The sequence below is a fragment of the Moschus berezovskii genome, chromosome 12 (genome assembly GCF_049115385.1).
Source record: "Moschus berezovskii isolate FMDL1 chromosome 12, NW_MosBer_1.0, whole genome shotgun sequence".
NCBI lineage: Eukaryota > Metazoa > Chordata > Mammalia > Artiodactyla > Moschidae > Moschus > Moschus berezovskii.
In genome coordinates, this window is record NC_142471.1 from 149100 (window position 1) to 271425 (window position 122326).

Consider the following 122326-nt stretch of genomic DNA (forward strand, 5'->3'; position numbering starts at 1 on the left):
AGAGAGATGCTGGCAGCTGGGACTTTAGGAGCAGAAGGCAGAAGTATTTTGGATTTGAAGATGCAGTAGACAGCAGGTGAGGACAGGGAGGTTTCAAGACTGACTCCTCGTGTTCTGATTTTTGAAATGGAGTAGGTGGACCTACACTCACTCAGAAAGTGTTATTGAAAGTGGGGTCCAGCTCCTCACTGCTTTAAGCCAGTAAAAGGCAAGACTGATGGAAAGAAAAGTTTGATAAGGAAAGCTGAGGTCAGCAACTGGGAAGGAGGGTAAAATATGTCCTGTCCAAAGGCTGATTCCCCACCACTGACAATCAATGGGCAAGAGCTTTTACAGGAGGAGTCATCTTTATTCCAAAAAAATTTTTATTGAAATATACTTCACTTTTAATGCACTAATTCCTGCTATACAGCAAAGTGACCCAGTTATACCCATGGTGCTAAAGAACCCTCCTGCCAATGCAGGAGATGTAAGAGACATGGGTTTAACCCCTGGGTTGGGAAGATCCCTTCGAGGAAGGCATGGCAACGCACTACAGTATTCGGAGAATCCCATGGATGGAGGAGCCTGGTGGGCTACAGTCCATGAGGTCACAAACAGTTGGACGTGACTGAAGTGACTTATCACATACACACACACACACATTCTTTTCCATTGTGGTTTATCATTGAATATGGAATATAGCACCTTGTGCTATATAGTAGGACCTGTTTACCCATTCTATATTTGCCCCTGCTAATCCCAAACTCCCAATCCTTCCCTCCTCTACCCGCCAACTTTGGCAACCGCAAGCCTGTTCTCCATATCTGTGAGTCTGTTTTTGTTTCATAGATATGTTGATTTGTGTCATATTTTAGATTCCACATCTAAGTGATATCACATAATATTTGTTTCTCTTTCTGACCTACTTCATTTAGTACAATCATCTGTAGGTCCATCCATGTTACTGCAAATGGCATTCTTTCTTTTTTTATGGCTAAATAGTAGTCTATGGTATACATGTACCACATCTTTGTCATTGATTCATCTGTCCATGTGGATATTTAGGTTTTTCCGTGTCTTGGCTATTGTGAATAGTGCTGCTATGAATATTGGGGGGCATGTATCTTTTTGAATGACAGCTTTGACAGTATTTTGAAACTGGTCATGTGGTGGTCTGATCAGAATCATCTTGATTATTTTAAGTACAGTTAATATTTAGTTCCAAGGTTGTTCTCATTTCTTTGAAGCCAGTTTTCAGAACTGTGGCAGCTTACATCATGGCTGCCGTCTGGTCACTATGCAGTTAGCTTTTTCTACCTGGTGGGGGTTGGTTTCAGTATCTATAAGACAGCTCAAAGGATATGGCTCAGAATATTGCCTATGGCCCTTAAGGAGGAACTAAAGGTCCCTGACTTTATTAAATGATGATACTATTATTATTTTGTCCTGTTTGACTGCTTTCCTTTGCTTCTGCAATTTTTTCCCACTTCTCTGATTAAACTTGAGTGAGGGAGTGAAAGTTGCTCAGCCGTGTCTGACTCTTTGCGACCCCATGGACTATACAGTCCATGGAACTCTCCAGGCCAGAATACTGGAGTGGGTAGCCCTTCCCTTCTCCAAGAGATCTTCCCAATCCAGGGATCAAACCCAGGTCTCCTGCATTGCTGGCGGATTCTTTACCAGCTGAGCCACAAGGGAAGCCCCTGATTAAACTTATCCTTTGGCTAAAGTTTTTCCACAGACAAAAGGCAGGCCAAACACATGGGAGGCAAAGACCATAAGGTCCTGCTCCATTTCAATTCCCCCTTTTCTTTAAATCTCCTCAATTTTGAGGAGGGATGGGTACTGAACAAGAAATGGAATCAAGATTCTGATAGAGAAGTTAATCCTAAACTTGGCAGAGTTCCATTTCTGTTCCAATATTCCCCAAGTCTTTGAGCGTGTTGACTGCTCTGGTTACTTTCTGCTGAAATGGGATGCAGTCCTACCTAATTTGGGGAATGGACACAGAATTGGAAATAATTTTAAGTTCCAAGTCTAGCATCAATATTTCATATTGTGAAAACATTAACTCTCTTTGATTACCTTGTCACAGCACTTAGACAAATGCTTGAAAATTAGTAGACATACTACAATGAGGATAACAACCAAAAGGCATCTTTGTATTATTCTCTGAATGTATTTTTCCCTAATGGTTAAAGCAGATGTACAATGTATGTATGTGAGTGTAGCTTACTATTATTTTTTAATTTTTGATTTACAGTGTTACAATGTGTGTTTAATAGACCACCAGGAGGCTGTTTGGTTAGCCTAAAGTTCAACTTAAATCATGTATAGACCAGAATGATTTTCCCATACCTCAATATGTAAAATTTCCCTTCATTATTTTCCCCTTTTATTAATAATGGCAAATCTTTCCACAGAAAACATTGATAAACAACATATTTTTTCATCGTTGCCAGAGTGACTCAGTTTCCTGCTCTGGAGCCATTCATATCCCTTGGTGCTAGGCCAACTTTTTGTTTAAATATTGACCTAGTTCTCCATGTTAGGAGAAAACTAATCAGGTTTAACAAACAAGTACCGAGAGATATGTTGACAGGGAAATATTTCATAGGCATACATTTTATCACTTATGCACAGTTGTGACACAAACAATGTATGTGTGCTTTTAGCAGTGAACTTAAAGCCAGGAGTGATACAGACCATAAGTAATTATACTCTGTGATAACTTCACTAGACAATTTTCCCATCCTGAACACCGGAGTCAAAAATATATTCTGAAGCAAAACAATAGCTTTCTATCAGAATTCTTTAACTTTCTTACCCAGTTCAGCAGAATGGTCTGAAAGTTATCAAATGTGTTCCAAATAATTTAACATACCAAAATCCTAGGCACTTTAATATTTCTTCTTATTAATAGCAACCTTGGGGCCCTTTGGAATACTCAAAATTAGCTAGAGAAAGAAACTTACAATCTGTTAACAAAAGTAGCTCAATATTCCAGGAAAATTTCGTTCTCATAATAGGAAGAAATAAAACCAAATTCCAGTCTTAAACCAGCTTACTATTAATAACGAAGTTCATTTACCTAATTAAATCTGATCTTAATTACTCCTGACAACATACAAATTTATTTTCTCAAAGTTCTCTCTTTTTTTTTTTTACAAACCTTTTATCACTTTTTGTATCCATATGGTTTTTCCATTATTTTTCCCTATCCAGAAGCAACTGGCTCTATGACAAAATTATCATCATTTTTCTGCAACAAAAACATCTCCATTCTTTATATCTTCTCTCACTTGCAACACATATCCTAGTTGCTTTACACACTGAAATGCTCTCCTTGTCATTTCTAGGAACTTTAATTACATGTTATAATTTTTAGTCCTTAAAAGTCTTAACAAAACCAAGAATCAAGTAATTAAACTCTTATACCAGCATTTACTGATTGGCAAACTTAAGAACATATTGCATAACCTCTAAAAACATACATTTTTCCCCCACATAGCATAACGTTCTCTTTAATGTAGTACATGATGTGTGTTTACTAAACCTAAACATCTTTAGTGATTTTTTTTAATCTCCTAAGAAGGGTTTCCTAGGCAGCACTAGCAGTAAAGAACCCACCTGCCAATGCTGGAGACAAAAGAGACATGGGTTCAATCCCTGGATGCCGATGATCCCCTGGAGGAGGGCATGGCAACCCACTCCAGTATTCTTGCCTGGAGAGTCCCATGGACAGAGGAGCCTGGCGGGCTACAGTCTGTTTGGATCTGAAATGACTGAAGAGACTGAATACGCACGAAGGCAAAAGTAGGCAAACTTACAATTGTTCAGCAAAGTTCCAGTATTTTATCTTAAAAATTATCTAAATATTCAATTAGTTTTCATAGTTTAACTTAATTTAGCAAAACTGTAAGGTTTTAAGTCACCAAAAATCTGGAAAAGCTGTTTTTAGGTAGACATTACTGAAACATAATTATTTTCAAAGAGTTTATCCGAAAGCTTTTAATTTCATTTTGGACAATGTTACATACAGCCATATAATATTCAGAGATCTCAAATCAGATATTTCAATAGAGAAGTTATCAGTTTATAAATAACAGTTGGAATAAACTGAATTTACTCACTTGGGTTTAAAAGGCTTCTCCCCCCCGCTTTTCCCCCCTCTTCTTGAAGTTCTACCAATTAACCTAAGGTTGAATTCTTAGGAGGAGTGGACTGTGTTTGTATTAACATTTCAAGGGCATGATTTAAGAGTTAACTTCAAGCTTTCTCCTAGGCATATTTTTGTTCTCTTTGCAGTCAAAATTCTGAAAACAGCATTTTATCTAGCCAGTGTTCTCTAAGTGTACTTCCCAGTACAAACGGGCCTCCACATCAGAAACACGTCAGAACCAACAGGCAAAACACCCGCATAGCACTTGGAGCTCGAAAGAAACGTTGCCAGGCGCACACTGGTGAACTTACTGGGCCTGGGAGCTCGTCAGCGTGTCCAGAGGTGTCTTCTCATTCCACCAAGGAGAAGCACATATGGGCAGCCAGTGCCAAGCAGAAGCAGGGAAGATCCCCGAAACCAACGGTTTTAGGCAGCCGCTAGGAATAGCCTCCCCAAACCTCCTCCTGGGGCCAGCGAGTTTCCTCACAGCCTTCCTAGCACGTCGTCATGGCATTAGCACCAATCGAGAAAAACCCCAAGAGCCAGATATCGCGAGAGCGCAGCCTCACGTTGGCGCCAAAATCTGTTCACGAAAGTGGGTCCAGCTGCTTGCCTCTGGAAAGCCAATGAAGAGGTAAGGTTAGAGGAAAGAGAAGTTTGCTTTATTTTGGAGGCTGGCAGCCAAGGGCAGGGGGCTCACCTCCAAAGGCCGACTCCTCCCCAGCCCCAATCAGCGGGCAGAGGGAGCGGGCTGCATGTATAAACAGCACAGTCTGACGGCAGCCTTGACACTGGTCATCGGTCGTCTAACCAGCGTCATCTCGATTGTTTCTATGCAGCTAGTATTCTCTTCCAGAGTCGGTTTGTTCCCATTTCCTTGAGGCCAGTTCTCGGGACTGTGACAGCTTACATCATGGCTACAGTCTGGTCATCATGTAGTTATTAATAACGTCTTCCACCTGGTGGGGTTTCAGTACCTGTAAGACAGCTCGCAGGATATGGCTCAGAATATTAGCCCTTGAGAAGGAACTAAAGGTCCTTGACTTTGCTTAATGACTAAACTATTATTTTTATTTTTTTGTCCTATTTGACTGCTTTGTTTCTGCATTTTCTCACTTCTCTGATTAAACTTATTCTTTGACTAAAGGTTTCCCACAGACAAAAGGTAGGCTGAGGATATGGCGGGGAAGGACTATAGGATCCTGCTCCACTTCAACAAGATACTGAATAGTATTCCCTGTTCATAAGACCTTGTTGTTTATCCATTCTGTATAAAATGGCTTACATCTGCTAATCCCGTCCTCCACTTTATACCCCTTCCTCCTTGACAACCATCAGTTCAGTTCAGTTCAGTTGCTCAGTCGTGTCCGACTCTCCGCGACCCCATGAATCACAGCACGCCAGGCCTCCCTGTCCATCACCAGCTCCCGGAGTTCACTCAAACTCATGTCCACAGAGTCGGTGGTGCCATCCAGCCATCTCATTCTCTGTCGTCCCCGTCTCCTCCCGCCCCCAATCCCTCCCAGCATCAGAGTCTTCTCCAGTGAGTCAACTCGTCGCATGAGGTGGCCAAAGTATTGGAGTTTCAGTTTTAGCATCAGTCCTTCCAATGAACCATAAATCTGTTTTATTTTTAGGAATTTTTTGCTTTGCATCTTTATTTTAATTGCTGAAAAATTTCCAAAATTCTTTTGACATTCTTTGTTTTTTTTTTAATTCTTTTCCATTATGGTTTATCACAGGATATTGAATAGAGTTCCCTGTGCCATACAGTAGGATCTTGTTTATCCGTCTTATATAGACTAGTTTGCATCTGCTAATGTCAAACTTCCAATTGGGCCTGGAGCTTTAAAAAAAAAAAAAAAAGAATTAGACATGGAGAGAAATCAGGGCATGAAAAGGGGCAGTCCAGGTAGAAGGCATGTGGGAGGAATCAAAGCAGACTTAGGACCAAGTCATGAGCAAACAACTTCCAGGTCTGAGATAGGGAGGTGTGTGCTAAGTCACTTCAGTCGTGTCTGCCTCTTTGCGACCCCATGGGCTACGATAGGCTCCTCTGTCCATGGGATTCTCCAGGCAAGAATACTGGAGTGGGTTGCCATGCCCTTCAGCAAATGACTCAGAGGAGGAGAGTTTAGGAAGGGGGAGGAAAGTAGGTTTTGGCATCTCAGAAGCCAGAAGAGGTTAGCATTGCCTGGAGGACACGTTGCCTTAGGCTAGTCTTGATATGGACTCATTTGTTGGACTTGCATGAAATTTGGTGAAGGTATAAGCACCCCCCCCACCCCCCTTACCTGCTCTGCATCTGAAACTGAACTGCCTTTGCCCGCACTTAATCATGTTGAATATTCCCTCTTCTCAATATTTAAATAGTGTAAGTTAACCCTTTGATTCATCTCACTTTGTAAACCAGTCAGCCTAAATTACTTTTTGGTGATTATTTTTCCCCATTTGTGTCACAGTGGCCCTGAATAGAAGACAAGCTTCCAACCCTCAGCTCTGGAGGTTTGCATTTCAGAAGACCCTTCAGCGGCCAGCCAGACACCCGGTGGGTGTGCAGTCAGTCTGTCTTTTCACTTCCTCTCGCAGAAGAGCAGCCAGGCAGCGCACAGAACGAGGAGGAAGGACGAGGTGTTGACCTGAGTTGGCCCCGACCCCCCGTGCGTTTCAAAGCAGCCTAGGAGCCCCTCTGAACAAGCCCTCGGTGCTTGTCTGTGTCCTTCCCAGCGCCTCAGGTGGAACTGGAGACGAGCTCCATGAACTGTTAATGCTGATCCGAAATGGGGCTTTCAATAATTCCTGCTCCATTCTCTTCTCTGGGTGCATATCACACCCCAAAGTAGGACAAAAGGCAGTCCTCAAAAGGAACCCCACAAATGGTCACTGACAAATTAGGAGAGATGAGAAATTGAGGGGCAAAATTCAAGTTTTGAATTTTAAAAAATAACCACATCGTTATTTATTTTAAGCTCACTACTTTTTCATTATGAGTAAGAGTATGTAAATCTTGCCTGATGCTTTTTACCCTCTCTGGCAGTTGGGGATGATTTCTTATGGAGCATTTGGTGTGGAATCATTAATATTTTTAGTTGCTATGGCCAAATCATAGCTTTGCTTGGGTGATGTAGGATTTTGTGTCCTAAAGCATTTTTTTTTTCAGTTGACAGTATCCTCGAAGTTGCAGAAGTAACTATCTCTTTTTTTTTTTTTTACTGTAATTTTTTTACTGATGTATAGTTGTGTTGCAGGAAGGGGGACCCCTTCCAGGGCCCGAAAGTGGGCTATTGTCTAACTCTCGGAAATGAGTTGTCCAAGGAGACACATATCCTGACAAAGCAAGAGATTTTATTAGGAAGAGACGCCCCGGTGGAGAGCAGCAGGGTAAGGGAACCTAGGAGAACTGCTTTGCCACGTGGATCACAGTCTTGGGTTTTATGGTGATGGGATTAGTTTCTGGGTTGTCCCATCATTTGATTCAGAATCCTTCCTGGTGGCGTGTGCATTGCTTAGCTAAGATGGACGCCAGCGAGAAATGATTCTGGGAGGTGGTTGGACACGTGGTGTCACCTTTTGACCTTTCCTGAACTCTTCCAGTTGGTGGTGGCTTATTGGTTCGTGTTTCTTACCAGGACCTCCTGTAGTAAAAACAACTCATGCAAATGGAAACTATGGTGCCTGTCCAGGGTGAGCGGGTTTCAGTCAGTTTGCTTCCCCTAACAGTTGGGCTTCCCTGGTGGCTCAGATGGTAAAGAATCCACCTGCAATATGAGAGACCTGGATTCGATCCCTTGGTTGGGAAGATCCCCTGGAAGAGGGCATGGCAACTTCTTGCCAGGAGAATCCTCATGGACAAAGGAGTCTGGTAGGCTACAGTTCATGGGGTCACAAAGAGTCAAACACAACTGAGTGACTAAGCACACATGGTTGGTTTACAAGTTTCTGGTGTACAGCAGAGTGATTCAATTACACATGTGCACACGCATACGTGCACGCACACACACACACACATATATATACTTTTTCAGATTCTTTTCCATTATAGGTTATTACATGATACTGAATATAGTTCCCTGTGTCCTTGTTGCTTATCTACTATATATGTGCATGTTCAGTCCCTTCAGACTCTTTGTGGCCCCATGGACTGTAGCCCACCAGGCTCCTCTGTCCATAGGATTCTCCAGGCAAGAATACTGGAGTGGATTGCCATGCCCTTCTCTAGGGGGTCTTCTGACCTAGGGATTGAACCTGTGTCTCCTGCATTGCAGGTGAATTCTTTACCAATTGAGCTAGCAGGGAAGCCCGTTGTAATATATATAACAGTTTGTATCCACTAATACCAACTCTTAATTTATCCCTCCCTCCTCTTTTGCCTTTAGTAACCATAAGTTTGTTTTCTAGGTCTGTGAGTCTGTTTTTGTTTTATAACAAGGTTCATTTGTATCATTTTTTAGATTCCACATATGAGTGATATCATATTTGTCTTCCTCTGTCTGACCTATTTAGTATGATCATCTCTAGGGTCATCCATGTTGCTACAAGTGGCAACCTTTCATTCTAAAATATTTAAATGTACACACAAATGCAGAACTACAGCTTACTAACCATTTTATTTTCAATTTTAGGTTCTTGCTTTGTGTCTGTCACTGACTTTCCATAAGTTCTGCCCACCTTCCCTCTTCCTGCTAGGCCCATCCCCTAGCTTCTTGGACGTGTTGTTTCTCCCCTCTGCCACCCACTGTCCTAGTGCCTTCCTTGCTAAATGAATGCTCTCTGGTCACAGTGACACCTGGCAGAGAAAGAAGAAATAATCGACTGCAGCTGAGAAATATTCCCGAGTGATATTTGCAAGCCTGAAATGTCAGCCTCGTGTCAGGGAGAGAAATAAACGGATTGCTAGAAAGGGAACGGAAGTTTCCCTTTCTAATCTGAAAATAACGTAAACAGAGAGTGCACAGTAAAGGATTAGGAGGAAAAGATCATAAGATTTTCTTAATGTTGTCAGCACAGGAAACCAGAGTCACAGGGTTTAAAGGACCTTTAGGGGTCATTTAGTTCAATGGAACCTGAATTATTGAAGACAGGTGGTTGTCTATATCTGCTTTTCAATGGCCTCCGGGGAAAAATTCCACAGCTTCCCTTGGTAACCAGTTCCAGTCCGTAATAACAGTGATGGGAATGAGGCTGGTTAACTCTGAGGTGTCTGACGACATTGCTGTCAATTAATGAACTGATAGGCAGAACCGCATTGTTTGCATCTGAGTTTTTCTAAGTTTATTCTTCTCTAACCCTCTGATGTCAGCCTTTGGTTTACAACCTTGACAGTCCAAAGGCTCTCTCATTCTTGCTTCCTAACCCAGTCCTCTTGCAGTATTTTAAACTAGTATGTTTTTGTTTGGGCCTTAGGGGAGAAGAGGCTAGGGGCTCCTTTCTGCTCTGGGTTCTCTTTCCTAGACTAAGAAAGTGTTATTATTTCAGATCTGTCTAAAGTTTGTTCTTTGCTGCATACTCAATGTGATTAGCATTGTTAGTGGCAGTCACAGCAACGCATGAAGGCAAAGCTGCTCTGGATCTTGCTACACGGATGGCTCACACACTTCACTTGTAGGGACGTCTTTCTAGTACTTGTCCATACATACTATGTGCATGTGTGTCCATGTGTGTACTGTGCTAGTCGCTCAGTCATGTCTGACTCTTTGCAACACCAAGGACTGTAGCCTGCCAGGCTCCTCTGTCCATGGGATTTCCCAGGCAAGAATACTGGAGTGGGTTGCTGTTTCCTTCTCCAGGGGATCTTCCCAACCCAGGGATCGAACTTGTGTCTCTTGAGTCTCTTGCATTGGCAGGTGGATTCTTTACTACCACTGTGCCACCTAGGAAGCCCTGTCCATGTGTATACATAATTTTAAATATAATTTTTATTACTTTAATATTCTGTTTTTAAAAATTTAACATTATATGTGAAGCATTTGTCTTTTCCTCAGAGCTCTTTTATAAATCATTGCATTCAATTAATTCAGTATTGGTTTTTCATGATGTACACAACTATTCCCTTCCTTTTGGGCATTTAAGTAATTTCCAATTTTTAAAGACAAAATAAAGACGTTGGTGCCAAAGCAAATAGAAGTTCCCAGCAATCCCCAAAGTTGATATCTGGACACAGAGATGCAAAGAGAGGTCTCTAGAGTCTCACTGAGGCTCAGACTCCAAGTCCTGCTGAAGGTAATGCCCAAATTTTTCACCAAAGCATGTGAACCAAATCTCAATAAATGAGCTGCCAACAAGGCCCAAACTCAGTTCAATTCTAGATTCGATACACTCACTGCTGTGCCCTCTCTCCCAGGAGCCCCACCTGCCAGGCTACCCACACATTAGCGGCTGACAGAGCCCTGGGGTTTTTCTGGGGTTAAGTCTTATCAACTTCTGGCTCTATTATTTCCTTGCACACAATTTTGGGCATATAGTAAAAATAGCAAGTCATGAGACAAAGTAGGAAAATGTGATCAATCAACCAGAGAGAAAAGAGTTGAAAGAATTGATTGACATATAGCACAGAGGTTGGAATTAGCAGATGCAGACTTTTTATGGGAGTATGTATGGTTGAATTTATTAAATAACACAGCATAACAACTAACTAATCTCTAATGATCATATACAAAAGGCAATAGCTAGTTTAGCGCCAGATATAGAAATAGCCATTTACGTGAATCAGGCACCTTCATTGGCCCTTAACTGCTAATTAAGCTTAATTTTACTTTGATTAAAGAAACATTTTTTATTGTGGTAGAATTGCTTTATCGCTGTTGTGTTGGTCTCTGCTGTACAATGAAGTGAATCAGCTATAAGTACACATATATCCCCTCCCTCTTGGACCTCCCTCCCATGCCACCCCTCTGGGTCATCACAGGTACTGAGCTGAGCTCCCTGTGCTGTAGCAGATCCCCACTAGCTAGCTATTTTACACAAGGTGGTGTATATACGATGTTAGTGTGTATGTCAGGGCTCCTCTCCCAATTTGTCCCGCTCTCCCCTCCCCCACACTGTGTCCACTTGTCCATTCTCTGCAGCAGCTGTGGACTTTTGAATAGATACTATAAATACATCAAAGGATCTAGTGGAAAAGATGAATAACACATGTAAACAGAGGTAGAATTTCAGCAGAAAAAGGGAAATGTTGAAAGTAACCAAATGGAAATGCTAAAAAATGTCTATCAGCATTGACTTTTTTAATTGAATTGATATACCTAACAGCAGTCCGTGGGGTCGCTAAGGGTCGGACACGACTGAGCGACTTCACTTTCACTTTTCACTTTCACACATTGGAGAAGGAAATGGCAGCCCACTCCAGTGTTCTTGCCTGGAGAATCCCAGGGACGGGGGACCCTGGTGGGCTTCTGTCTATGGGGTCACACACAGTCGGACACGACTGAAGTGACGCAGCAGCAGCAGCAACAGCAGGGAAGGATCAGTGGACATGGAGACAGGTTAATAGAGATTACACCGGCTGAAAACAAAGAAGAAAGAAGAATGCCAAACCAAAAGGGGCAACTGAGGCCTATGATCTAATATAAATATAATGGAGTCCTGAAATGAGAGGGGAGAGGGAACAGGGCAGAAAAAATATTTGAAGAAATATGGCCACATATTCCCCAAGTTGATGAAATATAATTACCCACAGGTCCAAGAATTTCAGTGAATTCCAAGCAAGATAAATTCAAAGTAAACCATAAGCAAAGAGAGTCAGCTTCCAAAAAACAGAGATAAAGAGGAAATTGTGAAATTAGCTGAAAGAGATTTATTACTCACAGCATAAGGGCGGATTTCTCACCAGAAACAATGTATATGAATCTGTTCACATATATACATTCTTTAAAAGATTATTGGTTATTTAAAAGAGTAATAAAGATGTGTTGTGGGATTATAACATATGTAGAAGTAATCTATGAAACAACTACATTCTACGGAGCCCCCTCTAGTCTATTGGGGCCAGTAGGGCCCTGACAACCTGAGGTTGTTCAGTGGCAGCCACTGGTGCCGTCGGGGAGGTGGTGATGGCTACCAAGCTTCAGCCTAGGCCACCCCAAAAATGCTGTGTGGGGCTGAGGGTGAGGTGTGGGAACCGGTCCAGACCTTGGTGGTGCTACCCACTACCTGGGAGATGGTGGTACAGGCTTTCCTGTAGATGAAAGCCAACCTTTAAATGCAGGGAGAAAGAATTCAGCATAACGTTTTCTGCCCTTGATAAAGGAGAAGTAAAGACTCCAAGCTCAGCAATATTAAGAGAGATTATGAAGCCCTGGAGTCCTTTTGGAAGAAGGCTAGCCTTGAGACCAAGTCATGAAATGCTCAGAAATGCTGAGCCTGGGGGCAAATGATAAAAAAAAACAACCATAAAGTTTCATTGTTGAGGTTAACACAGAATTGCCAGTAAAAGAATGAAGGGAAGAGACTCCTGCAAGTCCAGGATGAGTGCTGGGGAGGGCTCCTCACAGGATGCCCCGTCACTGGAAGGTGCTTGTCAGGAGCCATTGAGCTCCAAGTGCCCTGCAGTCCCATCAGGGAAGCGAGACCAGCTGTATACTTGATGGCACCAGGGAAAGGTGTAGACCATCTCCAGGAAAGTGTAACGCTACCTCAACAAGAGCTAAAGGGCACAAAGAGGAGAGAACTCCATAAACTTGATGAACAAAAAAACCAAAAATTTGATAACTTGAAAGCAACAGCTTTCAAGGTTTTTGGTGTCAGGGCCCTTTTGCTTTCTTAAAAATTATTGAGGATCCTCAAGGGCTTTGGGTTTCCCTTGTGGCTCAGCTGGTAAAGAATCCGCCTGCAGCGCAGGAGACCTGGGTTGAGTCCCTGAGTTGGGAAGATCCCCTGGAGAAAGGAAAGGCTATCCACTCCAGTATTCTGGCCTGGAGAATTCTATGGACTGTATAGTCTGTGGGGTCACGAAGAGTCAGACACGACTGAACAACTTTCACTCAAGGGCTTTTGGCCATGTGGGCTATTCCATTGGTTTTCACTATATCAGAAATTAAAATAGGAACATTTTGAAAATAGTGTTTCTTCATTATTTTATTATCATAATAATAAATTATGCAATGAGTTGTTATTTTTAATTATAAATGCCTAATATTTAATACATTTAATGAAAAATTGCCAATTTTCATCCCCCAAACAACAAAAATTACTAAGAAGACTGGCATTACTTTACAGATTTGTAAATTTTTAAAAAGATGTCTGACTTAATAGAAGGTAGCTGGATTCTTATATCTGCTTTTGCATTCAATATGTTGCAGTGTATTGCTGTAATTTGGATATATGAAAAAAATTCTTTCTTACACAAATATGTAATTGGAAAAGAGGGGAATATGCTAACAGATTTTTTTTAGGTCATGGTGGGTATTCTTTGTTACTGTATTAAAACCTGACAGTTGTTTTTTAAAGGGTACTTGTGATGTGGAATCTGACATCATATCAGTGAAATTTCCATGCTCTGCTACCTTAAAATTCATCGGTCTATCTTGTATTTTAAATAACTCTTTACCCTTTGTATGATTTTATAATATCATGCATTGCCCCTTGAAAAATACTGATTTACTGAGTTATTTAAATCCTCCTCCAAATGTTGGTGTATTTCATTATAAAATATAAAGACATTATATTCATTAATAACACCACTGATTAACCAGAAAAGGCTTTTAGTATTGGGATATTGTCAAACTCATGATGACTGATACAATTTTTTTCCCCCAAATTCTGATGTTCACTTGAAAACTTGAATTTTATCTTGGGCAAAAACACTATCAACTGTTTTCCTTGAAGTGACAGGCTTGCTTTGTTTATTTGCAATAACTTGTCTGCCAAATCCCTAAATCTGTGTGGTTTGTCAGATTTTCTTTCAAATGAAAGTAGTGTTCTATGAAAAAGTGGCTAGTTCAGCTTGCAACTCAGTCAATTACACACGTGTTTTCCATCCAGATAATCATCAGACTCAGTATGAAGCAGAAGCTGCTTTTTATTTAATTAATTTATTTTTTAAGCCAAGATTGTAAGATGATGAAGGATACAGTGACTACTAGTACATTTTGGTGCTTCTGCTGTGATTAATACTAAAATGTTACCAGCTTTTTACTCATCATTGTTTCTTGCACTGCCAGTGTAAATGTCAACTGTGAAAAGGAAATGGTATCTTGGTATTATTCTGAGAACACTTTTGACCTCACAGATCTGCCAAAAGAATCTTGGGGATACCCTGGCTCCCACACACTACAGTTCGAGAATTATTGCTCTAAAGCATGGATGGAAAAAGTTATACATGAGAAGCAACATTAGATCAAAACTGACTAAATGTCTCCTGAAGACAGCAGATTGGCTGCGGTCCTTGAAAAAGATAACACCAGGAAAAGGACATAAAGAGACAATGAAAATTGGAACCACTTAGATGATAAGTCAATATGACCTTTGAGAAAACTGATCAATGCTATCAACTTAAATGCTTTCTTATAAACCCTTGAAGTAGGAAGCAACCAAATATATATTGAATTAAGTAGAGAAGATAAAAATCTCTGACAGAACTAGACTCATTTATTTGTCCTTTGAAAAGCCAGCTGAATGCTCTTGGTTACAGAAAACACACATGGAAGACTGAAATCAACGCAGACGATATAACACTTGAGATTTTAGAAAAGGATCCACAAGATACCGATGATTCAAATAGAGCGTTAGGCCGAAGCCCAGGAGAACCAGGCAATCATCTGGATATCAGATCCTCAAGAGAGGACGTTTGTCTTATCAAACGAGGGCAGCTCAGAGATGCAGAGTTCAGTGCTGCCCTGCTTCACCAGACATCGTGTCCACGGGTTCCAGAGCCAGGATGAGAGTGTGCACCAGCTTGTCTGTATCCTGGTCCAGCTGTTTCTTCGCATGTACAAGACAGACTCTCCCTTTTTGCTCCAGATGTTGCCCCTTTTCTGCACCAACAAGACTCGCAAGTTCTAATGGGCTGCCTTTGAGAGAGCGATTAGTCCGCATTTTAAACAATGACATCTGGTGGGACTCATCCGAGAATGTTTTTGATAATTGAGGTCCTCCTGACCCATTTCTGTCACTGGAATGTGAAGTAGCTGCAGGCACTTTTCTTCAGCCCCATCATCCATGCTGGGAAGGGATCCATTCATGAGAAAGGACCTCATCAGTAAACCTGTATGAAGCCCCAGGATTACTTCCTGCAGGGAATTTTCCCAGCTTTTCATCCCCTAGTAGCACAGAGGAATATGCACCCACCAGGGGAGTGTCTTTGTATTTTTGCCCAAGCGTGGCTTCTGAGGTGTGAGTTGTCTATGGCTGAGTTAGCCTTCCAGAGAGTCTCCTTGTGAAAGTTCACGCCAGGGTAATCGTGTTAATAATGTTTCCATCACTCTTCTCAAGACATTTAAAATTCTTTTTTCATGTAACAGCTGTTGTTTAAGTAGTTGTACATTTGTTCAAAGTGAAGCTTGATGGAATTATACCTCTTAGGGTAGTATTTTGTAAGTAGTGGAATGGTTTTATAAATTAGAATCTTATGAATGAGATATTTCCATCTTATTGTTCTCTGTAGGTAGTGAAAGATTTGATTTTGATTTGACTAACCAGTTCACCAGAACATCAGCTAGAGTAGGCACTTTGCATGAGCAGCTATGCACATTTAAAATTTCAAAGCCTGTTTTTCTCTGCTAAGAACTCGGTTTTCAGTATAGCATTGAGAAAAATTGGAGGGTTGTTTGAAGTTGACTAAAGTTTTCATTGGGGTTGAAAAGTAATAAAGAATGAATAAAGTGGTGGCACAAAATGTCTTTTTGTTTTAGGGATGCAGCCGGGGTGAAAGAGGGTTAAGTGCTCATATATCTAAGGAGAGGGACCATTTGGTTACTTCCATGTCCTGACTACTGTAAATAGTGCTGCAATGAATATTGGGGTGCATGAGTCTTTTTGCATTGTGGTTTTGTCTGGCTATATGCCCAGGAGTAGGATTGCTGGATCATATGGTAGTTGTACTTTTAGCTTTTTAAGGAACCTCCATACTGTTCTTCACGGTGGTTACACTAACTTACATTTCCATCAATGGTGTAAAAGAGGGTTTAAAGGGTTTAAAGAGGGTTCCCTTTCCTCCACACCCTCTCCTAAATGTCCATCAGCATACGACTGGATAAAGTAGATGTGGTGCATGTATACAGTGGGATATTTCTTAGCCATAAAAGGGATGAAACTGTGTCATTTGCAGGGACTGCATGGACCTGGAGACTGTCATACAGGGTGAAGTGCGTGAGAAGGAGAAAATCAACTGTCGTGTATCAGTGCTTGTGTGTGGGATCCAGAAACACGGTGCAGGTGGTCTCGTTTGCAAAGCAGAAGTGGAGACCAAGGGGCAATGGGGCACGAGATGAATTGGGAGAATGGGACTGACATGTGTACGCTACTGATACTGTGTATAAAGTAGGTAACTCATGTGCACCCACCGTAGGGCACAGGGAACTGCACTCGGTGCTCTGTGGTGATGGAAATGGTGAAGAGACCCCTAAAGGAGAAGGTATATGTAAGCATACAGCTGATTCGCTTTGCTGTAGAGCAGAAAGGAGCACAGCATTGTAGAACAACTATACTATAATAAAAATTATTTTTAAAAAAAAAGAGGGGCAGACCAGCCATGCAGTCCTTCCTGAAGGGAGTTCCAAAGAACAAATTTCATCCCACGTGGCCCATCACTCCTGTTCTATATGCATTGGAGGGTGGAGGAATTAGTGGGTCTTACTAGGCTTCTCTGGGGAGAGCTGAAGGGGGGTCTGTTTCTCCCTATTCACACCCGCTGTGTGTTCCTGTGTGCTAAGTTGCTTCAGTCATGTTTAACTCTTTGCAACCCCATGGACTATAGCCTGCCAGGTTCCTCTGTCCATGGGACTCTCCTGGCATGAGTACTCGAGTGGATAGCCATTACCTTCTCCAGGGGATTTTTCTGACCCAGACATCAAAACCCCATCTCTTATGTCTCCTGCACTGGCTTGTGGGTTCTTTACCACTAGCACCACCTGGGAAACGCATTCGCATCTCCTTCACGAGGCCAAGCAAGGGGATTCTCAATAACTCCTGGAGGCATGTCCTGTGTTGGAGGATACAGCAGCTGGGGTCAGGTTCACACCTAGACAGAGGCTGGTTACAGCTTTCCATCAGGTCAGGGCACTGAGAGGACAAGGGCAGGAGCAAGGAGCGCTTTCCGCTGTCTTTGGAACAATGGTGGTCCTTGGAAAGCAACTGGGCTTGTGTGTAATCTCAAGCTTCTGCCCAGGAGACATCCCTGACAGTCCAGTGGTTAAGACTTCACCTTCTAATGCCTGGGGTAGGGGTTCAATCCCTGGTCGAGGAGCCAAGATCCCACATGCCCTGTGGCCAGAAAAACCAAAATGTAAAACAGAAACAACATTGTAACAAATTCAATCAAGACTTTAAAAATGGTTCGTGTAAAAAAATATAAATAAAGCATCTGCTTGGGGGATCAGCCTGTGCCAAAGTGGCAACCCAGAAGCCAGAGTCTGTGCTTTACTGGAACAATGGGAGACCCCCTCACATGAGGAATCCACCCCCAAGAAAGACTAAAGAGAAGGGACTACAAAGAGGAAGAGCTACTGTGTGTGAGTGCTAAGTCTCTTCAGTCATGTCTGACTGTTTGCAACCCCATGGGCTGCAGCCCACCACGCTCCTCTGACCATGGGATTCTTCTGGCAAGAATGCTGGAGTGTGTTGCCATACTCTCCTTCAGGGGATCTTCCTGACCCAGGGATCAAACCCACGTCTCTTCCATCTCCAGGATTAGCAGGTGGGTTCTTTTCCACTAGCACCACCTGGGAAGCCCAAGAGCTACTAGCATTGAAAGGTTGTTGCTGAACCACAAAAGATGCCGGGATTCTTGGCCTCCAGAGGAGAAGAATTCAATCCAGGGCCAGAGATGAGGCTTGATCACTCAGAGCATTTGTGTAATAAAGTTTTATTAAAGTATAAAAGAGATAGAGAAAGCTTCTGACATAGACATCAGAAGGGGGCTTAAAGAGTGCCCCCTTGCTAGTCTTTAGCCGGATGTTATATAGGTACTAGCAGTCTGCTAATTAGAGAAAGGAAATGTCTCAAAATTCAGAGAATGACACCAGGCCCCTCACCCACAACATGCATTGAGATAATACTGGCATCAGGTGAGTCATCCCAGGCCATGAAACGATTGACATGAATCTTGAAGAAAGGCAGATTTCCAAACAAATATATAGTTTCATTAACATAGATTAGGATAACAATGTATGAGTATAACATACTGGTTTGTCAAGTCAGTTCGGAGCCTTTAGGTGGAACTGACTTGAAGGCAGAGTCTAGGGTAAATACATAGTACATGAACATACCTTAAGACAAACATTTCCATAATAAAAATGCATTGGTTAGCTCAAGGTTTGAGAAAAGTTAAGTTCTGGTGGAACCAGGTGTCATTATGGCAACACAGAATTAATTTTAAGAGAAACCTCTTTTTAAGTTTGTATAGAGAAGGGGAAAAAACATAACACTGGTTTGTTTCCTCCTGCTGCTTAAGAGAGAGAGAAAAAATGTCTGACACTTGCAGCTTATTTCCTCCGTTTGGAGACCCCTGGCCTTCCTGCCTGTTACCCTCTCAGTATCTGGATATCTGGTGCCCAGAAAAGGCTCTGACCACAGGTTGATATCAGTCAAGGAAGACTTTTCACACACCACACTCCCTTTAGCTTTCCTCTTTTTCGTGCTCCCATCCTGAGCAGGCAAGTGGGGAAGGAAGAAAAAATATAAAAATCTCCCCTCACCTCCACTGCCTCCCAATCCACATCGCAGGTTTCTAAACTCAGATTACATCAAGAGTTTTAAATTAAATGGGACTGAAGTTTTCATTCCAATTTTATTAAACATTTTAATACCCCCAAAATGAGACTGTGATTTATTCTTAATACTTTAAAAGTGATTGAAATGGCTGTAGGATTGGCTTCAAATATCATCTAGTTGAGAAACAGAAATGTTAAGGAAAAGACTGTTTCAATATTTTACTCCCGCTTGGTTTGGATTGTTAAATATTCTTATTATGGTAGTAGTGAACATCTTTGGACATGGACCTTGATTCTTCTTTGAAGCATTTCCTGAAGATAAATGCCCAGATGTGGGGTAATTGCTCAAAGGTTATGAAATCATTATGGCTTCAGATAAGCAATACTAAACTGACAACCCATAAGTTTACCAAAGTAAACTGCTACTGGCAATGTAGGAAAACAAATTTTATGCCAAATTTTACTGTACCATGTCACCCTTGTGAGATGAGGTCCAGGTCAGGGTCACAATAATAGAGAGGACGAAGTAGAACAGTACTCAGAACTCAGTTTCTCTTTGCACCTATGACCATATATATAGGGGAAAATTGCAAATATTTATACAGATTTTGTTTTGCAAAGGCAAAGATGTGATTACATAGTACATATTTATATCACTTGGTTGTTAGTATTTTCCCATATCAATATACAAAGTTCTGTCTTATTCTGTTGATGGATGTCCCAATTTCTTTTAACAAAACAGTAATATATGCTAAAAAGAAAATGTCAGGGGAAAGCCACATTACATTTCTCATAATTAATTGATTAATTTTTACAAACACTAGTCTTTTTTTCTTGCTGCCTCTTTTCTTTATTGTTGCATTCTATAATACACGTTATTTTCAAGGTACTGCGTTATACACTGTAGGATTCACTCATTTAATATACAGATACTGTACATACAGTCACCAATGAAACAAACATAGCATCTGCCTTCTGGAGGAGTTTCCAACCTAGTGGAAACTTTCAGTTTCTACTTTGCCTTCTGAGGATAAGCTTAATCAGTTCAGTTCAGTTCAGTTCAGTCGCTCAGTCGTGTCCGACTCTTTGCGACCCCATGAATCACAGCACGCCAGGCCTCCCTGTCCATCACCAACTCCCGGAGCCCACTCAAACTCATGTCCATTGAATCGGTGATGCCATCCAGCCATCTCATTCTTTGTCATCCCCGTCTCCTCCCGCCCCCAATCCCTCCCAGCATCAGAGTCTTTTCCAGTGAGTCAACTCGTCACATGAGGTGGCCAAAGTATTGGAGTTTCAGCTTTAGCATCAGTCCTTCCAATGAACACCCAGGATTGATCTCCTTTAGAATGGACTGGTTGGATCTCCTTGCAGTCCAAGGGACTCTCAAGAGTCTTCTCCAGCATCACAGTTCAAAAGCATCAATTCTTCGGTGATCAGCTTTCTTCACAGTCCAACTCTCTCATCCATACATGACCACAGGAAAAACCATAGCCTTGACTAGATGGACCTTTGTTGGCAAAGTCATGTCTCTGCTTTTTAATATGCTATCTAGGTTGGTCATAACTTTCCTTCCAAGGAGTAAGCGTCTTCTAATTTCCTGGCTGCAATCAGCATCTGCAGTGATTTTGGAACCCCCAAAAATAAAGTCTGACACTGTTTCCACTGTCTCCCCATCTGTTTCCCATGAAGTGATGGGACCAGATGCCATGATCTTTGTTTTCTGAATGTTGAGCTTCAAGCCAAACTTTTCACTCTCCTCTTTCACTTTCATCAAGAGGCCTTTGTGTTCCTCTTCACTTTCTGCCATAAGGGTGGTGTCATCTGCATATCTGAGGTTATTGATATTTCTCCCAGCAATCTTGATTCCAGCTTGTGCTTCTTCCATCCCAGAGTTCCTCATGATGTACTCTGCATATAAGTTAAATAAACAGGATGAGAATATACAACCTTGATGTACTTCTTTTCCTATTTGGAACCAGTGTGTTGTTCCATGTCCAGTTCTAACTGTTGCTTCCTGACCTGCATACAGGTTTCTCAAGAGGCAGGTCAGGTGGTCTGGTATTCCCATCTCTTTCAGAATGTTCCACAGTTTATTGTGATCCATACAGTCAAAGGCTTCAGCATAGTCAATGAAGCAGAAATAGATGTTTTTCTGGAACTCTCTTGCTTTCTCCATGATCCAGCAGATGTTGGCGATTTGATCTCTGGTTCCTCTTCCTTTTCTAAAACCTGCTTGAACATCTGGAAGTTCATGGTTCACATATTGCTGAAGCCTGGCTTGGAGAATTTTGAGCATGACTTTACTAGCGTGTGAAATGTATGCAACTGTGCGGTAGTTTGAGCATTCTTTGGCATTCCCTTTCTTTGGGATTGGAATGAAGACTGACCTTTTCCAGTCCTGTGGCCACTGCTGAATTTTCCAAATTTTCTGGCATATTGAGTGCACCACTTTCACAGCATCATATTTCAGGATTTGAAATAGCTCAACTGGAGTTCCATCACCTCCACTAGCTTTGTTCGTAGGGATGGTCTCTAAGGCCCACTTGACTTCACATTCCAAGATGTCTGGTTCCAGGTGAGTGATCACGCCATTGTGATTATCTTCGTTGTGAAGATCTTTTTTGTACAGTTCTTCTGTGTATTCTTAATACTTAACCCCAAATGCATGTTATATCCAATAAAGTTTGCTAGAACGTTGGCTACTAAGTAATAGTGATCTTCCTAGTCGCTGACACAAAGTGAGACATTTAAGCAGTAATTGTAACACAAGTTACAACTGCTGAGGAGATGCAACTGGAGGCACAGTTTGGGAGATGGAGAGCATTTTTCCTATCAGTTCAGTTCAGTTCAGTCGCTCAGTCATGACCAACTCTTTAAGTTCTCTTTAAAGAGATACTTCATAATGTAGAGAACTATGTTCTCCACATTATCTCATTAGTCAGCAAAAACTGAATTTCAAAGCACTGTTTTCTATCATGTATTTCAATATAGGTGATGATGTAATGCCAAACGCAATTCAGGAAAATAAGTTCTCTCAGGAGAACAGAGCTCATGGGTAAGGCACACAGCTTTCTGACTTGACCCACTGCCATAATTTAGAGGGTCTAGAGTCTACACTCCAGAATGTATATGTGTATGTATATATATATATATATATACACACACACATATATAATATACATACATATGTATACACGTACATATACATCCTTATACATAGGTATGCATAATAGATATATGTATATATATATTGCCATTATGGTTTATCCCAGGAGATTGGATATAGTTCCCTGTGCTGTACAGTAGGACCTTGTTGTTTAATCCACCCTGTATGTAATAGGATCCCACTGATCCCAAACTCCCACCCTGTCCCTCCTCCACCCTGCTCCCCCTTGGCAACCGCAAGTCCGTTCTCTATGTCTGTGAGTCTGTTTATGTTTCGTAGATAAGTTCACTTGTATCATATTTAAAATTTTTATCTATGTATTTTTGCTGCTGCTGGGTCTTTGTTGCTTTGCACGGGCTTTCTCTAGCTGCAGCAAATGGGGACGACTCTTCATTGTGGTGTGTGCGCTTCTCGCCGTGGTGGCTTCTCTTGTTGGGGAGCACAGGCTCTAGGTGCGTGGGCTTAGTTGTGCCACAGCATGCGGAGTCTTCCTGGACCAGGGATCCAACTCACACCCTCTGCATTGGCAGGTGGATTCTTATCCACTGTGCCACCAGCGAAGACCTGAGAAATATTTTATGTCCCACATATAAGCAATATCATGATGTTTGTCTTTGTCTGACTTAGTATGATCATCTCTAGGTCTGCAAATGAGATGCGTATTATTAATATTCTTATTTTTTAGGTGAGGAAACTGAGTTAGGGAAGGTAAGTCACTTTACTTCAAACAGTGAATTAGTAGCAGGGCTTGGATTGGATCCAGGTGCAAAGTCTAATCTAAAATTTGTATTTTTAACCACAATATTAAAGGATTTAGTGACAGGCTGAGAAATCTCAGGATACAGACTCTTTTGGTTTCACAAATAACAGGTACCCAGAAAACCATCACAGAATCCAGTGTCCAAACTCAGAGCTATGTCTATGAACTCCTTCCCTTCACTTTATGGGGTTTCTCTGATTTCTATCAGGGCTTTCCTGATAGCTCAGTTGGTAAAGAATCCACCTGTAATGCAGGGGACCCTGGTTAGATTCTGAGATTGGGAAGATCCACTGGAGAAAGGATAGGCTACCCACTCCAGTATTCTTAGGCTTCCCTTGTGGTTCAGCTGGTAAAGAATCCAACTGCAATGCAGGATACGTGGATTCGATCCCTGGGTTGAGAAGATCCCCTGAGAAAAGGAATGGCTATGCACTCCAGTATTCTGGCTTGGAGAATTCCATGGACTGTATAGTTCATGGGGTTGCAAAGAGTCAGACTCAACTGAGTGACTTTCACTTTTTTTCTGATTTCTAAGATGTAAGGATTAAGGACGTGGTGGGCTGTTTTCCAGGCGTATCTTTGGGCCAAAGTATGTCTGCTGGGCAGCCTCCTAGGCCCTCCGATGGGCTCTGTTCTCCCAGGTTTCCGCATTTGAATGCCTCCCACCCCTGGTTTCCCTCCCTGGTGGTCCAGCAGTGGTGACTCCCACCCTTCGTTTTCCTCCCTGGTGGTCCAGCAGTGGTGACTCCCACCCCTTGTTTTCCTCCCTGGTGGTCCAGCAGTGGTGACTCCCACCCCCGGTCTCCCTCCCTGGTGGTCCAGCAGTGGTGACTTCCACACCTGCTTTCTCTAATTCCTGTTCTGATTCAATGAAGTACAGATATTGTTTTGGGATCTCTTGTTTAGTTTCTTTCATCCATATCCTTTCCTCGATGACCCGACTTTCCTATTTTCCTTTTTCCTGTTGGTCAGTTTCCGACATTTTGAGCATTTATGTTTACACTATCCACATCTATGTTAAATTTACATGAAATGACCCTTGTCATCTACACTTGAAGAAATGGGCTATTTGTCAACATACCACTTGCCAAGGTTTTGTTTTTCCTACAACTGCCTTCTCTTGATGGGACATTTATGAGCTTCTTTTCAAATACTGAGATCTGAAGACTTGCCTGAATTTTCTCCAGTATTGTGTTTCCCGGCATCATCTGGAGTTTTCTGTATCCTTTGGTAGTTCGGTTCTACACAGGCAGAATTTGGGCACCAAAAGGGATGCCTTTTCTCGTACTTTAAGCTAATAACTATTTTTCCAACCACATTTGCTCACAGAATCGAAACTATTGTCAAAATCCATTAGCTGAGTGCTGAGATCCCTGATGACTTAAACTTTGATGGAGTGAGAAATTAATCCATTTCTGCCTGGAAGGTTTCTGTTAGTGCTACCAGATGAAGGAGCCTCACCAGAGCTTCTAATCGATAAACAGCAGGAATGGGCAGCCGGACAAAGCCATCTCTGGTGGGACTCCGGGCCATCAGAGAGCATGAGGGCTTCTGGGGTTGGTGTTGGCACGCTTGTCCCCCCTTTCAGGAAAGGACACTCTTACAATACTTCATTTGTAGGTGTCTGTCTAAGGGTGGGGTCCCTGAGACAGAGACGTGAGTGAGCGTTGAGAGAGTGCTCTTCAGGAATAACCTGCTGGGGAGCAGAGGAAGGGGATGGGAAGGGGATGGGAAGGGGAATGAGTGGAACAAGTCAGTGGCAACAGTCTCACTTGCCGTTGGTCCATGGTGCTCGGGAGCGGACACAGTGCCCTGGGACTGCCGCAGCTTGAAGGAAGGGGCTGGGCTTTTTTTAATTAGTTAATTTATTCATCTTTGGCCGCACTGGGTCTTGATTGCTTCGAGGGGGCTTTCTCTCTCTGCGGTGCACGGCCTTCTCACTGTGGTAGCTTCTCGTGTTGTGGAGCGCAGGCTCTTGTGTGAAGGCTCAGTGGTTGCGGCACAAGAGTTCAGTTGCCCCGTGGTAAGTGGGCTCTTCCTGGACCAGGGATCAAAACCGTGTCCCCTGCATTGGCAGGCAGATTCTTAACCACTAGACCACCAGGGATGCTCTGGACTATTTTTTTTTTTTTTTGGAACTCCTTATCAGTTACCTGCTACTGCCCTCTCCCCGTCTATCAACTTCTAGGCATCCTCTGCCCACCTGATGATCTTCAGCCAAGTATTAATATAATCCCCGGCAAAGCTGCTTAGATGAGCTATTATCTGCTATACTTGCAGCCACTGGGGACTGGACACATCAGCTGGTCAAGGGTGTTGGCTGTTGTGGTTCCCAGGGGCACCCGCTTCCTGGACTGATGATGACTCCCAGCCACGTCCTCACATGGCGGAGAGAAAGGGAGGTCCCACCCTCATGACCTGTCTAACCTAATTACCTCCCAAAGTCCTTACTCCCTGACAACGTTACATCAAGATTCAGGGCTTCAGTGTATGAACCGGGTGAGGGACACAGACATTCAGTCCATAACAGCAGGAAGATGGAAGGAAGGACAGAGTCAGCACCAGTGGATGCCTGCTCTTGGCTCACCAGGTATAACTGTGTCATGTGGCCACACACGAGTGGCTACATGAGCTACAAGAGTGGCTGAGAAAACGAGATTTTGCATTTCTGGTCTCAACAATAGAGGTAGGGAGGGGACCATGAGGCTGACATTGGAGGCTGGGCCAGATCCCTAGCAGTATCTCTGTGGAGCCTTTACTTGTTGACACTGTTTTCTGAGGAGCTGCTTATTGATGACTAAACGTGGGCAACCTTGCTAGTTTCCTTAAAAAGAAACGAGAGATGCTAATGAGCTTTGGGGAACTTGCTGTCCAGGGAGGGAAGTCGATCAGTAGGTCAAAACCTCTATTCAGTGTGACAGAGGCTATGAGAAAGGCCTGGCTCCTCCACACTGTCCCACAGAACAGGAGGCCCAGAGGATGGACTCGGTCAGTTGACTTGAGAGAGGCAGTTGGTTCATCACATACTGAAGTAATATTCTTGGTGTCGAATGTGACTGGGGTGAGGAGTATGTGGGAATTGGAGGGGATCCGTCACCTTGCAGGTTTGGAGAATGGGTGGCGGTTAGATCAAGTTTATTGCGGCATGTGGAGTCCAAGTGCACTTACAGAACAGTTGACAGGAGCTGTCCAGCCTGCAGCTGGAAAACCAATGGCTAACATCAACTCAGCTCTCACTCTGGGTCAAGTTCTGGGAGTCAAGCTCTTCACATTGACGAGCTCCCCTAACTCTCACAGCATGACTGGTCCCTAGTACATCCTTCCCATTTTACAGAGGAAGAAACTGAGGCTTAGGAAGAGTAACTCATCTAAGGTTACACAGCCCTAAGTGACGGCACCCAGTGTGTGAGCCTGTGTGCTAAGTCACTTCAGTCATGTCCAATTCTGCAATCCTATGGACTGTAGCCCAGCAGGTTCCTCTGTCCATGGGATTCTCCAGGCAAGAATACTGGAGAGGGTTGCCATGCCCTCCTCCAGGGGATCTTCCTGACCCGGGGATCCAACCGACGTCTCCAGAGTCTCCTGCAGTGGCAGGTGGGTTCTTTACCACTAGCACCACCTGGGAAAGCCCGATGACACCCAGATCTGAGCCCAAATGGTCTGATTCCAGTGTCTGCTCTTAACTCTTGATTAATTCAGCAGACATCTCCTGAGCATCAGTTATGTGTCAGACGCTGTTCTAGGTGCAGGGGATACAGTGTATAAGACAGACAAAATTGTGGCCCCTATGGAGCTTATCTTTAAGTGTAAGTAGCAAATACAATATTGTATAATACATGAATCTTATTATAACATAATAAAATCAATAAGAATATTTATTTTAAAATAAACCACCATTTTATAAACTGCATGTAGTAATAATGTCACTATGTAGCAAGTCTTTACTTTAGTGGTAATGCTGCTTGCAGCACCCTGCCTCCTGGCATAACTGGGGCCCAGGGTGGAGTTTGGGAAGCACAGGATGGGTCCTGGGGCCAACATGGGGATGGAGCTGACACTTCTGTGCTGGTCCTACAGCATGAAAACTTGGGATGCCTGTTTCCAGAAGGGACATCCTGGCTGGCTGGTGCTTCCTTTTTGTTTGTCTGTTTGTTTTTCCAGCCTCACACAGCTTATGAGATCTTAGTTCCCCACCAGGAGTTGAACCCAGGCCCTCAGCAGTGAGAATGCAGAGTCTTAACCACTGGACCACCAGGGAAATCCCCCCATGAATGGTGCTGGTTTTGATGAGAGCTTTGTCCTGGGAGGATCAGAGATAAGTGTACATAAGACAACCAAGCCATGGAGTGCAGCAGGACAGGGCAAGACTGAACTCAAGGTCAGACATTACAGTGGCAGCTCTGGGACAAAACTCAGGTGTTTTATCAGAAATCTAGCACGCGGCTAAAGATACTCAGCGTGGGTCTGAGTCTGAAACCATCTGCCTCTTTCTGTTTTCTTTCCAACCGCAGGGTCATGATCAGAGATAGGCCTTTATATGGCAAGTTCTGTTTTGTTAATTCCATGAAGTTAGATCTCATTTTAGACTTTAGAGAGCCAAGCTATAGAGTCATACCATAAATCTTATGACAGAGGGATGGAACAGCTTTGAAGAAAAGGAACTGTAACCTACTGTACAGCCAAGGAAAATAACATAGCTACAAAGTTCTATGCCCATAACACTTTGTATTTAGGGGTCAGGTCTGTTCAGGAAGTTAAGGGAATTATTTAAATCATGCACTGAGTTTGCTATCAAATAGGAGCAAGTAGAAGAATTAAAGCGGGAAAAAAGGTAAAACAGCTGACTAAAGTGAAAAGGAGAGAAATTTATTGAGCAGAGTGACTGAGATCTTAGAGTGTCGTCTGGACAGATATGAAATGAAAAATGAGATCGTGTTCTTTTTTATCTTTGTGCAAAAACTGGAAAACTGTTACTGGCTTTGTGTTGAGGTTTCACCCATTTTGCTGCTTTCGGGACACTGCTTTGCTTAAACACTTGTTCGTGGCTGCATTGTTTTCTCCCCCCCCCTGTGGTGTTCAAAAGAATAAACATTTTCTTACAGATTAAGGAAAACTTCCTTCTTTCTAGAAAAAATAAAATAGTATTTTTTAAAAAAGAAAATGAGATCTTAGAGGCTGGATGAGACCTATCTAAGAATGGACAGGAGAAGCATTCATGCAACCCCCTTCCTAATGAAGAGGTTGCTGTGTGTCTGCTCCAAGGTCAGAGACGGTCACTCATCCCAGGGAGGAGATGGGACTCGTTTCCCCAGCAGTCCTTGACTTTGGGACACGATTGAGGGGCGCCTCTGTAAAGCTGCAGGGTGCCCTCCCGATGAGAACCCTGGGTAAGCTCCCTCGCGGACTGAGACTCCTGCACAGTGTTTGCACAGGTGTGAGTGACGAGGACCGAGAAGACGGAATCCTCAGGCGCTGAAGCGTGCATCGGAAACTGGCACTGTTATCATCCTCGCAGGTGGGAAAGCAGGAATTGCCTGTGCCGGGTGGGAGCTTCCTAGGGAAATTTATGGAACTGGGGTTTCCCTACAGGGAGAGGCACAGAGCATGTAAGACATCCTCCAGAGGAGCCAGGCAAGATGAAAATAAACCAGGTCAGTCCTGAATCCGTTATTGATCTGAGGAGGGCATGCCTCCTGAGTGGGTTTGAATAACTCAGGAAAGTGAAGCTAGATAAGATTTGTTTGAACATTATATGCTTGGAAAACGATTGACTCCCTAACTTGGTATCACATACTCTGAGGGATCCAGAGAGACAAACCCAAGAGGAAGAAGTTAGAAAGACAAGTGTCTGGGTCAGAAAAGCACTATGAAAGCAAACAGAAAGAAAGCGCCAGGCCAGCAGAAAGATATGGTTCTACTCCCCATAGGGAAGGTGAGGGATCCTTTAAGAAGCAGGTTAAGCTGCTATCATCTCAGCTGTAGCGTTGGGAACAGGGGGATGCAGACACCAGAGGCCTGTCACACTCAAGCAGGAAACAGATAGATGAGAAGGAAATATTAAAGGCCCAGAAATTTCAAAAGCAGAAAAAAGAGAGGGTCTTGAGGAGCATACCATACAAGATGCTCTTACTGGACCCTTGGATGCAGGCTTCAGAGCCACCCCTGAGCAGCATCCTGGGGATGCTCAGAGTGAAACTGGCCAGACTCATTGAGGTTGTGAAAATAACCAAGAGACCACCCAAATGAGAACAAACAGAGGCTGTTTCCAGAGTCTGCTATAGCAAGGGGATCGCCCATCATCACTTGTGTTTGCCAGCAGCTCAGGGAGGCAGGGGATGGGGGAGCTTTACAGTGAAAAATAGGGAAGACATCAAGAAGGCAGGAGGAGAGGGGATGACAGAGGATGAGATGGTTGGATGGCATCACCGACTCGATGGACATGAGTTTGAGCAAGCTCCAGGAACTGGTGATAAACAGGGAAGTCTGGCGTGCTGCAGTCCATGGGGTCGCAAAGAGTTGGATATGACTGAGTGAACGGAACTGAACAAGAGTGCTCTGACTGGAGGTTGAAGGCACAGGGAATCTGGAAGCGGGCTAACCAGAAGTGGAGCACCTTATGTTTCTACTCTGGGGAACAGAGTCGGCTTTCTCTGGTTGCTCATGAGTTGGAACTGCGAGCAAACATTTGGGAAGCTGGTGGTCGCTGACCAAGTCTTGGTTGTCTGGGATGATTGCTGCAGAGCTTCGTGATTTGTCTTCCTAGACTAATTGCTGCAGAAGTTATGGGTCAGAGTTCTATTTTCCTCTATTGTCTGGCCATTTGTCTGTTTGGTCTCTTAAGAGTGAAACTGTTGTAGAAAGCAGATTGTACGGACCTGCACATTTCCATAGTAGGAACCCCATGACTTGGATAGTAAATGGCTGACCACAAAAAATGTAGAGATTTCCTGGTTCTCAGCATTTTTCTGGCCTTGTACGTGGCCCTGGGCATGTACAGAAATGTGTACATGTGTGAAATCATCTGGACTTCCTGGGATGTTTTTTTCAGAGATCTTTACAGACTTTGCTTTTCCTTTTAAGTTTCTTTTCAGCTTGTTGTCTGTCCCAACTGTTATTGCCGCCTCAGGCAAGTGCAATATTAAACAATCGCTGCTGACTGTTTTTGATAAATACCCCTGAGGAGAAGGTTACTCACTCGGAGTAAGCGCTGAGTCAACTCCCATAAAGACTTGCTTAATGACAGTGTCCAGGGAACTGCAAGAGAGGTCAAATAATAACAATTCTCCAGAGTGCTGATTTGGGGAGGTCCAAGGCTATCTGCTTCCCCCAGTGGCTGCTAGTTTTCACTTTGATTGTGGAACTGTGGTTTTCAAGGTTACTGTGAAGCTGGATAGGGGAAGGGATGAGAAGAGAGCAAGTTAAAATGACACAATCCTGCCTATTTTTACCAAGATTTGGTTCTTTTCCTTGGTTGTTGCAAACCTTTTGTTAATTTCCAGGGTTTCGGAAAAGTTGACTTTCACAGTTTTGCTGATTCATTGCTTTTCTGGAGAAGCAGATTTTCAGAGGTCCTTACTCTCACATGTGATAGCTTTGGTGCTGCTTCCACTGAAACGCATGTGCTTGCCTTCCTTCCTCAAACCTGTAGCCATCCGTGTTCCAGGCTCTTTCCACCACCACCCCTTTCCAGACTATCTGGGTAAACTGTTAGACATTGCCCAAGAGTCAAGATTGATCCATCCCTTCACCATCTCTTTGTCCAGGCAAAGTGGATAATCAGATATACTACTTCAACTTTTGCCCAGGTAAGGATTCCTCGATATTTTTTTCACAATGTTTTAGAGAGAATCAGTAATATTTCTGTTTGACTTGTGCCACAATATTTTGTAGACCGTCTGTACACCAGACTTGAGTATTGTCTTCCTCAAATGTTCATAGGAAAGTTCCACAAGGCTGTAGGTATAGATTAAGAGAGAAAGGGCAATGCAGAAAGAGTGATTGCTATGGGCGTCTAAGCCAGTACAATGTACTACTGCTTTCAGGGCCTGGTTAAGCTCAGTCTTGGATAAGCCATTTTCATTTGATGATGGATGAATGCTATGTATACCCACCTTTATGGTTGGTGGTCAGATAATGACGGAAATTTAGTGATGGGAAGCTCAGACAACAAGGTCACTTGATACCCCATGCCAACAACTATTTCTCAAAATTAGGATAATTATAGGCAGAAGAATACATGGCATTACTCTGAATTCTATACGTATCTGCCCTAGAACGCTCCAATTAGGGTTTACCAGATGTCCCGTTGTTGTTGTTTAGTTGCAAAGTCATGTCTGACTTTTTGTGACTCTGTGGACTATAGCCTGCCAGGCTCCTCAGCCCATGAGATTTCCCAGGCAAGAATACTAGAGTGGGTTGCCATTTCCTTCTCCAGGGGATCTTCCCGACCCAGGGATCAAACCCAGGTCTCCTACATTGGCAGGTGGATTGTTTACCACTGAGCCACCTGGGAAGGCCAGATGTCCCATTCAGTTCAGTTCAGTTCAGTTCAGTTCAGTCGCTCAGTCGTGTCCAACTCTTTACGACCCCATGAATCACAGCACACCAGGCCTCCCTGTCCATCACCAACTCCCGGAGTTCACTCAAACTCATGTCCATAGAGTCGGTGATGCCATCCAGCCATCTCATTCTCTGTCGTCCCCTTCTCCTCCCGCCCTCAATCCTTCCCAGCATCAGAGTCTTTTCCAGTGAGCCAACTCGTCGCATGAGGTGGCCAAAGTATTGGAGTTTCAGCTTTAGCATCAGTCCTTCCAATGAACACCCAGGATTGATCTCCTTTAGAATGGACTGGTTGGATCTCCTTGCAGTCCAAGGGACTCTCAGGAGTCTTCCCCAGCACCACAGTTCAAAAGCATCAATTCTTCGGCGCTCAGCATTCTTCACAGTCCAACTCTCACATCCATACATGACCACTGGAAAAACCATAGCCTTGACTAGATGGACCTTTGTTGGCAAAGTACTGTCTCTGCTTTTTAATATACTATCTAGGTTGGTCATAACTTTCCTTCCAAGGAGTAAGCATCTTTTAATTTCATGGCTGCAATCAGCATCCGCAGTGATTTTGGAGCCCCCCAAAATAAAGTCTGACATTGTTTCCACTGTTTCCCCATCTATTTCCCATGAAGTGATGGGACCAGATGCCATGATCTTCGTTTTCTGAATGTTGAGCTTCAAGCCAACCTTTTCACTCTCCTCTTTCACATTCATCTAGAGGCCTTTGAGTTCCTCTTCACTTTCTGCCATAAGGGTGGTGTCATCTGCATATCTGAGGTTATTGATATTTCTCCCAGGAATCTTGATTCCAGCTTGTGCTTCTTCCAGCCCAGCGTTCCTCATGTCCCATTAAGCATCCCTATTTGCCACTGCATCTCAGGTACCTGGTGAAACGTTTGCAGAATGTTGGGCCCTTAAACCAAGTAGCAAGCGGTGGTCCAGTGGTTAAGACTTCGCCTTCCAGTGCAAGGGCTGCAGGTTTGATCCCTGGTCAGAGAACTAAGATCTCATAAGCCTCAGGGCCAGAAAACCAAAGCATAAAGCAGAAGCAATACTGTAAGAAATTCAATAAAGACTTTAAAAATAATGGTCCACATTAAACTTTAAAAAGATAAAGCAAGTAGCTAGGTGTCTTTCATTAACCCTTGTAGAGACCAACCCACATGATCAACACCTTGGGTTGGCAAACTGTGGCCTACAAGCCCAATCTGGTCACATCCATTTGTTTAAATATCCCCTATGACTATTTTCACGCTACACGCCTGGAGGTCTGAGTGTTTGTGACAAAGACCAGATGGCCCACAAAGCCTAGACTATTACCTGACTCTTTACAGGACTTGTTTGCTGGCCCCTAGCCTCTACCAGTGGCTCCTTTGCCCTCTGAATTCCATGTAGGTTCAGTCCTAGGAGCATGGCAGAGGTTGAAGGGAAGGAGGAGAGAGAGCTGGGGGTTTCATTCCTTTAGTTTCCTCTCTTTGCTGCCTCAAGTTCAGGACTAAACGTCTCAGGTCGTCTTGGGGCCCTCCTCCAGTCAGCCATTTCTGCCTCTGGGTTCTGGTAATGTCAGCCCATCCTGCCCCTTCTGGTCCAAGGAGGACACCTCCTCCCTGCTGTCCTATCCCTGGGGCCCTGTGCTGTCCCTCATGGTTTCTGAACCTTTGCCTGTCCTTATGCAATGGCCCTTTATTAAGCTCTCCTTCATTTAAGGACACCTTCTGCTCCTGAAACTCTGCCTGACACAGCAGATTTACAGTCCTCCCTTTGTAGACAAATATGTAACTCTGTCGTCCTAATTTTACAGAAGAAAGAAGATGCTGAAAATAATTGCACAAAGATGGTACCAGTAGGTATCTGTGCTTTGTGAAATCATCAAAGATTTGTATTATATCCTCTTTGCTTTTCCTTGACTTTATATGGTGATGAGAGATTACTTTTGTGCTAAGGAAAATGTTAAATAATATAATCAAGAAAAAAAAAAAAGCCCAAACTCTTTGGCTTGGACCAAACCCCACTGTGTCCTAAAGCTCCGGGGTCTGCGATGTCTTTTCCGGGAGGTCGTGTAGAGGATGGAGCGGCCGCCGCCTTTAGAATCTGCAGCTCCCCCTGCACTCAGCCTGCAGTGACAGAGACGGACGGGACACACACAGATGCAGTCCTGTGTGAAGGAGAGCTGCACGGCACAGACAGCCTGGAGCTAAAACTCCCCTCCAGGTCCTCCCCACCATTCTACACAGAAGGAGGAGCTTTCTCCCCTGAAGAAAGGAAGAGACATGAAGATTGATTACGTTCAGCTCCCAGCCAATCCCAGTCTCCAGCTGGTCTCGGGGATTCCTTACCCCAGTTGTTGAAAGCTAACTAATAACAAATAATCATGACGAAAAAGAGACCCCCTCAAAATAATGCATCTCCGCATACATACATTTTCTATATAGACCTACTGTCTTCTTGACTTAGTGCAGCAGCCCACTGATCTGACTGCTGCCCCTGCTCGCCCCATTAAAGGTGATCTGTTCCTGGAAGGTGCCGGTCTCGTTCTTCTTCTGAACCTTGCCTTCTCTAACACCCAGTGTGGGTGTGCATGGCACATACACACACATACACCACGTGCATGCACACCCACACACACATCACCACACACTCCAGATACTCACTATATACACATACACCCCACACACTGTATATGCGTACTTACCACATACACACACACATGCATACTATACACACACACCTACACACCACACACACACCACAGCACAAACACTATATGCACACACACCCCACATACAGACTATATATACAGACACACCACACACACGCTATATAACACACACCCAGCACACACACACACACACAAACATACACCCCTCCCACACACACCACATACACACCACCACCACACACACCCTACATACAGACACACACACACTCTATAACACACACCCTGCGCACACACACACACACACACCACATATACACCACAACACAAGCACTATATGCACACACACCCCACACACAGACTATATATACAGACACACCACACACACGCTATATAACACACACCCAGCACACACACACACACACACAAACATACACACCACCACCACACACACCCTACATACAGACACACACACACTATATAACACACACCCCGCGCACACACACACACACTCCAGATACCCCCTACATACAGACACACACTCTGTAACACACACCCCGCACACACACACACACCACATATACACCACAACACAAGCACTATATGCACACACACCCCACAGACATACTGTATATACATGCACACCACACACACACTACATAACACACACACACACAAACATACACCCCTCCCACACACACCACATACACACCACCACCACACACACCCTACATACAAACACCCCACAAACACACACACCATGTACACACACACCACACTCTCACACCCACCACTTTCACACACAAAGGACAGTTGCGTCGGCCCAGTGTACCTTTACTTCAGGGGCTGCCACATGTCCTGTCCAGTGTGACTAGTGTCTGCCATGCCTGCAGCTGATGGTCCTGGATTCGCGTTAAGCTGAAGAAGCAGGGTAATACTCTATTTGCAGAGTTCTTTGTCTGTGTAGCTTTCTCCTTGAGTATTGCACACTGAAAATTCTGTCTCCACCTTCCTAACCTCTGACATTTGTCTCTTCAACTCAGAGAGCTTGCCCGGTTCTGTTTCAGCTCTGCATCCCTACTGTGGTTTGGAAATTGCCTCAGGGCAGAATGATGGGGTAACCCTAGGTTACTCCTCCTTTGTTTCTTCTAGAGATCACAGTCCTGAACTGCCTGTTATCCGACATCTGAAAATACGTGTGTCCCATGTCCCTTTCTCCTCCCAAGATTTCCAGTTGTTTATTACAGAAGGGTCATTCTCGACTTTGTCACTCCCTTACCCTGACTGGCACACACAAGTTTTGAATACCTGCTTGCCCGAATGAGTGAATAACATAGAGAAATGGACTATGATTCGTGAGCAGGATCAAAAGATCTGCACCTTGGGGAGTGACGAAAGCCAGCAGACTCAGGGAACCTTGGGCAGGAGCTGAATTGTGAGGTGGCTTCAAGAAAGGCATCTGCTCCTCCAGGAAAGAGAGGTGGCTCAACATAGTCTTTCTTAAAAATATTTCCTCTATTTATTTATTTGGCTGTGCCAGGTCTCAGTTGCACCAAGTGGGATCTAGTTCCCTGACCAAGGATTGAATGTGGGCCTTCTGCACTGGGAGTGCAGAGTCATAGCCACTGGACCACCAGGGAAGTCCCAGCCCAACACAGTCTTGCTGTGGTTTTGTGTTGCAGAAAAAGCTTCTGAATTGGGCCCCGAGGGACCCGCATTCTATTCTTAGCTTTGCTACAAGCCAGCACTTCGAATGGTGCATGGAGCTATGCGATCCGCTTTAACCAATGAAATATTAGTGAAACCCATCAGTCACTTCCAGGTGGCATCTTTAAAGGCTGTGTGACATTTGTCACATTCTTCTTTTCGCTATATAATCATGTATCTAGAAGCTAGTGACCCAAGTTGGACATGTAGCGTGAACAAGAAATGAATTTTTTGCTTGGCTGAAATCTGGGAATTGTTTATCAGCCAAGCACAGCCAGTCACATCTGGACTCATGTAAACGCTGTCCGTGCGTTACTCAATTACGATTACAATTTAATACTTCCTAGAGTCTCTGAGTCGTAATCCTTACTGTGGATGAGGGGACCAAGGCACAAGGGGTTATGTAACTTTTCTCAATTCACAGCGTTGGCAAGTGGAGGAAATGAGTCAAAAATTCAACTCCAGGGAGTGGTCTGCAACACTCACCGCTCAACAGAACAGTCAACAAGGGTGGGGCGGAGGGAGAAAGGCGCCCGGGACCTGGTGACGGTGGGGGGGCCCAGGAGCCGCCGTGCGGGGCGGTTTTTCACAGTCTGTTGCAGTGCTTGGTTTCATCTCATTGCTTTTTCCTTTCACTTGCAAGCTTGGAGAGAGTCTGGAAGTGTCCCTGAATCTGCTTTTGACATTTTGTATTTCATGCCCATGAAGTTGTGCGGATTTTTAATTGTTGGTTGCTTTTTCAGAATAAATGAAGAAATTATATTCAAAGGGATTCCTGCATGCCACATGGAAAGCCTTTGATGATGTCTTGGCATTTGAGGAAATGAGCTTCTAAATGAATAAATAGCTATTGTATGTGATTGGACAGAATTTAAATGGCAACAAGGAAGGACCAAAAATAGCTATTCAGGTCTCCCCTGGCTCTGGGGTAATCCTTTGAATACTTAATTGGATTTTCCTTCAAGTGCCTATTCCCCCCGCCTCTTTTTTTCCTTCCTTTTTCCTTTATTGGAGTATCGCTGATTTACAGTGTTGTGTTAGTTTCTGGCGTACGGCAAAGTGACTCCATCATACATCTCTCTCTCTCTCCATATATATACATATACACACGCATATATATTTTCAGATTCTTTTCCATAATGTGTATTATTTTCCACTATGGTTTATCACCCGATATTGAGTGTAGTTCCCTGTGCTGTACAGTAGGTCTCTGTTGCTTATCTCTTTTATATAAAGTAGTGTGTGTCTGTCAGATGTCTTTCAGTATCTCCAGCAGTTTGAATGGAGCAAACTCATCAAGTCTACTCACGAATCATGATGTCAGTAGAGGGCATGGAGTCAGCTGAGGAGAAGGATCCAGGGAAGCCCCGGGAGTGGAGGGGGGACGGAAGTGGAAACCATCTGGGTCACTGGCCTCAGGGATGCCCCTCCTCTGAGCCCTGCTGGCACCCAGGGCTGTGCCTGTCATCTTGTATCAAAGCCGCACTAACTGCTCATGTCTGCTAGTCTCTCAATCCTTTCTCTGTCTCTAAGTTAACCCACAGCCCCGTATGGACGTGTTCTATACGTATTGTGATACATTTCCTAAGGTAGAACCCAATATGTGGAAAACAATGACTGTTTAATAATTATGGTTAACCAGAAAATGGGGATTTGTTGAGAAGGAGGATGAGAAATGCTTTATCCATCTCTTTCTGGAGGAGAAACTTGTCAGCTATCACCACCCCAAAGAAAGCCCTAGAAAAGCCTGTTGGTCAAAGAAAGCTGTGTGTTAGACATACTCCAGCCTCAATAGCATCTTAGTAGTACCTCATCGGAAGAACTGATGCTAAAGCTGAAACTCCAATCCTTTGGCCACCTCATGCGAAGAGTTGACTCACTGGAAAAGACTCTGATGCTGGGAGGGATTGGGGGCAGGAGGAGAAGGGGACAACAGAGGATGAGATGGCTGGATGGCATCACCGACTCAATGGACATGAGTTTGAGTGAACTCTGGGAGTTGGTGATGGACAGGGAGGCCTGGCGTGCTGTGATTCATGGGGTCGCAAAGAGTCGGACACGACTGAGCAACTGAACTGAGCTAAACTGAACTGAGTACCTCAGAGGGGACCTCAGGGAGGATATTTATTGCACTTTGGGTCTGGGTTCGATGATTTTAAGGAGAGTCTTACAAGGCAGAGAACTAATTAGTATTAGACAGAACTTATGACATAGTACTTTATGGAATATAGAGGTGAAGGTTTCGAGGTGCATATATTGGTGCATAAGCTGGTAGGGCTTTTTTCTGTTTGTTGTTAAAATTATGTATTTATTTGTCTGTGTTTGGCTGTGCTGGACCCTCGTTGCTGCATGGGCTTCTTCTAGTCGCAATGAGAGGGCTTCTCCCTGCAGTGACTTCTCTTGTTGTGCAGCACAGGCTCTGGGGTGCTTGCGCTTCCGTAGTTGTGGCACGTGGGCTTAGTTGCTCCACAGCACATGGGATCTTTCCGGATCAGGGATCGAACCCATGTCTCCTGCAGTGGCAGATGGATTCTTTACCACTGAGCCACCAGGGAAGCCCTAAGCAAGTAGTTTTAAAAGCAAAGTGTTTCATTGCTTTAGAGACTTATCTTCGAAGTGTAAGTATTTCTTAGATCAAGTGGCCAAATATTTTTCTGCCTGATCCCAGTGTGGTTAAGCACTGAGGGGGAAAAAAAGAAGTATGTTTGTACATAAATATTCCACAGGGAAGTTGTTAAGGAAGAGTGCTCAGTCCCAGGACTGTTAAGCACAAAGCCTGGAAAGTTGATTGGTTTTGGTTCTTGGGGTAGAACCAAAAGAACCTGGCCAGTATTTTGGAGACTCTAAACCTCAGCTGTTAGCAAACAGCTGATGTCTTTTCTCTAACCTTTCTCAAGTGAGGATCTGTACCCTTCACATGGTACCAATCATCAAAGTTTGACCTGAATTATTTAAATCCACTGGGGTTGAGGTAAGGTGATACTAGAATCCTCTGGCAAAGAAGACTTAGTTTTCTGCTTTTCACAATTACTGAGGTTTTCACAGTGTCAATGAGCGGAGTATCTTTCAATGGGTGAAGCAGTCTATTTTGTTTCTAGTCCATCAGAAATAAGTTGACATTTGCATTTGTGGTAGTTCCTTTTAAAAACGGATTGACCCTGCATGGTTGTGTAAATGGTTCTTACCAGCACAGTGGTGTGTCCCAAAGGAGTTAATGTGGTTGCTTCTTCATCTTGAGTAAGTCAGTCTGCTCCCTACACGTAGAGAAATAAAGACCTCTTTCCTAGAGAACACAGTGAGGATAGTGGATTATTTTGCTTTTTGACCTATTGGCCATGGCATTGTAGCCCAAAGATGGCATGAAATGAAGCTGAAAATCATCTGCTTAAATGTTGATAATTTTATGCACTAGTGATTTGTGAAATGCAGGAACAATAAGAAAACATTTCTGAGCCTATAGAAAGATAAATTATACAGTCAGCATCTGGAATTTAAATGACATGTTTTCCTCTTTGGATGCAAATAACAGTTAATGGTGACAAGGGCATCGCAATCCTAATGTAATTTCTCCTCTGGAAATATGTCTTGAAAATGATGAAGCTATTTTCAGTTCAAAAGGTAACTTAAAAGAATTAAGTTAAAGGATAACCAAACCCAAAACAAAACAAACTGAGAGAGAATTGTTTGCTTTGAAAAAGCCAGATCTTGTTCCCTTCCCTATTTGTTGTTAAGTTTTCTTAGGAATATCAGTGTTTTCTCTTCATAATAATTGAAATCATCATCATCATCATCATTTATGTCACTTGTTGAGTGAATACCATGATATGGGCATGGTGCTAGACTCTTTAATTTCATGTCAAAAACTCTATGAGGCAGGTATTATTACCCCCATTTTATAGGTGATAAATTTGAAGGTTAGAGAGATGGTGTCATTTTCACAGCACATTGTCTGCCTCAAAGACTCATGAGTCTTTCAGTGTTGGAGACAGGAGGCAACTCAGAAACCATCCTTGGTTTACAGACAAGGACACCAAGGCATAGAAAGGGGAAATGACCTGACGTAGAATCTTCCTGTGGGTTGTACATCGTGGGGGACCTTGTGATTGGATGTTCACCATCCACTCTAGCTCTACATTGGAAATTCCTCCCCCTCATCCATTATTGATTCGGGAATGGATGATTGTGGCCAGTGAAGTGTGAGGGTGAGCGTGCGGCAGGGCTTTCAGGAAGAATTTCATCAGTCCCTAGAGAACTCCGAGGAGAGAAGGGAGTCATCTTTCCATTAGCCCAAGAATGATGGCAGCCCCAGTCTGGTAGAGCAGAGCAGTAGCAGGCCCTTGTATTCCTGATGACCTTGATGGAACTCTGATTCAATTAAATTTGAAGTTCATCCAACCTCTAGACTGTGTAGTTATTTTAAAGGTCTAGGGACTTCCCTGGTGGTCCAGTGGTTAAGACTGCATTCCCAGTGTAGGGAGCCCGAGTTTGATCCCTGATCGGGGAACTAGATCCCACATGCCACAACTAAGACCTGGCACAGTTCAATCAGTCAATCAGTCAATCAATTAAAGGTCTGTATGGTTGTACAGTTATAATAAGTATAGAGTAATAATAAATTCCCTCGTTACTCAATTCAGTTTGAGTCAGAATTTCTACTTGCAGCCAAAAGGATATAAACATTCAGCTTGGAGTTATCCAGCTTCCTCTCTAGCTCTGAAATCTCTGTTTTACACACACACCAAGCTCAGTGAATTCAATGAGGAGAAAAGCAAATTATCTTACATGTAAGTTAAAACAAAGAATTTGGGAAATGAAGAAGCACAAAGTAGAGATACAGAATAAGATATACATTGATCCCCAGGCCATGGGTGGAGTAGATGAAGTTTCAAATTGGAAGATTGCTTGGAGATGGTCTCTCAGATATCTTTTTTTTTTTTTTTTTTTTTTTAAATGAAGTATAGGTGGTTTGGTGGCTCAGACCATAGAGCATCTGCCTGTGATGCAGGAGACCCAGGTTCGATCCCTGGGTCAGGAAGATCCCTTGGAGAAGGGAATGGCAACCCGCTCTAGTATTCTTGCCTGGAGAATCCTGTGGACAGAGGAGCCTGGCGGGCTATAGAACATGGTGTTGCAAAAAGTCAGACATGACTGAGCGATCAATACTATAGATGATTTACAATGTTGTGTTAACTTCTGATGTATGGCATATTGGCTGAGTTATATACATATATACATTCTTTTATTAATATTCTTCTACATTATGGTTTATCCCAGGAGATTAGATATAGTTTCCTGTGCTATACAGTCAGGCCTTGCTGTTTATCCATCCTATATATAATGGCTTGCATCTATGAACCCCAAATTCCCAGTCCTTTTCCTCCTCCCCCCACCTTGGCAACCACAAGTCTGTTTTCTATGTCTGTGAGTCTGTTTCTGTTTTGCAGGTAAGTTACTGTGTGTCGTGTTTGAGATTCCACATGTAAGTGATAGCATTCGGTATTCATCTTTCTCTTTCTGACTTTCTTCACTTGGTATGATAACCCGCAGTTGCATCTGTGTTTGCGGCAAATGGCATTATTTCTTTCTTCTTTATGGCTGAGTAGTATTCCATTGTATGTATGTACCACATCTTTTTCATTCATTCATCCCAAATACTAATTTTGAACAGAATCTCGAACATGGGAGTTGATCTGTGTCAACTGGATGCAGCTGTACTAGTGTACCACTCTATTCAGTACACTAGAATTTTAAAATGAAAATGAAGCTTCTAGAGCCATGATCGTTTTTGAACTGTGACTCCACTAAGTGGATAACAAAGACATGGATATCTGTGCCTCTGCAGGCAAGATATTATTGAGGGGTTTAGACTTGACCTGGGACTTCCCTGGTGGTCCGGTGGTCAAGAATCCCAGTGCAGGGGGCCTGGGCTCAATCCCTCGTCAGGGACTAGACCCCTCACACCACGACAAAGACCCTGCATGCCTCAACTAAGACCCAGCACAGCCAACTAGATAAATAAATATTAGTAAATAAAAATAAGTATTAGACTTGACCCACTTATTTTAGAAGTTTGAGACCTGTAGAGACATAAATATTCATCTGCTTCTTTTTGTCTCTCCAAACATGGCCTTTTCACACCAAAATAAAGTGTGTGAGTTTTGTCTGAGAAATATTGAATTCCTCTCCCATATGTGCCTCACTGTTACCTGCTTCCCGAGAGGTCAGAAGTTTCTAGCTAGAACAAGTATACCCACCCACTCACCTCCACCTGATTAGGAATCCAGGAGCAAGTGAGATTAGGGCTGGGGTTACCCTTTGGTGGGCCACTTAGCAGTGTTTTCTTGCTTTGTTTAAGAAAAATGGTCATATTCAGGGTAAGTGCCACCTGTAAGTTAATCATTTCCAGTGAGTGATAACAACCGCCTGTCACCGCATCAGTCAGGATTTGCTAGGTTTGCTCTAGTAACAGATAAGGTCAAAAATTTCTGTAGCTTAAAACAACAAAGTTCCTTTCCCACTCATCCAGCCTGTTAAAAGTGGGCTGGCTACAGTTTTGCTCATCATAATTGCTCAGGAGCCCAGGCTGATGAGGCCCCATGGCAATTTCCAGTTCTGGAGGCAAGGGAACATAAACGTGGCAGCTGACACACTGGCCCTTAAAGCTTCTGCTCAGAAGTAACACGTGTCACTTCTACTCATATTCTACTGGCCAGAGAAAATCCAGCAGACTAGGAAGTTTGCTCCTTCTGAAAAAAAGGGGCACTGATGTGTTTGAACTTAAATACAGCCTGCACAGTCTCTTTGGTCTCAAGAACATGAAAAGCCAGACTGGGCAATGCAGATTTACTTCACTCTGTATGACAGACTCTAGGTCCATCCACGTCTCTCCAGGATGACCCTGTTCGCTCTTGTTAGTGGTTGAGTAATATCCATTGTATCTGTGTACCGCATCTCCTTTGTCCATTCATCTGTCATCGGACATTTAGTTTGCTTTACCTGAGGCTGCTGCTGCTGCTAAGTCACTTCAGTCGTGCCCGACTCTGTGCGACCCCAGAGACGGCAGCGCACCAGGCTTCCCCATCCCTGGGATTCTCCAGGCAAGAACTCTGGAGTGGGTTGCCATTGCCTTCTCCTTGCTTTCCCTCGGTGTATTTTAAACAAAAGGCAGTGCTTTCTACACATGGTCTGCGTCTTGATTTGCTTTGGTTTCGCACAGCAGTCTCAGAAACTCTCGCCTGAGGAGCTGCCTTATTCGTCCAGACGGCTGAGTGGTGGTCAGCGTGCGGCATAGCAGAACTGCTGGAACCAGACCCCACTGGTGGGTTTAGCGTGCTCCCAGTCTTTGGCTAGTGCACACCTTGCTGCAGCGAATACCCAGTGATCTCACACACGTGTCTATGGGCTAAGTTCCTGTCACACTGCTGTCCTTGGAGGTTATTCCAGGCAGACTCCCGAGCGCTCGGGACAAGGGTCTTTTTTGCTCACAGTGCAGCCAGATCACGGATGTCTGGTGCTTTGGACCTTCTCCACACAGTGTGAATCGACCGCACGTGTACTCAGCTTTGCAAATTTGCTTTAGTCTCTCCTCCCTTTCCACCCACCAGGCCTGCCTCCAGGGTAGGGACCGCTTATCTACTCGACATTTTATCACTCTGTCCCTTTTTTAGCTCAGAGCACAGAGGGCGTTATCCCCACGGCATGGAGTGATGGGTAAGGGGTCCCCTTTGGAAGCACCCATCCACAGGGGTGACAGAGGTTGGCAGGCACCTGCCTGGCTACAGAGGTACCTGAAAACATTGATGGTTTTAGCTGAGGGGGCCTCGTCCGTCACCTCCACCATGTCCTCATCGTCAGAATACTCCTGGTAGATGTCGATGGCGTTATTCTGCTTGATACAGTGCTCCATGATCTGCGGGGGACACAGCGGGAGTCCTTAGTGGTAAAGGGAGGTCCTTTCAGCCTGACCAGGGCTGAGATGGAGTCTGTGAGGGATGGGAGACATCCCGCAGTCTTTCCCATCCTTCCAGGCCACGGATTTTCACTGGGGGCAATCTACCCTGCAAAAGGGTGGAAATTGGTTCCAATTGTTTTCAAATTGCTTCTTGGGGGTAAAATAATAACATCACCTTTTTTTTTGTACAAAGCACAGACATACATCTTGTGGTTGTTGTTCAGTTGCTGACTCTGCAACTCCATGGCCTGCAGCACGCCAGGCCTCCCAGATATACAGATAGTACGTGAATATATAGTACACCTTTGGTGTTACATTTTCACTGGGGTGGGGGAATGTCTCAAAAGGCTTGTTGAGAGACAGCAATGTAAAAAAAGGTGAAGAAACACAGTTCCAGCTAAACAGAATTAGTAGCCACTCTGTATATGGCATCCATCTCCTGTTTGCTCCATCCAGAAGGCCCTCCCCCATTATTCCAAATGTCCAACAAGGAAAAGCCCAAGCTCAAGGCCTCCTCCTCCAGGAAGACTCCCCTGATACCTTCAGCAGGAAATCAACTCTCCCTCCTTATGGGGTAAATAGCAAAGCATTTCTTCTCTCACAGCCTTCCTTTCAATGTTCGACTGTGTGGCACATGCGTGCTCAGTTGTGCCCCACTCTTTGAGACCCCATGGACTGTAGCCCAGCAGGCTCCTCTGCCCATGGGATTTTTTCAGGCAAGAACACTGGAGGGGATTGCCATTTCCTTCTCCAGCGGATCTTCCCGACCCAGGGATTGAACCTGCCTCTCCTGTGTCTCCTGCACTGGAGGGTAGATTCTTTACCTGCTGAGCCGCCTGGGAAGCCCCTGTTAATACTGTGATACCCCTGTTTTTGTCTTTGGCCTCCGGTGGCTCACAAACTCTTTAGGGTGGGACACATGTGAATTTCATTTTTGCAATCTCTAGGCTAGAAGCTCCATCCAAATGTGCTGAATGAATGAATGACCCCTATCGACAGGTAGCTGCTGGCTGGGGTTCCTTGGGGTCTCTTTGCCCAGAGGGTTTCCCACTTTCCCGATTCCTCCAATGCCTGTTCAGTCATTGGACCTCCCTGCCTTACGCCTGGGTCTGCTGTGTGGACCTGCCTACCTGCTCCCAGACCGAAGGTTCCATATGGGACGCAGTGTCCTGCCTCAAGGAGCTATAGCTGCTGAGCCTGACATGCAGTTGGGGCAGCAGTGATGGCTGAGACCCTGACCGAGCCGAAAGAAGCCTTCCTGAGCCCAGCTGCATGATGGCGTTGATGTAGTTCTCGTCCTTCTCCACCTTCTTCCAGAAGCGGATGGTCTGCTCCAGCTCCAGGGGGTTCACGTCCTTGGGCCAGCCGCCCTCGATGTGGTTGACCCCCCGGGTCTTCATCTCAAAGTGCTCTGTGTTGGCCTAAACAGAGTCACAGGTGATAAGACGCCCAGCCCTCCTGGAAGCACGTGGCCACTTCTGCAATCCAGAGACCTGGGGCTCCCAGGTCCCTGGGCTCTGAGCGCTCGGGAGGGACTCGGGAGGCACCCTTGACTGGAGCCACAACGTCTTCAGGTACCAGCAAGGAGCTTTCTGACCCCAGGTGGTCACGAATGTGCCAGCCTGTGGAGTTAGTAACAGCCACTTTGCCGTTGATGCCGGTGGCCGGGAGAAATCCAGCTGTGACCTCACCTCAACCCTAAAATCCCAGGGGAGCCCTCCCACCCATCTGCTCTGTGAGACCCCAAAGAACAAGGCGACTAGTCCTACCATTTGCAGTGAGACGGGAATCGAAACATAGAAACACCTGAGAGTTTGGGTTGCTTGCTCATTCTCTGCTGCAGCGAGGATGGCACAGATGCAGCTTTACCCTTTAGACTCACCTCTCTGCCTCCGTTTCAACCCCTCACCCCGCACCTTTTCAATTGTGATAAAACGCACGTGTGCTTCCCTGGTGGCTCAGACGGTAAAGAATCCGCCTGCCAATGCAGGAGACGCAGGAGACCCAGGTTCGATCCCTGGGTCAGGAAGATCCCCTGGAGAAGGGAATGGCTACCCCATTCCAGTGTTCTTGCCTGGAGAAGCCCATGGACAGAGGAGCCTGCTGGGCTACAGTCCATGGGGTCACAGAGTCAGACACGACTGTGCTACTAACACTTTCACAAAATACACATAACGTCACATCTACCATTTGGGGACCTGCCCGGTGGCCCAGTGGCTGAGCCTCTGCAGGCCCAATGCAGGCAGGGGGCCTGGGTTCAATCCCTGGTCTGCGAACTAGATCCTGCATGCCACAACTAAGACCCGGTGCAGCCAAATTAATGCTCAAATATTTTTAAAATAAAATCTACCATGAAGGGAGGTGAGGTGAAGTCACTCAGTCGTGTCCGACTCTTTGCGATCCCATGGACTGTAGCCTACCAGGCTCCTCTGTCCATGGGATTTTCCAGGCAAGAGTACTGGAGTGGGTTGCCATTTCCTTCTCCAGAGGATCTTTCCAACCCAGGGATCAAACCCGGGTCTCCCACACTATAGACACAGACACGTTACCATCTGAGCCACCAGGGAAAATCTACCATTCTGACCATTCCAAAAAACGCTCAAGTTAGTGGCATTAAGAACATTCACGATGTTGGTGCAATCATGAGTCCTATCTAGTTCGGAACTGTCTCATTACCCCAAATGGAGACTCCACACTCACTGAGCTCTCACTCACTTCCTTTTCCTTTATAAGCCATTTCTCACAAAAGCTAGACGTCTCAACAGGGTGGAGTCATTGGCATTGGAGACCCCAGTGAGGCACGGAATTCATGGCTGTCATCTTGTTTAGGAGGCTACCGTGAACAAGACTGCGCTGGTCCCAGCGACAGCAGCTCACCCTGGGGAAGCAAGAAAGTCCATGTGTTTGAACTGGAAGTTATTGGAAACACTCATCATATGTTTTGGCCAGATCACTGTGATTTTCATGCTGCTGATGTAGGAACATGACAGTCTAAGCTTCTCCCCGTAGTTGTTGACATAATCAGGAGCTGATCACCTGCTTCGGGCAGACCATGAGAAATCTGGGATTTTGAACAGCAACACGACCCTCAGTTCTCCTATCTTAGAGGCGCCTCTGACCGGAACTTGCTGTGGGACCTTTGCTTTCTCACAGGCTGGGCGGGCCCTGTGGGTGTGACTCCCTGGCCCCTCAGACACTTCTCCCAGCTGTTGTTGTTGTTCAGTCCCCCAGTCGTGTCTGACTCTTTGAGGCCACATGGACTGCAGCTCGCCAGGCCTCCCTGTGCCTCACCGTCTCCCGGAGTTTGCCCAAGTTCATGTTCACTGCATCGGTGATGCCGTCCAGCCATTTCATCCTCTGACGCCCTGTCCTCCTGCCCTCAGACTTTCCCAGCCTCAGGGACTTTTCCAGTGAGTCGTCTGTTCGTATCAGACGACCAAAACACTGGAGCTTCAGCATCAGTCCTTCCAGTGAATGTTCAGGGTTGATCTCCCTTAAGATTGACTGGTTTGATCTCCTTGCTGTCCAAGGGACTTTCAGGAGTCTTCTCCAGCACCACAGTTCACAAGCTGCACCGAATACCTAAAACAACTCTAGCAAGAGTCTTAGAGGGGAAGCCAGAGAGAGGACATCTTGATTTGCATTCGCCTGGCCCAAGGGGTGGTTGGTGCTGGGGCTTGTCCTGATCCTGAGCACCAAGGTGGGATTGGGCATGATTCTGCCCTCATACATCCAGCATCCGCACTGGTCCACTAACTGGCTTCCCATGGGAGGGGAGTCACGCAGTCCCACTTACCAGCCCTGACCCACAACCCTGCCAGACCACACCTCCACTGGCCCGGCCCTTGGCTCAGGGACCCACCTCATGTTCCGACATGCTGGTGGAGCACTGCATACCCGTTTGCACCAGGTTCCGCTCTATAAACTGCTTGGCCAGCTTGGGGTTGGGCGGGATGTCGATGTTCAGCTCTGCCTGGCGGTCGGAGAAGTTGCATTGTTTCCCAAACTCACTGAGCTTCTTCACGTACACGTACACAATCTCCATGGTACCGGCTGCTGCAGGGATGGGGGAGGGTATGTGGTGAGGGCCCCCAGCTGGCTACCTCTTGGTCTCCAGGAGCCCCACCACTGCGGGCAGCTCCGTGTTTCCTCTCTGGTTGTGGGGGGAAGGCTCCTAAGGGATTTGTCCAGATGCTGAGCTGTATTTGAAAAAATAATCTATGGAGTGATGACTACAGGCTAAGCGTTATCTTGCTTGGGTCTTACAGTTGCCCTCTAAAGTGGACAATGAGATCACCAATCCACTTTGGAGGACCCTGATATTCACAGGTACCCAGAATGCCTTGCCCAGGACCACACAGCCAACAAGTGTTGCCCCTGGTCTACCCGACTCCAAAGCTCTAACTCACCAAATGATACAGTTCTTGCTGAGCTAATATGATTATCCAGAGGCAAGGAAGAAATATTGATGGTGATTATATTGATCTAAATTCCCTGCCACACCCTGGACCTGGTAATGATTTCACTTACTTTGTCAGAAAACACTTGTTAAAACCGTGAACAGGGACTTCCTCAGTGGACCAGGGGTTAAGACTTCGGCTTCCAGTGCAGGGGTGTGGGTTTGGCCCCTGGTCGGGTAACTAGGATCCCACAACCAAAAACCCAAAACATAAAACAAGCAGTAGTGTAACACATTCAATAAAGACTTTAAAAATGGTCCACATTTAAAAAAAATAAAAACTGTGACTAGTCAAGACAGATGATATGCTGGCATAAGGACAGACACACAGATGAATGGAATGGAATTGAGAGCTCAGAAATAAACCTTTACATCTACGGTCAATTGATTTTCAATGAAGGTGCCAAGAACACAATGGGGAGAGGATGGTCTTTGAAACAAATGATGCTGGGGACGCTGTACATTCACAGGCAAAAGAATGACCCCAGGCTCCTACCTCACGCCATATGAAAAGACTCAAAATGACTCAAAATGGATCACAGAAGGGGGTGCAGGTTCAATCCCTGATCTGAGATCCCACAGTCAAAACAAACAAACGAAAATACAGTAGTGATTCTCAACTTTGGCTACACACTTAGAAACACCTGGAGGGCTCTGGAAAAAACACCACGATGCTCAGGTTGAACTGTAGACTAATTAAATCATAATCTCTCAGCATGCAGCCAAGGATGAGAACCACCAATTTAAAGTGAGGGCTCTTAATCTCACAATCAACGTTCTCAAATCCGGAATGTCCCTTCAAAACATAGAGATTCCCAGTCCCCCTCCTGCAAACATTGATCTATATGTCTGAGACGACACTTAGACCTTTGTACAGTCACCCCAGACGACTATTAGGACCAGATATGTGTCTGTCCTTCCTCCCCCGACTCCAGGGCTTCAAGGAACCAGACGGGTGGGTCCAGACTGCTGTCCCCTGAGCTGTAGGGCCAAGAGCTCTGCGGCAGCCTAGAAGCACGTGCCTGGGTGGCCTCAGGCCCTGGAGCAGCTGGGGCAGGGGGTGAGGGCGATGAGGGTGCAAGGTTAACTACTAGGTCACTTTGCATCCACAGGCGTTGTTTGTTGAAGATGGTACCATCCTCCTAACCACCTAGTTCTCAGCCCCAGAACAGCTCATCCTGCATCAGACTCGCAGGGAGCAGTATTTTTTGCTCTTTCCTGTGGTTTGGAAACGTTTCTACCCAGGAAGGGTAGAAGCAATGGCTTGGAGAGGAGAGGATGGGGACAGAAGCACAGAGGACAGCAGGTTGCCTAAGGGTTCATTTTTCATGGACAAGATAGAGCCTCGTGAAAAAGGTTGCACACCCAGGGAGCATCTCCCTGGCCACCAGCACACCGCTGAACGACAACAGGGCTGCACCTGCGCCCCCGCCCCTCCACCTCCCAACCCTCGTGCCCCAAGGACTGCCAGGCGCTGCTAACTACAGGCTGCTTATCTCTCCCTCTGTGAAGAGACAACTGCCATGAGACAGCCAGCTCCTCGGGGACACAAGGGATCTTAAGAGCATGAGGAAAGCCTAGGAAATAGCCTCTTTAGCCCAGATCATATTTTTAACAGCTTTGCTTTCCTTCTTGGTGCTTCCCAAGGCCAAGCCAGGAGCGAGAACAGAGGCATTGTTTTCTATCTGGAGGCAGACAGGAGGGACATTTACAGGCTGGCTGGGTGATGGGAAGACAGCTCATTCATTCAAGGACCCAGAGCGGGCTCTTTCTCACAAGCTGGTGGAGCATGAAGATGAATGGTGAGGTCAGAGCTGGGGGGGTGGTCTCAGGAGGTCTCTCCCCACCCTGGCGAGACAAGTCTCACAGGCTGGGCTGCGCCAAGCAGCGCCTGAGTAAGGCTGTCTGCAAAGGGGGCTTCCAGGGGAGGCAGGAGCCGCCTCACTGCCCTCTGGGGCTTTGGGGGAGGAGATGCCACCCGTGGGAACTTCAGTCCCACAAGCATCTCAAACACAAGACCACGTGGAATTAGAGACATGCTGATCTGAATGCCAAATATGCAACCACCTCCGACGTCCTGGGGCAGTCAGATCAGAACCTTCACCAAACATAAAGAGAACACTCGGCTTGTGCAGTGATAATGAGCGAAGTGATTCCTGGAAAGAACCTCCTTTAGCTTCAGGGAAAGGAGAGATGAGGGACTGGTGGGGGTGACTGAGAAGGTCAGTGTAGGAGCTTCACGGGCAGGAGAGTGGAGGGTGGCCGCCTTCCCCACCGCTGGACTCCTGGAGTTACAAAGGTGACCAGGCCTCTCCTTCTTGTCCCTGGGGCAGTCTCCAGTCTTTGTGCAGTGTCTGGCTGGACGAAGGACTGGAGGGGGAGGGACTTCCTGCCCTCTTTCTTCCGTCTATGCAACTTCTAGAACTTGCAGTCTTAAGGGACTCACTCGCCTTCAAAAGTGGCTGATTTCCCTGGGAATTCCTTCCTCTGCTCCACACTGGGGTCAACCTGGGATGAGCTCCAAGAGGTGGAGAATGAAGACAGCCAGAGGTGGGAGGAGGTCCCCAGACCTGGAGGGTGATGTGGGCCTGTGTTTCCCTGCTCTGCCCACTACAGCACTGTCCCCTTGAGCCAAGACTATGCTCTTTTTTTTTTTTTTTTGATGTGGTGCTAATAGTCACTGGGCTTCCCTAGAGACTCAGTGGTAAAGAATCCACCAGCCAATGCAAGGGATGTGGGTTAGATCCCTGGGTGAGGAAGATCCCCTGGAGAAGGAAAAGGCAACTCCAGTATTCTTGCCTGGAAAATCGCACGGACAGAGGTGTATGGCGGGCTACAGTCCATGGGTCACAAAACAGTCAGACACAATTTAGTGCCTAAACAACAACAACAACGAATATCCATTAATAATGACAGTCCATGAGAGTAACGATTCCTAATTAGAAGACTGTGGTCTTCTATTCACTCCCATCCCCAGTGCCTGGCACAGAGGGGGGCCCTCTCCTCCCTTTGTCACATGCGGAACGTGCGATGTGACCCCAATCTGCCAGGACGCTCCCCTGCTCCTCCTCTTCTGATGTGAAAAAGTCCAGCAACCTCACGATGGAAGAGGGAAACACTGGTTTGAAAGCTGGGAGAAGAATGCACTTGTGTGGTTCAGGAGACCGTGAGAAACCGTGAACTTGTTGCAGGAAGAAGGAGCTAACCCTCCGTGTGACCTTCAGCACGATACCCAGAGGGCATCCGGATACCCACTGGGGGTTCAGGAACAGGTGCAACGTTGCAGAGGACCGGCCCCTGCAGAGGGGCTCAGTAACTCTAACGCCCTTCCCTCCGCTCTTAGCGGAAAGCTCTCCTCTTCACCGAGCCGGGCCGCCCACCACCCCAGCCCCAGGCTGTATTTTCGATCCCAGGGGCTGTAAACCCTTTAGGTCTCCCATCCCCCCACCAGGAGCCGGCTCGCATCAGGACCGAACTGGCCGCAAGCGGTGCAGGAGGCAGGGTGTTTGGAACTTGCTGGGTCCTGGGACTCCGGGAACATCGAGGGCAGCGAGGACTGATGGGCGGGGGACCCTAGGAGCGCTGGTCCCCGGGGTCCATCATCCGGCAGAGCTAGCCCGGAAGGACGCCCCACGAGGAGCTTCTTGCACTAGAGGTGTTTCTCACCCTCTGGGGCTCCCTTTCACTCTCCAGTCTTCTCTTCAGCCGCGGACATCCTCCCCGCGTCCGCCCCTTAACCTCGGTCGGTTCCTGCTGCGGCTGGGGAAGCCCCCGAGTCTCGGAGCTGGCTCCTGCGCTTCTCAATAATAAGCTTAAGTCTGAACCACTCGACCAGGAAGGAAACTCCTATAAGGTAGGGGCTGGGTGTTTCCACAGCGTAGCTCTTGGTTGCCGATGAATGAACGAATAAAATGAAATTTCTCCTTAGGTAAGACAATGAGGTGAAATAATGTAAACTAAAAGAACCGGATGTGGGGCTAGAAAACATGGGTTTGAATCCCAGCCAGGGGCTCAGATGGTAAAGAATCTGCCTACATGCAGGAGACTTGGCTTCAATCCCTGTGACAGGAAGATCCCCTGGAGAAGGGAATGGCAAGCGACTCCAGTATTGCCTGGAAAATCCCATGGACAGAGGAGTCTGGTGGGCTACGATCCGTGGTGTCGCAAAGAGTCAGACCGACTGAGCAACTTTCACTCACTCGCTTGGCTGTTCACTAACCAAGTGATGTTGGGCAGTTGCTTTCCTTTTCTGACTCATGCTTAGTCCCTTGTGTGTGTGTGTTAGTCGCTTGGTCGTGTCCGACTCTCCGTGATCCTATGGACTGTAGCCCGCCCGGCTCCTCTGTCCTTGGGATTCTCCAGGCAGCAATAGTGGAGCAATAGCCATTCCCTTCTCCAGAGGATCTTCCCGACCCAGGGATCTTCAGGACCCAGGGTCTCCTGGTAAAGAACCCAGGTGGATCCTTTACCGTCTGAGCCACCAGACTCAACAATCCTCATTGGCCAAGGGAGGGGGCAGTCGCAGTACTCAGGATAACTGGGAGGACAGCGGAGCTGACCTGGCGGTGTGCCCAGGAGGGAGCTGACCACAGAACCTGCACGGAAGTCAGCTCTGTGCCTCCCACGGCCGGGGAGCTAACTTGAGTTCAGAGATGGCTGTTGGAGATCTGGACCTGGGTGGACCACGTGTCATACAAGAAGTGGGATTTGGGGTTGGAATGGAGCCTTGACAAATGGTTATGTGCTGCAGCGGGGAAGAAGAGGGGAGATGATTCCAGATTGAAGGGGAGGGCAGTAGTGTGAGCCGGGGGGAGGCGGTTGTCATGGAAGAAAGGCATTTTGGGGGGTCCCTGCAGGGAGAGACGAGTTTACTGCCAGTCTGTGGGGATCTGAGAGGCACTGTAGGTTCCTGGCCAGCTTCTGGGGATTCTGCCAAAGGACAGGAGGAAAGCAAACATCCCTCCCTCAGGCTCCCCAGCTTCTCCGTAAATGTGCTTCACCACTACCTGGCCGGCGCAACAGAATTCCCCTTGAGATGGCGCTATGCCCAACGGCACCAACCAAAGGCAAGCCCATGGTGACCGCTGCCATCAGCTGTCCCCTGGACTCCTGCCACCAGTTTCTCTGAGCCGAGGAGTCCCTCCGAGTGATGGGGGCTGGGCGCAGGAGCGTCTGAAAGCCCCCATTGAACCGGCTTTGTGTGGTCAGAGGCGACTCAGACACAAAGCGTCCGGAAGAAGCAGATCGGCTCCACCCTGGGGCACTGGCTGGCTGGGGCTGTGGTCACTGATGCCCTCCTCAGCCCTCCTCCAGCTCTGGGACGCTGAGGCTCCCTGCACTCAGGGAGGTGGGGGGAGTGGGCGGAGAGGAGAAATAGAAAAGTCCAAAGGAAAACTGCAGCCTCCCTTCCCGTGTCATTGCGATGACTTACTGCAGGCTTCTCACCCACCCTCACTCAGAAAGCCTGCTTGCTGCCAACCGCCAGCGGGCAGCTCCGCTCAGTGAAAAACAGGCAGCACCCATGGGCGGGCCGTCTCAGTCACCCTGGGAAACCAGCAAGAGCATATAATTAGAAGTAAGAACGAGGGTCCAGTTTTAAAAAACGGCAGCGTCTTCCGGATCTCCACTTAATCACAGCGGATCTGGTAGCTTTTTATTTTTGTCGTTAAATGACCCAGTGACTTTAATCACCGTCCAGATTCTTATTCATCTGGGCGTGCCACATCCTTATTGTGGCAGGTGGGATCTTCAGTTGCAGCGTGTGGGATCTAGTTCCCTGACGAGGGATTGAACACGGGCCCCCTGCATTGGGGGCTCAGACTCTTAGCCACTGGACCACCAGTGAAGTCCCGGCAACTGAAGTTCTCTGCTGAGAGCAGCCCCTGGCCGTGGCCATCCCCAAGGCCAGTCCACAGTCTATTGCAATGTTGTCCCACCCGCCTCTTTATCCCGTGTTTTATCGTGATAAAGTACACATAAAATCTACCACTTTAACTATTTTTAACTGCTCAGTTCAGTGGTGCTAAGAACCTTCACACTGTTATACAACCATCACCACCATCTATCCCAGAGCTCTTTTCATTGTGCAAATCGAAACTCTGTTCCCATTAAATAATAAGGCCCTACTCCCCGTCCCCGAATTCCTGGCAAGCACAATCCTACTCTCTCTATGATTCTGACTACTTTAAGTACCTTGTAGAAGTGGAATCATGGGCCTTCCCAGGTGGTGCTAGTGGTAAAGAACCCATCTGCCAACGCAGGAGACGCAAGAGATGCTGCTTCGATCCCTGGGTTGGAAAGATCCTCTGGAGGAGGGCATGGCAACCCACTCCAGCAGTCTTGCCTGGAGGATCCCACGGACAGAGGAGCCTGGCGGGCTACGGGCCATGGGGTCGCAGAGAGAAAGATGAGACTGAAGCGACTGAGCAGCAGCCGCAGCAGCAGTGGAATCACAGTTTTCTTTTTTTTTGTAAGTGACTTATTTCACTTGGCAGAATGTTTTCTAGGTTCATTCATGTTGCAGCAGGTGTCAGGCTTTCCTTCCTTTTTTAAGACTGTGTAAGATTCTATTGTGGACAGAGCACATTTTACTTACCTGTTCATCTATTAGTGGACACTAAGGTTGCTTCCACTTTTTCCTATTGTAACTAACGGTGCTATAAACATGGAGGTACAAGTATTGAGACCATTCTTTCAATTCTTTTGGGAAGTGGAATTGCTGAGTCATACGGCAATTCTATTTAATACAATTTATTAATTTCTAATTAAAAAAAATTTTTTTTAAACCTCCATACTGTTATCTGAAGCAGCCATACCATCCCTCATTCCCACAATGGTGCACTGGGGACCACTCCATCAGCTGCTCCAGAGGAATCGGCGTAAATAACAGCCTCAGGTGGGGTGCCCTCCCAGGCTGGCTCGGGTGTTCGCCGGACACACAAGATGCTGCAAGGAAGGACTGAAGGGCTCTGTGTGTCGTGGGAGCCCGGGCGCAGACAGGCAACCCGTGGAGGCGGAGAGTTTTGGAAGAGGATGCAGCAAAGACCTGCCGCCAAGCTGGGAGAGGTGGCCCGCCCTGTGACCCCACCCCAAGCCCGTGTCACTGCCCAGAGGTGCCCACCCGGGCTGTGAGGTACATACTCCTGGCTCTGACACGTGCACCAGCTAAGTCCTTTCTCTGCACACCTCTGGCTTTTCTATTTACAAAATGACTTGGGACAGTTCCTGGCACTTTGGAGGTTACTCAATAAATGCCACTAGTTATCAGCGACCCTAAAAGCAATCACCTCCAAGGGGAGATTTGGAGACTCAGGCAGAAAGGAGGCCCGACTTTGATTCTGAAGAGCAGCAAGGTGAGGCCCTGTCTCTCTTTATTTTCAACACCCAACCCCGCTCTGATCCCCTCCCGGAGTATGACCCAGCCAGTAGGCGCCATCGGTTGCCGTCATCATTCCCGAAGCCGAGCAAGTTGGACAAAGCGTGCGTTTTGGTACCAGTGGTTTATTTCTTCCCCAGGTGAGGGCGCGCCTGTATTAAGCAGAGATGTGCCCACCTGGCTCCTCCAGGAACAACCCAAGGGATTCTAGTTTAGTTTACATGCATTAAAAATAACTCTAGTGGCCCACGAGGAACGTTAAGAAGCACCACCTCGACGCTGCAGAGTTCCTGTCTGCGACACGGCCTCACGAAGGTGGGGTCACGGTACACGTATGTACAGGGGAATGGGGGAGACAAGAGTCCAGGCGGCCCGGTGGTCCTGTAGTTGGGGAGGCTTGGCTGGGGCCTGAGAACCATTCTGCTGTTCAGCCTTTTGACCAGAAGCGGTGCCCCGGTCCACAGCCACGCTGCCCCATGCCCCTGCTTCGGTGTGGGAGGCTGTGAGCCTCCCGGGCTGTGCGCTCTTTGTCGGCAGGAGGTTGGAAGCGCCAAAGATGCTAACGCTGGATCCTCAGCGGAGAGGGTGGTGGGTCATTACTTCTTCCTGTTCCCCAGGCCCCTCCCTCACCCAGCAGGGTACCGCTCAGGGGTGGGGACAGGATGGAGGGAGAGGTAGGGCAGATGCCCATCTGTACATCAGGACACCATTTTGCTAAAACCTTTAGGACCTACTTGGAGACAGAAGCAGGGAGAGCTGATGTGGCTGTGCAGCCGGTCTCCGGGACCAGACTGTTCACGTTCAGACTTCCCTCCTAGAGACTTTATTCTCTCAAGATACGTCCGTCCAGGTGGGATGAACACACATCCCCACCAACCGGCAGCCAGGGACAGGGTGTCTCACTGACCTCTGTTTTGGTCGACAAATCAGGTGGGAGGGATCAGCCCTACATCTGCTGTAAAAACTGGCTTGTGGGATGAGTTTCAATTCTTTGGATAATCAAGAATCTTTAGAACACTGGCAAGAAAGAGAGTCGCTTTTTCAAAGTGTCGGTGAATGCCTGAGACCGCCCCTACCGCCATGAGCAAACTCACAGCGGAGATTCTGGAATGGAGGTGAGGTGACAGAAGGTTGCAGAAAAGACAGGTCCGCCACCGCCACCTGGAAGCCCACCAGGCTGCAAGGCCTTGGAGCTCCTGGCCTCATAGGCAGAACCTGCCAAGGCCTTCCCTCCATGGCCTGGGAAGAGGCCACTGGGCCCCGGGAGGCTGAGTTGGACAGTGTCTGGTCTCATCAGGGATGTCACCTTAAAAAGCATCTCCTGATCATCCCATCTGCCTTTCAGTTCAGTTCAGTTCAGTCGCTCAGTCGTGTCCGACTCTTTGTGACCCCATGAATTACAGCACGCCAGGCCTCCCGGTCCATCACCAATTCCCGGAGTTCACTCAAATTCATGTCCATTGAGCTGGCGATGCCATCCAGCCATCTCATTCTCTGTCGTCCCCGTCTCCTCCCGCCCCCAATCCCTCCCAGCATCAGAGTCTTTTCCAGTGAGTCAACTCGTTGCATGAGGTGATTAAAGTATTGCAGTTTCAGTTTTAGCATCAGTCCTTCCGATGAACACCAGGATTGATCTCCTTTGGAATGGACTGGTTGGATCTCCTTGCAGTCCAAGGGACTCTCAAGAGTCTTCTCCAGCACCACAGTTCAAAAGCATCAATTCTTCGGCGCTCAGCTTTCTTCACAGTCCAACTCTCACATCCATACATGACCACTGGAAAAACCATAGCCTTGACTAGATGGAGCTTAGTTGCCAAAGTAATGTCTCTGCTTTTTAATATGCTAAGTTGGTCATAACATCTGCCTTTACCTGTGGGTAAATGGTACCCATCTGAGCAGCCAGGAGGAGAGGTGACCCCGAGAATGGTCACCTGGGCTTCCGGCTGTGCCTGCAGGAGGCAGAGTCCTGGCAAGCGGACCCTTGAGCCTGACCCAGCCCCTCGTCGCTGCCCCTCCCCACCTGGCGAGGGGGGCAGTCAGGGGCGAACTGAGCCAGGCTCATACCTTAGGGACGGCCAAGCACCTGGGGGTGTTTCCGGTATGGAGAGGGAGTCAGCGGAGGGAGAGGGCTGGTCCAGCTCACGGGGCTTCTGTCTGCCTGAGAATGACAGCCAACCCCAGGCTGACTCTCCCTGAATCTCCAGTCGCTCCCTGGCGCTAGCTGGGAACCCTTCCGATCCTGCAGTCTCTCTATATGCCTTTCATTTCTGTTAAAGAAACACACTTGCATTTGCCTTAGTTAAAAACCAAAACAGAGCCAGGAGGCAGGAACTCCGGGAAGCGTGTCAGGCTCGAAACTCATTCCCGTAGCGCCGCAGGTGTTCGTCTGCCAGGACAGGTAGGTGGCCCGCATGCTGGGCGAGTACTGTGGGAGGGGAGGGGGCAGTCAGGACAGGGTCACACGTCGCCCGTCACACCGGACACCGTGCTAGCAGAAGCGCCAGCTCTTCTGGGGGTGCTGGGCCAGCCAGGGCAGCTGGGCACCGAGTTTCAACGTCAAGGCCTCGTGGGGGTTATTGGAGGACAGTGGGGCTGGCCTGGGCAGGCTTCGTGTCTGCTGAGGCTTCCAACCCTGGGGCCATCAGGACATCCACTTCCCGAACTCAAGATGCACACCCGACCAGCCTCCCTAATGCACCCGCGCGCTAAGGAGCCCGCCGAGCGAGCAGGCTGACGGCACAGGCCCACTGACTCCGAGAGCCGGGCTCAAATCCCAGCCGTGCACCTTACTCATCCTATGACCTTGGAGGAGCTTCTCCAATTGCTCCTGCCTCAGTCTCCCCATCTGCACAATGGACCTAAGACGACTCAGCTCTTACATTGAAAGGACGGCCTAATATAAAGCAGGAAGATCCCTAACCCAGGGCTTCTCAAACCTGGCTGTGCATTAGAGACACTGCAGGGGTGGGGCTGGGGAGGGTTCTGAAAACATCTGGATTCCCAGACCGTACCCACCAGTATTTTTTTTGGAACCACCAGTACTTTTTTAAATGAGATAAAATACACATAAAATAAAGTCTTTTGGGACTTCCCTGGGGTCCAGTGGTTAAGAATCCACCAGCCAATGCAGGGAACAGGGGCTTGATCCCTGGTCTGGGAAGATCCCACAGGCCACGGAGCAACTAATCCTGTGCACCCTAGGGACAGTGCTCCACTGTAAGAGAAGCAGCGCAACGAGGCCCACACGCCGTGAGGAGGAGCAGCCCCCCTCGCCGCAACTAGAGGAAATGCACCCAGCAGTGCAGGCCCAGCGTGGCCATAAATGAATGAATACATAAATGAAGCTTTTTTAAAGTGCCACCTCTAATATTTTAATAATAAGTTCCTCCCAGTGCAGCCAAGTCGGAGAAACACAAAGTTTGAGTGTTCGCAGCAGATGTTAGCCAGCTACTGCTCAGAAGTTAAGGATGTGGCTTCTGACGTTATTGCATCTCCCGTCAAATGTATGACCTGGGAGTCTGCACGTCTAACAAGCTCCAGGTGCTGCTGGTCTGCTGACTCTGAGGAGCGATGATCTACAGGACCTGACTGTCCTCTGGCCCCAGGGGTTCAGGTCTGAACCACGCACACCGGAGCCGGACAAAGGCTTCCGGCTGGGCGGGGGATGGGGGCCCGAGACTCCTTAACTCCTTAAGATTGACTGGGTCTCAATTTTGCCCTCCCGGGGACACCTAGAGGCACTTCAGTTGTTCTTCAGTTGTTAAGTCGTGCCCCACTCTTTCTGACCCCATGGACTGCAGCACGCCAGGTTCCCTAGACTTCACCATCTCCTGGACTCTGCTCATGTTCATGGCCATTGAGTTGGTGATGCTATCTAACCATCTCATCCTCTGCCTCTTCTTCTTTTGCCTTCAGTCCTTCCTGAGGGAAGGTTTATTCTGCCCTTGAGCCTTGCAAATAAGGTCACTTTTCTGATTATCTCTGCTGAAGGCAGGGAGAGTGGCCCTGATCTTTCACAACAGAAGGCAATCTGAAATTCATTTACAGTTGGCATTCCAGGGCCTTGAGTAATTCATGTGTCACAGCATCAGATTTCTCCTAATTACGTTGTACTGAGATCAATATGAAAATCAGTCTGCATTCCTGGGGCCACAGCAGCTGGCGGGAGGGAGCAGGAACCGAGAGGCTTCTTCTGGGTTAGAGGGAAGCCAGCTTGGGGTTTCAAAGGTGCCAACTCTGGAAGTAGGCCTGGACAGGCTGCTGTCCCTGCCTGGGGCTCCCAGGAGCGAGAGGAAGGCCCAGGTCAAGCACAGTCTATAAAGGACAGCAGGGAGGTGCTCTGGGCAAAAAAACAGCAAGGTGGGGCCGGGCAAGGAGAGCCAGAGGGTCGGCTTGAGCAGGACACTGTGGACACTTGGGGCCGATCATCCTGCGTGCGGGGGGCTGGCCTGTGCCAAGCAGCGCCCCTGGCCTCCACCCGCTAACACCTGCCAACACCCCCTGCCAGGTGTGACAACCAAAGATGCCTTTAAGGGTAAAGTGAAAGTGGCAGTCACTCAGTTGTATCCGAATCTTTGGGACCCCGTAGATTGTAACCCACCAGGTTCTTTTGTCCATGGGATTCTCCAAGCAAGAATACTGGAGTGGGTTGCCATTTCCTCCTCCAGGGGATCTTCCCAACCCAGGGATCGAACCTAGGTCTCTGACGTCTCCTGCCTTGGCAGGTGGGATCTTTGCCACCTGAGCCATGGGGGAAGCCCAAAGATCCCTTGAGTTGTGGCCAGATGTCCTCTGGGGGAACAAACTCGAGTGCCCGTGGGGGAGACCCAGTGCTCCAAGGTAAGGCTGAAAGGTCACCTCCTCAGGCCCCGAAGAACTGTTTCTCCCTCTAGGGCCCATCGCACCGTACAGCACTTACTACAGCAGCTTTCTGAGTCTCCCCCCTGCAGATTACCCCACTTCCCGAAGATGGGCTGGGTCCCCGGCTCTCCTTCCCGGGTCCAGCGCTGTGCTTTTCACTAACAGCACAGCGCTGGACACCCTGAGCTGGTTCTCAAAGCCAAGTCTACGTCAAGAGTCTTGTGTCCTTGGGGCACCAGGGCTCCAGGTTCACCACCTGAATGTCTTCTTCCAAACTACCAGGATGAGCCAGGTGAAACGCCTTGCTAAGCCCAGTGAAGGCGATGGCTCCCTACCTGACAGACACCTGGCTCAAGAACGCAGACGTCCAACCTTGTCTCAGACCCCCTTCTTTCTTACAAATGCCAGGCTGATTTTTGTTTGTTTTCTGTTTTCTTGGCTGCACCACGCGGCATCAGGATCTCAGTTCCCCCATCAGGGATCGAACCTGCACCCTCTGCAGTGGGAGCTCGGAGTCTTAACCACTGGACCTCCAGGGACGTACCGGCAGTCTGGTTCAATGCTTATCCAATAACAAAACCGTTTCGTTCTTGTTCTTTTCTACCTCTGTGGGAGGGATCCACTGGGTTCCCAGGAAGCTTTCTCTTTAACTGGCCCCCTCCCCGGCAGGGTTTGTGCCTTGGCCTGGGGAGCCCAACTTACCGTGGGTGGAGGGGATCCTCTTCCGATGAGCGGCACGTTCTCCTAGCGCAGGTTCCCGCCGAACAGCGCGGCTTGGTTCCTGTGGGGTTGACAGGGGTGAGGAGCGCTCAGGGAGGGAACACAGGTGTGTGCCTGGGTTTCTGCAGGAGGGTCCCAGGGTGTGCATAAGGGAGATGGGATCGGACCACGGACAGAGGGGAGGGAGAAGCAGCAGAGAGCGGGTGATGGGGCCAGGGGAAACGCGGCTTGAGGCAAAGGCCCTGACACCTGCAGGGGCTCTTCCTCCAGCATAAGATGCTCTGGGGTTGCGGGGGGTGGCCCGCACTCAGGTGTCCTGACTGCAGCCAGGGGACCAGTGGCTTCGGACCCTTCCTCCCCGGCCGTGGTCCCCTGGACCCAAACATGCCCCCACCCGCAGACCCAGCTCCCCGAAGGCCAGGAAAAGTGCCACCGCCCCAGCCTGGCATGTTGTGGGGAGGCCCCGGGAGCCCCGCCGTACATGTACTCTGAGACGGGGGCGTTGGAGATGGTCTGGGCCGGGTGCAGGCTGCCCAGGCCGCTTCTGTAGCTGTAGAAGCTGCGAAGCTGCCCCCGAGGCGGGTTGTGGGCGGTGATGCGCCGGGCCTGGGGGTTGAAGGGGTCGTTGATGTCGTCATAGTCCCTGTCCCTAGGATGACACGCAGGACACGGCCGTGAGGGGCGGGGGGTGGGGGGTCCAGGCAGTGGGGTCCCGACCCACTTCCCAATCTTTCCTCCCAGGACTCCCCCTTGGCTGCAGGTGTCTCCTTGAGGTTCTCTGAAAGTATGGTCTTCAGCCCTGCCTTACACATATTACTCTGCTCCGTTCCCAACTGCACACCCACTTCCTCCAGGCAGTCCACCCTGCTGACCACCTGCCCACTAACCCTCCCTACCCTTACTCCTTTTCTCGAGACACTGAAACGCTCTCATGTCTGTCTCCTCTGTGAGACTATAGGTGCCCTGGCAACAGCGCTACAATCTGTTCCTTCCGGTATTCTGGGGGCACCCCTCCCTGCAGCAGCATCACCCCGCCAACTCCTGCAGAGGAAGAGGGGACAAGCTAAGGAGGCCAGGCTGTGGCACGATGCCCTCATCATCCTTGGCCCTGCTCTGGGCCCCTCCAATCTCCTTCTGGAGTCCTGCCTGGACTTTCAGGGACACTGCAGCAGAAACCCAGCCAGCCTGTTGGGGTTGAATGCCCGGTCCCCCTGCTGCCCTTCTCCACCCCAGGCTTTCAGTTCTCAGCTCAGCCGGAGAGCAGAGCCTCCCGCCTCCTTCCCCAGGAAGCCCACCTGGTGGCACAGTGCTTCCGTGCCCCCAGTCCCAGGCAGATCATGACGGAAAAGGCCAGGGCAGCCAGGAGGGAGAAGAGGCCGAGGTACAGCAGGCCCTCGAGGCCGTCGTAGCAGATGCCGGCGAGGGCGTCCAGGTAGTCCTGGAGGAGGAAGAGGGACACGCAGCTGCAGGGGAGAGCGGCAGTGCCGGGGGTCCCAGCTGGTCTCTGGAAGCCCCTCTCTCCCAGCCTGGGCTCCCCTCCCCCATCCCAGGCACAGTGTATACCCACGAAGGGCCCACGTTCGGGACCCCAACACGGGGTGCTTCTTGGTTCTCTCTCTACGCATTTGCTGAAAATACCGACTGTGTGCTGGGCTCGGAACAGGACAGATGACGAGCTTGCGGGTGGGGGAGTCAGAGGGCAGAGGGCATTTAATCTGAGGCCAGGACAGCAGGGAAGCGGAGCGAGCCTGCAGCCTCTGAGGCAAAGGGGCCAGGCTCGGCGTGTTCAGGAAGGACGGAGAGGTCAGGTGAAGACACACAAGACGGCGCCAGGTCATGCTGGACCTCACAGTGCAGGCGAGGAGGAGCTTGAATATAACGCAAGGTGATGGGAAGACATGGGTGGGCTTGGGGACGGAATGCTGTGATCCAATCCGGTTTTTAAAAGGCTGCTCTGGCTGCCGTGTATGAAAGGTGGTGAGAGGGTGGGAGACAGTGGGGAGTGGTTAGGAGGCCACGGCTGTCACCCAGGGGAGCAGAGAGGTGCTTGGACCAAGGCGGGGGCTGTGGAGGGGACAGAATCGGATGGAGCAGGGTGGATCCGAGGGTACAGTTGTGAGCACTCGCTGAGGGATGGGGAGTGGAGATGGGGGAGGAAGGAAGGGTACTGGGGCCACCCCCTGCTCTCAGCTCTCAAGTCAGGCTGCCGGGGTTGGAAACCCAAGGCCTCGACTCGACAGCTCTGGAATCTCTGGTAAGCTACTTCATAGATAAAAAGATATATACATCTGTCCATCTGTCTATCCATCCATCCATCCAAATTCACACACAAATTGCTACCTATAACATTTCTCATGAAATATCAGGTATTTCACCGTCTGACAGTGAGGACTAAACGACATGTCGGATGTACAGTGCGCAGAACGAGGTGGAAGACAGGGACCCAGTAAATTGCAGCCGTGATCATTATCATGACTGTTCGCGCGAAATCCACGTGGGATGTGAGAGCTTGTCCACATACACTGGCTTCCTGCTTTGGAGGCGAGGAGGGCTCACATGCGCCCAGCTTGCTCCCGGCATGGATGTCTGATACTGCAGATTCCTAGAGACCACCCTGGCAATGAGAGCGGGATGTCCACTGGCGACTCAGGAACCGGATGGGCTGACCAGATGGCTGGGGGTCTGTGCGCCAGGGAACAGCCCTCCTCATGCAGCTCAGGGTGCCCCGAAACAGACCCAACTCTCCGTATCCCCACCCCCTGGTACTGTTCTCTGCGTCTCCCCGGCTCAGCCACTGGAGAGGATCTAGAAGCCAGACACTCTCCCACCCCATCCCCTGAGTCAGGCAATCACTCTCCCAGCCTCTGCTGGCTTCTCCCTGGGACAATGTGGCCTGCTGGGGTGAGCCCCCTCACCCTCCGCCTGTCCCCCCGGGCCACCCCGCACCTTGTGCTGCCCCCGGCAGTCCAACAAGGTGGTCAGCTGGTGGAGGCCGGACTCGGATGAGTTGAGCAGGAGCTGGATTTCAAGCGGATCTTTCTGAAGCAGGAAGAGGCGGACATGCGGACAGACCGAGAGGCAGAGAGTGAGCGCGGGCAGCGGGGAGGGCTCGGGACGAAACCGCAGACGGCAGCTTCCAGCTTTGGCAGAGGGGCCTCTAAAGCCACAGGGAGGGGCTAGACGGCACAGGGAGGGGACCCGCTTTCTCTCCCCAGCCCGCCCCGAGAGGAGGGCCGGCCGCCTCACCTCTGCGGTGGGGAAGCGCGGCACGGCAAACGGCGGCACTCCTGCCACCTGGATCTGCATGGCGCTCAGCGAGCGCTGGAAGACGGCCAGGGCCTGGGGCCTGCGCCGGGAGAGACCGCAGCCCCACATGAGGTTTACTCCCAGGAGCCCCCTGCTGCCTGCTTCCCCTGCGGCCGCCCGCCCCGTGCCATCGTCTGCAGCTGCAGTCACACCCCTGATCGGGGACGGCCCTTCCTGCTGGCAGGAGACTTTTCCTCAGCCCTCAGCCTTCCTGAGAGCTACACCGTCCACCTGCTTCCTGCTACTCGCAGAGTCCTGGTTGGGAACCTTGTGAGAAATGTAGAATCTGGGGCCCGCCCCAGACTTAAGCACAACCTCTGCACGGAAACCAGCATCCAGGGTGATGGATGGGCATGCAAGCTGACCAAGAGCCCCCTGCAGAGGACCCCAAAGCAGCACGGAACTGCCAGGCACCTCCACCTTCCTGGTCAGTGCTGCGGCTGACCACTGGGGGGCGCTGGGGGCAGGGTTAGAGCTGGGCCGGGGAGCAGTACCTGCTGGAAGGGGCTGCTTGTGCTCTGACTGCAGTACAGGTATTATCGGTCACCTCTGCAAGGCACAGACACTGGAGTCAGGCAGAAGCTCACACGTGACCCGTGCTCATCCATCCTCCCTGGCCAGACCCGTCCCCGAGCTCCCGAAGGAGGCAGCTTCTAAGACGTGGCCCTTAGTTCGGCGGGACCTGAAGGACAGTGATGGGGTGGCTCTGGGTGACCACAGGACTGACAGGGAAAGTAGGGCACCGTCTGGGCCTCCCTGGTGGCTCAGAAGGCAAAGAATCCGCCTGCAGTGTGGGAGACCCCTGGGTGGGGAAGATGCCCCAGAGAAGGGAATGGCTACCCACTCCAGGATTCCTGCCTGGAGAATCCCATGGACAGAGGAGTCTGGTGGGCTACAGGCCACGGGGTCCCAAAGAGTAGGACATGACTGAGTGACTCACGCTTTCACTTTTTCTCAGGGGCACAGTCTGGCTGACCGCGGGCCTGGACCGAGCATCCCAGGGGGCTCTGACAACAGCAGCTGAGATCCTTACCGGGGCGGACCTGGCCCTCTGTGATGTTCAGGATGAAGGTGTCTGGAGATGCGCAGAAGTCGCTGGTGCCCTGAGCCAGGGAGAAACAGGAGGGGTGGAGGAAAGTCACACACTCCCAGGAGCTCAAGCATGGGGACCCCACAGCTCAGACCCAGCTGGGCAAGATCTGTCAATGGCCAGCCTCCCTGAAGTGGGTCCTGGCTTTGCCCCTGCCTGGCTCTCTTAACTTTAGAGACAAGGGCTTAGCTTGGGTCTCAGCGTCTTCATCAATCACACAGGAGATACGCCCTTCTCCTAATGAATCAATCCACACAGCGTACTCAGAAAAGTGACGGGCAGACAGACAGCAGGCACTCTGTGCTGTTACCTTTGATTTCTGAATGCCTCTCCTGGGAGGGACGCAGGTGAGGGAAGGGGATGCTACGGGATACTTTCTGGAGTTATCTGCTCCACCACCTTGTCTGCCAGTCTCTCAAGCCCGCCCCCACTTCGGGGGGTGTCCATCTATGAAGCTTGCCCCAGAATCTCTCCCTAAAGAGTTACAGAGGTGCTGAGTCCATCTCTGAGCTTTTGGGTCCGGGTCTTGTTGTGATAAGATGGGAGGCCAGGATGAGCACAGGGCTGAGAGGGGACGCAGGCTCCAGGCTCTGCTGTGGCCACGCCGGGGCACCACCAAGGGCCCACGGGGCCGAGTGGCGGAAGGTCTGGGCCCTGGAAGAGGTGGCTGCGAGGACGCCGCCCTCTGAGCCAGGCCCTCCGCAGATCTGGCCTGGGGGGTGCGGCGGGACACTGGGATGAGGGGGGCTCCCACCTTTCAGGTCACCCCATGACCCTCCTAGAAAGGGAATAAACGTGCAGAAAACCAACGGACCAGTGGGAAAGGTTGAAGGCAAAAGGAGAAGATGGCGGCAGAGGATGGGACGTTCGTATAGCATCACCGACTCAACGGACATGAACTTGGGCGAACTCCGGGAGATGGTGAGGGGCAGGGAGGCCTGGTGCACCGCAGTCCGTGGGGTCGCAAAGAGTCGGACACGACTGAGCGACTGAACGACAACAACAAACCGATGGACACTGACCACACGCCTCGGGGCCCACCGATCCGTCTCGCCCCCTCAACAAGCCTTCGCGGAAAGTGCCGCTCTCCTGCCCATCCTACACAGGAGGAAATGAGGCCTGGGGAAATTCAGGAACATTCCTGGGGGCCCCTGCCGGGCAGGGGGCATGCTTGGTGGCCAGAGCACCTTGGTGACCTGCCATCCTCTCCCAGAGGCCACTTCTCCCCGCTCCTTCTCCTTGGGCGCTGGCTTTCCTCTTTGCCTCACACTCCGGACTGTACAGCGGGGTGGCCGAGCAGGCGGGGCTCAGTTCCCCGGCTTCCACCTGCCTCCTTATCACGTTCTTTCTAAAAAATATTCATTTAACTGTGCAGGGTCTCAGTTGCGGTTCGCGCAATCTTTAGCTGGGGCTCGCGGACTCCAATTTGTGGTGTGTGGGTTCTAGCTCCCTGACCAGGGATCGAACCCAGGTCCCCTGCACCGGAAGCTCAGAGTCTCAGCCACTGGACCACCAGGGAAGCCCCCCGGCACGTTCTTTGGGGGGCAGTGCTCCTTCCTGGAGACCCTTTCTGGGGGGACAGGGGAGGGAGGGGGTGAGGCCACAGTGTTGGCGCTCTGCCCCACAGCTCTCAAAAACAAAAACAAGAGTAGCCCCAGAAAAACAGGTGGGTGGGCAGAGGCAGTGGCTGCACAAAAGCTCCCCACAACAGCCTCGGAGGGCCTGGCTCCTTCTGCCCCACTTCCTATTAAAATGCAGCAGGAGCTGCAGCCCCGTCAAAGGCCCATTCACTGCCTCACCCTCGCCCTCTCTCACACAAGGGTCTGATTAATCGAATTAGGGAGATGACTTTTCTCTGCAGCTCCCTGGCTGCCCGGGGGGCCCTCGGCTGGGAGCTGCAACACAGAAGCCTGCGGAGAGGGAGGAAACCCCGCTGGGAAGGAGCCAGCTCCCGAAGGGGCGCCCGCGGTGGCCAGCTGGAGGCGCCCGGGGAGGGCCCGCCGTGTGCAAGCTTCCCTGAGCTCACTCTTGTCCCTGAACAAGTGGCCTCGGCCAGCAGCCACCCTCCCTGGACCCTGTTCAGCCCGCCTAGCTCCAGATGACGTCAGGATGCGTTTGACCGTGACCTGGGCCCTCCCAGTGGCTCAGACGGTAAAGAATCCGCCTGCCATTCGGGAGAGCTGGATTCAATCCCTGGGTTGGGAAAAGCCCCTGGAGAAGGGAATGCTACCCACTCCAATATCCTGGCCTGGAGAATCCCATGGACTGAGGAACCTGGCAGGCTACAGTCGTCCACAGGGTGGCAAAGAGCCGGACATGACTGAGCGACTTTCACTTGGGCCCTCCTACTCTGCTCTTCCCTGTACCTGGAGGGGCCCCAGCCCTGGGGACGTAGGCTCCTGCCTGCCCAGGGCTCACTCACTGTGTGATGTGGGGAGGGGGGACAAAGCAGCAGAGGTCCACCTCCTCCCTCTTCCGGACAAGCTCTGCCCAGAGCTACTCAGACAAGCAGCACCAGGGTCCATGCATTCTGGGGACATCGTGGAGGCCAGGGTCACCAGCCGGCCCCATCACTGGGCCAGGCACGCGTTTGGGTAGAGGGCTTCCCGTGGGAGCCCCCCCAGGTTTTTTTCTCCCAGATCAAAAGGGCAGAATGGACGCAGGTCACAGGTTTGCTCTGTGGCCCTTAAGTCAGATAAGGGATTCTTTGAAATCCCCGTAAATCTGCCCCTCTGTCACAAACACACACATACACAGACACACAGCCTGTACCACCACTGTGTCGATCCACATGGGGCTGTGATGATCTGCCTATGAGCTGAAACTTAAGAGGAAACGTCCCGTTCTTCTGATTCTTCCATCTCCAGGCACCCACACCCCCGAGAGCCACGTAGCCGAACGTCGGATGAATGAATGAACGCTGTGCACACAGCTCCTCTGGAGCGTTTGGTCCACCAGAGACCAAGCGGACCTGCCTAGCTGGCTTCCGCCCACACTCCACACACCCTGTGTGTGTGTCTGTTTCTCTTTGTTCTTTTAACATTTCAAGGTGCCACAACTAGAAACACACAGCACTGTGAACCGGACAGTGTGTGTGAGTCCAAGCGCAGGGGACGGGAGGCCACCTTCCGCTTTCCGGACGCTGGGGAAGAGGGCCTGGAGTGCGCGCTGAGGCCCAGGGGCGCTTCCAGGACGGGGTTTGAGCCCCGCCCAGTCCCACCATCTGGGCTCAGCGCTTCACACCCAGAGGAGGCCCCTGGTCCCTCGTCCCCAGCCGCACAGGCTGTGGCGGGTGGGTAAAGGATCAGGCTTCAGGCCTCTTATCTTGGCTCTGCCCCCAAATGCCTCGTGACCCTGGGGCAAGCCTCTTCCTTTCCCGGGGCCTGTGGCCCCATCAAAAGGGATGAGCCAAGCCCCTTTCAGTCCCAGACTCTCGGATTCTTGGTTAGGGACTGAGACCAGAAGCTGGCCCTGCCCTGGGAATACCGGACGGGACACATCGACGCACCACCAGACCGAAGACCACCTGGGCAGACCACCCAGCACCCCCCCCGGCCCTCAACTCACCACGGCCGTGAAAGCGTCAGCAGCCAGGGACGTCCAGCTGAGGAGCAGGGCCAGCACCCCGCAGCAGAGCATCCTAGAGAAGCAGCCGCCGGTGGGGTCCCGGCAGAGGCTGGCAGGTGGGGGCCCCGTGGTGGCTGCCCATCCCCCAGCCTTCGGGGCCCTTCCTCTCGGCTACGACCTTGGCCCCCCTGGTTCTCAGTGGCCCCGAGGGCAGCCCCAGCCTGAGCCCTGACACCGCCCCACTGACTGCTGGCAGAGGGAAATGGACCGATGTCCGGGGCACAGGTCGCCAAGGGAAGAGATGGCAGCAAGGGCGCGAGCTGAGCGGCTCTAACGGCTCAGCTGCAGGACAGTCAGGCCCAGGAGGCAGGGGCTGGAGCGGGGAAACCTGCCCCTGGCTTGGTGTCCAGATGGCAGGATGGTGGCTGCTGCCCCCAACCCCACCCCGGGGCCGGGTGCTGAGGAGGGGGAGGGAGGGGGCGTCAGGCTGCCCCTGCTGCCCACATGCCCCCGGCCCCCCAGGCCCTCATCCCTCTGGACGGCGGCACCGTCACTCCCCACGCTTGGCCAGCTCTTCCCCCAGACCCAGAGGCAGGCTACTCACAAGGCCAGGAGGCACCTGGAGTGCTTGGCCAGACCCAGGCAGGTGAGGAGGCACAGGACCAGGTCCAGGATGAACAGCAGGAGGTAGGAGAGGGAGCGGGAGCGGCGGTCAGGGAAGCACTGCCCGCCCGGGGCCCCTGGCCCGCTGGCCTGATCGTGGGACTAACTGCCCATAGCCGGTGGCTACACTGATGAGACCGGGGGCCAGCCCTGCCCCAGACAGCAAGAACCCAGTGTGCACGGTGGACAGCCCTTGGGGTTCAGGGGGCTGCACCGCGGCCTGTGCCTGGCCAAAGGAGTCACCCTCCCTCCCCTGGCTGAGTGTCTGAACCAGCACTGTCTCCTAGAACTTTCTGCAGCGATGGACACGGACCACCTACACACTGACCACTCTCTGCCGCTACCTACGCGTGGCTGAGAACGTGAAACATGGCTGATACAACCGAGGAAGCGAATTTCTCCTTTTACTTTCTTTTCTCCCTTTAGAATTGAAGCATAGTTGCAATACAATATTATGTAAGTCACAGGCGTATAAAAATGAGTCACAATTTTTAAAGGTTATACTCCATCTATAGTTACTATAAAAGACTGGCTATACTCATGTTGTACAGTATGTATCCTTTTCCTTAGTTTTTGATTTAATGTTTACTGTGCACGGGAGTATAGCTGCTCTGCAACGATGTGACAGTTTCGGGGGAACAGTAAAGCCACGCAGTTATACACATACACGTGCCCACCCTTTCAGTTACTTTACCTTTTGCTGTGGGCCATGCGGGATCTTCCTCAACCAGGGGTTGAACCCGCGCCCCCTGCAGCAAAAGTGCAGAGTCTGAACCACTGGACCGCCAGGGAAGTCCCTCATAGCCTTTGTTCCAACAGCCACACGTGACCAGTGGCCACGCCATGGACGGAGCAGGTCTAAGCCATCTCTCGGCAGCCTCCTGGGAGGCATGTATTTGGACCCTGGTTCTCGTTGCTTCTAGAAGACACACACAGTGTCAGACCAGGCGAGGTCTGACGGATCTATGCCACGGATCATAGTTTTGAGGGATCATAGCCACGGATCTAAGAAAGCGCCTAAGAGGCCTGCGTCTTTAACAATGGCGCAACGCAAGGAAGAGTAGCTCCTGTTCTTCACAACGAGAGAAATTCCAAACCCAGCACTGCGTGGGAAGCCAATGCTCTTGGTAGAGTAAACCAGTGCTCGGAGTGGCAAGGGGATGATTAAACCACCCAGTTCTGGGGGTAAAAACAGTCCAAGGAGGGCTCCACAGGTCAGGACTCCCCATCGTTCATTAGCTTTCCAAGGGCCCCGCCCCCACAGGGCAGGGAAAGCATCGGGATGGTCAGGTGCACCTCGGGGAGCTTTCTCACCTGAGACTGAGGGGCGCAGCTGAGCAGTTTCTGAGCCCTGACTTCCTGGGGTGGGAGGGGTAAGCACAACCCTAAGTCTCTGACCTCTCCTGAGAGGGGCTCTGGGCAGAGACCTCAGGGTCCAGAGGAAAAGCGCTTTCCCCCCGGAGTTTGTTGACTGGTGTCAACCAGCGGGAGAGGAAGAGGGTGTGGCGCGAGGAGGGGACTTGGGTTGGATCTTAATCAGTGATGCGCTCATTCGCTCAGTCGTGTCCGGCCCTCTGCGGCCCCGTGGACTGCAGCCTGCCAGTCCTTTACCCGTGGGATTCCTCAGGCGAGAATCCTGGAGTGGGTTGCCATTTCCTCCTCCAGGGGATCTTCCTGACCCAGGGATCGAACCCACATCTCCTGCACTGCAGGCAGGTTCTTTACCATTAGCGCCACCCGGGAAGGGAAGCCCAGTCTGTCAGGATCACCCCACCTTTCAGACAAGGTCTAGTTTCCGCAACAGCCAACAAAACTCAAATGCCATTTTTATTGTTTAAAAGGAGTTGGGGGGCGGGAAGCGACTACTCAGTAACAAAACTAGATTCCTTCCCACCCCCCAGCCACAGTAGGGGGAATGCCCATCGGCCCCTTCCCCAACCATCCAGCATGCCCTTGTCCTGGATGTGGGCCCAGGAGCCCTATCCCACTAACAGTCCCTCCCTGCTCCACCCCCGCCCCCCACTCCTCAGGCCAAGTCTGACTGCAGATCTTAGAGTAGAGTTTCGGCAACAGAGGTCTCTGCCCAGGCAGCCTTGGGATCCAGGGCTGGGAAGCCAGGGAGTCCTGCCATCCAGGCCATGCCTCCTGGGCTCAGTTCCCCTTCCCGGTAGTACTGAAGGCACGGAAGTGGGGGGGGCAGGCGCCCCCATGATTCCTGGGTCCCAGGGGCCCCAGCTTTCTGAGATCCCGCGCTCCTGATGCCAGGTCTCCCACATCTGCCCAGCCTCCGTCTCCCTTTCCTGCCACACCCTATCAAGCCTTGGCGGGCAGGAGGGCCGGATCCAGGCAGGGCCCCTCAGTTGTGCTGGAAGCGTCCATCTTTGCCTTGGGTATTTGTGCCATAGGGCAGGCGGCGCATCCGACTAACCCGTCCGGAAACACCCAGTGGGTTGGAGGGGACAGCGAGGGGGGAGGGGTCCTCGGGGCCTGCAACGGGGAGGGGCCAGGAGCTGTGCTTTAAGGCATGCCTCTCCATGCCCCTGTCATGACCCACAGTGGCTCTGAACTCCCTCGGGGCACCCCCCAAGAGGCCAGTCCCACCAACAGTCTTCAGGAACCCTGTTTCCAGCAAGGGGCAGTCATAGGGGCAGGGAGCTCAACCAGCCTCCTCCCTGGCCTGGCTAAGGGCTCCCCTCTCCCCAATGCTATTCCCCCCCACACTTGCTGGTACTTACCCAAGTTCTGGCACGGAGGGAGTTTGACCGTGGCCATAGGCAGCATAGCCTTTCCCAGGGGCCGGATGGTAGGGGTTAGGTGCCCAATCACTGGCATCCTCTGGTCTGAGATGTGATTCTCCACAGGACGGAGCCCAGCAACGTGCATCTTGGGGCGGGAGAGCAGTGCTGGCTGGAGAGCCGGATGAGCTGGGATCTGCGTGGGGGTCTGAAACAAGGAGATGTTAGCTTCACTTGGGGGACACTCCATGGAGAGTGGTGCACAGCCAGGGTTACCCTGAGGCCTCTGGAGCAGCCCAGGCTTCAGAACCTGGCAAGGAGGGGGCCCTGACACCCCCAGCTCCTGTCCCCCTAGGCTCACCCCTTGTCCTGTGACTTCAAAGGACTGGGACTTCCGCTTCCTCTTTGCCTCCAGGGACTCCTCTCGTTTCTTGCTTAGGCTTTTCTTCTGGCCTTGCGGTGTGGGACAAGGGCCATCGCCATGACGCTCGACCGCCTGGGATGGCGCCTCGCCCGTGCTGCTGGACAGGCTGTCCTCGCTGGCAGTGTGCTGGAGGGTGGGGCTGGGCGGCCGCTTGCAGGCCAGCAGTCCGGGCAGCTGCATGTCATCAGTCTCGCCCAGCGAGTACAGGGACAGGCTGCTGTGCCTCATGGTGGGTGCCAGCAGTTGGCGCCCCTCGGCCCCCAGGGCCTGCAAGCGGTACGGGGCGGCCTTCACGGAGATGCCCTTGGTGTCGGTCGGGGTCTCCTTCTTCCCTACGGCAGGACAGAGGGGCACCCAGCCCGGGATCAAGGCCACATTTTCCTCCCCCTCCTGCACCTCCAACACCCCTTTCTTTGCTGTAGCTCACCCCAACTTGCTTGCTGTTTGAGAAACTTTGGGCAAGTTTCTGAGCCTTCTTTTCATCTGTAAACTGACAATGGTAAAACTAACCCCAGAGGGTTGTGGAGATTGTTTTTTTTTGGACCATGACACATGGCATAACGGATCTTAGTTCCCCGACTGGGGATCAAACCTTCACCCGCTGCAGTGGAAGTGCTGAGTCTTAACCACTGGACCGCCAGGGAAGTCCCAGGTTCTGAGGATGGATTGCTAAGATAATGGGGGTCGCCTGTGGCCACAGGGTAGGGAGGACTCGGACTCTATTTGCCATTACAACTATTTCCCAGTGGCAAGTGGAGGGGGCGTGATCCCAAGTGCCATGTGTTCCCCATTCTGGTTTCCGACTGTGTCCCCTGCTCTGTGTGGACAGAGCAGGTGGGTACTCTTCTCTGGGCACCGGTGCCTGTCTTTCTAGAATGATGCCTGGGTGTGTTCAGCAGCGGAGAGGGAAGGAAGGGGCTTCGTGCTGGGTGCTCTGAGCTGTTGGGATGATTCCAGGCTCAGGCTGATGAGGGGGTGGGGGGAGGCAGGGGACACACCTTTGCGGGTCAAGGGGATCTCCGCAAGATTCTCCATGCTTTCAGGGGAGAAGTTGATCTGGCCGTTCAGAGCAACCTGAGTGGTGGCCTGTGAGATGAATGGGTTGGGAAGAGAAGCCACTGGACCCAGCAGGGACCCTACGTCCTCAGAGGGCTGTTTTGGAAAAGTTCTATCCCAACCATTGGGTGTCCCCCCCGGGTACTCCCACCCACATCAGGGGGGCCCGTGGGGCCCGCTGCTCACCTCCTGTGTCACCAGGTTGCTGGCCGGGATAGGGGGTGGGGTGGGCACAAAGGAGCCCTTCGCTTGCCAGGCCCGGGAGCTGGCCTTTAACAGGTGGTTGGCTTCACTGAGGTCAGCAGAGGAGGACGGGCAGCTGTTGCCCAGGCTGGCACCACAGGAGTCCCACGCCCACCCCTCCTGAGAACTGTTGCATTGTGGGAACGAGGACCCCAAAGTACGGCTCCAGACATGTGCCCCCTCCCCGCCTTCCGTTCCTGCTCCATCCTCCCTGGGGAGCCAGGTCTGGGATGGCATCTCTGAGACACGGCCCGGTGTCTCAGGTGGGTTGGACGGCCGGAAGTGGTCCTCAGGCTCACCTCTCAGTGTTGAGTAGAGGAAGGAAGCTTCTGTGCTGGTGGGGGGACTCGGAGTTCGGCATCTTGACGTTCTCTAGGTCAGACTCCTCTGGGGTTGGCACGGTTCCTGGGGGGCTAATCTTGGGCAAGGTGCTGTCCTGGGGAGGGGAAAGGAGCGAGAGGGGAGTCGGAAGACTTGGTCTCGGACTGAGTAAACAGCCTGCCTAACACAGGCACACAGTGTGTCTGTGGCTGTAATCTGGGCTGGGAGCCCCAGAAGACAGGGGGGCTCGTGTTCTGAGTCCCAGGGTCCAGCTGTGGTCTGCTAGGCATCCCCAGTGGCACCGCCTGGTGGCCTGGTCTCCTGGGAGGGCATCTGGGGCCCTTAGTGCTATCTCAGACGGCCAACCCTGATCCTTAGACCCTGGATGGAGACACGTGCCGGAGAAGAACACCACAGGAGGGGAGCCTGGGGAGGCTTTGGGTCGAATAACAAGCAGAAGGAGAAGCCAGCTTTCTGGGGACCAGCCAGCCGGGTCCCGAGGCCACCCTAGGTGCTGGCAGGCGCTGCCCTGGTCCTCAGCCCCGCCCTTAGTCATGTGCGCATGGTCCGGCCCGGGCACCCGCCTGCAGGGCCTGAGAGGCAAGGCGGTCCATCATGGTGGCGCGCTCCAGGCTGCCCTCCTCCTGCTCCCGCAGGTACACTTCGTACAGCTCCTTCAGGTGCTGCGGGACGGCCAGGTTGCAGTCTGCGGCGGGGGAGCGGAGAGGCAGGGCTCAGCGCGCGCCCCGGGACCCTCGGCGGCGGGCCGGACGCGCGGGGCGGGGCCCCTACCCTGGATGAGCTGCCGCTGGGCGCGGATGATCTCCTCGCAGAGGCTGCGGCGCTGCTCCAGGTGGCGCAGGACCTCGCGGCAGTGGCGGAGCGCCCCGGCGTGGCGCAGGGCGTGCGGCTGCATCTCGGCGTTCCGCAGCTCCAGCTCATGCACGCGGCAGAGCAGGCCGAGCGCCTCGCGCTGCTGCTCTGACCTGACGCGCTGCGGCAGCGTCTCCTCCAGGCGGCGGGCCCGCGCGCGCAGCTCTCGGCACCGCTGCTCCAGCGCCAGCTGGGGAGCCGAGCGGGCCGTCAACACCAGGTGGCTGGAGAGCGGCCGCCCGCGCCCGCCGCTGAGCGGGTCCTCGGCCCTCCAAGGCCCCGGACGCTGGGCGGCCGGCTGAAGCCCCACTCCGAGGCCCGCTTTTCGAACCCGTGTCTTGAACTCTGCAACTGGGGACTGCTCCTGGGTGACCCCTCTGTGCCACCTTCTTGCAACCCAGCCCTGAAACAGGCTCCGTGCAGGGAAGTCGCTCAGTTCTGCCCAACTCTGTGTGGTCCCATGGACCGCAGCCCGCCAGGCTCCTTCTCCCATGGGATTCTCCAGGCAAGGATACTGGAGTGGGCTGCCATTTCCTTCTCCAAGGGATCTTCCCGACCCAGGGATCGAACCTCGGTCTCCCGCATTGGCAGGCAGACCCTTTACCATCTGAGCCACCAGGGAATCCAGGGAAATGAGCTCTGTGGACCAGCTCAACCCCAGCTCACCTGATGCCCTCTGGACTGGTGGACCCAAGCCCCCTGGTATGGCTATGCTCCAGAACAGAGAAGGGCGATCTGGAAAATCCTAATTAGAATGTTGGCTACCCGTTTCCTGAGTCTTTAATATGTGAAAGGATGTATTTACTCTTCTCATCAACCCCACTAGGGTTGACCACTCCCATTTTAAAGATGAGTTCTTGCCTGGAGAAGCCCATGGACAGAGGAAGCTGGTGGGCTATATAGCCCATGGGATAGCAAAGAGTCAGACCCAACTGAGCACACACACAAAGCGTTAGTCCCTCACTGGTGTCCGACTCTGTGACCCGCCAGGCTCCTCTGTCCATAGGGATTCTCCAGGCAAGACTACTGGAGTGGGTAGCCATTTCCTACTCCAGGGGATCTTCCCGACCCAGGGATCAAACCGGCATCTCCCGCATTGCAGGCGGATTCTTTACCATCTGAGCCACCAGGGAAGCCCTCAGATGCGAAAGAGAGACTCAAAGTCACACGGGATTTGTGGCCTGAGAGCCCAGGTTTCACGCCTCCCACAAGCCTCCCCCAGCCCCTTCCTGCTGAGTCTCTCAACCACCCTTGCCCAGCCCCCCGAGCCCCAGGGACCTTCTGCTTTCGCAGCTTCTTCTGCTCAGTCATGAATGTGGCGATGCTTTTGCGGGCGGACACCACCTCGGCAGGCTCCTTGATGTCTGGCTGGCCGTCCCCGGTGTCCAAGTCCTTCCCGGTGTCATCCTTAGTGAAGGACTCCTTCCGACGCTCCTCCCGCCACTTGAGTGCCTGGCGTGACTTCTTGCGCTTCCAGCTGCCGCAGCCCCAACCCCAAAGGAGACGGGGGATTCAGGCCATGGGGTTGGGGGGCACAAGGTGCAGCTCCAGCTCCCGGCTCCCATCCCAGGCCAGCGGTGCTTACCCGGTGATGGTGAGCAGGTGGCAGGAGGAGTCCATCTGCAGCTCCATGCCGCGGTTCTCCAGCTCCAGCAGGCGTCTCCGAATGTCCATTTGCTCCTGGAAGGTGCTGATCAGCTGCTCACGAAGGTGTTCCATCGCAGCCTGTTCACCCCGCCCGCTGTGCAGCTGGACCTCGGCTGCCCGTTGAATGGGAAGTGGGAGAGGTCAGCGGAGGAGGAACAGTCAGGCCAGGAAAGTCTGGGTCCGCCTGGGCCCTCCCCTCTCTCTTTCTCCCCACAAGACTTCCGTGCAACCACCTCCTCCAGGAAGACCTCCTAGATTACCCCCTGCCACATCCCATTTCTACACTGTCTTCAGGCGGTGACCCAAAGGTGACTCCCAGCCTCCCTGTATGAAGTGGGCTTCCGCCAGCCTTTAGAGCGCCTTTCTGTCAGCTAGTAAAAGGCACCCCTTAGACACTCTACTGCCATGTGCTGCAAAATCGTCAAAGCAAGTACAGAAAATCTGTAAGGGAACCGTATCCCTTCTGGTGATGCCGGGCGCAGTCTCACAGCCCTCACTGCAGTCCCCAGAGTGAAGCCCGCACACAGCTAAACGCCCAGGTGGCTCTCACTCTGATACCACCGAATTCTGGGGTCAGGTCTGTGAGGCAGAGATCGCGATTCTGTTTGACAGCTGAAGGACAGAAAGCTTAAAGGCTGCTCAGTCAGAAAGAGCCCGGCTTTGAAGCCAGCGCTGTCTGGCCACAGAGCACCCCGAGGCAGCCTGGAGGGGCTTCGGGAGACGGGCTCCCCCTCACGCACGCATGCACCCTGGATGTGGCGCGTGTCGCCCCGCTCCAGCTGGGCTCGGTCTGGGCTCCGCCCGCCCTGCTTCTCGATCTTGCACTTGAGCCTCTGGATCTCGCCCCGGAGGTCAGCGATGATGTTCGTGTACTGGGCGATGTGGTAGGAGACGCTGAGCAGGTTCTGCTTCACCTGGGGAGGGGGCGGGGTACAGTCACCCGGAGGCCAGGGCCTGCCCTCGGGGACCCCCTTTTCCTTTCTCCTGGGTGACAGCAATGACCTCTCCGCCTCCGACTGTGTGCTGTGCTTAGTCGCTCAGTTGTGTCTGACTCTTTGCGACCCCATGGACTATGGCCTGCCAGGCTCCTCCGTCCATGGGAATTCTCCAGGCAAGAATGCTGGAGTGGGTTGCCATGCCCTCCTTCAGAGGATCTTCCCAACCCAGGGGTGGAACCCAGGTCTCCCTCTCTGTGGGCATCTTCTTTACCATCTGAGCCAGCAGGGAAGCCCAATACTGGAGTGGGTTGCCATGCCCTTCATGGGGGATCGTTCCCACCCAGAGATTGAGCCCAGGTCTCCCGCATTGCAGGCAGATTCTTTACCACTTGAGCCACCAGGGAAGCCCTGCCTCCAACCCTACAACCTATCAAACTACATGCCTCCACCAGAGGCATACTCCTAAAATCGTGCCCCACCCCAGCCCCGGCCCCTGCGCCACTCAACCTTCGTTGGCTCCCGACTGCGGGGGAACGCCCTGATTCCTCATCTGGGGCTGAGGGCACACTGCTCTCTCTGGTTTCATTCAGCTCACTCAGCCGAGGAACCGGTCCCCTCGCCCCCTCCGCGCGGACACCTCCTCCTCCCTGCCTTGGGAGCCTCCGTCCTTACTGCTCCCTCCCTTCGGGAGTCCCCTCTTCATCCTTCAGAGTCCCACTCACCGGCTCTAAAGAGGTTCGTGGGAATCCCACTGGCCTCCCTGCTGTTGGTGTGATTTCCTGCTATTAATAATACTCTGAACTATCAATTCGCTCTTTTAAGGGTCTCTTCCCACCATTAAGTTCCTTAATGGAGAGAGCAGAGAGAACGCATCCAGCTCCTGAAACAGTCACCGGACAACTGAAGTGTTAGGAGAATGCTGGTTAGGTTCTCAGACTCTTAACACGGGTGGGCCCAGATGACCTCATAGAGAGCCAGGATTCTAACACACTGACCAGAAAAGGTGACGGGGCAGACCTCAGTGCCACTCCTACCCAACTGGGAAGCCACTTAGCTCCCTCCAGCCTCACTTTCCTCAACTGTAAAGTGAGGACAGAAGTAACGGCTGCCTCGTCTGAGGATCACACGAGATGAACTGATAAGGGGTTCACAGTAGAAGCACTCATAAGTCACCAACACTGTCACTGTTGGGAGTAAAGGTCTGAACGAGCACCTCTTAAAAGGAAACAGGAAGGGGCTGGGGGCCAGACCTCGGGGATGAGCACAGACTCTGAACCGGAGGAGCACAGGGACTTCCCTGGTGGTCCGACGGTCAAGCGTCTGCCTGCCCATGCAGGGCACGTGGGTCCAGTGTCTGGTCTGGGACGCTCTCACATGCCATGGGGCAACTAAGCCCGTACAGCCACCCTTACGGAGCCCACACTCCCCAGAGCCCGTGTCACACAAGAGAACCCACCAGTCACCACTGTGAACTTGGGGGGAGCCCCCGGTTCGCCGCAAACAGAGAAAGCCCGCACCCAACAACAAGGGCTGATCACGGCCAGATCAAGTTAGAAAAGAGAAGGGGACCCTCGGAAGCTGTGGGCTCCCTGGCAAGTTACGGGGGGCCAGAGCAGGGTGGCTCGGTCCAGTGTGTGTGTTCGGGGGGCTGGGGGGTGGCAGGACCTGGAATCAGTCCAGGGGGCTTGAATCTTGGCCCAGAAAGGCGAGTCCTGGGGGCACACAGCAGGGGCCCCCTCACCCGGGTCTTGATGTTCTTGGCCCGGCCGGCGTAGGTCAGGGTGTTCCGGGACTCCTCGAAGGTGCTGCTCGCAGGGCGATCATCACGTGCGGCTGTTTCCCCCCAGGGAGTCCTGGATGGGCCGGGGGAGGGCGGCAGTCAGCAGGGGGCTGCCTCCCTGGACCTGCTCCCGCCCGTGATGCCCTCGTGGGTGTGCTCTCTCTCACACACGCACGGGTGCTGGAGCCGAGCTCCCCGCGGCCCCTCCCCGCCCCCTCTGCCGTCTCCCCACTTCTTCCCTCTCCCAGTTTCTTCTCCAAAGTTCGTGTTTGAAAATTTCCAGCATCTGAGTCAGGGTCTCCCAGCTCTCCTTCTCCCCGCCTCATATCCATGAGGATGAGGAAACGTTGGTGGGAACCAGAGCGGGAAGAGCTCTGAGGGGTCCTGGGCTTCTCCGCCATCTCCTTGGGCCTTCCAGGTCACCCCCTTTGCTGACAGGAAGGCGCCTTTGTCTTGGCCGGAGAGAGGCTGGTGATGGAGTGAACTGGGCCTGTGGCCGCCGCCTCCCTTGCCCCGGGCTTGCTCTGCCCTCTTCAACGGAGAGAGTATGGGGCTACCGGGGCCTGGGGGCAAAGCCCTCGGGCGCGGCAGTGACCAGCTGAGTGACTTCAAGCAAGCTCCTTCACCTCCCTAACCCTCGGCTCCCTCGGGTTTCTAGGTGGCAGGAGCCGGCTCTCGTACCCCCAGCCTGTAGGTGCAGTGATGCTGGCGGGCTGATGCCCAGCATCAGGTCACCTGCAGCTCTGCCATCAGTCCAGCCAGACCTCTGCTGGGGCCCCACGTCCAGAATTTACTGCCGTGAGCCCTTGGGGAGGTTACTTAGCCTCCCTGTGCCTCAGTTTCCTTGTCTGCAAATGGAAATAATGACCCCCTAACTCAGACACGCTGACCCCATAGAAACAACTGCGGAGAATTCCCTGGCCGTCCAGCGGTTAGGACTCCATGCTTTCACTGCTGAGGGCCCGAGGTTCAATCCCTGGTTGGGAAATTAAGGTCCCACAAGTCATGCAGAATGGCTCCCTCCTCTCCAAAAAGGAGCTGGGTGTGGCGGGGGGTGAAGCACTGCATTCAGAGCCCAGCCAGGAGCGTGCCCCAACCCCACAACAGCAGCTTCTGGGACCCACGAGACTGACTGTCCACCTGAACCCCCAAATCCAGATGACTCCCAGTTCCCTCAAACCCACAGCCCTGGGGCTGGTGGGAGGGCGACGGTCAGATGCTCAGATGCAAACTCTTTCCCTCCCTGCTGTTCACAAACAGGGGCCTGCGAGCGCCTGCTCAGTCGCTTCAGCCATGTGTGACTCTTCCAGACCCCGTGGACTGGCTCCTCTGTCCATGGCATTCTCCAGGCAAGAGTTCCGGCATGCGTTGCCACGCCCTCCTCCAGGGGATCATCCCCAACCCAGGAATCAAACCCACGTCTCCAGCATCTCCTGCATTGCAGGCAGATTTTTTTTTTTACCCACTGAACCACCTGGGAAGCCCTAACACACAGGACACCCAGTTTAGATCTGAAATTTGGATAAATGAGTGGGCTTTTCTTAAAGCATAAGCATGTCCCAAAGATGGCATGGGACATACACAGTGACACCCAAACCGGATGCTGTTATTTATCTACTATTCACATGCAGCTGGGTGTCCTGTATTTTCGTCTGCGAAGCTGGCAGCCCCACCCCGGGTGCCCAGGGCCCAGGCCCGGTGGCAGCTGGTACCTTCAGGAGGCGGGTGAGCTTGCTGTCGCGATAGTTGATGTACTTCTTGGTACCCTTGTCGCTCAGCGCGTTGATGCAGCTGCCCAGGGCCAGCAGCGAGCGGTTGATGTGGGCCCCCTCTTTCATGCGCTGCCCACGGTTCTGTGTCTGGGGGGCGAGCAGCAGGTATGACTGCCCACCCCAGGCCATCCTGGCTTGTAAACCCCCTCCCGATCCCCCAGGGCCCTGCAAGGAAGAGACGCTGAGGACCTGGTCTGCCCTCTGCCCAGGGAGGGCATTCCAGAAGGTCAGAGAACGAGAAGGTCTCTGGACAACAGTGGGGCTTCCTAGGTGGGCGCTGGTGGTAAAGAACCTGCCTGGCAACGCAGGAGACACAGGAAACGCCGGTTCGATCCCTGGGTCTAGAAGATTCTCTGGAGGAGGGCATAGCAACCCACTCCAGTACCCTTGCCTGGAAAACCTCATGGACAGAGGAGCCTGGCAGGCTACACTCCATGGGGTCACAGGGTTGGACACGACTGAAGCAACTGAGCATGCACGCTGGACAAGAGCGGGGGACAGGAGGCTCCCAAGGAGGCCTGAGAGCCTGGCTCTTCGTCTCCCTGGGGACCGACCCGCTGGCACAGTTAAGGGCAGCACCGAGGGCGAGATGGAGGGAGGTCGAGACTTCCCAGGCAGCTCGGCTAGGAGCCGGCACGGCCGTGGGCTCCCCGCTCTAGAGGGAGAGCCAGGCTCCGGAGGGGAAGGACGGAAGTTTGTGTGTATGCGGGGAAGGGCGTGTGAGCGTGTGTGAATTGCATGTGTACATGGGACAGCGTGTACATGTGTGTAAGAAGGTGTGTGAGGAACCCCCTGGTGGTCCAGGGGCTAAGACTCCGTGCTCCCCATGCAGGGGGCCTGTGTTCGATCCCTGGTTAGGGAACTAGGTCCCACATGCCACAGTTAAGAGTTTGCATGCTGCAACTAAAGATTCCATGTGCCATAACTAAGACCCAAAGCACCTAATACATAAATAAATAAATAATAAGGAAATATATATATAAAAAGAAGCCTGTGCATTAGGAAATGCATGGATTTGTGTGTGAATGGATGTGAGAACAGGACAGGACCAAGTCCCAGGAGGCTCTGCCACCCTCGGGAGACGTCTCTGCCCAGCCTGGTGAAGCTGGGACCCGGCGGCTGCAGGGCACACCCTCTCCCCACTGGCTGCTGCCCACCCCCTTCCTCCAGGGAGCCCTCAGGCCTTTATGGAAAGAGAATGTGTTTCTCCCACTCCACCCTGTTGAAACCAACCACACATATTCCAGCACGAAGCCCTTGTGACTTCTCCCTGGTGCTTGCATTTGCTTCAGTGATAATGGTGAGATGCCCATGGATGCAGGCGACCACGAAACTCCTGAATTTGCCCACAAGAGGGGGCCTGCACCCAGGTCTGGGTGGCAGGGCCGGGCAGACGGCGATGGAGGGGGACGAACACTGACAAGTGGGTGGCGGGCCCTTTTCTCTCCCTGACGTGGTGGGCAGGGTCCCCCCCATCAGGGAACATCGTCTCCGTGGGGCCCCAGCTCCTCACCGGGCCCATTCATTCTCCTACCTGTTTCCCCATGTCCTCTGGGACACGCACTGTCTCCCTCCCTGGCGAGACACTCACACTCCCTGGCCCCTTCCCACAAACAGCCCCTAGGGGGTCTCCCTGGGGTACCCCAGCCTAGCCCAGCCATCCTTCCTGTCCTCTGTGCCATCCCTCACTGCCCTCCCCTCCGGAGCACCCCCACTCCCGCCCTCCCTGAGACAGTCCCCACTCCTCCCCTTGGGGAGCGGAGTGGGCCAGCCTCCCTGCCCGGCCCCCCAAGCTCTGCCCCCAGCCCCAGGGGGAGCCGGCCGGGTCGCTCATGAAGAGGCGGCCCTGCCGCACCTCCTGCAGGACGTCCCTGACCTGGCTGTGCTGACGCACAGCCACCTGGAGCACAGCGTGGTAGCGCGAGGACGCCTGGTTGGCGGCCGTGGGCTCCTGGGTCCTCTGCCGCTTCCCCCTCATCAGCAGCTGCATGATCTGGGTGGGCGGGGCAGAGCAGGGAGGCCACTCCTGGGGGCCCGTGGGCACGCTCCCCAGTCCTGCCTCTGCGAGGTTGGGAAGGGGCCCAAGGCAGGGCCGGGTCAGCCCCCCGTGTGCTGTGGGGACCGAGAGGTCAGGGCCTGTCTGTCAACTGGAAGGCAGGGTGCCTGGCCAGTCCCCAGGGTCGGCATGGCCGCGGGCGTGTCATCCAGATCCTCTGTGCCTGCCCCTGCTCCAGCCCAGCTGAGCCGCAGCGGCTCCCTGGGGGCAGAGCCCTGCTGCCTCTGGTCACACCCCAAACACACACACAGAGGTTACTGTCCTCCACTACCCTGCTGGTTGCACAAGACTCACCTCTTTGGCATTGATGGTGGAGACCTGGGTGATTCTGGCGGTGACTCCGGCCACCTGGATCACTCCCTTGGAGTCTTCCCTCAGCTCCAAGTACCCCAAGGCAGGGTTCAGCAGGTCCCGGATCATCTCATTGTAGATCTGATGGGACCAGTTAGAAGGGGCAGGGGACAGACATTAACGGGAGACCAAGAGCAGGAGGTTCAGGCAACGGCTGGGCTCTCCATCCCTCCCGAGAGCTCCAGGCTCCTCTCAGGAAACCCGGGGTTAAGGAGATGATTGCTTTCCTTCCTTCCTATGGGGTGGGCGTAAGGGGGCTTCAGCATCCAGGGGGGAAACAAGGGGCTGCCAGAGCCAACACCACAGAAGGCAGCAGGCCGGCCAGGCACCGGGCAGAGGATGGGACCTATCCCATGGCCAAGCCCTGGTGGTTACCAGGCAACCCTTATGGTACCTTCACCCAGCCTCGCCAACCACGGCCCCCGAAGTGCATCTTGCTGGCTAAGTCAACACGACGCTGGCTGGAGCAGGTGCTGGCAGCAATGCCTCGCTGCCCCTCCTGAGCTGTCATCCAGGAGATTATCAGCTTCCAGAGGGAGCCAGGGAGGCCAGGAGCCAGATGGAGCGTAGCCCAGTGGCTCTCCCGCCGCTTCTGGCCTCTGTGGATCCCCACCCCCACTGATCTGCTATTGCCCAGTGATAGCACTCCCACAGGTGGGCATCGGGGGCTGTGTCAAGGTGGAGAAGGCTGGCAGGTCTAAGCTGTCCGTGTATGTAACGTTCTCACCTGTACCTACATACACAGAGTGCCTGCATGTAGCCTGGCAAAGCAAACAGGGTCGGCTCAGTCGTGTCCGACTCTCTGCGACCCCATGGACTGTAGCCTGCCAGGCTCCTCTGTCCATGGGATTCTCCAGGCAAGAATGGAGTGGGTTGCCATTTCCTTTTCCAGGGCATCTTCCCAAGCCAGGGATCGAACCTGGGTCTCCTGCATTGCAGGCAGATTCTTTACCATCTGAGCCACCAGGGAAGCGAAGGAGTGGGTCCAGAGGATGGCCTCTGGGAGGGTGGCTGAGGTGCTCAGTGACCAGTTCACTTTGGAGTAGCCAAGTGGGCAGGGCTCGACTCTAAAGCCCCAGGGTCGTGAGTTTGAATTCCTGTTCCCCCACTTGCTGTGTGACCTTGGGACTGTGACTGTCTAGTTGCCTAAGCTCTCTGAACCTGAATTTTTATAAAATGAGGCCGACCACACGCACATGGGAGAGCAGCGGTGATGAGCACCCCCAGGAGACTGCCCCCTGACCTGACCCCTGGGAGGCAAACCAGCCCGGTCCTGTGGACCTCCTGGCCCAAGCCCACAGGACAGGGAGGACCGAGGGCTCACCTCCAGGTAGGACACGGACACCTCGTCTTCCATGTCGTCGCTGGTCTCCTCGATGGCACGGAAGTGGTCACTGAGGGTCCGAACGTGGATGCCGGGCTCGTGGTCTGTGCCCAGCATGGTGGAGGTTTTCCCGCAGCCTGGGGCAGAGCAGGGCGAGGGGGTGAGCAGCACGGAGACTGGGAGTGTGGGGACCCCTGGCAACCCTGGGTCTGTCCTCAAGGCTGGAGCCTCCCAGGAGGCCAGGAGGTGGGGGGAGGGGAGAAGATGGCATCCTTGGCTGGGGGTGGGGCTTTGGGCCCAAAGGGCTCTGGGAGAGGGCAGTTTCAATCGGCCACATCCTTGGTTCCTGCTCCGGCCTGGGCCAGATGAGCTCGGAGGCGGAGGGTGAGGAGCTTGATTCTCGGGGGCACTCGCCCTCACCTGTGGGACTGTAGGCAAAGACGGTGGCATTGTAGCCTGAGATGACGCCTTCAATGAGGCTCCTAGCGCCCGGGGCACGGCCAGGGCAGAGCCCACAGGCCCACAGGACCACCCTGACCCCCAACAGAGGCAGTTTCCTCCCTGGAGCCCTTGGGCCCTGAGAAGAGGGGATGGGAAGGGGGGATGGGTATCTCCGCTTTCCCCCCACGAGTTGGGGGGTGGGGAATGCCAGCCTGCAAGAATGCTCAGGACACCTGAGACCCTCCCCACCGGCAGCTGGCTCCCGGCCCCCAGCCCAGAGGATGCCTCACACCTGCTTCTTGGAGCGTCGGCAGATGGGTGAGACGGGGTCCCTGGGAGGGTGTCAGCTTCCCCGAGGTGCCCCTCCCAGCACCAGGTGGGCTTCAAGCACCTTTCTGCAGCTCCCCTAGGGGCCACCTGTGGGGAGGGCTGTGTGGGACCCCGTGGAGGGTGGCATCTGTGTGCTGACCGCGGTGTGTCCATGCAGAAGGCTCTGTATGCGCCACGCAGGCTCACACACGCGTATGCATGTGGGGACACGGCAGGGAGAGAGTGAGTGATGGAGGGACGCCTGGGGCTCGGGACCGGGGTCCCCTAAGGGCTCCCTCCTAAGTCAGTCAGAGGGCAGAGAGGGGATCCTGTGTGTCCCTAGGCCCAGGCGCCCCCTCACCTGGGTGACAGTGAAGTCAAAGGCCATGTCGAAAAGGTAGGACTTCTCCCGGGAGCGGTGCGCCCGCAGGATGTCATCGGGATCCTCCATTGGGTCCATGAGAACCACCATCTGCAAAGGTCCCAAGGGGAGGCAGCCAGTCACCCGGGAGCCCCAGGCCCGCCCCGATGCCCACACTGACCACTGGCCTCACCCCCAACTCAGGATGCGGGGGGGAGCGGGAGGGGCCAGAGGAGACTCGGCGTCTGGGAGTGCCAGGGTCAAGGCCAAGCAAATCCCACCATAGGACAAGACGCTGAGCGGATGGGCTGCTCTGGGAGCACCCCCCAGGTCTCAGAGCTCCTTTCCGGGGTCAGCAGGGGAGTCAGGCCCAGTGACGGTCCAAAGAGAGCTTGAGAGGAGACAAGGCAAGAGGGTGGCCACTGGGGGGCAGACAGAGGAGGCTGATTTGGGAGCCCGGTCCAGTACCATGGACTCAGGAGATGTATAGGGGTCCCTCTTGCACCCCCATCTGGCACCAGCATGCAGAAGCCCCTGGTGCTAGGAGGACCTAAGCTTTGGGGCTCCCACCAGGCTCCTCCCAGTAGGTACATACCGGTGCTCACTGCATCTAAACTGGTCCAAGACCCCCACTACCACCCCTGCTTCCCCAGGTCCCAGCAGGGCCCTCCTCTGAGATCTTCAGTGGAGGGAAGAAGGAAGAGGCATGTGTGTGTGGTGTGTGTGTGGTGTGTGTTTGTGTGTGTGTGGTGTGTGTGTGGTGTGTGGTGTGTGTGTGGTGTGTGTGTGTTCTGTGGGGTGTGTGTGTGTGGTGTTTTTTGGGTGTGTGGTGTATGTGTACTGTGTATGTGTGCTGTGTGTGGTGTGTGTTTGGTGTGTGTGGTGTGTGTGTGTGTGTGGTGTATGTCTGTGGTGTATGTCTGTGGTGTGTGTGTGTGTGCGTGGTTTGTGTGTGGTTTGTGTGTGTGTGCGTGGTTTGTGTGTGTGGTGTGTTTATGTGTGTGTTGTCTGTGGTGTGTTTGTGTGTGTGTGGTGTGTGTGTGTGTGGTATGTGTGATGTGTGTGTGTGGTGTGGGTGTGTGGTGTGTGTGTGTGGTTTTTGTGTGTGTTTGGTGTGTGTGTGGTGTGTCGAGTTTGTGTGTGATGTGTTTGTGTGTGGTGTTAGTGATGTGTGTGTGGTGTTAGTGATGTGTGTGTGGTGTGTGTGTGTGTTCCGTGGTGTGTGTATGTAGTGTGTGTTTGTGTGGTGTGTGTCTTTATGTGATGTGTGTGGTGTGTTTGTGTGTGATGTGTGCGTGTGTTGTGTGTGGTGTATTTGTATGTCTGTGTGTGGTTTGTGTGTGTGGTGTGTGTCTGGTATGTGTGTGGTGTTAGTGGTTTGTGTGTGTGTGTGTGGTCTGTGTGTGTGGTCTGTGTGTGTGTGGTGGGTGTGTGTGGTGTGTGTGTGGAGTGTGTGGTTTGTGTGTGTGTGCGTGTGTGGTGTTAGTGGAGTGTGTGTGTGGTGTCTGTGTGTGTGGTGTGTCTGTGTGTTGTGTGTATTTGTGGTGTGTGTGTGGTTTGTGTGTGTGTGGAATGTGTGTGTTTTGTGTATGTATGGTGTGTGTGTGTGGTGTGTGTTTTTTTTGTGTGTGTGGTGTGTATGTGTGTTGTGTGTTTTGTGTGTGTGTGTGTAGGTTGTGTGTATTGTGTGTGTGTTGTTTGTGGTGTGTGTGTGTTGTGTGTGTTGTTTTAGTGGTGTGTGTGGTGGGTGTGTGTTTGTGGTGTATGTGTGTGGTGTGTGTGTAGTGTGTGTGGTGTGTGTGTGGTGTGTTTGTGTGTCTGGTGTTTGGTGTGTGGTGTGTGTGTTGTGTGTGGTGTGGGTGAGTGGTGTGTGTGGTGTGTGTGTGTGTTCTGTGGTATGTGTTGTGTGTGTGTTGGTGTGTGGACTTCTATATCCTGGTGCCATCCTAGAGCTCTGAAACAACACACAGAGCCCTCGGAGAGGTTACATTCCCCTGGCTTAACCCCCAGGGACTCTTTCAACCTGGGATGTGAATTCCTGGTCCATCCCTCATTAGGTACTTCACAAAGTATTTTATGAGAATACCATATTCCTCTTCTCTTGGACAAAGCTTTTCCAACCAATGTGCCAAGAATGAATTAGGGATGTGCTGAAATACTGACCTCCCCACTCCCTGGCCCCCTCAGCTTTCAGGGAGCCAGGGAGTCTGCCATACAAATAATCATTTTATGCGTGCCACGATGCAGAAAAGTTTGGAAACCTTGCTCTAACACAGTATCTCATGTTGGCAGAACGTTGGAGTTGGCAGCTTCCTTCCTCTAGATGATTTAGGTCTCACCACCAATTCTGTCATTCTTACAATTCTGCTTCAAAGACAGTGGTATCACAGTTCTCCCAAAGGATCAAAAAGGATAAACCCTGAACATCAGGAGCTGCGAGTCCAACGCCACACAGATACACAAAAAATGAAACAAAAACTCTCAGGTGACAATATGGCAGAGATGCTACCAAATTTTCACAAAACATTTGGGCAATCTCCAGCAATACCTGCCTATAACTATTTTAAGGCAAAACTTTAGAAGTAATAGAGGAAAGATGAAAGAGAAAGTCACACAGGAAAGAGAAAACGAAAATGTGTACTTTTGTAGAGAACAGCTGAGGATTTGTAAGAGCTATTCAGTGGCTTCCACGACTGGCTAAAAGTTCAGTTCAGTTCAGTTCAGTCGCTCAGTCGTGTCCAACTCTTTGCGACCCCATGAATCACAGCACACCAGGCCTCCCTGTCCATCACCAACTCCCAGAGTTCACTCAAACTCATGTCCATAGAGTCGGTGATGCCATCCAGCCAACTCATTCTCTGTCGTCCCCTTCTCCTCCCGCCCCCAACCTTTCCCAGCATCAGAGTCTTTTCCAGTGAGTCAACTCGTCGCATGAGGTGGCCAAAGTACTGGAGTTTTAGCTTTAGCATCAGGCCTTCCAGTGAACACCCAGGACTGATCTCCTTTAGAATGGACTGGTTGGATCTCCTTGCAGTACAAGGGAGTCACTAAAGAGAACAAGACTGTTTTCAAGTTCCTCTGTTTTATACTCCTTTTTTTCATACTTCCTAGGACTAATGCCGCTGAATATCTGACTTTTAGACCGTTACAGTCCCTAAGTCATCGTCATCCATATTTTGTGGAACTACTCTTTCCAGTCTGTACACGTATCATTAGTTTTTCATCCATAACCATATTCTCTTAAATTCCCTATTCAATGTACTTACTCCATCCTGAATTTATTCCTTACCCCTTCCCAAATTCATCATTCTGGAATGTATTTATACCTCCAGACTCTTCCAATGCCAAGTCTATGACTTAAAGCCTGTATTTTCACATTTTCCACTCCTCATGTCACCTCACACACTCACACACACACAGATTTCTATCTACCCTGTAGGAAAACTATCAAATAACACTCCGTAGGCCTCCTCCAAATTCATTTCTTTCTGTCATACTTTTTGATGTGATATGAAATCAGGTGTTCAATTACTGAAAATTAATAAAGGAAGAGACCTTCCTAATGTCTGAGAGAAAATCAGGTGAGATACCTCCAACTTGTACCAAAGAAGATGTACAGAAAATATGCGAGCAGCAGTCTGGAGTAGCAGTTGTCTCGATTCAGTAGCTCAGTCTGGATTCAGATAACCCAGGTTCCATCCTGCCTCCACCAGTGTAATTCTGAGCAGATTTGCTTCAGTTAATCATCTAGTTCCAATTTCTTTATCTGTGTGTGCGCGTTCACTCAGTCGTGTCCGACTCTTTGCAACCCCATGGACTGTAGCCCACCAGGCTTCTCTATCCATGGAATTCTCCAGGCAGAAATACTGGTGTGGGTTGCCACGCCCTCTTCCAGGGGATCTTTCCAACCTTGGCATTGTGTCTATTACATCTCCTGCACTGGCAGGTGGATTATTTACCACTGTACCACCTGAGAAGCCCCTCTTAATCTACAAAAGTGAAAAGTTTAGCCAAGTTATAAGGCTGCTTTGAGGATCAGATGAGATGAGATAATCACATAAAGTACTTAGCATAATGCCTGGCACACAAATGGCAAACAAATGTTATGATGTCAGATATCAATCTTCTGGCTTCCTCATTTCCTTAGAAGGAAACGTATTTAGCATGATTGATTTTTTTTATAAAGCTATGTTTTCTGTCGCCCCCCAAGTAAGGATGCTAGGTAGAGGGAAAATTAATTTTTCAGCAGAAGACACTAGTCACTCTATGTGGACTAAGATGAGCTGTATAGTTCTCTTCAAGTTTAAACATTCTATAAAATAGGTGTTAAACATTTTAGAAGGTCAACCCTTTACCAACAAACACTTCATCAAATCAGCAAATTTCAATATGCACTCTAAACTTACATTAAGTTTGGAAGGATACTAACTTATTCACAAAAGAGAACTATCATTAAATTCTTCATCTAGAGGTAACATGGAGAGAAAGGAGATGTCAAGATGAGCAGCAGCATGACAAAGACTTAGGGACCACACCACCGGAGCATGCTTTGCCCTTCGAAATAAGCCGAAGCCCAAAGTCGATACCTTAAGTGAAAAATAAGAAAATGAAAACAAAGTACAGTAGAAGTTTAAACTTTTACTCTGAGCTGTACACAGTGAGTTGGTGGTATTTAATATGCATTCAATAATCATAAACATACCAATTTATAAATCCACTGGATCTCTACAACATTGGCCACAAATAGCTATCCCTAAAAAGAAACCTCAAAACCGCAAATCAGGAACTAAATAAGTAGGCAGCCTTACTTCCTTCTCTAGGTCTAGGAAGGAATTTAGAAACACTGAAATTCTGAAGTACCTAGAGATTTCATCACTATAAAGCTAGAATCTCTGCATTCTACTCTCCATGGTGCCCAAACTAGCAATGTAGAGTTTGAAAAGAAAAAAAAAAAGCTCCACAAAAAAAAACACCCGGTTTTCATTAACTTCAAGAAGACACTGCCTAAGGAGTGGTTTTTAATCTACTGGAGGTTATATATCTCGTTTAAGAATTTTCTTCAGAGGGGAGAAAATGCACTGAAACAAAACTTTGCCCATAATTTCCGGGGTGGGGATGAGGAAGTCCCCTGAAAGTCACAGACCATGGACTCCCTAAGGCATGACCCAGGATTTAGGCAAACTAATTTATTAATTTGAAAAAGAAGGAAAGTAAGTGAAGCAGAGATTTTAATCCAAAAAATAAAATAAGATTAGAAATATTTGCTGTTTTCTCAGCTAAGGAGTGTTAGACCCGGTGGCTGGGAGGGAGGGTTGACCAAGGAAAAACAAAAGTGGGATTAAAACAGTACCGACGTGTAATCTGTTGTCTTCAAATCGAAAGAGCAGCAATAAAACGGCCAACTCCTGCAGCCTTAACACAGGAAGGATTTAACATAACCAATTCCTGTGCACATTCCCACACCGGTGAGGTTAATTAAACAGCACACGGGAACACACACACACCTGCCACTTTTCCCAGGTGAAAGCACAAGTTTAACAAAAGTCCTTCAAATTTTCCATCTTTTTCTTCCTTAAGAACCGACTTAGAGAAATTACATGCTTTAATCTAGGAGAAAAGGCAGGGAGGGGGACAGAAATCCTAAAACGGGGTAGTTAAAAGGATGTGCAGGAAGTGGAAACTACAAACTTTTTGAGATCAAAGGGCTCAAGAGGGCGGATAAGAACACAAAGGAAGTAATAATAAAATAAAGTAAGAGGGAAAAGCGTCTACAAACTTCTTTAAAAAAGCAAACAACAACAACCTCTTTCCTTTTTCCGAGACATGTAAACAGTAGTAACTCGGCAAAGAGGAACGGACGAGACGACAGCACAACTTCCTTCCCAAAGTCCAGCATTCCTCGGACGTCCTCGCCAGCACAGTCAGGCTTGGGACATTTCCTAGGCAAGGCTCCTCCCTGCACCACAGCCTGAGGAGCCTCTAGCAGGGACCGTCGCTGCGGGAGAGAGGAAGTGCCGGATGCAGGGAAAGAAGATCAGCAACACAGGCTGGCCGCCAAACCCGAGGGCGGCCCACTCGGAGACTCAGATCGAAAAGACCCGGATCCTGCAATCCCCTTCCCCACTCAATGCACTCACAACCGGGAGGGTGCCGCGCCGGGAGGGCCGGTCCTGCCCCTCCACCCGGCCGTTTCGGGGGCACGCTCAGGGTGACGAGAGGGACGAAGGGGCAGAAGTCCAAGGCCGAGCACCTGGGTACAGAGAGCCGGCACACACAGTCTAAGGACAGAAGGGCCCCGCGGAAGCTCGGAACGGCGACCCCAGAGGCAACGTGTCCGGCCGGGCAACCACCGCCCGGCCGCCTTCCCCGCCCCCCTCGCAGCCGGCCGGCTCCGCCCTCACCCGTCTGCAGGGAAGCCGGCGGCCTCACGTCGAGGGTTATCCCTGCCTCTGCTCCCGGGAGTCGCCTCGGCCCTGGCCAGAAGTGAGCGGAAGCGCGACCTGGGCCTCTTCCTTCTTCCCCTCCCGCCGCGCACCTCGGCTCCTCGGGGCGGGAAGCAACTGCAACTGCCACAGCCTCACACGGACCCGCCTCCGAGGACACTCGGACCGGCAGCCGCCCCACCGGCGGCCTACGGCTCCGTACCCGGAGCGGCGGAGCCGGAAGCGCGGGTGCCGGAAGCAGCGGTGTCCGTGGGCCTGGACGGCCTCTCTCTCCCTCAATCTGGCCGGCCCGGCCACGTCTCGACGGTGCCGCCTCACCTCCCGCGAGGGCCGCTCTCCGGGGGCGGCCCCGCCCCCGCCCCGCCCACTGCGGCCCTAGCAACCGCATCCGGGACTCAGCCGGCGAACCTCCCGCGAGGGCCGCTCTCCGGGGGGCGGCCACGCCCCCGCCCCCGCCCCGCCCACTGCGGCCCTAGCAACCACATCCGGGACTCAGCCGGCGCCGTTGCCCGGCAGTTTTCTGGCTGCGGCCAGACGGGTGTGAGCGCGGGTCCGGAAGCACCTGCCCGAGCTTGCCCCAGGGCGCGCGGGCCTGGTCTGGAGTGGTCGGAGGTCCAGGAGCCCTTAGCATAACTTTCTCACTCACACACCCCAGCCTCACGCGTTAGGCTTTCCCCCAACAGATGGTGAGCCGGTGGCGGGAGTCTTCGCAGTCCCAGGAGAGCCAAAGCTGCTTTCTCGGCTGCCGGCGAGCACGCGGAAGGTTATTCCAGCCCCGCGGGCGTGGAGAGGGTGGCGGGAATGCGGGTTTAGGGAGCAGACGGGATGCGGGTGCCTCGCGCTCCTTCCCCAGTGCCCCCGGCTGTCCACTCACGCCCACCCACTTCTGGACGACCCCGAGTTATGATTTGCTCTGTCTTTGTCATCACTTTCTGCTCTGCTTGCTCGCAGAGAGTGAATCCGTGATACTTTTCTCTCCTGCTCCTTTTTACTCAGACTACCGATTTCTGCTTTCTTTGCTTGCCCCATCACTTAGTAGATCACTGCCCTGTCTACAGAGACCGCCGAACGGTCCTCTCGGATCCCGTTGTAGTTTCCTAAGTGAAGGCTCCAGCCTGCACTACGGCTATTCTGCCTGTCCCCGCACAGTACGGCTCAGCAGTGGTGCTAGACACCTGAAGCTTATTTGCATACAGTACGGACCGGTGATCCAGCCGCGCTAGTCTCCCTTCCAGGTTCCAGACTGCGTTTGTTTTGACAGCCCGGTCACTTGCAGAAATGCCAAAGGTAACAGCGCACTCCGTGGAATCTGCCCCTCTAGACCATACTTCTCACCTGCCTTGTCACATTAGCTGACAAGACGTTTTGAATGGCTAAGTGCCCGAAGGCAGAATTCTGCCTCTCCGGATTTGTAGGGAATTTCAGCATAGTGAACCATACATCCCTGTACAAATACCTATCCCATATCTGTGAAGAGTGAATACACCACAAGTGTTTCAAAAGTAAATACCAATATTTATTGTCTGAGATTTCCAGGACACCTTCTCTGACAAAAGCCGTAATGAAATCCCAAAACATAAATCTGTGGTTGCATGTTGAATCGTTTCAGTCGTGTCCGACCCTTTACTATCCCATGGACAGTAGCCCACCAGGCTCCTCCTCCATGGGGATTCTCCAAAAGATTCAAGAATACTGGAGTGGGTTGTCGTGCCCTCCTCCAGGGGAAATGGATGAATATATGTATTCATTCATTTAGCTTTAGTTCTACAGTTTATTGTGGATTTTCCGGTTCAAAGCATTCCTGTTAGTCGTCTCAAGTATAAGAGAAGGATCCCCATCTAGAATGATTACTGCTTTTATTATATAGGAAGAGAATGGAACTTAGTAAGTACAAGGATTAGAGTTTCAGAAGGATGACTAGGAAGAGGTGGGTGACAGTGATCAGTGCTGCTAGAAGGATGTGTCCTTAACTGTTTGGGCTAGCTGGGGCTGTAAGGGTTCCTGCTAGCTGTCTCTTGAGTTTGGGGACATTTAACTAAAGTTATGTATTAGACCGTTAGGCTCAGAAGTATTTCTGATATTAAAAAGGTAGACAGTTGGTTTAGTTATTTGTCCTTAGCTAGATCGTTTTCTTGGCAGCTGCTGGTTTTGATAGAAATTCATATGTGGTTGGAACTAATGCTAACTTCTACTTGGTGAGGGTGCTGTGAATCCTTTTAGGTACTCTCTGGTCCAGCGTGATTCTGGTAGTGTGCACAGTTAGTCCTTATATTAATACATAGTGTTATGCTGTGCAAGGCTATACACAGTATTAATCCTCCTATGATTTTTGCTCCCCCCAGGGAAATTAGAAAGTAGGAAGGCCTGAAGGACACATTGGAAATTACTTCAGCTGGTGATGGAAAACAGTGAAAGTCTATGCACTTTCTTTGGGAAAAAGGAAGTAGTAGCTATTATTCTTGGGTTTAGGGGAATTTTTTCATGCTGACTAAAAAGACTGTTTTAAACCTACTCCTGCCTAGATGGAGATTCTCTCTCACTCTTTGCTTCCCTCCCTCCCTCTCCCTTGCTTTCTCTCTCCCTGTTTCCCTACAGCTTGGGGAATTCTTCCTGACCATTCTCCATGGGAAGAATAGAAGGTTACTATTTCAATTGGCATTGTGTTTGGAGAAGTATAACAAGAAGGGAATAGCTGCCTGCCATATATGCTTATGACAGGAGGCTTATCTAATCACTTACCTTTGCTCTGCTATTGGCTATTATTCAACTTTAGAAAAATCCGGCACCATTTATTCGCTTGGCTTATGGGGGAACTGTAGCAGCCCATTTTTTATTTATTGACCAGGAAGAAAAGCAGGAATGGGTTAAAGGATATTGTTATTTTCTCTTTACAAGTGAATTCAGTGGGCATAATCTTTTCTCTTTGCTTCAGATGTTGAGTACCGTATTCTGCTCATCAATGTTATTTCCTCAAAAGAGAGAAGAAAGGGGCACCTTTAGGTCTTTTCTAGAGGAATTCTGGTAGTGCCACAGTAATTTCATCACTCTTTATCAACAGCTTCCTTTTCATGAAGACATATTTAGTTACTGATTGCACAGTGTGATTCTCTGAAAGTAAACCCTTTATTAAAGGGTACTGATTAATGCAATATTTAATAAACCCATGAAAAGTAGAATGGGTAGAACATAAAGTAGAAATTGTTTTCACTACAAAGGAAAACACTTATAATTCCATTGTTTACAGTTAACATCAATATTTTGGTCAATATCGGATGCAAATATTTTTTCTTCATTTATTTAACAAATTGTTATTGGGAACCTGCAGTTAGCTGGGCACTAAGCACTGTAGGAATAGCCATGAGCCTCTGCTCTCAAGGAACTTTCAGTATAGGTTGTATTTGTTGGCATGCAATTTTGTCTTTTGCTTTTCCCACTTAATATTGACATATTATGAAATTTCCCTCATATCATTAAACATTCTCCTTCTCAATAGTATTTTAACATATAGATATTCCTTAAGTTATCTATCTAATCCTTTTTTACAGATTTGGATTACTTTAAGTTTTCTCTATAATTATAAAACAACCATGTAGGAAATAGTCTGTGTGGTATAATTCTAAGATGAATTCCAATGATTTTCACCTTGTATAATTCCTTCCTCTGCGAACATGATAGGGTATCATTCTATGATTATGTTATATTATATGCAAGAGGAATTCTGCAGATGTAATTGAGGTAACTACTCTGACTTTGAGTTACTCAAAACGAAGTTAATCTGGCTAGTCCTAAACTGACTACATGAATCTTATATTTTATTTATTTTATTGAAGTGTCATTGATTTGCAATATTAGTTTCAAATGTACAAAATAGTGATTCAGTATTTCTATAGATTATACTCCATTTAAAGTTATTGCAAACTAATAGCCACATTTTCCTGTGCTGTACAGTGTGCCCCTGTTGCTTGTTTGTTGTGTGCACAGCGGTTTGTGTCTCTTAACCGCATACGCCTGTCTCGCCTCCCCCTTCCCTCTCCTCACTGGTGATCACCAGGATGTTCTCTGTGTCTGTGAGTCTGCCTCTGTTTTGTTATATACATTCCTTTGTTTTAGATTCTGCATGAAAGTGTTAACAGAGTGTCTGTCTTTCCCTGATTTATTTCGCAAAGCATAATACCCCCTAGGTCCATCCACGTTTTTGCAAATGGCAAAATTTCGTTCTTTTTTGTGGCTGAGCAATATTCTATTACGTCTTTATACAACATCTTTATCCATTCACCTGTTGATAGACACTTAGGTCGCTTCCATATCCTGGCTATTGTAAGTGATGCTGTTGTTAACAGTGGGGTGCGTGTATCTTTTCAAATTAATGTTTTTGTTTTCTTTACATATATATATATATATATACCTAGCACTGGATTGCTGGATCATATGGTAGCTTACTTCTAGTTTTTTGAAGAATCTCCATACTATTTTCCATATTGTTGCACCAGTTTACGTTTCTGCCAGCAGTGTTCAAAGGTTTCCTTTTCTCCAGATTGTTGCCAACGTTTGTTATTGTTTTTGGTGACAGCCTTTCTGACGCGTATGAGGTGATATCCTATTGTGGTTTCGATTTGCATTTTCCTGAGGATTATGATGTTGAGCATCATTTCATGTGCCTGTTGGCCTGTGTATCTTCTTTGGAAAAATGTCTAATCAGATCTTCAGCCTATTTTCAATTGGGTTGTTTGGTTTTTGATATTGAGTTGTATAGGCTATCTATATAGTTTGGATATTATCCCCTTCTTGGTCACATCATTTACAAGTAAACTGTCTTTTCATTTTGTTGATGGTTTCCTTTGCAGTCCAGAAGCCTTTAAGTTTAACTGGGTTACATGAACCTTTTAAAAGTATAGAGTTTTCTCTAGCTGATGGCAGCAGAGGAAATTAGAGAGATCTGAAGCTTGAGAGAGATTTGACGTGAGAAAAGTTCCCTGTTGCTGAAATAAAGAGGACCCCAGGCCAGTACCTGAGAGAGGCCTCCAAGAGCTAAGGGTGATCTCTGCTCACAGTCAACAAAAAGCCAGGGACCTCAGTCCTACCACCACAGAGGTCTAAGTCCTTTATCAGCTGAGCCACAGGGCAGGCCCATGAATACTGGAGTGGGTAGCCTATCCCTTCTCCAGCGGATCTTCCCGACTCAGGAATCAAACCAGGCAGATTCTTTACCAACTGAGCTATCAGGGAAGCCCACGAATAACCTGAATGAACTTGGAAGCAAATTCTCCCCCAGCTTCTAGATAGAGCCGAGCCTGACTGGAATCTTGATTTCAGCCCTCTAAGACCCTAAGCAGAGGACTCAGTTAAGCCCACCTGGACTTCTGGCTAGTTCTGTGAGATAATAAATGGATATTGTTTTAAGCTACTAAACGTCTGTTAATTTGTTACACAGTAATAGAAAATGAATATATTTGTAAGATAGGTTATTTTTACATCTATAATTTTGAGGGAGATGGAATCAAATGGTAGGTATGGACTTACTGGATAAAAAGTTATGCACATTTTTAAAGTTTTCATGTTATATTGCTAATTTGCCCTCAGCAAGCTTTGTACCAATTTATGTGCCTCCTAGCAATGTATGCTACTGCATCCCAGCAAACCCTAGCTACTGCTGTTTTGGTAAGCAAAACCGAAAAGGTAGCTCCTGTTTTGAAGGAAGATTCGCATTTCTCTCCCTTCAGTAGGATGGGCAGTTGTCTCCTGCATTTGGAGCTCCGCTGGTGAGTCTGTTCTAGTGAGCCGCCTAGTCTAAGTCTTCGGTTAGCTTTACCGCTGGCAGAGAAAGTAGTTCCGGACGACTAATAAGCAGGACAGCATTTCTCTACTGTAATATCTTCAAGGGGTTGTTGTTTTGTTCAGTCGCTAAGTAGTGTCTGACACTGCGCGACCCCGTGGGCTATAGGACACCAAATTGCTCTTTCCTCCTCTGTCTCCCGGAGTTTGCTCAAATTCATGCCCATCTTCAAGGAGTAGCATGATTGAGAGAATTATTACTTCTAAGAAATATTAGCTGCTGCCATTATTCCCTGCAAAAAACAAAAAACCCAGCCAGTGGACTGTGGGAGAATGGAAAAGTCCCATTCTCAATGAATTCAGCTTCATTGATTAGGCAGTATTGCCTAATTTTGCTAGGGAAAAAGCCTAACTTGTCTGATTTGGCGTTGGAAATTTGGTTGTTTCAGGAATAAAGATGTATTGCATCTTCCCATGGGAAACTGTAACTTTGACAACTGTTTTAGAAGGAAATATATACTGTTAACTCTCAGGAAAAAAAATCCTACTATCTTCCTAAAAAAGTATCACTATTTTCAATTTGATCAAGATAATCATCTCTGATTGTGTATATTATATTGCTTTATTTGGGATAGGATATGGGAGAAAGTTCAAGTAATTTTTTCTGTAATCCTTATTGTTTGAGATAATAGGGTTTATACCTGACAAATGAAATAAAATGGAAGGAAAGAAGAAGAAGAAAGAAAAAAACAAAAACAACCAAACAGAAAGAAGGAAGAGATTCCCTTTTACTCTTGGAGAGTAGTTTTGCTTGGTTTTGACTTTTCTTAAAAAATTGGTTCTTGCTCCCTAAATTTTTGGAGGTTGGTATCCTTTCTAATAAGAGGAAGATATTTTTAATTTTTTATTCTGAAATAATGGTATATTTATAGGATAGAGTAGAAAAATATGCAGGTAGTCTTCAATATATAAGAATTTTTTTAGTTGAATGGTCAAATCTTATTTACTTAAAAAGTCAGCTCACCCTAAAATTGGATATAGGGTATGGTTTCTGTTTATGTCCCCGGAATTCATAATGGCTGTTCTCCTGTGGAAACCTTATACTGCCTTTTGGGGTATATGTGGAGGGGGAGAGGTTTGGAAAGGCATTGGAAACTCTGTCTTTAGCTTGGTGCTGGAGGCATAGAATGTGTAACTATCAGAGGAGCCATGCCATCTGTAAAAAGAATGGTGGACTTGACCTTGGAAAGCCTGGATTCTGGACTGCATTCAACCATGTTATAACCGTATGAGCTCTGAAATCCAGTTTCACCTTCCTCCTGAGTTGTTTGGAATACAGGAAGTAAAGCAGTTTGGAAATTAACACCCTAGGCTCTCATAATTATTATTAAGATCTTTTTTGCAATAACAGCAACAACAAAAAAGATTCCTTTACTGGTTTTATTTCTATAATAGAAATTACTTTTTTTGGACAACAAAGGCAGAGGAATTTTGATAAAGTTTTGTGCAAAAAAAAAAAAAAAAAAATGCATGTGTTTTCTTGAAACCTCCCAGGACAGAGAGGAAAACTAGAGGAATGGAGTGTCTACCCTCTCACATGGAAGGAAGTAACCCTTCCCCCAAACCCGCCACCCCCGTTCAACAGATTAGCTTGTTTCCTTGGCCTGTAGGAGGCCCAAAGCCTGTGGATTCTAGTGGGGGAGATGCTACTTGGGAAGGCTGGGACCAGCCCGTGTAGGGTGACCATTCTCACTGCACTATTTGGCTTAAGAAGAGTTCTGCTTTCAGTGTATATTTAAGGTGGGATTCTTGCTATCATTTGAAGTAGGATTTTGTGACATCTCAGAATTTTGTAGATTGACACAGCGGAAGGGCACATTAGAGGGAAGATAATGATGATGAAAGTGAAAGGGAAAGTCACTCAGTCATGTCCCACTCTTTGCAGCCCCATGGATTTTAGTCCATGGAATTCTCCAGGCCAGAATATTGGGGTGGGTAGCCTGTTCCTTCTCTAGTGGATCTTCCCAACCCAGCGATCGAACCCAGGTCTCCAACACTGCAGGCGGAGTCTTTACCTGCTGAGCCACAAAATGATGATGAGGTCATCAAATATTTATTGAATACTTTGTAAGGTGCTAAATACTGGGCTAAGTGCTTTACATGCTCTCACTGAATCTCACTGAATGTGCCATTCCTCCATGAGGTACATGCTGTAGTTACCTTTATTCTACAGAAAAGGGGGCCAAGGCTTCAAAAGCTTAAGTGAACTACCCAGGATCACCTTAAGTGCTAAGTGGCAGAGTCACTTGTCAATTCAGGTGTGTCTGGCACCAAGGCCCATCTCCTCCCACTGTGATACGCCCTTTATTTTACAGGTGAAGTAGAGGTCCTGAGAGGTTGAGACCATGATCTCTCTCCTTCTTTTGTTTCTTTCTACATTATATCTTCTCAGTAATTTGTTTATTCCCATGCATTTTGTCAAGTATTTTGTGGCCTCCGTGCATCTGGCCAATGTGTCAAAGTGATAAAAAGTTACTAGATTTTTAAGCAACTAGAATGAGATTTCACTTTTTAAAATTTGTAATGGAATCACTTGATTGGATTTTTAGTGAAGCATTTTCTACCAGACTCCTATAAAGGAGACCCTGTCTCCCATGTGCTATTAAAAGTTGGACCTTGTGACCACTGTCTGACTGTGTTTTTCTTTTAGAGAAGCCACAGGGGCAGCCTGTGACTTCATGGGAAAAATAGCCACCAAAGATCTACCCAGCATCATTTTTAGTTCTTTAATTTTGGTAAGCTCACATTTTTAAAACAGATTAAATTTGTCTGATTTATTCCAGAAGTATATATTACAAAGCATTCAAAGGCAAGTGAGAACTCAAGGGGTCAGAGCGGAGCTCGAGAGCTTTTCACAGAGACACCATTTGGGAGGTAAGCATTTCTTCTGGAAGCTTGAGTTACTGTATTTTTAGAAACATGTTCCCATTCTTTTCATGATTATTAAAAGCATAACTAATTAGTACAAATATTTTTTTGATATTAAGTTGACATATCATCGCTAAAATTCCTCTTTTTTTTTTTTAAACGTTTCAAGTGACAGAGGATATTGTCGAGTCTTAGAAGGGTTCTACCATTTTCTTCTCCACCCTAAAGAGACTTGGAAATTAGCAGCTGACATTTGCATGCAATTTCTGGATGCTTTTCTTCCTATCACTGAGGCCTTCTGTGGAGAATTAAGAGGAGGTTGAATGTGCACATGGATAAAATGGATCATCTTAAAGGATTGAAGTTCCAAAAATACATCAGCAGGACTGGACAGGTTTGACATAATGAGATTTCTATTTTAGCTTGACTTCTGGAACTCCAAATAAACTGAACTGCACAAGGTCCTGGGGAGGAGATTTCTCTTCTAAAATATTCTAGCTGCAGGTAATATTTTTCTTATTCAGATCCTTTGAAGAAATGTATTTATTCATCCATTTCCACACAAATAAGACTATTAGACACTGACCAACTTTTAATATACGCAGTGGCATAGAAAGCAATTTGTATCATACTGAAAAATAAAGTTTCCTAAAGAAACAGACCCAGAGAGAGACGACATCTCCTCATAAGCTCAGGGTGAGATGGCAGAAGCTCCTGTGGATGCCTCAACTCTGCCTGTAACTGTGAAGAAAAAGAAAAGTCTCTCCATTGAAGAAAAGATCGACATCATAAATGCAGTAGAAAGCGGTACGGAAAAAGCAGAGATTGCAGCTGAATATGGAATAAAGAAAAATTCGTTGTCTTCGATTATGAAGAATAAAGACAAGGTTCTGGAAGCCTTTGAATCACTGAGATTTGATCCAAAGAGAAAAAGACTGAGAACTGCTTTTTACACAGACCTGGAGGAGGCACTGATGAGGTGGTATCGAATCGCTCAGTGTCTGAATGTGCCAGTCAATGGTCCAATGTTGCGGCGAAAAGCTAATGATTTTACCCAGAAACTGGGACGTAATGATTTTAAGTGCAGCAATGGTTGGCTGGACCGTTTTAAATCCAGGTATGGTCTAGTATTCAGAGCTCAACCTGTAGAAGCCACAGGTGTACCAGTAGACCCTTCAGCTGTCTGGCACCAAAACATACTTCCTTATTATTTAAATGATTATCATCCTAAAAATGTTTTTAATGTAAAAGAGACTGGGCTGCTTTATCGAATGTTGCCTACAAATACCTTTGCATTTAAAGGAGAAACCTGTTCAACTGGCAAGTGATGCAAAGACAGAATAACTCTGGTGGTTGGGACAAACATGGACAGCTCAGAGAAACTTCCTCTGCTTCTCATTGGAAAAAACAGAAATCCACATTGCTTCAAAGGCATAAAATCATTGCCTGTGTATTATGAAGCTAACAAAATGGCATGGATGACTGCAGATGTATTTGAACAGTGGATGGACCTCGCCTGGTCTGACACTGTGTGTGTCTTCTAGAAGCAACGGGAACCAGGGTCCAAATACATGCCTCCCAGGAGGCTGCCGAGAGATGGCTTAGACCTGCTTCGTCCATGGCGTGGCCACAGGTCACGTGTGGCTGTTGGAACAAAGGCTATGAGGGACTTCCCTGGCAGTCCAGTGGTTCAGACTCTGCACTTTTGCTGCAGGGGGCGTGGGTTCAACCCCTGGTTGAGGGAGATCCCGCATGGCCCACAGCAAAAGATAAAGTAACTGAAAGGGTGAGCACATGTATGTTATAACTGCGTGGCTTTACTGTTCGCCCGAAACTGTCACATCATTGCAGAGCAGCTATACTCCCGTGCACAGTAAAAATTAAATCAAAAACTAAGGAAAAGGATACATACTGTACAACATGAGGAGTATAGCCAGTTTTTTATAGTAACTATAGATGGAGTATAACCTTTAAAAATTGTGACTCATTTTTATATGCCTGTGACTTACATAAATTTGTATTGCAACTATGCTTCAATTCTAAAGGGAGAAAAGAAAGTAAAAGGAGAAATTCGCTTCCTCGGTTGTATCAGCCGTGTTTCACGTTCTCAGCCACGCGTAGGTAGCGGCAGAGAGTGGTCAGTGTGTAGGTGGTCTGTGTCCATCGCTGCAGAAAGTTCTAGGAGACAGTGCTGGTTCAGACACTCAGCCGGGGGGAGGGAGGCACTCCTTTGGCCAGGCACAGGCCGTGGTGCAGCCCCCTGAACCCCAAGGGCTGTCCACCGTGCACACTGGTTTCTTGCTGTCCGGGTCAGGGCTGGCCCCCGGTCTCATCAGCATAGCCACCAACTATGGGCAGTCAGTCCCACGATCAGGCCAGCGGGCCAGGGGCCCCGGGCGGGCAGTGCTCCCCTGACCGCCGCTCCCGTTTCGCCCAGGTGGCTCTCCTACCTCCTCCTGTTCATCCTGGATCTGGTCCTGTGCCTCCTCGCCTGCCTGGGTCTGGCCAAGCGCTCCAGGTGCTTCCTGGCCTCGTGAGTAGCCTGCCTCTGGGTCTGGGGGAAGAGCTGGCCAAGCGTGGGGAGTGACGGTGCCGCCGTCCAGAGGGATGAGGGCCTGAGGGGCCGGGGGCATGTGGGCAGCAGGGGCAGCCTGACGCCCCCTCCCTCCCCCTCCTCAGCCCCCGGCCTGGGGGGAGTGGGGGCAGCAGCCACCGTCCTGCCATCTGGACACCAAGTCAGGGGCGGGTTTCCCCGCTCCAGCCCCTGCCTCCTGGGCCTGACTGTCCTGCAGCTGAGCCGTTAGAGCCGCTCAGCTCGCGCCCTTGCTGCCATCTCTTCCCTTGGCGACCTGTGCCCCGGACATCGGTCCATATCCCTCTGCCAGCAGTCAGTGAGGCGGTGTCAGGGCTCAGGCTGGGGCTGCCTTCGGGGCCACTGAGAACCAGGGGGGCCAAGGTCGTAGCCGAGAGGAAGGGTCCCGAAGGCTGGGGGCAGGCATCCACCATGGGGCCCCCACCTGCCAGCCTCTGCCAGGACCCCACCGGCGGCTGCTTCTCCTCTAGGATGCTCTGCTGCGGGGTGCTGGCCCTGCTCCTCAGCTGGACGTCCCTGGCTGCTGACGCTTTCACGGCCGTGGTGAGTTGAGGGCTGTGGGGGTGCCGGGTGGTCCGCCCAGGTGGTCTTCGGTCTGGTGGTGCGTCGATGTGTCCCGTCCGGTATTCCCAGGGCAGGGCCAGCTTCTGATCTCAGTCCCTAACCAAGAATCCGAGAGTCTGGGATCTAAAGGGGCTTGGCTCATCCCTTTTGATGGGGCCACAGGCCCCGGGAAAGGAAGAGACTTGCCCCAGGGTCACGAGGCATTTGGGGGCAGAGCCAAGATAAGAGACCTGAAGCCTGATCCTTTACCCACCCGCCACGGCCTGTGCGGCTGGGGACGAGGGACCAGGAGCCTCCTCTGGGTGTGAATCGCTGAGCCCAGATGGTGGGACTGGGTGGGGCTCGAACCCCGTCCTGGAAGCGCCCTCGGGCCTCAGTGCGCACTCCCGGGCCTTCCTCCCAAGCATCCGGAAAGCGGAAGGTGGTCTCCCGTCCCCTGCGCTTGGACTCACACACACTGTCCGGTTCACAGTGGTGTGTGTGTCCAGTTGTGGCACCTTGAAATGTTAAAAGAACAAAGAGAAACAGACACACGCACAGGGTGTGTGGAGTGTGGGCGGAAGCCAGCTAGGCAGGTCCGCTTGGTCTCTGGTGGACCAAACGCTCCAGAGGAGCTGTGTGCACAGCGTTCATTCATTCATCCGACGTTCGGCTACGTGGCTCTCGGGGGTGTGGGTGCCTGGAGATGGAAGAATCAGAAGAACGGGACGTTTCCTCTTAAGTTTCAGCTCATAGGCAGATCATCACAGCCCCATGTGGATCGACACAGTGGTGGTACAGGCTGTGTGTCTGTGTATGTGTGTGTTTGTGACAGAGGGGCAGATTTACGGGGATTTCAAAGAATCCCTTATCTGACTTAAGGGCCACAGAGCAAACCTGTGACCTGCGTCCATTCTGCCCTTTTGATCTGGGAGAAAAAAACCTGGGGGGGCTCCCACGGGAAGCCCTCTACCCAAACGCGTGCCTGGCCCAGTGATGGGGCCGGCTGGTGACCCTGGCCTCCACGATGTCCCCAGAATGCATGGACCCTGGTGCTGCTTGTCTGAGTAGCTCTGGGCAGAGCTTGTCCGGAAGAGGGAGGAGGTGGACCTCTGCTGCTTTGTCCCCCCTCCCCACATCACACAGTGAGTGAGCCCTGGGCAGGCAGGAGCCTACGTCCCCAGGGCTGGGGCCCCTCCAGGTACAGGGAAGAGCAGAGTAGGAGGGCCCAAGTGAAAGTCGCTCAGTCATGTCCGGCTCTTTGCCACCCTGTGGACGACTGTAGCCTGCCAGGTTCCTCAGTCCATGGGATTCTCCAGGCCAGGATATTGGAGTGGGTAGCATTCCCTTCTCCAGGGGCTTTTCCCAACCCAGGGATTGAATCCAGCTCTCCCGAATGGCAGGCGGATTCTTTACCGTCTGAGCCACTGGGAGGGCCCAGGTCACGGTCAAACGCATCCTGACGTCATCTGGAGCTAGGCGGGCTGAACAGGGTCCAGGGAGGGTGGCTGCTGGCCGAGGCCACTTGTTCAGGGACAAGAGTGAGCTCAGGGAAGCTTGCACACGGCGGGCCCTCCCCGGGCGCCTCCAGCTGGCCACCGCGGGCGCCCCTTCGGGAGCTGGCTCCTTCCCAGCGGGGTTTCCTCCCTCTCCGCAGGCTTCTGTGTTGCAGCTCCCAGCCGAGGGCCCCCCGGGCAGCCAGGGAGCTGCAGAGAAAAGTCATCTCCCTAATTCGATTAATCAGACCCTTGTGTGAGAGAGGGCGAGGGTGAGGCAGTGAATGGGCCTTTGACGGGGCTGCAGCTCCTGCTGCATTTTAATAGGAAGTGGGGCAGAAGGAGCCAGGCCCTCCGAGGCTGTTGTGGGGAGCTTTTGTGCAGCCACTGCCTCTGCCCACCCACCTGTTTTTCTGGGGCTACTCTTGTTTTTGTTTTTGAGAGCTGTGGGGCAGAGCGCCAACACTGTGGCCTCACCCCCTCCCTCCCCTGTCCCCCCAGAAAGGGTCTCCAGGAAGGAGCACTGCCCCCCAAAGAACGTGCCGGGGGGCTTCCCTGGTGGTCCAGTGGCTGAGACTCTGAGCTTCCGGTGCAGGGGACCTGGGTTCGATCCCTGGTCAGGGAGCTAGAACCCACACACCACAAATTGGAGTCCGCGAGCCCCAGCTAAAGATTGCGCGAACCGCAACTGAGACCCTGCACAGTTAAATGAATATTTTTTAGAAAGAACGTGATAAGGAGGCAGGTGGAAGCCGGGGAACTGAGCCCCGCCTGCTCGGCCACCCCGCTGTACAGTCCGGAGTGTGAGGCAAAGAGGAAAGCCAGCGCCCAAGGAGAAGGAGCGGGGAGAAGTGGCCTCTGGGAGAGGATGGCAGGTCACCAAGGTGCTCTGGCCACCAAGCATGCCCCCTGCCCGGCAGGGGCCCCCAGGAATGTTCCTGAATTTCCCCAGGCCTCATTTCCTCCTGTGTAGGATGGGCAGGAGAGCGGCACTTTCCGCGAAGGCTTGTTGAGGGGGCGAGACGGATCGGTGGGCCCCGAGGCGTGTGGTCAGTGTCCATCGGTTTGTTGTTGTCGTTCAGTCGCTCAGTCGTGTCCGACTCTTTGCGACCCCACGGACTGCGGTGCACCAGGCCTCCCTGCCCCTCACCATCTCCCGGAGTTCGCCCAAGTTCATGTCCGTTGAGTCGGTGATGCTATACGAACGTCCCATCCTCTGCCGCCATCTTCTCCTTTTGCCTTCAACCTTTCCCACTGGTCCGTTGGTTTTCTGCACGTTTATTCCCTTTCTAGGAGGGTCATGGGGTGACCTGAAAGGTGGGAGCCCCCCTCATCCCAGTGTCCCGCCGCACCCCCCAGGCCAGATCTGCGGAGGGCCTGGCTCAGAGGGCGGCGTCCTCGCAGCCACCTCTTCCAGGGCCCAGACCTTCCGCCACTCGGCCCCGTGGGCCCTTGGTGGTGCCCCGGCGTGGCCACAGCAGAGCCTGGAGCCTGCGTCCCCTCTCAGCCCTGTGCTCATCCTGGCCTCCCATCTTATCACAACAAGACCCGGACCCAAAAGCTCAGAGATGGACTCAGCACCTCTGTAACTCTTTAGGGAGAGATTCTGGGGCAAGCTTCATAGATGGACACCCCCCGAAGTGGGGGCGGGCTTGAGAGACTGGCAGACAAGGTGGTGGAGCAGATAACTCCAGAAAGTATCCCGTAGCATCCCCTTCCCTCACCTGCGTCCCTCCCAGGAGAGGCATTCAGAAATCAAAGGTAACAGCACAGAGTGCCTGCTGTCTGTCTGCCCGTCACTTTTCTGAGTACGCTGTGTGGATTGATTCATTAGGAGAAGGGCGTATCTCCTGTGTGATTGATGAAGACGCTGAGACCCAAGCTAAGCCCTTGTCTCTAAAGTTAAGAGAGCCAGGCAGGGGCAAAGCCAGGACCCACTTCAGGGAGGCTGGCCATTGACAGATCTTGCCCAGCTGGGTCTGAGCTGTGGGGTCCCCATGCTTGAGCTCCTGGGAGTGTGTGACTTTCCTCCACCCCTCCTGTTTCTCCCTGGCTCAGGGCACCAGCGACTTCTGCGCATCTCCAGACACCTTCATCCTGAACATCACAGAGGGCCAGGTCCGCCCCGGTAAGGATCTCAGCTGCTGTTGTCAGAGCCCCCTGGGATGCTCGGTCCAGGCCCGCGGTCAGCCAGACTGTGCCCCTGAGAAAAAGTGAAAGCGTGAGTCACTCAGTCATGTCCTACTCTTTGGGACCCCGTGGCCTGTAGCCCACCAGACTCCTCTGTCCATGGGATTCTCCAGGCAGGAATCCTGGAGTGGGTAGCCATTCCCTTCTCTGGGGCATCTTCCCCACCCAGGGGTCTCCCACACTGCAGGCGGATTCTTTGCCTTCTGAGCCACCAGGGAGGCCCAGACGGTGCCCTACTTTCCCTGTCAGTCCTGTGGTCACCCAGAGCCACCCCATCACTGTCCTTCAGGTCCCGCCGAACTAAGGGCCACGTCTTAGAAGCTGCCTCCTTCGGGAGCTCGGGGACGGGTCTGGCCAGGGAGGATGGATGAGCACGGGTCACGTGTGAGCTTCTGCCTGACTCCAGTGTCTGTGCCTTGCAGAGGTGACCGATAATACCTGTACTGCAGTCAGAGCACAAGCAGCCCCTTCCAGCAGGTACTGCTCCCCGGCCCAGCTCTAACCCTGCCCCCAGCGCCCCCCAGTGGTCAGCCGCAGCACTGACCAGGAAGGTGGAGGTGCCTGGCAGTTCCGTGCTGCTTTGGGGTCCTCTGCAGGGGGCTCTTGGTCAGCTTGCATGCCCATCCATCACCCTGGATGCTGGTTTCCGTGCAGAGGTTGTGCTTAAGTCTGGGGCGGGCCCCAGATTCTACATTTCTCACAAGGTTCCCAACCAGGACTCTGCGAGTAGCAGGAAGCAGGTGGACGGTGTAGCTCTCAGGAAGGCTGAGGGCTGAGGAAAAGTCTCCTGCCAGCAGGAAGGGCCGTCCCCGATCAGGGGTGTGACTGCAGCTGCAGACGATGGCACGGGGCGGGCGGCCGCAGGGGAAGCAGGCAGCAGGGGGCTCCTGGGAGTAAACCTCATGTGGGGCTGCGGTCTCTCCCGGCGCAGGCCCCAGGCCCTGGCCGTCTTCCAGCGCTCGCTGAGCGCCATGCAGATCCAGGTGGCAGGAGTGCCGCCGTTTGCCGTGCCGCGCTTCCCCACCGCAGAGGTGAGGCGGCCGGCCCTCCTCTCGGGGCGGGCTGGGGAGAGAAAGCGGGTCCCCTCCCTGTGCCGTCTAGCCCCTCCCTGTGGCTTTAGAGGCCCCTCTGCCAAAGCTGGAAGCTGCCGTCTGCGGTTTCGTCCCGAGCCCTCCCCGCTGCCCGCGCTCACTCTCTGCCTCTCGGTCTGTCCGCATGTCCGCCTCTTCCTGCTTCAGAAAGATCCGCTTGAAATCCAGCTCCTGCTCAACTCATCCGAGTCCGGCCTCCACCAGCTGACCACCTTGTTGGACTGCCGGGGGCAGCACAAGGTGCGGGGTGGCCCGGGGGGACAGGCGGAGGGTGAGGGGGCTCACCCCAGCAGGCCACATTGTCCCAGGGAGAAGCCAGCAGAGGCTGGGAGAGTGATTGCCTGACTCAGGGGATGGGGTGGGAGAGTGTCTGGCTTCTAGATCCTCTCCAGTGGCTGAGCCGGGGAGACGCAGAGAACAGTACCAGGGGGTGGGGATACGGAGAGTTGGGTCTGTTTCGGGGCACCCTGAGCTGCATGAGGAGGGCTGTTCCCTGGCGCACAGACCCCCAGCCATCTGGTCAGCCCATCCGGTTCCTGAGTCGCCAGTGGACATCCCGCTCTCATTGCCAGGGTGGTCTCTAGGAATCTGCAGTATCAGACATCCATGCCGGGAGCAAGCTGGGCGCATGTGAGCCCTCCTCGCCTCCAAAGCAGGAAGCCAGTGTATGTGGACAAGCTCTCACATCCCACGTGGATTTCGCGCGAACAGTCATGATAATGATCACGGCTGCAATTTACTGGGTCCCTGTCTTCCACCTCGTTCTGCGCACTGTACATCCGACATGTCGTTTAGTCCTCACTGTCAGACGGTGAAATACCTGATATTTCATGAGAAATGTTATAGGTAGCAATTTGTGTGTGAATTTGGATGGATGGATGGATAGACAGATGGACAGATGTATATATCTTTTTATCTATGAAGTAGCTTACCAGAGATTCCAGAGCTGTCGAGTCGAGGCCTTGGGTTTCCAACCCCGGCAGCCTGACTTGAGAGCTGAGAGCAGGGGGTGGCCCCAGTACCCTTCCTTCCTCCCCCATCTCCACTCCCCATCCCTCAGCGAGTGCTCACAACTGTACCCTCGGATCCACCCTGCTCCATCCGATTCTGTCCCCTCCACAGCCCCCGCCTTGGTCCAAGCACCTCTCTGCTCCCCTGGGTGACAGCCGTGGCCTCCTAACCACTCCCCACTGTCTCCCACCCTCTCACCACCTTTCATACACGGCAGCCAGAGCAGCCTTTTAAAAACCGGATTGGATCACAGCATTCCGTCCCCAAGCCCACCCATGTCTTCCCATCACCTTGCGTTATATTCAAGCTCCTCCTCGCCTGCACTGTGAGGTCCAGCATGACCTGGCGCCGTCTTGTGTGTCTTCACCTGACCTCTCCGTCCTTCCTGAACACGCCGAGCCTGGCCCCTTTGCCTCAGAGGCTGCAGGCTCGCTCCGCTTCCCTGCTGTCCTGGCCTCAGATTAAATGCCCTCTGCCCTCTGACTCCCCCACCCGCAAGCTCGTCATCTGTCCTGTTCCGAGCCCAGCACACAGTCGGTATTTTCAGCAAATGCGTAGAGAGAGAACCAAGAAGCACCCCGTGTTGGGGTCCCGAACGTGGGCCCTTCGTGGGTATACACTGTGCCTGGGATGGGGGAGGGGAGCCCAGGCTGGGAGAGAGGGGCTTCCAGAGACCAGCTGGGACCCCCGGCACTGCCGCTCTCCCCTGCAGCTGCGTGTCCCTCTTCCTCCTCCAGGACTACCTGGACGCCCTCGCCGGCATCTGCTACGACGGCCTCGAGGGCCTGCTGTACCTCGGCCTCTTCTCCCTCCTGGCTGCCCTGGCCTTTTCCGTCATGATCTGCCTGGGACTGGGGGCACGGAAGCACTGTGCCACCAGGTGGGCTTCCTGGGGAAGGAGGCGGGAGGCTCTGCTCTCCGGCTGAGCTGAGAACTGAAAGCCTGGGGTGGAGAAGGGCAGCAGGGGGACCGGGCATTCAACCCCAACAGGCTGGCTGGGTTTCTGCTGCAGTGTCCCTGAAAGTCCAGGCAGGACTCCAGAAGGAGATTGGAGGGGCCCAGAGCAGGGCCAAGGATGATGAGGGCATCGTGCCACAGCCTGGCCTCCTTAGCTTGTCCCCTCTTCCTCTGCAGGAGTTGGCGGGGTGATGCTGCTGCAGGGAGGGGTGCCCCCAGAATACCGGAAGGAACAGATTGTAGCGCTGTTGCCAGGGCACCTATAGTCTCACAGAGGAGACAGACATGAGAGCGTTTCAGTGTCTCGAGAAAAGGAGTAAGGGTAGGGAGGGTTAGTGGGCAGGTGGTCAGCAGGGTGGACTGCCTGGAGGAAGTGGGTGTGCAGTTGGGAACGGAGCAGAGTAATATGTGTAAGGCAGGGCTGAAGACCATACTTTCAGAGAACCTCAAGGAGACACCTGCAGCCAAGGGGGAGTCCTGGGAGGAAAGATTGGGAAGTGGGTCGGGACCCCACTGCCTGGACCCCCCACCCCCCGCCCCTCACGGCCGTGTCCTGCGTGTCATCCTAGGGACAGGGACTATGACGACATCAACGACCCCTTCAACCCCCAGGCCCGGCGCATCACCGCCCACAACCCGCCTCGGGGGCAGCTTCGCAGCTTCTACAGCTACAGAAGCGGCCTGGGCAGCCTGCACCCGGCCCAGACCATCTCCAACGCCCCCGTCTCAGAGTACATGTACGGCGGGGCTCCCGGGGCCTCCCCACAACATGCCAGGCTGGGGCGGTGGCACTTTTCCTGGCCTTCGGGGAGCTGGGTCTGCGGGTGGGGGCATGTTTGGGTCCAGGGGACCACGGCCGGGGAGGAAGGGTCCGAAGCCACTGGTCCCCTGGCTGCAGTCAGGACACCTGAGTGCGGGCCACCCCCCGCAACCCCAGAGCATCTTATGCTGGAGGAAGAGCCCCTGCAGGTGTCAGGGCCTTTGCCTCAAGCCGCGTTTCCCCTGGCCCCATCACCCGCTCTCTGCTGCTTCTCCCTCCCCTCTGTCCGTGGTCCGATCCCATCTCCCTTATGCACACCCTGGGACCCTCCTGCAGAAACCCAGGCACACACCTGTGTTCCCTCCCTGAGCGCTCCTCACCCCTGTCAACCCCACAGGAACCAAGCCGCGCTGTTCGGCGGGAACCTGCGCTAGGAGAACGTGCCGCTCATCGGAAGAGGATCCCCTCCACCCACGGTAAGTTGGGCTCCCCAGGCCAAGGCACAAACCCTGCCGGGGAGGGGGCCAGTTAAAGAGAAAGCTTCCTGGGAACCCAGTGGATCCCTCCCACAGAGGTAGAAAAGAACAAGAACGAAACGGTTTTGTTATTGGATAAGCATTGAACCAGACTGCCGGTACGTCCCTGGAGGTCCAGTGGTTAAGACTCCGAGCTCCCACTGCAGAGGGTGCAGGTTCGATCCCTGATGGGGGAACTGAGATCCTGATGCCGCGTGGTGCAGCCAAGAAAACAGAAAACAAACAAAAATCAGCCTGGCATTTGTAAGAAAGAAGGGGGTCTGAGACAAGGTTGGACGTCTGCGTTCTTGAGCCAGGTGTCTGTCAGGTAGGGAGCCATCGCCTTCACTGGGCTTAGCAAGGCGTTTCACCTGGCTCATCCTGGTAGTTTGGAAGAAGACATTCAGGTGGTGAACCTGGAGCCCTGGTGCCCCAAGGACACAAGACTCTTGACGTAGACTTGGCTTTGAGAACCAGCTCAGGGTGTCCAGCGCTGTGCTGTTAGTGAAAAGCACAGCGCTGGACCCGGGAAGGAGAGCCGGGGACCCAGCCCATCTTCGGGAAGTGGGGTAATCTGCAGGGGGGAGACTCAGAAAGCTGCTGTAGTAAGTGCTGTACGGTGCGATGGGCCCTAGAGGGAGAAACAGTTCTTCGGGGCCTGAGGAGGTGACCTTTCAGCCTTACCTTGGAGCACTGGGTCTCCCCCACGGGCACTCGAGTTTGTTCCCCCAGAGGACATCTGGCCACAACTCAAGGGATCTTTGGGCTTCCCCCATGGCTCAGGTGGCAAAGATCCCACCTGCCAAGGCAGGAGACGTCAGAGACCTAGGTTCGATCCCTGGGTTGGGAAGATCCCCTGGAGGAGGAAATGGCAACCCACTCCAGTATTCTTGCTTGGAGAATCCCATGGACAAAAGAACCTGGTGGGTTACAATCTACGGGGTCCCAAAGATTCGGATACAACTGAGTGACTGCCACTTTCACTTTACCCTTAAAGGCATCTTTGGTTGTCACACCTGGCAGGGGGTGTTGGCAGGTGTTAGCGGGTGGAGGCCAGGGGCGCTGCTTGGCACAGGCCAGCCCCCCGCACGCAGGATGATCGGCCCCAAGTGTCCACAGTGTCCTGCTCAAGCCGACCCTCTGGCTCTCCTTGCCCGGCCCCACCTTGCTGTTTTTTTGCCCAGAGCACCTCCCTGCTGTCCTTTATAGACTGTGCTTGACCTGGGCCTTCCTCTCGCTCCTGGGAGCCCCAGGCAGGGACAGCAGCCTGTCCAGGCCTACTTCCAGAGTTGGCACCTTTGAAACCCCAAGCTGGCTTCCCTCTAACCCAGAAGAAGCCTCTCGGTTCCTGCTCCCTCCCGCCAGCTGCTGTGGCCCCAGGAATGCAGACTGATTTTCATATTGATCTCAGTACAACGTAATTAGGAGAAATCTGATGCTGTGACACATGAATTACTCAAGGCCCTGGAATGCCAACTGTAAATGAATTTCAGATTGCCTTCTGTTGTGAAAGATCAGGGCCACTCTCCCTGCCTTCAGCAGAGATAATCAGAAAAGTGACCTTATTTGCAAGGCTCAAGGGCAGAATAAACCTTCCCTCAGGAAGGACTGAAGGCAAAAGAAGAAGAGGCAGAGGATGAGATGGTTAGATAGCATCACCAACTCAATGGCCATGAACATGAGCAGAGTCCAGGAGATGGTGAAGTCTAGGGAACCTGGCGTGCTGCAGTCCATGGGGTCAGAAAGAGTGGGGCACGACTTAACAACTGAAGAACAACTGAAGTGCCTCTAGGTGTCCCCGGGAGGGCAAAATTGAGACCCAGTCAATCTTAAGGAGTTAAGGAGTCTCGGGCCCCCATCCCCCGCCCAGCCGGAAGCCTTTGTCCGGCTCCGGTGTGCGTGGTTCAGACCTGAACCCCTGGGGCCAGAGGACAGTCAGGTCCTGTAGATCATCGCTCCTCAGAGTCAGCAGACCAGCAGCACCTGGAGCTTGTTAGACGTGCAGACTCCCAGGTCATACATTTGACGGGAGATGCAATAACGTCAGAAGCCACATCCTTAACTTCTGAGCAGTAGCTGGCTAACATCTGCTGCGAACACTCAAACTTTGTGTTTCTCCGACTTGGCTGCACTGGGAGGAACTTATTATTAAAATATTAGAGGTGGCACTTTAAAAAAGCTTCATTTATGTATTCATTCATTTATGGCCACGCTGGGCCTGCACTGCTGGGTGCATTTCCTCTAGTTGCGGCGAGGGGGGCTGCTCCTCCTCACGGCGTGTGGGCCTCGTTGCGCTGCTTCTCTTACAGTGGAGCACTGTCCCTAGGGTGCACAGGATTAGTTGCTCCGTGGCCTGTGGGATCTTCCCAGACCAGGGATCAAGCCCCTGTTCCCTGCATTGGCTGGTGGATTCTTAACCACTGGACCCCAGGGAAGTCCCAAAAGACTTTATTTTATGTGTATTTTATCTCATTTAAAAAAGTACTGGTGGTTCCAAAAAAAATACTGGTGGGTACGGTCTGGGAATCCAGATGTTTTCAGAACCCTCCCCAGCCCCACCCCTGCAGTGTCTCTAATGCACAGCCAGGTTTGAGAAGCCCTGGGTTAGGGATCTTCCTGCTTTATATTAGGCCGTCCTTTCAATGTAAGAGCTGAGTCGTCTTAGGTCCATTGTGCAGATGGGGAGACTGAGGCAGGAGCAATTGGAGAAGCTCCTCCAAGGTCATAGGATGAGTAAGGTGCACGGCTGGGATTTGAGCCCGGCTCTCGGAGTCAGTGGGCCTGTGCCGTCAGCCTGCTCGCTCGGCGGGCTCCTTAGCGCGCGGGTGCATTAGGGAGGCTGGTCGGGTGTGCATCTTGAGTTCGGGAAGTGGATGTCCTGATGGCCCCAGGGTTGGAAGCCTCAGCAGACACGAAGCCTGCCCAGGCCAGCCCCACTGTCCTCCAATAACCCCCACGAGGCCTTGACGTTGAAACTCGGTGCCCAGCTGCCCTGGCTGGCCCAGCACCCCCAGAAGAGCTGGCGCTTCTGCTAGCACGGTGTCCGGTGTGACGGGCGACGTGTGACCCTGTCCTGACTGCCCCCTCCCCTCCCACAGTACTCGCCCAGCATGCGGGCCACCTACCTGTCCTGGCAGACGAACACCTGCGGCGCTACGGGAATGAGTTTCGAGCCTGACACGCTTCCCGGAGTTCCTGCCTCCTGGCTCTGTTTTGGTTTTTAACTAAGGCAAATGCAAGTGTGTTTCTTTAACAGAAATGAAAGGCATATAGAGAGACTGCAGGATCGGAAGGGTTCCCAGCTAGCGCCAGGGAGCGACTGGAGATTCAGGGAGAGTCAGCCTGGGGTTGGCTGTCATTCTCAGGCAGACAGAAGCCCCGTGAGCTGGACCAGCCCTCTCCCTCCGCTGACTCCCTCTCCATACCGGAAACACCCCCAGGTGCTTGGCCGTCCCTAAGGTATGAGCCTGGCTCAGTTCGCCCCTGACTGCCCCCCTCGCCAGGTGGGGAGGGGCAGCGACGAGGGGCTGGGTCAGGCTCAAGGGTCCGCTTGCCAGGACTCTGCCTCCTGCAGGCACAGCCGGAAGCCCAGGTGACCATTCTCGGGGTCACCTCTCTCCTCCTGGCTGCTCAGATGGGTACCATTTACCCACAGGTAAAGGCAGATGTTATGACCAACTTAGCATATTAAAAAGCAGAGACATTACTTTGGCAACTAAGCTCCATCTAGTCAAGGCTATGGTTTTTCCAGTGGTCATGTATGGATGTGAGAGTTGGACTGTGAAGAAAGCTGAGCGCCGAAGAATTGATGCTTTTGAACTGTGGTGCTGGAGAAGACTCTTGAGAGTCCCTTGGACTGCAAGGAGATCCAACCAGTCCATTCCAAAGGAGATCAATCCTGGTGTTCATCGGAAGGACTGATGCTAAAACTGAAACTGCAATACTTTAATCACCTCATGCAACGAGTTGACTCACTGGAAAAGACTCTGATGCTGGGAGGGATTGGGGGCGGGAGGAGACGGGGACGACAGAGAATGAGATGGCTGGATGGCATCGCCAGCTCAATGGACATGAATTTGAGTGAACTCCGGGAATTGGTGATGGACCGGGAGGCCTGGCGTGCTGTAATTCATGGGGTCACAAAGAGTCGGACACGACTGAGCGACTGAACTGAACTGAACTGAAAGGCAGATGGGATGATCAGGAGATGCTTTTTAAGGTGACATCCCTGATGAGACCAGACACTGTCCAACTCAGCCTCCCGGGGCCCAGTGGCCTCTTCCCAGGCCATGGAGGGAAGGCCTTGGCAGGTTCTGCCTATGAGGCCAGGAGCTCCAAGGCCTTGCAGCCTGGTGGGCTTCCAGGTGGCGGTGGCGGACCTGTCTTTTCTGCAACCTTCTGTCACCTCACCTCCATTCCAGAATCTCCGCTGTGAGTTTGCTCATGGCGGTAGGGGCGGTCTCAGGCATTCACCGACACTTTGAAAAAGCGACTCTCTTTCTTGCCAGTGTTCTAAAGATTCTTGATTATCCAAAGAATTGAAACTCATCCCACAAGCCAGTTTTTACAGCAGATGTAGGGCTGATCCCTCCCACCTGATTTGTCGACCAAAACAGAGGTCAGTGAGACACCCTGTCCCTGGCTGCCGGTTGGTGGGGATGTGTGTTCATCCCACCTGGACGGACGTATCTTGAGAGAATAAAGTCTCTAGGAGGGAAGTCTGAACGTGAACAGTCTGGTCCCGGAGACCGGCTGCACAGCCACATCAGCTCTCCCTGCTTCTGTCTCCAAGTAGGTCCTAAAGGTTTTAGCAAAATGGTGTCCTGATGTACAGATGGGCATCTGCCCTACCTCTCCCTCCATCCTGTCCCCACCCCTGAGCGGTACCCTGCTGGGTGAGGGAGGGGCCTGGGGAACAGGAAGAAGTAATGACCCACCACCCTCTCCGCTGAGGATCCAGCGTTAGCATCTTTGGCGCTTCCAACCTCCTGCCGACAAAGAGCGCACAGCCCGGGAGGCTCACAGCCTCCCACACCGAAGCAGGGGCATGGGGCAGCGTGGCTGTGGACCGGGGCACCGCTTCTGGTCAAAAGGCTGAACAGCAGAATGGTTCTCAGGCCCCAGCCAAGCCTCCCCAACTACAGGACCACCGGGCCGCCTGGACTCTTGTCTCCCCCATTCCCCTGTACATACGTGTACCGTGACCCCACCTTCGTGAGGCCGTGTCGCAGACAGGAACTCTGCAGCGTCGAGGTGGTGCTTCTTAACGTTCCTCGTGGGCCACTAGAGTTATTTTTAATGCATGTAAACTAAACTAGAATCCCTTGGGTTGTTCCTGGAGGAGCCAGGTGGGCACATCTCTGCTTAATACAGGCGCGCCCTCACCTGGGGAAGAAATAAACCACTGGTACCAAAACGCACGCTTTGTCCAACTTGCTCGGCTTCGGGAATGATGACGGCAACCGATGGCGCCTACTGGCTGGGTCATACTCCGGGAGGGGATCAGAGCGGGGTTGGGTGTTGAAAATAAAGAGAGACAGGGCCTCACCTTGCTGCTCTTCAGAATCAAAGTCGGGCCTCCTTTCTGCCTGAGTCTCCAAATCTCCCCTTGGAGGTGATTGCTTTTAGGGTCGCTGATAACTAGTGGCATTTATTGAGTAACCTCCAAAGTGCCAGGAACTGTCCCAAGTCATTTTGTAAATAGAAAAGCCAGAGGTGTGCAGAGAAAGGACTTAGCTGGTGCACGTGTCAGAGCCAGGAGTATGTACCTCACAGCCCGGGTGGGCACCTCTGGGCAGTGACACGGGCTTGGGGTGGGGTCACAGGGCGGGCCACCTCTCCCAGCTTGGCGGCAGGTCTTTGCTGCATCCTCTTCCAAAACTCTCCGCCTCCACGGGTTGCCTGTCTGCGCCCGGGCTCCCACGACACACAGAGCCCTTCAGTCCTTCCTTGCAGCATCTTGTGTGTCCGGCGAACACCCGAGCCAGCCTGGGAGGGCACCCCACCTGAGGCTGTTATTTACGCCGATTCCTCTGGAGCAGCTGATGGAGTGGTCCCCAGTGCACCATTGTGGGAATGAGGGATGGTATGGCTGCTTCAGATAACAGTATGGAGGTTTAAAAAAAATTTTTTTTAATTAGAAATTAATAAATTGTATTAAATAGAATTGCCGTATGACTCAGCAATTCCACTTCCCAAAAGAATTGAAAGAATGGTCTCAATACTTGTACCTCCATGTTTATAGCACCGTTAGTTACAATAGGAAAAAGTGGAAGCAACCTTAGTGTCCACTAATAGATGAACAGGTAAGTAAAATGTGCTCTGTCCACAATAGAATCTTACACAGTCTTAAAAAAGGAAGGAAAGCCTGACACCTGCTGCAACATGAATGAACCTAGAAAACATTCTGCCAAGTGAAATAAGTCACTTACAAAAAAAAAGAAAACTGTGATTCCACTGCTGCTGCGGCTGCTGCTCAGTCGCTTCAGTCTCATCTTTCTCTCTGCGACCCCATGGCCCGTAGCCCGCCAGGCTCCTCTGTCCGTGGGATCCTCCAGGCAAGACTGCTGGAGTGGGTTGCCATGCCCTCCTCCAGAGGATCTTTCCAACCCAGGGATCGAAGCAGCATCTCTTGCGTCTCCTGCGTTGGCAGATGGGTTCTTTACCACTAGCACCACCTGGGAAGGCCCATGATTCCACTTCTACAAGGTACTTAAAGTAGTCAGAATCATAGAGAGAGTAGGATTGTGCTTGCCAGGAATTCGGGGACGGGGAGTAGGGCCTTATTATTTAATGGGAACAGAGTTTCGATTTGCACAATGAAAAGAGCTCTGGGATAGATGGTGGTGATGGTTGTATAACAGTGTGAAGGTTCTTAGCACCACTGAACTGAGCAGTTAAAAATAGTTAAAGTGGTAGATTTTATGTGTACTTTATCACGATAAAACACGGGATAAAGAGGCGGGTGGGACAACATTGCAATAGACTGTGGACTGGCCTTGGGGATGGCCACGGCCAGGGGCTGCTCTCAGCAGAGAACTTCAGTTGCCGGGACTTCACTGGTGGTCCAGTGGCTAAGAGTCTGAGCCCCCAATGCAGGGGGCCCGTGTTCAATCCCTCGTCAGGGAACTAGATCCCACACGCTGCAACTGAAGATCCCACCTGCCACAATAAGGATGTGGCACGCCCAGATGAATAAGAATCTGGACGGTGATTAAAGTCACTGGGTCATTTAACGACAAAAATAAAAAGCTACCAGATCCGCTGTGATTAAGTGGAGATCCGGAAGACGCTGCCGTTTTTTAAAACTGGACCCTCGTTCTTACTTCTAATTATATGCTCTTGCTGGTTTCCCAGGGTGACTGAGACGGCCCGCCCATGGGTGCTGCCTGTTTTTCACTGAGCGGAGCTGCCCGCTGGCGGTTGGCAGCAAGCAGGCTTTCTGAGTGAGGGTGGGTGAGAAGCCTGCAGTAAGTCATCGCAATGACACGGGAAGGGAGGCTGCAGTTTTCCTTTGGACTTTTCTATTTCTCCTCTCCGCCCACTCCCCCCACCTCCCTGAGTGCAGGGAGCCTCAGCGTCCCAGAGCTGGAGGAGGGCTGAGGAGGGCATCAGTGACCACAGCCCCAGCCAGCCAGTGCCCCAGGGTGGAGCCGATCTGCTTCTTCCGGACGCTTTGTGTCTGAGTCGCCTCTGACCACACAAAGCCGGTTCAATGGGGGCTTTCAGACGCTCCTGCGCCCAGCCCCCATCACTCGGAGGGACTCCTCGGCTCAGAGAAACTGGTGGCAGGAGTCCAGGGGACAGCTGATGGCAGCGGTCACCATGGGCTTGCCTTTGGTTGGTGCCGTTGGGCATAGCGCCATCTCAAGGGGAATTCTGTTGCGCCGGCCAGGTAGTGGTGAAGCACATTTACGGAGAAGCTGGGGAGCCTGAGGGAGGGATGTTTGCTTTCCTCCTGTCCTTTGGCAGAATCCCCAGAAGCTGGCCAGGAACCTACAGTGCCTCTCAGATCCCCACAGACTGGCAGTAAACTCGTCTCTCCCTGCAGGGACCCCCCAAAATGCCTTTCTTCCATGACAACCGCCTCCCCCCGGCTCACACTACTGCCCTCCCCTTCAATCTGGAATCATCTCCCCTCTTCTTCCCCGCTGCAGCACATAACCATTTGTCAAGGCTCCATTCCAACCCCAAATCCCACTTCTTGTATGACACGTGGTCCACCCAGGTCCAGATCTCCAACAGCCATCTCTGAACTCAAGTTAGCTCCCCGGCCGTGGGAGGCACAGAGCTGACTTCCGTGCAGGTTCTGTGGTCAGCTCCCTCCTGGGCACACCGCCAGGTCAGCTCCGCTGTCCTCCCAGTTATCCTGAGTACTGCGACTGCCCCCTCCCTTGGCCAATGAGGATTGTTGAGTCTGGTGGCTCAGACGGTAAAGGATCCACCTGGGTTCTTTACCAGGAGACCCTGGGTCCTGAAGATCCCTGGGTCGGGAAGATCCTCTGGAGAAGGGAATGGCTATTGCTCCACTATTGCTGCCTGGAGAATCCCAAGGACAGAGGAGCCGGGCGGGCTACAGTCCATAGGATCACGGAGAGTCGGACACGACCAAGCGACTAACACACACACACAAGGGACTAAGCATGAGTCAGAAAAGGAAAGCAACTGCCCAACATCACTTGGTTAGTGAACAGCCAAGCGAGTGAGTGAAAGTTGCTCAGTCGGTCTGACTCTTTGCGACACCACGGATCGTAGCCCACCAGACTCCTCTGTCCATGGGATTTTCCAGGCAATACTGGAGTCGCTTGCCATTCCCTTCTCCAGGGGATCTTCCTGTCACAGGGATTGAAGCCAAGTCTCCTGCATGTAGGCAGATTCTTTACCATCTGAGCCCCTGGCTGGGATTCAAACCCATGTTTTCTAGCCCCACATCCGGTTCTTTTAGTTTACATTATTTCACCTCATTGTCTTACCTAAGGAGAAATTTCATTTTATTCGTTCATTCATCGGCAACCAAGAGCTACGCTGTGGAAACACCCAGCCCCTACCTTATAGGAGTTTCCTTCCTGGTCGAGTGGTTCAGACTTAAGCTTATTATTGAGAAGCGCAGGAGCCAGCTCCGAGACTCGGGGGCTTCCCCAGCCGCAGCAGGAACCGACCGAGGTTAAGGGGCGGACGCGGGGAGGATGTCCGCGGCTGAAGAGAAGACTGGAGAGTGAAAGGGAGCCCCAGAGGGTGAGAAACACCTCTAGTGCAAGAAGCTCCTCGTGGGGCGTCCTTCCGGGCTAGCTCTGCCGGATGATGGACCCCGGGGACCAGCGCTCCTAGGGTCCCCCGCCCATCAGTCCTCGCTGCCCTCGATGTTCCCGGAGTCCCAGGACCCAGCAAGTTCCAAACACCCTGCCTCCTGCACCGCTTGCGGCCAGTTCGGTCCTGATGCGAGCCGGCTCCTGGTGGGGGGATGGGAGACCTAAAGGGTTTACAGCCCCTGGGATCGAAAATACAGCCTGGGGCTGGGGTGGTGGGCGGCCCGGCTCGGTGAAGAGGAGAGCT

At 51.0% G+C, this 122326-nt stretch overlaps 4 protein-coding genes across 8 annotated transcripts; 1 reads left to right on the top strand and 3 right to left on the bottom strand.

Moving 5' to 3' along the window:
• Positions 1-57926: 57926 nt before the first annotated feature.
• On the bottom strand, positions 57927-71510 carry LOC148775907 (protein tweety homolog 2-like). 4 transcript variants are annotated; one of them, XM_088841811.1, is made up of 10 exons: positions 69786-71510; positions 69182-69254; positions 65558-65627; positions 65019-65073; positions 64465-64564; positions 64165-64257; positions 62514-62656; positions 61706-61867; positions 61201-61279; positions 57927-58063 (listed from the first exon to the last, which is right to left on the bottom strand). In XM_088841811.1, the coding sequence occupies exons 2-9, from the start codon at positions 69251-69253 to the stop codon at positions 61243-61245; spliced, it is 732 nt and encodes a 243-aa protein (XP_088697937.1). In that variant the 5' UTR covers position 69254; positions 69786-71510; the 3' UTR covers positions 57927-58063; positions 61201-61242. The 4 variants fall into 4 exon arrangements, with proteins under 4 accessions (XP_088697937.1, XP_088697934.1, XP_088697936.1 ...); XM_088841808.1 differs by lacking the exon at positions 69786-71510 and having other exon boundaries at positions 61700-61867; XM_088841810.1 differs by lacking the exon at positions 57927-58063 and having other exon boundaries at positions 60868-61279.
• A 143-nt stretch (positions 71511-71653) lies between these two features.
• On the bottom strand, positions 71654-78026 carry LOC129555915 (kinesin-like protein KIF19). Its single transcript, XM_088841812.1, has 11 exons — positions 77892-78026; positions 77082-77256; positions 76775-76973; positions 75416-75686; positions 75208-75329; positions 74602-74738; positions 74246-74351; positions 74002-74089; positions 72941-73335; positions 72580-72751; positions 71654-72331 (listed from the first exon to the last, which is right to left on the bottom strand). The coding sequence occupies exons 2-11, from the start codon at positions 77213-77215 to the stop codon at positions 72201-72203; spliced, it is 1755 nt and encodes a 584-aa protein (XP_088697938.1). The 5' UTR covers positions 77216-77256; positions 77892-78026; the 3' UTR covers positions 71654-72200.
• A 1737-nt stretch (positions 78027-79763) lies between these two features.
• On the bottom strand, positions 79764-104624 carry LOC148775908 (uncharacterized). The gene is made up of 9 exons (XM_088842457.1): positions 104481-104624; positions 104069-104233; positions 103910-103966; positions 103722-103796; positions 92877-93390; positions 85365-85501; positions 83984-84121; positions 81574-81720; positions 79764-79934 (listed from the first exon to the last, which is right to left on the bottom strand). The coding sequence occupies exons 1-9, from the start codon at positions 104622-104624 to the stop codon at positions 79905-79907; spliced, it is 1407 nt and encodes a 468-aa protein (XP_088698583.1). The 3' UTR covers positions 79764-79904.
• Positions 93405-116009, top strand: LOC129555913 (protein tweety homolog 2-like). Of its 2 annotated transcripts, none has more exons than XM_088841807.1 (12): positions 93405-94205; positions 101534-101624; positions 101788-104151; positions 104682-104754; positions 108309-108378; positions 108863-108917; positions 109372-109471; positions 109679-109771; positions 111280-111422; positions 112069-112230; positions 112657-112735; positions 115873-116009. In XM_088841807.1, the coding sequence occupies exons 4-11, from the start codon at positions 104683-104685 to the stop codon at positions 112691-112693; spliced, it is 732 nt and encodes a 243-aa protein (XP_088697933.1). In that variant the 5' UTR covers positions 93405-94205; positions 101534-101624; positions 101788-104151; position 104682; the 3' UTR covers positions 112694-112735; positions 115873-116009. The 2 variants fall into 2 exon arrangements, with proteins under 2 accessions (XP_088697933.1, XP_088697932.1); XM_088841806.1 differs by having other exon boundaries at positions 93406-94205; positions 112069-112236.
• The last annotated feature ends 6317 nt before the right edge of the window (positions 116010-122326 follow it).

What these genes read in the sequence shown, in the direction of transcription:
- LOC148775907 (XM_088841808.1), bottom strand. Translation starts at nt 69,253, where the DNA reads ATGCTCTGCTGCGGGGTGCTGGCCCTGCTCCTCAGCTGGACGTCCCTG. An exon ending in AGAGGGCCAGGTCCGCCCCG is followed by an intron (nt 65,074 to 65,557) that starts GTAAGGATCTCA and finishes TGTGCCTTGCAG; the next exon opens with AGGTGACCGATAATACCTGT. An exon ending in CGGAAGCACTGTGCCACCAG is followed by an intron (nt 61,868 to 62,513) that starts GTGGGCTTCCTG and finishes GTGTCATCCTAG; the next exon opens with GGACAGGGACTATGACGACA.
- LOC129555915 (XM_088841812.1), bottom strand. Translation starts at nt 77,215, where the DNA reads ATGGAACACCTTCGTGAGCAGCTGATCAGCACCTTCCAGGAGCAAATG. An exon ending in AGAAGCTGCGAAAGCAGAAG is followed by an intron (nt 75,687 to 76,774) that starts GTCCCTGGGGCT and finishes TCGGCTCCCCAG; the next exon opens with CTGGCGCTGGAGCAGCGGTG. An exon ending in GATCCCCTTGACCCGCAAAG is followed by an intron (nt 73,336 to 74,001) that starts GTGTGTCCCCTG and finishes GTCCTGCCGTAG; the next exon opens with GGAAGAAGGAGACCCCGACC.
- LOC148775908 (XM_088842457.1), bottom strand. Translation starts at nt 104,624, where the DNA reads ATGGTGGATGCCTGCCCCCAGCCTTCGGGACCCTTCCTCTCGGCTACG. An exon ending in ACCTACGCGTGGCTGAGAAC is followed by an intron (nt 93,391 to 103,721) that starts GTGAAACACGGC and finishes TGTGGTTGCTAG; the next exon opens with GGCCGCAGTGGGCGGGGCGG. An exon ending in GCCGGCTTCCCTGCAGACGG is followed by an intron (nt 85,502 to 92,876) that starts GTGAGGGCGGAG and finishes GCTCTGCCCCAG; the next exon opens with GCTGCGGGAAAACCTCCACC.
- LOC129555913 (XM_088841806.1), top strand. Translation starts at nt 104,683, where the DNA reads ATGCTCTGCTGCGGGGTGCTGGCCCTGCTCCTCAGCTGGACGTCCCTG. An exon ending in CTGACGCTTTCACGGCCGTG is followed by an intron (nt 104,755 to 108,308) that starts GTGAGTTGAGGG and finishes TCCCTGGCTCAG; the next exon opens with GGCACCAGCGACTTCTGCGC. An exon ending in CGGAAGCACTGTGCCACCAG is followed by an intron (nt 111,423 to 112,068) that starts GTGGGCTTCCTG and finishes GTGTCATCCTAG; the next exon opens with GGACAGGGACTATGACGACA.